Below are 144179 nucleotides of genomic sequence, written 5' to 3'. Positions count from 1 at the left end.
AAACTTGAAAGTATTCTTGATTTTATGAAACTAGAACTTTTGGAATTTATGAAGAACACTTAGAACTTGAAGATAGAACTTGAGAGAGATCAATTAGATGAAGAAAATTGAAGAATGAAAATGTTTGTAGGTGTTTTTGGTCGTTGGTGTATGGATTAGATATAAAGGATATGTAATTTTGTTTTCATGTAAATAAGTCATGAATGATTACTCATATTTTTGTAATTTTATGAGATATTTCATGCTAGTTGCCAAATGATGGTTCCCACATGTGTTAGGTGACTCACATGGGCTGCTAAGAGCTGATCATTGGAGTGTATATACCAATAGTACATACATCTAAAAGCTGTGTATTGTACGAGTACGAATACGGGTGCATACGAGTAGAATTGTTGATGAAACTGAACGAGGATGTAATTGTAAGCATTTTTGTTAAGTAGAAGTATTTTGATAAGTGTCTTGAAGTCTTTCAAAAGTGTATGAATACATATTAAAACACTACATGTATATACATTTTAACTGAGTCATTAAGTCATCGTTAGTCGTTACATGTAAATGTTGTTTTGAAACCTTTAGGTTAACGATCTTGTTGAATGTTGTTAACCCATTGTTTATTATAACAAATGAGATATTAAATTGTTATATTATCATGATATTATGATATATAATATATCTCAGTATGATGTATATACAGTTAAATGTCGTCACAACGATAATCGTTACATATATGTCTCGTTTCGAAATCATTAAGTTAGTAGTCTTATTTTTACATATGTATTTCATTGTTAATACACTTAATAATATATTTACTTATCATTTAACATAATTAACCAAGTGTATCAATATCTTAATATGATTCATATGTACCTAGTAAGACGTTGTTATAACGATAATCGTTATATATATCGTTTTCGAGTTTCTTAAATTAATAGTCTCATTTTTATGTATATAACTCATTGTTAAAATACCTAATGAGATACATACTTATAATAAAAACATGTTAACTATATATATAACCATATATATGTCATCGTATAGTTTTTACAAGTTTTACGTTCGTGAATCACCGGTCAACTTGGGTGGTCAATTGTCTATATGAAACATATTTCAATTAATCAAGTCTTAACAAGTTTGATTGCTTAACATGTTGGAAACATTTAATCATGTAAATATCAATCTCAATTAATATATATAAACATGGAAAAGTTCGGGTCACTACAGTACCTACCCGTTAAATAAATTTCGTCCCGAAATTTTAAGCTGTTGAAGGTGTTGACGAATCTTCTGGAAATAGATGCGGGTATTTCTTCTTCATCTGATCTTCACGCTCCCAGGTGAACTCGGGTCCTCTACGAGCATTCCATCGAACCTTAACAATTGGTATCTTGTTTTGCTTAAGTCTTTTAACCTCACGATCCATTATTTCGACGGGTTCTTCGATGAATTGAAGTTTTTCGTTGATTTGGATTTCATCTAACGGAATAGTGAGATCTTCTTTAGCAAAACATTTCTTCAAATTCGAGACGTGGAAAGTGTTATGTACAGCCGCGAGTTGTTGAGGTAACTCAAGTCTGTAAGCTACTGGTCCGACACGATCAATAATCTTGAATGGTCCAATATACCTTGGATTTAATTTCCCTCGTTTACCAAATCGAACAACGCCTTTCCAAGGTGCAACTTTAAGCATGACCATCTCTCCAATTTCAAATTCTATATCTTTTCTTTTAATGTCAGCGTAGCTCTTTTGTCGACTTTGGGCGGTTTTCAACCGTTGTTGAATTTGGATGATCTTCTCGGTAGTTTCTTGTATAATCTCCGGACCCGTAATCTGTCAATCCCCCACTTCACTCCAACAAATTGGAGACCTGCACTTTCTACCATAAAGTGCTTCAAACGGCGCCATCTCAATGCTTGAATGGTAGCTGTTGTTGTAGGAAAATTCTACTAACGGTAGATGTCGATCCCAACTGTTTCCGAAATCAATAACACATGCTCGTAGCATGTCTTCAAGCGTTTGTATCGTCCTTTCGCTCTGCCCATCAGTTTGTGGATGATAGGCAGTACTCATGTCTAGACGAGTTCCTAATGCTTGCTGTAATGTCTGCCAGAATCTTGAAATAAATCTGCCATCCCTATCAGAGATAATAGAGATTGGTATTCCATGTCTGGAGACGACTTCCTTCAAATACAGTCGTGCTAACTTCTCCATCTTGTCATCTTCTCTTATTGGTAGGAAGTGTGCTGATTTGGTGAGACGATCAACTATTACCCAAATAGTATCAAAACCACTTGCAGTCCTTGGCAATTTAGTGATGAAATCCATGGTAATGTTTTCCCATTTCCATTCCGGGATTTCGGGTTGTTGAAGTAGACCTGATGGTTTCTGATGCTCAGCTTTGACCTTAGAACACGTCAAACATTCTCCTACGTATTTAGCAACATCGGCTTTCATACCCGGCCACCAAAAATGTTTCTTGAGATCCTTGTACATCTTCCCCGTTCGAGGATGTATTGAGTATCTGGTTTTATGAGCTTCTCTAAGTACCATTTCTCTCATATCTCCAAATTTTGGTACCCAAATCCTTTCAGCCCTATACCGGGTTCCGTCTTCCCGAATATTAAGATGCTTCTCCGATCCTTTGGGTATTTCATCCTTTAAATTTCCCTCTTTTAAAACTCCTTGTTGCGCCTCCTTTATTTGAGTAGTAAGGTTATTATGAATCATTATATTCATAGATTTTACTCGAATGGGTTCTCTGTCCTTCCTGCTCAAGGCATCGGCTACCACATTTGCCTTCCCCGGGTGGTAACGAATCTCAAAGTCGTAATCATTCAATAATTCAATCCACCTACGCTGCCTCATATTCAGTTGTTTCTGATTAAATATGTGTTGAAGACTTTTGTGGTCGGTATATATAATACTTTTGACCCCATATAAGTAGTGCCTCCAAGTCTTTAATGCAAAAACAACCGCGCCTAATTCCAAATCATGCGTCGTATAATTTTGTTCGTGAATCTTCAATTGTCTAGACGCATAAGCAATCACCTTCGTTCGTTGCATTAATACACAACCGAGACCTTGCTTTGATGCATCACAATAAATCACAAAATCATCATTCCCTTCAGGCAATGACAATATAGGTGCCGTAGTTAGCTTTTTCTTCAATAACTGAAACGCTTTCTCTTGTTCATCATTCCATTCAAATTTCTTCCCTTTATGCGTTAATGCAGTCAAGGGTTTTGCTATTCTGGAAAAGTCTTGGATGAACCTTCTGTAGTAACCAGCTAGTCCTAAAAACTGGCGTATGTGTTTCGGAGTTTTCGGGGTTTCCCACTTTTCAACAGTTTCTATCTTTGCCGGATCCACCTTAATACCTTCTTTGTTCACTATGTGACCGAGGAATTGAACTTCTTCCAACCAAAATGCACACTTTGAAAACTTAGCGTACAATTCTTCCTTCCTCAATACTTCTAACACCTTTCTCAAATGTTCACCGTGTTCTTGGTCATTCTTTGAGTAAATAAGTATGTCATCAATGAAAACAATGACAAACTTGTCAAGGTATGGTCCACACACTTGGTTCATAAGGTCCATGAACACAGCTGGTGCATTAGTTAAACCAAACGGCATGACCATAAACTCGTAATGACCGTAACGTGTTCTGAAAGCAGTCTTTGGAATATCATCTTCTTTCACCCGCATTTGATGATACCCGGAACGTAAGTCAATCTTTGAATAAACAGACGAGCCTTGTAGTTGATCAAATAAGTCATCGATTCTCGGTAGTGGGTAGCGGTTCTTGATGGTAAGTTTGTTCAACTCTCGGTAGTCGATACACAACCTGAATGTACCATCTTTCTTCTTGACAAACAAAACAGGAGCTCCCCACGGTGATGTGCTTGGTCGAATGAAACCACGCTCTAAAAGTTCTTGTAATTGGCTTTGTAGTTCTTTCATCTCACTGGGTGCGAGTCTGTAAGGAGCACGAGCTATTGGTGCAGCTCCTGGTACAAGATCTATTTGAAATTCAACGGATCGATGTGGGGGTAATCCCGGTAATTCTTTCGGAAATACATCAGGAAATTCTTTTGCGACGGGAACATCATTGATGCTCTTTTCTTCAGTTTGTACTTTCTCGACGTGTGCTAGAACAGCATAGCAACCTTTTCTTATTAGTTTTTGTGCTTTCAAATTACTAATAAGATGTAGCTTCGTGTTGCCCTTTTCTCCGTACACCATTAAGGGTTTTCCTTTTTCTCGTATAATGCGAATTGCATTTTTGTAACAAACGATCTCCGCTTTCACTTCTTTTAACCAGTCCATACCGATTATCACATCAAAACTCCCTAACTCTACTGGTATCAAATCAATCTTAAATGTTTCGCTAACCAGTTTAATTTCTCGATTCCGACATATATTATCTGCTGAAATTAATTTACCATTTGCTAATTCGAGTAAAAATTTACTATCCAAAGGCGTCAATGGACAACTTAATTTAGCACAAAAATCTCTACTCATATAGCTTCTATCCGCACCCGAATCAAATAAAACGTAAGCAGATTTATTGTCAATAAGAAACGTACCCGTAACAAGCTCCGGGTCTTCCTGTGCCTCTGCCGCATTAATATTGAAAACTCTTCCACGGCCTTGTCCATTCGTGTTCTCCTGGTTCGGGCAATTTCTAATAATGTGGCCTGGTTTTCCACATTTATAACAAACTACATTGGCATAACTTGCTCCGACACTACTTGCTCCGCCATTACTCGTTCCGACACCATTTGTTCCTTTCGTTCTATTAACCCCTGGTCCGTAGACCTCACACTTCGCCGCGCTATGACCATTTCTTTTACACTTGTTGCAAAATTTGGTGCAGAACCCCGAGTGATTCTTTTCACACCTTTGGCATAGCTGCTTCTGATTGTTGTTGTTGTTGCGGTTATTATTGTTGTTGGGATGATTGTTGTAGTTGCTGTTGTTGTTGTTGTTGTTGTTGTTGTTATTGGGCCGTTTGTTGTAGTTGCGATTGATGTTGCGATTGTTGGGATAATTGTTGCGATTATTGTTGTAATTGCTGTTGTTGTTGTATTGGTGATTCTTATCACCGTTTTCCTCCCACTTTCTTTTGACTTGCTTCACATTGGCCTCTTCAGCAGTCTGTTCTTTAATTCTTTCTTCAATTTGGTTCACGAGTTTGTGAGCCATTCTACATGCCTGTTGTATGGAGGCGGGCTCGTGTGAACTTATATCTTCTTGGATTCTTTCCGGTAATCCTTTCACAAATGCGTCGATCTTCTCTTCCTCATCTTCGAATGCTCCCGGACACAATAGGCACAATTCTGTGAATCGTCTTTCGTACGTGGTAATATCAAATCCTTGGGTTCGTAACCCTCTAAGTTCTGTCTTGAGCTTATTGACCTCGGTTCTGGGACGGTACTTCTCGTTCATCAAGTGCTTGAATGCTGACCACGGTAGTGCGTACGCATCGTCTTGTCCCACTTGCTCTAGATAGGTATTCCACCATGTTAACGCAGAACCTGTGAAGGTATGCGTAGCGTACTTTACTTTGTCCTCTTCAGTACACTTACTTATGGCAAACACCGATTCGACCTTCTCGGTCCACCGTTTCAATCCGATCGGTCCTTCGGTTCCATCAAATTCCAAAGGTTTGCAGGCAGTGAATTCTTTGTAGGTGCATCCTACACGATTTCCTGTACTGCTAGATCCAAGGTTATTGTTGGTATGTAGCGCAGCCTGTACTGCGGCTATGTTTGAAGCTAGAAAAGTACGGAATTCCTCTTCATTCATATTCACGGTGTGTCGAGTAGTCGGTGCCATTTCCTTCAAAATAGTTAAATGGAACAAGTTAATCATACAGAATATTAAGAGTAGTTAATAGTATTTCGTAGCATAATATGAACTCATTTATAAAAGCTTTTTCTTCATATTAGCGTTTTATAGGTTTAAATTCGGGTAGTACCTACCCGTTAAGTTCATACTTAGTAGCTAATATACAATTCAACTACTACAATTCTATATGAAAAACTGATTATAATAATATTTCGCGTTCAAACTTTTATACAATATTTTACAAACTTACAATACCGCTTATTTTACATAAAGCATGAAATATAGCACACAATAACTTTGATACAAGATAGTTGTGAAGACAATTCTAGCTAGTACACAAGTCGTTCAGCAAAGGCAATAAAGACACGTAATTCATACGTCCAGAAACAAGTCATGCATTCTGGTTTTACTAGGACTACTTCCCATCCTTGGTCTTGTGCAACATAACCGTTATGGCCGTTGATAAGACAGCGTGTTGTAACGTCATCAAAGGGACGAGGGTTACGTAATGTCCAACAGTCCCGTAATAATCTAAAAACCTCATTTCTTACTCCAATTACAGACTCCGTCACTTGTGGAAACGTTTTGTTTAATAGTTGTAGCCCGATGTTCTTGTTCTCACTTTGGTGAGAAGCGAACATTACTAATCTGTAAGCATAACATGCTTCTTTATGTTGCATGTTAGCCGCTTTTTCTAAATCACGAAGTCCAATATTCGGATATATTGAGTCAAAATAATTTCTTAACCCGTTGCGTAAAATAGCATTTGGGTTCCCCGCAATATATGCGTCAAAGTAAACACATCGTAACTTATGGGTTTCCCAATGTGATATCCCCCATCTTTCAAACGAAAGTCTCTTATAAACCAAGACATTCTTGGAACGTTCTTCGAATGTCTTACAAACTGATCTCGCCTTAAATAGTTGTGCCGAAGAATTCTGGCCGACTCTAGACAAGATTTCATCAATCATGTCTCCGGGTAGGTCTCTTAAAATATTGGGTTGTCTATCCATTTTGTGTTTTTAAACTGTAAAATAGACAAGAGTTAGATTCATAAAAAAAATACTTATTAATACAAGCAATTTTTACATATATCATAAAGCATAAGAACACTATATTACATATATTACACCACACGAATACAACTATCTTATTCCGACTCGCTCGTTTCTTCTTCTTCGGTTTTGGTTCGTTTTGCCAAGTTTCTAGGGATATATGATGTTCCCCTAATACGAGCCGTCGTTGTCTACATTGGTTTAGAAAAACCTGGTGGTTTAGAGGTTCCTGGGTCATTGTTACAACTTAAGGACTTCGGGCGTTGACGATACATATAAAGTTCATCGGGGTTGGAATTAGATTTCTCTATTTTTATGCCCTTTCCCTTATTATTTTCTTTTGCCTTTTTAAATTCAGTTGGGGTAATTTCTATAACATCATCGGAATTCTCGTCGGAATCCGATTCATCGGAGAATTGGTAATCCTCCCAATATTTTGCTTCCTTGGCGGAAACACCATTGACCATAATTAACCTTGGTTGGTTGGTTGAGGATTTTCTTTTACTTAACCGTTTTATTATTTCCCCCACCGGTTCTATTTCTTCATCCGGTTCCGATTCTTCTTCCGGTTCCGATTCTTCTTCCGGTTCCGACTCTTCTTCCGGTTCCTCTTCGGGAACTTGTGAATCAGTCCACAAATCATTCCAATTTACATTTGACTCTTCATTATTATTAGGTGAGTCAATGGGACTTGTTCTAGAGGTAGACATCTATCACATAATATCAAACGCGTTAAGAGATTAATATATCACATAATATTCACATGTTAAAAATATATAGTTTCCAACAAAATTTGTTAAGCAATCATTTTTCAAGTAAACACGGTCGAAGTCCAGACTCACTAATGCATCCTAACAAACTCGATAAGACACACTAATGAAAAATTCTGGTTCTCTAAGACCAACGCTCGGATACCAACTGAAATGTCCCGTTCTTATTGACTAAAAACGTTCCATATTAATTGATTTCGTTGCGAGGTTTTGACCTCTATATGAGACGTTTTTCAAAGACTGCATTCATTTTTAAAACAAACCATAACCTTTATTTCATAGATAAAGGTTTTAAAAAGCTTTACGTAGATTATCAAATAATGATAATCTAAAATATCCTGTTTACACACGACCATTACATAATGGTTTACAATACAAATATGTTACAACAATATAAGTTTCTTGAATGCAGTTTTTACACAATATCATACAAGCATGGACTCCAAATCTCGTCCTTATTTAAGTATGCGACAGCGGAAGCTCTTAATAATCACCTGAGAATAAACATGCTTAAAACGTCAACAAAAATGTTGGTGAGTTATAGGTTTAACCTATATATATCAAATCATAATAATAGACCACAAGATTTCATATTTCAATACACATCCCATACATAGAGATAAAAATCATTCATATGGTGAACACCTGGTAACCGACATTAACAAGATGCATATATGAGAATATCCCCATCATTCCGGGACACCCTTCGGATATGATATAAATTTCAAAGTACTAAAGCATCCAGTACTTTGGATGGGGTTTGTTAGGCCCAATAGATCTATCTTTAGGATTCGCGTCAATTAGGGTGTCTGTTCCCTAATTCATAGATTACCAGACTTAATAAAAAGGGGCATATTCGATTTCGATAATTCAACCATAGAATGTAGTTTCATGTACTTGTGTCTATTTTGTAAATCATTTATAAAACCTGCATGTATTCTCATCCCAAAATTATTAGATTTTAAAAGTGAGACTATAACTCACTTTCACAGATTTTTACTTCGTCGGGAAGTAAGACTTGGCCACTGGTTGATTCACGAACCTATAACAATATATACATATATATCAAAGTATGTTCAAAATATATTTACAACACTTTTAATATATTTTGATGTTTTAAGTTTATTAAGTCAGCTGTCCTCGTTAGTAACCTACAACTAGTTGTCCACAGTTAGATGTACAAAAATAAATCGATAAATATTATCTTGAATCAATCCACGACCCAGTGTATACGTATCTCAGTATTGATCACAACTCAAACTATATATATTTTGGAATCAACCTCAACCCTGTATAGCTAACTCCAACATTCACATATAGAGTGTCTATGGTTGTTCCGAAATATATATAGATGTGTCGACATGATAGGTCGAAACATTGTATACGTGTCTATGGTATCTCAAGATTACATAATATACAATACAAGTTGATTAAGTTATGGTTGGAATAGATTTGTTACCAATTTTCACGTAGCTAAAATGAGAAAAATTATCCAATCTTGTTTTACCCATAACTTCTTCATTTTAAATCCGTTTTGAGTGAATCAAATTGCTATGGTTTCATATTGAACTCTATTTTATGAATCTAAACAGAAAAGTATAGGTTTATAGTCGGAAAAATAAGTTACAAGTCGTTTTTGTAAAGGTAGTCATTTCAGTCGAAAGAACGACGTCTAGATGACCATTTTAGAAAACATACTTCCACTTTGAGTTTAACCATAATTTTTGGATATAGTTTCATGTTCATAATAAAAATCATTTTCCCAGAATAACAACTTTTAAATCAAAGTTTATCATAGTTTTTAATTAACTAACCCAAAACAGCCCGCGGTGTTACTACGACGGCGTAAATCCGGTTTTACGGTGTTTTTCGTGTTTCCAGGTTTTAAATCATTAAGTTAGCATATCATATAGATATAGAACATGTGTTTAGTTGATTTTAAAAGTCAAGTTAGAAGGATTAACTTTTATTTGCGAACAAGTTTAGAATTAACTAAACTATGTTCTAGTGATTACAAGTTTAAACCTTCGAATAAGATAGCTTTATATGTATGAATCGAATGATGTTATGAACATCATTACTACCTTAAGTTCCTTGGATAAACCTACTGGAAAAGAGAAAAGTGGATCTAGCTTCAATGGATCCTTGGATGGCTCGAAGTTCTTGAAGCAGAATCATGACACGAAAACAAGTTCAAGTAAGATCATCACTTGAAATAAGATTGTTATAGTTATAGAAATTGAACCAAAGTTTGAATATGATTATTACCTTGTATTAGAATGATAACCTACTGTAAGAAACAAAGATTTCTTGAGGTTGGATGATCACCTTACAAGATTGGAAGTGAGCTAGCAAACTTGAAAGTATTCTTGATTTTATGAAACTAGAACTTTTGGAATTTATGAAGAACACTTAGAACTTGAAGATAGAACTTGAGAGAGATCAATTAGATGAAGAAAATTGAAGAATGAAAGTGTTTGTAGGTGTTTTTGGTCGTTGGTGTATGGATTAGATATAAAGGATATGTAATTTTGTTTTCATGTAAATAAGTCATGAATGATTACTCATATTTTTGTAATTTTATGAGATATTTCATGCTAGTTGCCAAATGATGGTTCCCACATGTGTTAGGTGACTCACATGGGCTGCTAAGAGCTGATCATTGGAGTGTATATACCAATAGTACATACATCTAAAAGCTGTGTATTGTACGAGTACGAATACGGGTGCATACGAGTAGAATTGTTGATGAAACTGAACGAGGATGTAATTGTAAGCATTTTTGTTAAGTAGAAGTATTTTGATAAGTGTCTTGAAGTCTTTCAAAAGTGTATGAATACATATTAAAACACTACATGTATATACATTTTAACTGAGTCGTTAAGTCATCGTTAGTCGTTACATGTAAATGTTGTTTTGAAACCTTTAGGTTAACGATCTTGTTGAATGTTGTTAACCCATTGTTTATTATAACAAATGAGATATTAAATTGTTATATTATCATGATATTATGATATATAATATATCTCAGTATGATGTATATACAGTTAAATGTCGTTACAACGATAATCGTTACATATATGTCTCGTTTCGAAATCATTAAGTTAGTAGTCTTATTTTTACATATGTATTTCATTGTTAATACACTTAATAATATATTTACTTATCATTTAACATAATTAACCAAGTGTATCAATATCTTAATATGATTCATATGTACCTAGTAAGACGTTGTTATAACGATAATCGTTATATATATCGTTTTCGAGTTTCTTAAATTAATAGTCTCATTTTTATGTATATAACTCATTGTTAAAATACCTAATGAGATACATACTTATAATAAAAACATGTTAACTATATATATAACCATATATATGTCATCGTATAGTTTTTACAAGTTTTACGTTCGTGAATCACCGGTCAACTTGGGTGGTCAATTGTCTATATGAAACATATTTCAATTAATCAAGTCTTAACAAGTTTGATTGCTTAACATGTTGGAAACATTTAATCATGTAAATATCAATCTCAATTAATATATATAAACATGGAAAAGTTCGGGACACTACAATTAGGATCCGCTTTAAATGCGATCGTCCATTTTAATTGTTCTGTCGGAGATTTTCTTATAAATTCACCTCCTTCGTTTCCTTACAACTCACACCTTCTGTTGATGCATTTTATGCAAGTTCCTAGACATCTACCCACGTCCATTGCAGGTACAACAATTTACAGGCCACCATGATTGCTCGTTATTATCCTATACGTGTTTGTATGTGGTTACAGGAACTGCAGGAATGAGATTTAGATGTTTTACTATGTTAGACTTAGTCATACGTACGAGTGAAGCCTCACTAGTACAGCTGACAGGCTCATACGTACGGCTGATGCTGAGCTAAGTCACAATTACAACCTAAATGAGAAGACACGAGTGAGTGATCACCCGTACGGCTGATGAAGCCAACTCGTACGTGTGATGAATGAATCGTATGGGTGAGTCAACAACAGGGGTATATAAAGTCTTATGTTCTTCAATTTTAGGTTAAGCCTCTCATTTGTTACACACACTCAGATCTAGTGAGCTCCTCCAATTTTCTGTCAGTCCAAATCATCCAGGTGGTGAATAATAGCTCTAGGTGTTGATCAAATCACACTTGATTTAGTTGTGGTTTGACTAAATTACTCAAAAAAAAAAATTAACCTATTCACTAGAGGGTTTGATTCACTTATTCCGCCATTGTGTGAGTTAAATCTGTTGATTTCTAAGTTCCTAGTCATGTTTCATCACCTTCTATTCTTTCCCCCTCAACTCATATTTTAAAGTATTCATAAATATGCTCCATCCAGTTCTGATTCTCGATATACTTCTAACTTTCATATCGGTCATTCTTCTTTTTCATCTACCGCCGAAAGAATCTATTTACTTCTACTATACTCTTGGGTTTATAGTGTTTCTAGTTCTCCCGTGTCTTTATATTGCTATATGCATCGATATATATGGTTTATAATTTCTGATTTATCGTTGGGCTTTATATGTTCCCTTATATTTCAAAGTCTCTACTTCTGTCTTCTATAATCATTATCATTAACAGTTAATGCTCTCTTTTATTTGCTGCAATTTATACCCCAATTTTTATTTCTGAGTTTTGTCCTTTTGTTTCTTCTTCTTGCGATTAAGCACCGCTTGTAATGGTCCAGAATTCACAGATATGAATTTCAGAATGAACATTGTTAATGTTCTAGGAAGGAAATTGTGATGGCACAATCTTGACTTGTCAAATTACTAGAATACCTTGGAAAAGGTCGAATCATCAAGAAATATTTTCTTGATATTTTAGAGGTAAAATAGAATACAAGAGTCGCATAACATGGCACATGATGATATTATGATCTGTGAATCATCACATTCCATTTAGAAACTCAGCATGACTTACTGTAATATAATCACGTTGATCAAGTGTCATTATATTATACTAATTCATGCTTCAGTTCCCAACACTACTTCAAAATATTCCTATTTTAAACTTGAATGTTTCAGAATTTAGAAACTAAAATAGTTTCTTTTATGATGTAATACAGATAGCGCAAAGAGATAAATGATTTCAAATAAGAAAAATTAAGAAAATATCTTCAGAAATATGGAGGATATTTATAATGAAAGATATGATGATATTTTAGAATTTCTAATATCAGAGGATGATGAAGAATATTGTGCGCAGGGGTTTAGAGTCAGGAGCAAGGTATTCGTTAATGACTTCAGCAGGTACTGAATCATTTGGATCCTTTGAAGTCAGGTTCAATCTTTGTAATTTGTCCAAAGCCTCCTTCCTACTTTGCTCAATCCGTTTTCCAGTTCCAAAACTTCTCTTTTTCTGCGCTTTGCCAGCACACTTCATATTATCATTCAGCTTTTACCGTTTAAAGTCGTTTTTAGTTTTTGCTGCTTCATCAGCATTTTTTCCATTTTCAGAGAACCAATTCTTAGTTCGGAGTGTTTTTCAGAAACTTCACATTCAAATTAAGTCCAGAAGATAGACGTTATATATACACATATAACTGTTGGCGTAGACATGCTGCGAGATTTCAAAATACTGATTGCTAATTCCCAATGATTCGTATGGCAATTCTCATTACAAGATGCGAATGAGTAAATGATGGGGTTTTAATAAATAATTATAATGACTTTTTGGAGAGGCTAAAGTCAAAGGGTATTGAAGTTGTTGGTACATCTGCTAATAATGTGGTGGAATGTAAAAGGTTCCCTGGTAACGATGGTGTATATCTCAAGGTTATAATAAGGTTAGTCTGACTGAAAAGTCGAAGTTGACTTGCTGGAGCTGTGACAAAACTGGCTACTTTGAATAGGAGTCGCAAAGTTATTTTTGCTAATAAATGCCAAAGAATCTGACGTGGATACGTTGTTTAAACTTTTACTTTGGTTTCAAGAGTTTTTCGGGTACATAACTGTGGGTAACATGTGGTTGGATCATCATCTCGATTGCTCATCATTCGAAGTGTCTTCAGAAATTTTCGAAGGGTTTGAACACAGATTGTAATCGTTAACATACATTTGACGTTCTAACACAGTTTTGAAGTCAAAATATAGCTTGTGAAAGATGTAAGGATCTAAGAGTGATGATTTTGGTCATATCTCGAGTTGAATTTTGAGATTTCAAAATCAGAATATGTAATTAAATTTTGAATGAGTATGGTTGTTTTGATTTCTATAAAAGAATGTATATTGTTGTGAAAGTAGGGAGTATAATGGATAATTTGCTGAATCAGATTCGAAGAATGTAACATATTAATTGTGAATTTATATATCTCTCGGGTATTACCTACCCGTTAAAAAAAATTCACAATTAATATTTTGTACAAAGGAATTTTATTACAGTCTTTATGAAAATATATATATGTATATTTTCTTCACATGTAACATAGATTTAATGAGTTAATGTTAAATTAAACTCATTTGATTTACGGTTGAAACTAGAATTTAATAATCCCTAAAGTTTTTAAAAAGTACATAACTTTTACGTAGTATTTCTTTAATGACATTAAAATTATGAATCAATACTTCGTTATTTTTTGTTGATGTATGATGTTCGGTTCGTGGAATTCTTGTGAATTTCGCAAAGTACGAATGATGTTATCTGAAAAGTTTCGGGTACATCGATGATGAAAGTGTAAACTCAAATATATACTTGATTTATTATGAATTGGAATTTGTTGAATTGCGACAGAGATTGTAGTTAACGCTGGTTAAGTTACGACCGAAGGACGTACATTATTGCATATTTGTAATATGAATTAACCGAGTAGTTAAGATTCACACACAATAGTTTAGCACGGAAAGATTTATTTGAAAATATATATATATATATATATATATATATATATATATATATATAATATACATATAATTTCTTGAGAGGGAATGAGTTAATTCTTCATAACTCGTTGATACAATATACACGTTATTGATTCGTAATGATGTCCACAGTGATTCATGAACTGACGGAGTTTGTGATGTTATCTGTGTTGTTGATTCGGATGTTGACTGTACTGACGATGCTGGTAACGCTGACGGTACTGTTGATGCTGTTGGTAAAGCAAGTTTAGCTTGTTAATCACGCACCATTTTTGTCAGGGTTTCTACTCTTCCTTCTATCATTTTGGTTCGCTTAACTGATTTATGGTTAGGGCTAGATTAGATAATCTCTAAGACTTTAGAGATTACATAATCGCCGCAGAATGTTTCTCCAATGAAGTTATGAATTAATACTTCGTCAGTTATTATTGTTGGTACTCCTGGTATCTATGGTGCGTATGACGTTGATGCTCGTGGGACAGATTGTGTAGTTGAGGTTTACGACGCGGTTGTGGTTGGAGGTGGTAATGGTACTGTTGGCGTTGATGATGGTGGTACTGGTTATGCTGCTGATGCTGCTGCTGGTGTTTGTAATCTCTGCACCATATTCTCCAAAGCCACTACCCGAGCGCGAAGCTCGTTGACTTCTTCTATTACACCGGGGTGATTGTCGGTTCGGACGAGCGGATAAATAAAATCTAAAATTTGATGTAATATATAATCGTGACGAGATACTCTGGAAATGAGCGAGAAAATGGTGTTTCGGACAGGTTCTCCGGTAAGTGCTTCAGGTTCTTCGTCAAGAGGGCAATGTGGTGGATGGAAGGGATCACCTTCTTCTTGTTTCCAATGATTGAGGAGGCTACAAACCCATCCCCAATTCATCCAGAATAGGTGATGACTGATTGGTTGATCTATTCCGGTCACACTGCTTTCGGAGCTTGAATGGGATTCCATTTCGGAATCTGAGTGACTTGAACTGATGACGAATTCCATTTCGTACGATTGGATAAAGGATTTTTTTTTGATACATTTTACAAACATTGCATTCGTTTTTAAAAGACAATCTTTCTTTACATCGAAAATTGACGGGCATGCATACCATTTCATAATATCCACTATCCAACTATAAATTGATTTAATAATAATCTTTGATGAACTCAATGACTCGAATGCAACGTTCTTCGAAATATGCTATGAAAGACTCCAAGTAATATCTTTAAAATGAGCAAATGCACAGCGGAAGATTTCTTTAACACCTGAGAATAAACATGCTTTAAAGTGTCAACCAAAAGGTTGGTGAGTTCGTTAGTTTATCATAATCATTTATTTCCATCATTTTAATAGACCACAAGAATTTCATTTCCAGTTCTCATAAATATACGTCCCATGCATAGAGACAAAAATAATCATTCATATGGTGAACACCTGGTAACCGACATTAACTAGATACATATAAGAATATCCCCTATCATTCCGGGATCCTCCTTCGGACATGATATAAATTTCGAAGTACTAAAGCATCCGGTACTTTGGATGGGGTTTGTTAGGCCCAATAGATCTATCTTTAGGATTCGCGTCAATTAGGGTGTCTGTTCCCTAATTCTTAGATTACCAGACTTTAATAAAAAGGGGCATATTCAATTTCGATAATTCAACCATAGAATGTAGTTTCAATTACTTGTGTCTATTTCGTCAAACATTTATAAAAGCGCATGTATTCTCAGTCCCAAAAATATAAAGGGTAAAAAGGCAAATGAAACTCACCATACTGTATTTCGTAGTAAAAATACATATAACGTCATTGAACAAGTGCAAGGTTGGCCTCGGATTCACGAACCTAAATTAATTATATATATTTATGTGTTGGTTAATATTTGTCTAACAAATTAGGTTAAGTCATAGTGTACCACAATCCTAATGCTCGAGACTAATATGCAAAAGTCAACAAAAGTAAATTTGACTCAAAATAATTTCCAAAAATCTATACATGATTAATATATAGTTTAAATATCGTCGTTTTATATTTTTAAATATTTTTAAAAGATTTATTAGAGTAAATAATATAATTTATTTATAAATAAATAAAATTTTATATTAAATTTATATAATAAAATATACTTTTATATATATTAAGTAATAAAATTTATAGGGTTCATTTAATATCATAAAGATAATATGATAGGTATTATTAAAGTAAGTTATTACACGTAGTAAAATATGTTTGTATCACATATTTATTTGATAAAATAATATCTATAATGATAGTAAGTAAAAGTTGTATTATTTTGTAATAATAATTATTATTATAAAAATATCAATATTTATAATTACTAAAATGACATTATGATAAAACGATAATTCTAATTATGATAACTTTAATATTTACGATAATTTTTAATATTATCTTTAAAATAATAATTCTATTTAAAATAATAATAATAATGATATTTTATAGTAACAATGACATCTCTATTAAAATGATAATTTTTGTTAAAATGATAGTTTTAATACTAACGATACTTTTAATAATAATAGTAATGATAAAAATAATAAGAACGATAATTTTATCTAAATAAATATCTTATAATATTTTAATTTCATCATGATACTCTTACTCATTATTTCCTAATCGTTTCGTTTAATAGCTTTTAATCGTCTTTTATATCGTGTTCATAATAATGATAATAATAGTAATCAAAATAATTAGGTGTTACAAATATTTGTTTTAAATACACTAATATTAATAATGATAGTTACTATAACATTATTAACGATAATACTAATAATTACCTTAATGATAATATAGTAATAATAATAATAACAATAACAATAACCATTTTTAAATAATGATATATATATTAATAACGATAATAATAATAATAATAATACTAATAATAATAATAATAATAATAATTGGATAATAATAATAATACTAATTATAACTTTAACGATAATAACGATAGTAATAATAAAAAAAATAACAATTTTTAATGATAAATCCCTTTTGTTGATAAAGATAATAATAATCATAATAATAAGATAAAACTAGAACGACGATAATAATAATAATAATCATTTTTAATAAAAATATCGAAAATTCAATTGATTATAACTTCTAATCCGTTCATCGAAACCATTCGATATCTAAAGGAAAAGTTCTTAATTTTTCGCTAGCTTTTCAAGGACATGCATATCTTATACCTTATCTCAACCGCAAGTGTAACTAATTCAACATTCAACCTAACCTGTCTAAGGGCAATATTAAAAGTACAAGCATGCATAATCCTAAATACTCGAGCACTAGTCAGGGATACACTATTAGTATGTAAAAGTTAAATTATGAGTACTCACGTATCAATATTGAGATTCAATATTGCAGGAAAGGTACGTAGACGCAATGGAAATGATAAACACTATATTGACCTCACGAGCATACCCATGAACCATACTCAATCACCTCCATAGCTATAACCCATAATTTCCTTAATCCTATCCCACTCGAAAAACAATTTCGAAATCACTCGGACAGCACTCCGTCGTAATATTTTATGTATACTAATAATATCTTGAAATAATACGGAGTAAATATATATATGTAAATCGATTGAGAGAGTTTGGAGAAAAATATTTTCAAGTTTCTATGAAATAATGAAACCTATTGAATTCTATTTATAATAGATTTTTGAATTATTAAAGTGAATTATTAAAGTATGAATTATTAAAGTGAATTATTAAAGTATGAATTATTAAAGTGAATTATTAAAGTATGAATTATTAAAGTGAATCATTAAAGTATGAATTATTCGTCGTTTTTATCGTCGTTCTAGTTTTATCTTATTATTATAATTATTATTATCTTTATCAATAAAAGGAATTTATCATTAAAAATTGTTATTTTTTTTATTACTATCGTTATTATCGTTAAAGTTATAATTAGTATTATTATTATTATCCAATTATTATTATTATTATTATTATTATTATTGGTATTATTATTATTATCATTACATTATTAATATATATATCATTATTTAAAAATGGTTATTGTTATTGTTATTATTATTATTACTATATTATCATTAAGATAATTATTAGTATTATCGTTAATAATGTTATAGTAACTATCATTATTAATATTTGTGTAATTAAAATAAATATTTGTAACACCTAATTATTTTGATTACTATTATTATCATTATTATGAACACGATATAAAAGACGATTAAAAGCTATTAAACGAAACGATTAGTAAATAATGGGTAAGAGTATCATGATGAAATTAAAATATTATAAGATATTGATTTAGATAAAATTATCGTTCTTATTATTTTTATCATTACTATTATTATTAAAAGTATCGTTAGTATTAAAACTATCATTTTAACAAAAATTATCATTTTAATAGAAATGTCATTGTTATTATAAAATATCATTATTATTATTATTTTAAATAAAATTATTATTTTAAAGATAATATTAAAAATTATCGTAAATATTAAGTTATCATAATTAGAATCATCGTTTTATCATAATGTCATCTTAGTAATTATAAATATTGATATTTTTATAATAATAATTATTATTACAAAATAATACAACTTTTACTTACTATCATTATAGATATTATTTTATCAAATAAATATGTGATACAAACATATTTTACTACGTGTAATAACTTACTTTAATAATACCTATCATATTATCTTTATGATATTAAATGAACCCTATAAATTTTATTACTTAATATATATAAAAGTATATTTTATTATATAAATTTAATATAAAATTTTATTTATTAATAAATAAATTATATTATTTAATCTAATAAATCTTTTAAAAATATTTAAAAATATAAAACGACGATATTTAAACTATATATTAATCATGTATAGATTTTTGGAAATTATTTTGAGTCAAATTTACTTTTGTTGACTTTTGCATATTAATCTCGAGCATTAGGATTGTGGTACACTATGACTTGACCTAATTTGTTAGACAAATATTGACCAACACATAAATATATATAATTAATTTAGGTTCGTGAATCCGAGGCCAACCTTGCATTTGTTCAATGACGTTATATGTATTTTTACTACGAAATACAGTATGGTGAGTTTCATTTGCCTTTTTTACCCTTTATATTTTTGGGACTGAGAATACATGCGCTGTTTTTATAATTGTTTTACGAAATAGACACAAGTAATTTAAATTACATTATATGGTTGAATAATCGAAATCGAATATGCTCCTTTTTATTAAGTCTGGTAATCTAAGAATTAGGGAACAGACACCCTAATTGACGCGAACTCTAAAGATAGATCTATCGGGCCCAACAAGCCCCATCCAAAGTACCGGATGCTTTAGTACTTCGAAATTTATATCATGTCCGAAGGAGGATCCCGGAATGATGGGGATATTCTTATATGTATATTGTGAATGTCGGTTACCAGGTGTTCAATCCATATGAATGATTATTTTTGTCTCTATGCATGGGACGTATATTTATGAGAACTGGAAATGAAATTCTTGTGGTCTATTAAAATGATAGAAATAAATGATTATGATAAACTAATGAACTCACCAACCTTTTGGTTGACACTTTAAAGCATGTTTATTCTCAGGTGTTAAATAAATCTTCTGCCGTGCATTTGCTCATTTTAAAGATATTACTTGGAGTCTTTCATAGCATATTTCAAAGAACGTTGCATTCGAGTCATTGAGTTCATCAAAGATTATTATTAAATCAATTTATAGATGGATAGTGGATATTATGAAATGGTATGCATACCTGTCAATTTTCGATGTAAAGAAAGATTGTCTTTTAAAAACGAATGCAATGTTTGTAAAATGTATCATATAGAGGTCAAATACCTCGCAATGTAATCAACTATTGTGAATCGTTTATAATGTATATGAACGAGGACGGGTCCTTTCAGTTGGTATCAGAGCGGTGGTCTTAGTGAACCGGGTCTGCATTAGTGTGTCTAACTGATAAGTCGTTAGGATGCATTAGTGAGTCTGGACTTCAACCGTGTCTGCATGTCAAAAGTTTTGCTTATCATTTTTGTCAGAAATCATTTGTTTATCATCCTTGGTAAATTACCTGCTTATTATTCATATCTTAGCGTATCTGTTATTGTTATCTTTACCTGACAGCTTCCGTAGATTCCTCCGTAACTTATGGAATTTTAGTATTATATATGCATATATGTAAACTATGTATTGCAAGGTACTAATCTACATCCTATAATCTATTTCTTATCGAAAATCCTTCATCTGATTGTACAAGATGAATCCCTCAACCAGTTCGAGTCCCTCAGATTTCGATATCTATTCCGATAGTTATTCCGACAGCTATTCCGACATGGATATTCATCTAAGCTCCGGAAGCAATGTCACCAGAATGAATGAATCAATCAACCATCCCCAATTCATCTGATGGATTCGTAGTCTATTAAATCAATGGAGACACGCAGGAGGCAATCCCTTCCACCAACCGAATTCACCTCTTGACAATGAACCTGAAGCGTTTACCGGTGAACCTGTTTGAGACACCATTTTCAGTCTTATTTCCAGAGTAACTCGATAAGATTATATTCTATCCACAATTCTGAACCTTATTCATCTGCTTATTCCGACCGACAATCATCTTGGAATAATAGGAGAAGTCAACGAACTTCGCGCTCGAGTAATCAATCTGGAGAATATGGTACAAAATGTACCAGCTTCAGCAACATCATCGGCACCAACAGTACCATCAGTAACAGCACCAGTACCATTAACAATCCATGCCTCAACATCTCATTATGTACCTCGAGTATAATCATTGTTCTACGTATCGTTCTACATCGATTATCTTCTTTCTTCATGACGATTAAGTAATCTCTAAATGTTTTAGGGATTATGTATTCTAGTTCTAATGGTAAACCAAATGAGTTTAATATCACATTGATTCATTAAATCCATGAATACATCTGAAGAAAATATATATGTATATATGTTTTCATAAAGTTTGTAATTAAAAATTCTCTTGTACAAACTGTTAATGGTGAAAATATTTTAACGGGTAGGTAATACCCGAAGAATATTTAGATTTCCCATTAATAAGTTACACTGTACATTCTTCGAATCTGATTCAAAAGTCATTTACTATCCTACTTGCAACCACAGCTATACGAATCCGTTCATCACAGAATAACCATTTTCATTCAATTTCATATTCGGATTTTGATTTATCAGAATCCAACAAGTGGCATAATGAAGAAAACATTTGACAAAAATAAAATTTGTTAGAAACAAATAAATTAACTATGAGAAATTTTGTTAAGAATCCACGCTAACTGTTCCTAACTAATTGTTCCCAGCTAACTGATTACACTTTATTTATCACAATTTAATTATCGTAATTTACATTCTCGCAATTTTATTTATCGTCATTTAATTTCTGTTATTTACTTTACGCACTTTATTTATCGTCATTTAATTTCTGTTATTTATTTTTACGCACTTTAAATATCGGGACACGTATACAAGGTTTTGACATATCATATCGACCCATCTATATATATTATTTGGAATAACCATAGACACTCTATATGCAGTAATGCGGGAGTTAGCTATACAGGGTTGAGGTTGATTCTATAATAATATATATACTTTGAGTTGTGATCGAGTCTGAGACATATACGGGTCATGACACGTATTAATTAATTCGAATATTATACATTAAAATGTATATGAATTATTGGACTGTCAATGTGGACTATCAACTGTGGACTACCAACATTGGACAATTAAATGAATTAAAATATTGATTATAACATATGAAACTAAATCATTCTTCAAGTTTGCCACTTGATTTCACCCTAAAACCTCATTTGTATCTTAACAATTACAATCTGCGTCCAAACCTTTCGTAATTCTTGAAAACACCTATATCGAGAGGATAAACCAGCCGCATTTCATCTACGGAAGAAAAGATTGATGCATATAACTTTTCACCTGAGAAACTCTCGGCAACTGAGTAAACGTTTAAAACATAGCTATGCTAATTTTTTTTGTGTTATTATTACCCAAAATAATTTTTGCAATCCCTTTCTGGATTAGCAATTTTGTCACAGCTCCAGCAAGACAATTTCGACCCTTCATTCGAAACAACCTTATTATAACCTTGATATGTATGCGTGCTCTTTTATTGTTATCAGGGAACCTTTTATATTCCACCATATTACCATCAGCGTTTAATCATCTAAAAACACAATTCTCTTGAAATCACCTCGGATTAATAACCGATGATTCAGATATCATAGCATTAAATGCAGAGGAAACAAAAAAATTGTAGATGGTCTAAACGGCCAAAAGTTTGATGATAAAGAAAGGAGTGTTAGGAACGCTCGATAGAAAATTTGGTACTGAAAAGCAGATTGAGCTAACCATAAAGGAACCCAAGGAGAAATTCAAGTAACATACCCTAAATTCATAGAACCCAGATAAATCTAGATCCGTTGAAATCTTTAGAGAATATCTTGCTCTGAAGTCATGTTAAAATCTTACGGAAAATCTTTCTCCATCAACCATCGAACTTAGAAATTCCAAAATATCATCATCAATATCTTCGATATTTCTGAGGATATTTTCATAAATATTCTCATCCAAAATTATATACCTCTTCGTGCTTCCTGTGTGTCATTATATTGGAAACATTCAATAGAAAATTTTAGTACCGAAAAGCAGATTATGCGAAACTATGAAGAAAGCCGTGGACAAATCACAAAGAATAAGTTTGACTTCAAAGAATCCAAATGATTCAATGTCTGCTAAAGTCTTTAGTGAATATCTTACTCCTTACTCTAAACCCTTGCAGACAATAGTTTCTATCATCCTCTGATCTTAGATATTCCGAGATATTATCGTATCTTTCATTACAAATATCCTCTGGAGATATTTTTATAACTATTCTTATCTGAAATCATTAATCTCTTCGTGCTATCAGTATTACATCATATAGAAATTGTTAGTTTCTATATTCTGTAGACTTTCGAATTTAAAATATGAATGTTTTTGAAGTAGTGTTGGGAACTGATGCATGAGTTAGTATAATATAATGACACTTGATCAACGTGATTATATTATAGTAAGTCATGCTGAGTTCTAATGGGACATGATGGTTCACAGTAAATCATACCACCATCATGTGTCATGTTACATAACTCTTTTATTCTAAGTAACTTCTGAACATATCAAGAAAGTATATTCTTGATAGCTCTACTCTCAATGATTCTGGTAATTTGACTAATCAAATCGTGCTATTACGTTCTTTCTTGATTATAACATTAAATTCATTCGCAACTCCATACTTACAAATTCTAGACCATTACTCGTTTTACTAGAGATCGAGAGGAGATTAAAAAGACGAAGAGCTCCGAAACATAAAGGAAGATATAAAACTCGACGACAATACTGAAATTACAATAATTAAAAATTAAAACATCACGACAATTAAAAATTTAAAAGATTACAATCAAGCTACTCGTCGTCGTCAATTGTCATCTGCAAAGTAGCATTCACCAGTCATTTCACCATCCGTGAGGTACTCTGGAGACATCGGTATTTCTCTTGATGCCTCAACTGCTGCTTCAGTTGATTCATCGAGGTAACGATAACCCAACGTCTCTTCATCTTCAAGAACCGCGTACAAAGAAATACGTTTACCACGATCTTCAATGGTATTTTTTATAAAGTACCATTGATCATCGGTACACAGAAAACTTGCCCTACAATCCGCATCATAATCGTCTTTATAAAAGAACACAGACATGAATTCACACGGGACTTTTTCCTTCAGAAAGGATAACAAGTCTTGTAAACCAACATCACGAATGTCAATATCTTCAAATGAAATACTGTCGCACCACTTATATTCCTTCATTTGATTACGGAAATCACCTCCGTAATGAACATCGAATGAAAAAATCATTGGGGGAAGTGTTAACATTTTGCAGTTTGGGAGTGTTTGAATTTGATTTTGAGAAAGGTGGAAATGTAAAAGAAATATATGTTTGAGTGTATAAAATGAAGTATATGGTTGGTGTTTTTATAGGGTAAAAGTGACCGTTGGGATAGCCGTTGGAATTTTTTTATTTTACTAACGGCTAAAAATTTGGGCAAGTCTTTGGGCGAAGGTGGACGATGCCCGTTGGGACCTCTCTCATGATTGCCTTTGCTGAACGACTTGTGTACTAGCTAGAATTATCTTCACAAATATCTTGTATCAAAGTTATTGTGTGCTATATTTCATGCTTTATGTAAAATAAGCGGTATTGTAAGTTTGTAAAATATTGTATAAAAGTTTGAACGCGAAATATTATTATAATCAGTTTTTCATATAGAATTGTAGTAGTTGAATTGTATATTAGCTACTAAGTATGAACTTAACGGGTAGGTACTACCCGAATTTAAACTTATAAAACGCTAATATGAAGAAAAAGCTTTTATAAATGAGTTCATATTATGCTACGAAATACTATTAACTACTCTTAATATTCTGTATGATTAACTTGTTCCATTTGACTATTTTGAAGGAAATGGCACCGACTACTCGACACACCGTGAATATGAATGAAGAGGAATTCCGTACTTTTCTAGCTTCAAACATAGCCGCAGTACAGGCTGCGCTACATACCAACAATAACCTTGGATCTAGCAGTACAGGAAATCGTGTAGGATGCACCTACAAAGAATTCACTGCCTGCAAACCTTTGGAATTTGATGGAACCGAAGGACCGATCGGATTGAAATGGTGGACCGAGAAGGTCGAATCGGTGTTTGCCATAAGTAAGTGTACTGAAGAGGACAAAGTGAAGTACGCTACGCATACCTTCACAGGTTCTGCGTTAACATAGAATACCATCCGTTAACCAAAATCATTTCATATCGGAAAAAAAAAATCCTTTATCCAATCGTACGAAATGGAATTCGTCATCAGTTCAAGTCACTCAGATTCCGAAATGGAATCCCATTCAAGCTCCGAAAGCAGTGTGACCGGAATAGATCAACCAATCAGTCATCACCTATTCTGGATGAATTGGGGATGGGTTCGTAGCCTCCTCAATCATTGGAAACAAGAAGAAGGTGATCCCTTCCATCCACCACATTGCCCTCTTGACGAAGAACTTGAAGCACTTACCGGCGAACCTGTCCGAAACACCATTTTCTCGCTCATTTCCAGAGTATCTCGTCACGATTATATATTACATCAAATTTTAGATTTTATTTATCCGCTCGTCCGAACCGACAATCACCCCGGTGTAATAGAAGAAGTCAACGAGCTTCGCGCTCGGGTAGTGGCTTTGGAGAATATGGTGCAGAGATTACAAACACCAGCAGCAGCATCAGCAGCATAACCAGTACCTTGGTCGGTCAAAGTCAACGAAAAATTCAACATGTTCGGGTCGGGTCCCGAACTATTTTTCTGAGGTTTTTAATCATATATGAGCATGTTAGAACAAGTTTCATGTGAATCGGAGGTCCGTAGTATGCCAAACATTTTTCGTATTTTGGACATGGAGGTCAGAGCCTGGACACGGCTTATGCCGCGCCGAGGCCCACAATTGTCGCGCCGCGACAATACACGGGAGCTGGCACCTGGCCAGTTTCAAATGTTCAAGTCTTGATCCAAAATTCGTTTTAGCACAAAATGCAAACCGTAAACATTTAGAACTCGCACCTTATATCGTCGGAAAGCTCTTTTGACAAAGAACATAACTAAACATGTTTCATCAAACAAAAACATCATTTCCAATGACCGATTTCTCGTCATGTGATCATTTAAAGTCCATTTTCAAGTTTCAAGTTCACAAAATGCATTTTAAGTTTCAGGAATCCAATTCACACATATGATATGCCGTTTTGAAGGTAATGAAACATGCATTACAACTAAACACTAACAATTAACATTTCATGGTATTCAAGCATCAAAAAGTTCATCTCAAGAACGATCAAACCCTAATCAAGAATCACAAAATCATTAATCATGTTTTTGAAGTTTTACAAATCAACCTACACATCAAAATGAAGCTAGTGATACTAGTAACACAATTAAAACATGAACTTTAACGATTTAACAACATTTAATCTTCCAAAATCAAAGATTAAGCAAACCCATTTTCAAGTGTTCAAACTAGTTACTCAAAACAACAAATCGAACAAACAAAACATATATTCATGTTATACACGAGCCATAGACACTAATTAACACTTTTATAATTGAAAAACATCAAGAACACAATATCTAGTAATTTTAGAAAGTTACCCAAATGAGATGAAATTGGTATCAAGTCGAAGAGGATGAAGAGAGGATTCCAAATATGTAATTTGTTTTGATGTTAGCCTCCAAATCCGAAATTAGATGATGAATCTTGGTTGAGTTCTTGAGAGGAAAAATGGAAGTATGAAAAGAGAGAAAGAGAGAAAATGAGAGGAGGAGGTTGAAGGTTTGACTAGTTGACCTAGTCAAATCTTTGGCCTCTTTGCAAGTTTAGTCCCTCTAGTTCGGGTGCGGGTGCGGGAATTAACCAAACGAATTATTTTGAATTACACGAGAGTACGAGAGATGTTAAAATCCAATAACGAAAATATTTTAAGAAGGTTAGCTAATAGAGGCTATGAATCGAGATACTGAGGATAATATTTCAATAAAAAGACGGGCGTTAAAATAATTGAACGGAAAAATGCGGGATGTTACATTACCCACACCTTAAAAGAAATTTTGTCCCGAAATTTAGTTGGAAGCAATAGTCGTTGCTTCTTACTCGAGACCTTACGTTGCCAATGCTATGAATAAGTGAAGATACATCCTTGGGCATTCCCACAAATTTTGACAGTCGAGATTTCAGTTTGTATTAAGACTTGGTTTTACGATCCAAAATTTCAACCAGTTTCCCATGAAGGGGAGTTTGCCATCAATAGTAAGTTTATCTAGGAGAGTAGCACGTTCCTGTTTCGTAGGACACGTCTCTAAGTTTGTTGCATGGAACGTAGGGTAAACGGAAACTTAATTGAGTCGGAAGTTCTAAACGGTAGGAGCGGTTCCAATACGCCCCAAGGTTTCAAAAGGATTAATATTTCGCGGTTTAAATTTCCCTGATTCCCAAAACGGATTTCACCTTTCCAAGGTGCGAGGTCTCAATATTACACGGTTACTGACTTGGGATTCGAGAGGTTTACGTCGAATATCGGTATAGTCCTTTTTGGCGACTACGGGTCATCTTGAGTCCTTCTCAGACTTGGACGATCTCAACTATTATTTCTTGAATGAGTTCGGATTCGGTGGTTTGCTTGCCACATGTTTTGATCCAACGAATAGGGGTATGACATTTGCGGTCATATAGGGTTTCGGAAGTGCGGCGTTAATACACGAATGGTAACTGCTGTGTGAGAGGAGACAACTAAAGGCAACAATACAAGTTTGTAATATGTCTTTCCAAGATGTGAAACGTACACGGCATTCATGTTTAAACGTGTCCCTACAGTTCCTTGTAAGGCATCCCGAATTTAGAAGTGAGACGAGTATCCCGATCTGAAATTTTAATGGAGATGGTACGCCGTGCCGAGCTAGAATTTTCTTTAATACACGTTTGAACAGGTTTCGTTTCTCAAGAGGTCCGCACCGCAGAAGGTCCATCGGTTCCCGAAAGTGGTTGTTAGGACTATTCACCATCGTGGCGAATACTAATATAATGTGAAGAGTTTCTCTCTCCATTGAGAAGTTTTATAAAAAGTTTCCTTACACGGAAATGCGAGCAATAAGACAGGAGTGAAATGAGAACTTAGAATAGGATGAGTTCACACCTTGAGGTAACCATGTCGCGCACTTAGTGGTCGAATGTTGAGGCTTGGTGGGATAACGAGATAGTACACGTAGTTGTATGATAAGTTAAAGAAGAGTGAAGCATCCTTGGATTGGGTGTTATCTTAAGTTCCAGTAATATCAGGCGGAAAATGGTGAAATAACAGGGCTATGTAACGTGGCACGTGTTGATGAGAAGGTTGATCGGGTCCATGATTAAGTATTCAAATTTATCGAGCAAATTAACGAATTTCAGTTTCCTTGATTTCGAGTCGAGAGAGTATGTCTTTCGGGCGTTCAAGTAGAAATATTTCCATATTTGAGTTCCAGTGTGCTAAACGAATTTAGCTAGTAAGGTTTGTGTGAAAGATCATGTTCAAAGTTCAGACACGGAGAGGTTTAAAATTTTCCCTCAATGAGTTAACGAGTTTAAAGGTCGTGCAACACGAGAAAAGTCGGAAATGAATCTTCAGTGATAACCGGCGAGATCTAAGAGTTTTACGAATACAAGTCTGAGTCGTGAGGGTTTCCCGATTACGTGTGGTTCCGATTGCGAGATGTATTGAGATACTTTGACCACTAACAACATGGTCTAAAAATTGAACTTCGTTTAACCAAAATTCTCACTTGGAGAATTTGGTATAGAGTTGCTCTTTTCTCAAGTGTTCGAGCGTAAGTCGGAGACATTGTTCGTTTTTTTTTTTTTTCTTTCTTGAATAGGTTTAGAACATCAATTATAAGTACGGTAACGATTTGTCTAAATAAGTTTGCACACGCGGCTCCGGAGGTTTATGAATACAGACGGAGCCTTAGATTAACTGAACGGTACTAAGAGAGATTTACAACTATCGTAGCGAGTTCAGAAAATGGTTTAGGAGACATCGTCTCCCTCAACCCTCAATTGATGATAACAAGGATGGAGATCGATTTGGTATACACACGAGATCCTCGTACTTAATCAAGAGGTCATTGATACGGGGAAAAAAGAATTTCGGTTCTTAACCGCAAATTATTTAGTTCACAATAATCTATACAAGACGATAGGGAAACATTTCTTCTTAACGAATAGGTTTTGAGTTCCTCAACTCTATAGGTGTTAAGTCAAAATTCAAATTATTCACCCAATAAGTTTAACGTACATCCTCCGATATAAATTTGGTGGCACACAATAGTTTTTCGTGGGTCACTTGAATGGCCTAAGCAATATCTAGGGGGAGTGGTGGAGTGCAAGGAGTACGAGTCAAAGTCTTGGTTATAAAATGTCTAACGATAATCGAATCGAATAAGTATGAAATATGCGGGTTGTGGTGAAGAAACGTACCCGTGACTAGTCTATCGTCGTCTCGGGCATCCTAGGTGTCGATGTTGAAAGTTCAACGGCGGGCGTTGGGGTTGGCTTTCTTCTTTGGGCACGCATTCCTATAATGACCCGGTTGGCCACATTCGAAACAAACAACCGCCCTTGGCGCATTGGGCGTCTTTTGAGCGACGGTAATGGTACTTTTACAAGTATGGGCCACATGGCCACTTCTTTGACACCTGATGCAAAATGGTTTGCCACATTCACCCAAATGATGTTTGCGACATTCGTTACAGTAGGGCAGGTTTCCGGCATACTCTTTCTTGCCGTCGGAGGTGAAGGACTTCTTGGTGAAGTTGTTGTTGTAGTTGCTCGATGGAGAGGCTTCCCATTTTATTTTGTTGTTACCCGGTTGGTCCTCGGCCGTAGGTGTCGGCGCTTCAATTTCATTCACCGTTTTCATAGATTGACGGGCCATCGTTAAAGCCTCTTGTAGGTTGGCGGGTTTGGATGACATTAACCCGTGTTGAACGCTCTTCGGGAGGCCATCCATGTAAAGTTCGACTCTTAGGGATTCGGGAGTCATGAGATTTGGACACATTAAGACTAGTTCGGTAAACCGTTGATTATAAGCTTCGAGGTCATTCCCGACCGTTTTTAAATTCCTTAGACCCTGTTCGAGCCTTCGAGTCTCGTCGCGCGGGAAGTATTCGGTGATCATTCTTTCTCTTAATTCGGTCCAAGAGAGTGTAAGGGCCTCATCGATACCCACTGATTGTACATACGTGTTCCACCATGAGAGAGCAACACCGGTGAAAGTGAGGGTGGAAAACTTGACCTTATCTTGGTCCTGACAACCGCTTATGTTAAAAACGGCTTCCGTTTGTTCGAACCATCGGGTGAGAGCAATCGGTCCCCAGGTTCCATCGAAAGTGGGAGGTTTGTACCCCATGAAGTTTTTGTAGGAGCACCCCTCGTTTGAATTATCGGCTCCATGATTGTTGTTGTGGTTGGAGAAGTGATCGGCCACGGCCTCACCCACGGCGGTGGCTATCTTTCGTTGAAGGGCTTGTTCTAAAGTTTCGGGAAGGGTATTGTGTTGACCTTGGTGAGCCATTGTTCCTTCATGACACAAAAATATCGTTGATTAGTATTCTTAACAATACTAATCGTGATATGGAATAATGATGAAGAGAAAATTTTCCTTGATTCGCCTTAAATTCTTTATGTCGTAATGTCGGAACGTTCATATGAGTCACCGTAATATAATCCCGGCAATTATATTACCCGGATTCATATGTGCATTCGACATTATTCTATAAAGTCAAGGTGGCGCGTCAATCAAATTAAACAACGAAAGATTTAGATGAAGCGAGAGTTAGTTATGAGTAGAAACGTTCGAGTATAAATGCACAAATAGTCAAGTAATTCCTACTTCATGTTTATATGCCGGTTGTAGTCTAGATTCACTAATGTACCCTATGACTCGGGGTTGACACCAATGAACTCTAAATCCCTACAACCAATGCTCTGATACCACTTTTTATAACCCAGAAAATTAGTTCACTAATTATCATCAGCAATTTTAATTACGAAATTAATTATGCAATTTGTTTATTTCATAACTTTCTAACCGTTACTTGGATTCAAGTGATTCTTAAACCAAAATTCAACTATTTTTCGCTAGCTTTCCAACGACATGCATATCTTATACCTTATCTCAATCGTATATGTAACTAATTCAGGAATCAACATAACCTATCTAATGGCAATATCAAAAGTACAAGCATGCATAATCCTATATACTCGAGCACTAGTCAGGGATACACTATTAGTATGTAAAAATTAAATTATGAGTACTCACATATCAATATTGAGATTCAATATTGCAGGAAAGGTACGTAAACGCAACGGAGATGATAAACACTATATTGACCTCACGAGCATACCCATGAACCATACTCAATCACCTCAATAGCTATAACCCATAATTTCCTTAATCCTATCCCACTCGAAAAAACAACTTTGAAATCACTCGGACAGCACTCCATCGTAATATTTTATGTATACTAATAATATCTTGAGATAATACGGAGTAAATATATATATGTAAATCGATTGAGAGAGTTTAGAGAAAACTATTTTCAAGTTTCTATGAAATAATGAAACCTATTGAATTCTATTTATAATAGATTTTTGAATTATTAAAGTGAATTATTAAAGTATGAATTATTAAAGTGAATTATTAAAGTATGAATTATTAAAGTGAATTATTAAAGTATGAATTATTAAAGTGAATTATTAAAGTATGAATTATTAAAGTGAATTATTAAAGTATGAATTATTAAAGTTAAAGTAAAGTAAAAATAAAGTAAAGGTAAAGTTTAAGTATAGTAAAAGTATAAAACTATGTACGTATAATACGCGTATAAATATATATAATATTAATTTAAATCGTTATATATATTTAATAAAATAAAATATAAATATTGTTATCTTTATCATACTAGTTAAGTAATGAGTTGTCAAAAGTGGTTCTAGATATTTATAAAAGTTATATACATTTTAATAATAAAGTTCTTTTTAAACTGAAAACGTTTTTGTACGTTTGAAACTAAATAGATCAATCGAGTCTTTATGAGATTCAATCTTCCACTATCCTTTGTCTAGTTCTCAATGATTGACAATTTGTTCATATTTATAAATCACTTTACCATTTTTCGAATATTGTTAAAATGAAAAGATTTCTCAAATCAACGTGGGCCTTTCAACAGAGACTTGTAATCATAATTCAATATATCTGATAATTCAATCATTTGATCTTATCTTCTAATTCCATTGATAAACATTTTGAAACAGATACAATCATATAAAGTATTTAATCTAATATTTTGTTTATTTTTCAAGTTATAATATATATACACATATACATATATAATCACATTCGTTTAATGGTTCGTGAATCGTTGGAACTTGGTCGAGGTTGAATGAATATATGAACATAGTTTAAAATTCTTAAAATTTAACTTAACAAATATTGCTTATCGTGTCGGAAACATATAAAGATTAAAGTTTAAATTTGGTTGGAAATTTTCGGGTTGTCACAGTACCTACCCGTTAAAGAAAATTTCACAATTAATATTTTGTACAAAAGAATTTTATTACAGTCTTTATGAAAATATATATATGTATATTTTTTTCAGATGTAACATAGATTTAATGAGTTAATGTTAAATTAAACTCATTTGATTTACGGTTGAAACTAGAATTGAATAATCCCTAAAGGCTTTAAAAAGTACATAACTTTTACGCAGTATTTCTTTAATGACATTGAAATTATGAATCAATACTTCGTTATTTGTTGATGTATGATGTTCGGTTCGTGGAATTCTTGTGAATTTCGCAAAGTACGAATGATGTTATCTAAAAAGTTTCGGGTACATCGATGATGAAAGTGTAAAATCAAATATATACTTGATTTATTATGAATTGGAATTTGTTGAATTACGACAGAGATTGTAGTTAACGCTGGTTAAGTTGCGGCCGAAGGACGTACATTATTGCATATTTGTAATATGAATTAACCGAGTAGTTAAGATTCACACACAATAGCTTAGCACGGGAAGATTTATTTTTATTTCAAAATAAATAAAATATACATATAATTTCTTCAAAGGGAATGAGTTAATTCTTCATAACTCGTTGATACAATATACGGGTTATTGATTCGTAATGATGTCCATAGTGATTCTTGAGCTGACGGAGTTTGTGATGTTATAGGTTTTGTTGATTCTGATGTTGACTGTACTGATGATGCTGTTGGTAAAACAAGTTTAGCTTGTTAATCACACACCATTTTTGTCAGGGTTTCTACTCTTCCTTCTATCATTTTGGTTCGCTTAACTGATTTATGGTTAGGGCTAGATTAGATAATCTCTAAGACGAAATACATCGGGAAATTCTTTTGCGACGGGAACATCATTGATGCTCTTTTCTTCAGTTTGTACTTTCTCGACGTGTGCTAGAACAGCATAGCAACCTTTTCTTATTAGTTTTTGTGCCTTCAAATTACTAATAAGATGTAGCTTCGTGTTGCCCTTTTCTCCGTACACCATTAAGGGTTTTCCTTTTTCTCGTATAATGCGAATTGCATTTTTGTAACAAACGATCTCTGCTTTCACTTCTTTTAACCAGTCCATACCGATTATCACATCAAAACTCCCTAACTCTACTGGTATCAAGTCAATCTTAAATGTTTCGCTAACCAGTTTAATTTCTCGATTCCGACATATATTATCTGCTGAAATTAATTTACCATTTGCTAATTCGAGTAAAAATTTACTATCCAAAGGCGTCAATGGACAACTTAATTTAGCACAAAAATCTCTACTCATATAGCTTCTATCCACACCCGAATCAAATAAAACGTAAGCAGATTTATTGTCAATAAGAAACGTACCCGTAACAAGCTCCGGGTCTTCCTGTGCCTCTGCCGCATTAATATTGAAAACTCTTCCGCGGCCTTGTCCATTCGTGTTCTCCTGGTTCGGGCAATTTCTAATAATGTGGCCCGGTTTTCCACATTTATAACAAACTACATTGGCATAACTTGCTCCGACACTACTTGCTCCACCATTACTCGTTCCGACACCATTTGTTCCTTTCGTTCTATTAACCCCTGGTCCGTAGACCTCACACTTCGCCACGCTATGACCATTTCTTTTACACTTATTGCAAAATTTAGTGCAGAACCCCGAGTGATACTTTTCACACCTTTGGCATAGCTGCTTCTGATTGTTGTTGTTGTTGCGGTTATTATTGTTGTTGGGATGATTGTTGTAGTTGCTGTTGTTGTTGTTGTTGTTGGGCCGTTTGTTGTAGTTACGATTGATGTTGCGATTGTTGGGATAATTGTTGCGATTATTGTTGTAATTGCTGTTGTTGTTATATTGGTGATTCTTATCACCGTTTTCCTCCCACTTTCTTTTGACTTGCTTCACATTGGCCTCTTCAGCAGTCTGTTCTTTAATTCTTTCTTCAATCTGGTTCACTAGTTTGTGAGCCATTCTACATGCCTGTTGTATGGAGGCGGGCTCGTGTGAACATATATCTTCTTGGATTCTTTCCGGTAATCTTTTCACAAATGCGTCGATCTTCTCTTCCTCATCTTCGAACGCTCCCGGACACAATAGGCACAATTCTGTGAATCGTCTTTCATACGTGGTAATATCAAATCCTTGGGTTCGTAACCCTCTAAGTTCTGTCTTGAGCTTATTGACCTCGGTTCTGGGACGGTACTTCTCGTTCATCAAGTGCTTGAATGCTGACCACGGTAGTGCGTACGCATCGTCTTGTCCCACTTGCTCTAGATAGGTATTCCACCATGTTAACGCAGAACCTGTAAAGGTATGCGTAGCGTACTTTACTTTGTCCTCTTCAGTACACTTACTTATGGCAAACACCGATTCGACCTTCTCGGTCCACCGTTTCAATCCGATCGGTCCTTCGGTTCCATCAAATTCCAAAGGTTTGCAGGCAGTGAATTCTTTGTAGGTGCATCTTACACGATTTCCTGTACTGCTAGATCCAAGGTTATTGTTGGTATGTAGCCACTGGTTGATTCACGAACCTATAACAATATATACATATATATCAAAGTATGTTCAAAATATATTTACAACACTTTTAATATATTTTGATGTTTTAAGTTTATTAAGTCAGCTGTCCTCGTTAGTAACCTACAACTAGTTGTCCACAGTTAGATTTACAGAAATAAATCGATAAATATTATCTTGAATCAATCCACGACCCAGTGTATACGTATCTCAGTATTGATCACAACTCAAACTATATATATTTTGGAATCAACCTCAACCCTGTATAGCTAACTCCAACATTCACATATAGAGTGTCTATGGTTGTTCCGAAATATATATAGATGTGTCGACATGATAGGTCGAAACATTGTATACGTGTCTATGGTATCTCAAGATTACATAATATACAATACAAGTTGATTAAGTTATGGTTGGAATAGATTTGTTACAAATTTTCACGTAGCTAAAATGAGAAAAATTATCCAATCTTGTTTTACCCATAACTTCTTCATTTTAAATCCGTTTTGAGTGAATCAAATTGCTATGGTTTCATATTGAACCCTATTTTATGAATCTAAACAGAAAAATTATAGGTTTATAGTTGGAAAAATAAGTTACAAGTAGTTTTTGTAAAGGTAGTCATTTCAGTCGAAAGAACGACGTCTAGATGACCATTTTAGAAAACATACTTCCACTTTGAGTTTAACCATAATTTTTGGATATAGTTTCATGTTCATAATAAAAATCATTTTCTCAGAATAACAACTTTTAAATCAAAGTTTATCATAGTTTTTAATTAACTAACCCAAAACAGCCCGCGGTGTTACTACGACGGCGTAAATCCGGTTTTACGGTGTTTTTCGTGTCTCCAGGTTTTAAATCATTAAGTTAGCATATCGTATAGATATATAACATGTGTTTAGTTGATTTTAAAAGTCAAGTTAGAAGGATTAACTTTTGTTTGCGAACAAGTTTAGAATTAACTAAACTATGTTCTAGTGATTACAAGTTTAAACCTTCGAATAAGATAGCTTTATATGTATGAATTGAATGATGTTATGAACATCATTACTACCTTAAGTTCCTTGGATAAACCTACTGGAAAAGTGAAAAATGGATCTAGCTTCAACGGATCCTTGGATGGCTCGAAGTTCTTGAAGCAGAATCATGACACGAAAACAAGTTCAAGTAAGATCATCACTTGAAATAAGATTGTTATAGTTATAGAAATTGAACCAAAGTTTGAATATGATTATTACCTTGTATTAGAATGATAACCTACTGTAAGAAATAAAGATTTCTTGAGGTTGGATGATCACCTTACAAGATTGGAAGTGAGCTAGCAAACTTGAAAGTATTCTTGATTTTATGTAACTAGAACTTGTAGAATATATGAAGAACACTTAGAACTTGAAGATAGAACTTGAGAGAGATCAATTAGATGAAGAAAATTGAAGAATGAAAGTGTTTGTAGGTGTTTTTGGTCGTTGGTGTATGGATTAGATATAAAGGATATGTAATTTTGTTTTCATGTAAATAAGTCATGAATGATTACTCATATTTTTGTAATTTTATGAGATATTTCATGCTAGTTGCCAAATGATGGTTCCCACATGTGTTAGGTGACTCACATGGGCTGCTAAGAGCTGATAATTGGAGTGTATATACCAATAGTACATACATCTAAAAGCTGTGTATTGTACGAGTACGAATACGGGTGCATACGAGTAGAATTGTTGATGAAACTGAACGAGGATGTAATTGTAAGCATTTTTGTTAAGTAGAAGTATTTTGATAAGTGTATTGAAGTCTTTCAAAAGTGTATAAATACATATTAAAACACTACATGTATATACATTTTAACTGAGTCGTTAAGTCATCGTTAGTCGTTACATGTAAGTGTTGTTTTGAAACCAACTGAAAGGACCCGTTCATATACATTATAAACGATTCACAATAGTTGATTACATTGCGAGGTATTTGACCTCTATATGATACATTTTACAAACATTGCATTCGTTTTTAAAAGACAATCTTTCTTTACATCGAAAATTGACGGGCATGCATACCATTTCATAATATCCACTATCCAACTATAAATTGATTTAATAATAATCTTTGATGAACTCAATGACTCGAATGCAACGTTCTTCGAAATATGCTATGAAAGACTCCAAGTAATATCTTTAAAATGAGCAAATGCACAGCGGAAGATTTCTTTAACACCTGAGAATAAACATGCTTTAAAGTGTCAACCAAAAGGTTGGTGAGTTCGTTAGTTTATCATAATCATTTATTTCCATCATTTTAATAGACCACAAGAATTTCATTTCCAGTTCTCATAAATATACGTCCCATGCATAGAGACAAAAATAATCATTCATATGGTGAACACCTGGTAACCGACATTAACTAGATACATATAAGAATATCCCCTATCATTCCGGGATCCTCCTTCGGACATGATATAAATTTCGAAGTACTAAAGCATCCGGTACTTTGGATGGGGTTTGTTAGGCCCAATAGATCTATCTTTAGGATTCGCGTCAATTAGGGTGTCTGTTCTCTAATTCTTAGATTACCAGACTTTAATAAAAAGGGGCATATTCGGTTTCGATAATTCAACCATAGAATGTAGTTTCAATTACTTGTGTCTATTTCATCAAACATTTATAAAAGCGCATGTATTCTCAGTCCCAAAAATATAAAGGGTAAAAAGGCAAATGAAACTCACCATACTGTATTTCGTAGTAAAAATACATATAACGTCATTGAACAAGTGCAAGGTTGGCCTCGGATTCACGAACCTAAATTAATTATATATATTTATGTGTTGGTCAATATTTGTCTAACAAATTAGGTTAAGTCATAGTGTACCACAATCCTAATGCTCGAGACTAATATGCAAAAGTCAACAAAAGTAAATTTGACTCAAAATAATTTCCAAAAATCTATACATGATTAATATATAGTTTAAATATCGTCGTTTTATATTTTTAAATAATTTTAAAAGATTTATTAGAGTAAATAATATAATTTATTTATTAATAAATAAAATTTTATATTAAATTTATATAATAAAATATACTTTTATATATATTAAGTAATAAAATTTATAGGGTTCATTTAATATCATAAAGATAATATGATAGGTATTATTAAAGTAAGTTATTACACGTAGTAAAATATGTTTGTATCACATATTTATTTGATAAAATAATATATATAATGATAGTAAGTAAAAGTTGTATTATTTTGTAATAATAATTATTATTATAAAAATATCAATATTTATAATTACTAAGATGACATTATGATAAAACGATAATTCTAATTATGATAACTTTAATATTTACGATAATTTTTAATATTATCTTTAAAATAATAATTCTATTTAAAATAATAATAATAATGATATTTTATAGTAACAATGACATCTCTATTAAAATGATAATTTTTGTTAAAATGATAGTTTTAATACTAACGATACTTTTAATAATAATAGTAATGATAAAAATAATAAGAACGATAATTTTATCTAAATCAATATCTTATAATATTTTAATTTCATCATGATACTCTTACTCATTATTTCCTAATCGTTTCGTTTAATAGCTTTTAATCGCCTTTTATATCGTGTTCATAATAATGATAATAATAGTAATCAAAATAATTAGGTGTTACAAATATTTGTTTTAAATACACTAATATTAATAATGATAGTTACTATAACATTATTAACGATAATACTAATAATTACCTTAATGATAATATAGTAATAATAATAATAATAACAATAACAATAACCATTTTTAAATAATGATATATATATTAATAACGATAATAATAATAATAATAATACTAATAATAATAATAATAATAATTGGATAATAATAATAATACTAATTATAACTTTAACGATAATAACGATAGTAATAATAAAAAAAATAACAATTTTTAATGATAAATCCCTTTTGTTGATAAAGATAATAATAATCATAATAATAAGATAAAACTAGAACGACGATAATAATAATAATAATCATTTTTAATAAAAATATCGAAAATTCAATTGATTATAACTTCTAATCCGTTCATCGAAACCATTCGATATCTAAAGGAAAAGTTCTTAATTTTTCGCTAGCTTTCCAAGGACATGCATATCTTATACCTTATCTCAACCGCAAGTGTAACTAATTCAACATTCAACCTAACCTGTCTAAGGGCAATATTAAAAGTACAAGCATGCATAATCCTAAATACTCGAGCACTAGTCAGGGATACACTATTAGTATGTAAAAGTTAAATTATGAGTACTCACGTATCAATATTGAGATTCAATATTGCAGGAAAGGTACGTAGACGCAATGGAAATGATAAACACTATATTGACCTCACGAGCATACCCATGAACCATACTCAATCACCTCCATAGCTATAACCCATAATTTCCTTAATCCTATCCCACTCGAAAAACAATTTCGAAATCACTCGGACAGCACTCCGTCGTAATATTTTATGTATACTAATAATATCTTGAAATAATACGGAGTAAATATATATATGTAAATCGATTGAGAGAGTTTGGAGAAAAATATTTTCAAGTTTCTATGAAATAATGAAACCTATTGAATTCTATTTATAATAGATTTTTGAATTATTAAAGTGAATTATTAAAGTATGAATTATTAAAGTGAATTATTAAAGTATGAATTATTAAAGTGAATTATTAAAGTATGAATTATTAAAGTGAATTATTAAAGTATGAATTATTAAAGTGAATCATTAAAGTATGAATTATTAAAGTGAATTATTAAAGTTAAAGTAAAGTAAAAATAAAGTAAAGGTAAAGTTTAAGTATAGTAAAAGTATAAAACTATGTACGTATAATACGCATATAAATATATATAATATTAATTTAAATCGTTATATATATAAAATAAAATATAAATATCGTTATCTTTATCATACTAGTTAAGTAATGAGTTGTCAAAAGTGGTTCTAGATATTTATAAAAGTTATATACGTTTTAATAATAAAGTTCTTTTTAAACTAAAAACGTTTTTGTACGTTTAGAACTAAATAGATCAACCGAGTCTTTATGAGATTCAATCTTCCACTATCCTTTGTCTAGTTCTCAATGATTGACAATTTGTTCTTATTTATAAATCACTTTACCATTTTCCGAATATTGTTAAAATGGAAAGATTTCTCAAATCAACGTGGGCCTTTCAACAGAGACTTGTAATCATAATTCAATATATCTGATAATTCAATCATTTGATCTTATCTTCTAATTCCATTGATAAACATTTTGAAACAGATACAATCATATAAAGTATTTAATCTAATATTTTGTTTACGTTTCAAGTTATAATATATATATACATATACATATATAATCATATTCGTTTAATGGTTCGTGAATCGTTGGAACTTGGCCGAGGTTGAATGAATGTATGAACATAGTTTAAAATTCTTGAAATTTAACTTAACAAATATTGCTTATCGTGTCGGAAACATATAAAGATTAAAGTTTAAATTTGGTTGGAAATTTCTGGGTTGTCACAGTACCTACCCGTTAAAGAAATTTCGTCCCGAAATTTGAGTGGAAAGGTCGTGAATGATAATAAGTATGTTTTTATGATGCATACGGGCTGAAAATTAGAGTTTTATCATCAGCGAATAATTTGGATAAACAATCCATTGATATGAAGAGTACGAATGAAGCTAACATAGAAGAGTGAAATGAGTAAGTGTAGATTCATCTTATCATTTGACGTAGATATGATTGATTCCCAGATTTTAAGGGATTTGAAGAAAATCTTCTTAATAAGATTTGACTATCCGGTAATCAAGGGAATTAGGATCCGCTTTAAATGCGATCGTCCATTTTAATTGTTCTGTCGGAGATTTTCTTATAAATTCACCTCCTTCGTTTCCTTACAACTCACACCTTCTGTTGATGCATTTTATGCAAGTTCCTAGACATCTACCCACGTCCATTGCAGGTACAACAGTTTACAGGCCACCATGATTGCTCGTTATTATCCTATACGTGTTTGTATGTGGTTACAGGAACTGCAGGAACGAGATTTAGATGTTTTACTATGTTAGACTTAGTCAGACGTACGAGTGAAGCCTCACTAGTACAGCTGACAGGCTCATACGTACTGCTGATGCTGAGCTAAGTCACAATTACAACCTAAATGAGAAGACACGAGTGAGTGATCACCCGTACGGCTGATGAAGTCAACTCGTACGTGTGATGAATGAATCGTATGGGTGAGTCAACAACAGGGGTATATAAAGTCTTATGTTCTTCAATTTTAGGTTAAGCCTCTCATTTGTTACCCACACTCAGATCTAGTGAGCTCCTCCAATTTTCTGTCAGTCCAAATCACCCAGGTGGTGAATAATAGCTCTAGGTGTTGATCTAATCACACTTGATTTAGTTGTGGTTTGACTAAATTACTCAAAAAAAAATTAACCTATTCACTAGAGGGTTTGATTCACTTATTCCGCCATTGTGTGAGTTAAATCTGTTGATTTCTAAGTTCCTAGTCATGTTTCATCACCTTCTATTCTTTCCCCCTCAACTCATATTTATATATATTAATTGAGATTGATATTTACATGATTAAATGTTTCCAACATGTTAAGCAATCAAACTTGTTAAGACTTGATTAATTGAAATATGTTTCATATAGACAATTGACCACCCAAGTTGACCGGTGATTCACGAACGTTAAAACTTGTAAAAACTATATGATGACATATATATGGATATATATATAGTTAACATGATACTATGATAAGTAAACATATCATTAAGTATATTAACAATGAACTACATATGTAAAAACAAGACTACTAACTTAATGATTTTTAAACGAGACATATATGTAACGATTATCGTTGTAAAGACATTTAATGTATATATATATCATATTAAGAGATATTCATACATGATAATATCATGATAATATAATAATTTAAAATCTCATTTGATATTATAAACATTGGGTTAACAACATTTAACAAGATCGTTAACCTAAAGGTTTCAAAACAACACTTACATGTAACGACTAACGATGACTTAACGACTCAGTTAAAATGTATATACATGTAGTGTTTTAATATGTATTTATACACTTTTGAAAGACTTCAATACACTTATCAAAATACTTCTACTTAACAAAAATGCTTACAATTACATCCTCGTTCAGTTTCATCAACAATTCTACTCGTATGCACCCGTATTCGTACTCGTACAATACACAGCTTTTAGATGTATGTAATATTGGTATATACACTCCAATGATCAGCTCTTAGCAGCCCATGTGAGTCACCTAACACATGTGGGAACCATCATTTGGCAACTAGCATGAAATATCTCATAAAATTACAAAAATATGAGTAATCATTCATGACTTATTTACATGAAAACAAAATTACATATCCTTTATATCTAATCCATACACCAACGACCAAAAACACCTACAAACACTTTCATTCTTCAATTTTCTTCATCTAATTGATCTCTCTCAAGTTCTATCTTCAAGTTCTAAGTGTTCTTCATATATTCTACAAGTTCTAGTTACATAAAATCAAGAATACTTTCAAGTTTGCTAGCTCACTTCCAATCTTGTAAGGTGATCATCCAACCTCAAGAAATCTTTATTTCTTACAGTAGGTTATCATTCTAATACAAGGTAATAATCATATTCAAACTTTGGTTCAATTTCTATAACTATAACAATCTTATTTCAAGTGATGATCTTACTTGAACTTGTTTTCGTGTCATGATTCTGCTTCAAGAACTTCGAGCCATCCAAGGATCCGTTGAAGCTAGATCCATTTTTCACTTTTCCAGTAGGTTTATCCAAGGAACTTAAGGTAGTAATGATGTTCATAACATCATTCAATTCATACATATAAAGCTATCTTATTCGAAGATTTAAACTTGTAATCACTAGAACATAGTTTAGTTAATTCTAAACTTGTTCGCAAACAAAAGTTAATCCTTCTAACTTGACTTTTAAAATCAACTAAACACATGTTCTATATCTATATGATATGCTAACTTAATGATTTAAAACCTGGAGACACGAAAAACACCGTAAAACCGGATTTACGCCGTCGTAGTAACACCGCGGGCTGTTTTGGGTTAGTTAATTAAAAACTATGATAAACTTTGATTTAAAAGTTGTTATTCTGAGAAAATGATTTTTATTATGAACATGAAACTATATCCAAAAATTATGGTTAAACTCAAAGTGGAAGTATGTTTTCTAAAATGGTCATCTAGACGTCGTTCTTTCGACTGAAATGACTACCTTTACAAAAACGACTTGTAACTTATTTTTCCGACTATAAACCTATAATTTTTCTGTTTAGATTCATAAAATAGAGTTCAATATGAAACCACAGCAATTTGATTCACTCAAAACGGATTTAAAATGAAGAAGTTATGGGTAAAACAAGATTGGATAATTTTTCTCATTTTAGCTACGTGAAAATTTGTAACAAATCTATTCCAACCATAACTTAATCAACTTGTATTGTATATTATGTAATCTTGAGATACCATAGACACGTATACAATGTTTCGACCTATCAGAGATAATAGAGATTGGTATTCCATGTCTGGAGATGACTTCCTTCAAATACAGTCGTGCTAACTTCTCCATCTTGTCATCTTCTCTTATTGGCAGGAAGTGTGCTGATTTGGTGAGACGATCAACTATTACCCAAATAGTATCAAAACCACTTGCAGTTCTTGTAAATTTAGTGATGAAATCCATGGTAATGTTTTCCCATTTCCATTCCGGGATTTCGGGTTGTTGAAGTAGACCTGATGGTTTCTGATGCTCAGCTTTGACCTTAGAACACGTCAAACATTCTCCTACATATTTAGCAACATCGGCTTTCATACCCGGCCACCAAAAATGTTTCTTGAGATCCTTGTACATCTTCCCCGTTCCAGGATGTATTGAGTATCTGGTTTTATGAGCATTAGGAACTCGTCTAGACATGAGTACTGCCTATCATCCACAAACTGATGGGCAGAGCGAAAGGACGATACAAACGCTTGAAGACATGCTACGAGCATGTGTTATTGATTTCGGAAACAGTTGGGATCGACATCTACCGTTAGCAGAATTTTCCTACAACAACAGCTACCATTCAAGCATTGAGATGGCGCCGTTTGAAGCACTTTATGGTAGAAAGTGCAGGTCTCCGATTTGTTGGAGTGAAGTGGGGGATAGACAGATTACGGGTCCGGAGATTATACAAGAAACTACCGAGAAGATCATCCAAATTCAACAACGGTTGAAAACCGCCCAAAGTCGACAAAAGTGCTACGCTGACATTAAAAGAAAAGATATAGATTTTGAAATTGGAGAGATGGTCATGCTTAAAGTTACACCTTGGAAAGGCGTTGTTCGATTTGGTAAACGAGGGAAATTAAATCCAAGGTATATTGGACCATTCAAGATTATTGATCGTGTCGGACCAGTAGCTTACCGACTTGAGTTACCTCAACAACTCGCGGCTGTACATAACACTTTCCACGTCTCGAATTTGAAGAAATGTTTTGCTAAAGAAGATCTCACTATTCCGTTAGATGAAATCCAAATCAACGAAAAACTTCAATTCATCGAAGAACCCGTCGAAATAATGGATCGTGAGGTTAAAAGACTTAAGCAAAACAAGATACCAATTGTTAAGGTTCGATGGAATGCTCGTAGAGGACCCGAGTTCACCTGGGAGCGTGAAGATTAGATGAAGAAGAAATACCCGCATCTATTTCTAGAAGATTCGTCAACACCTTCAACTGTTTAAAATTTCGGGATGAAATTTATTTAACGGGTAGGTACTGTAGTGACCCGAACTTTTCCATGTTTATATATATTAATTGAGATTGATATTTACATGATTAAATGTTTCCAACATGTTAAGCAATCAAACTTGTTAAGACTTGATTAATTGAAATATGTTTCATATAGACAATTGACCACCCAAGTTGACCGGTGATTCACGAACGTTAAAACTTGTAAAAACTATATGATGACATATATATGGATATATATATAGTTAACATGATACTATGATAAGTAAACATATCATTAAGTATATTAACAATGAACTACATATGTAAAAACAAGACTACTAACTTAATGATTTTTAAACGAGACATATATGTAACGATTATCGTTGTAAAGACATTTAATGTATATATATCATATTAAGAGATATGCATACATGATAATATCTTGATAATATAATAACTTAAAATCTCATTTGATATTATAAACATTGGGTTAACAACATTTAACAAGATCGTTAACCTAAAGGTTTCAAAACAACACTTACATGTAACGACTAACGATGACTTAACGACTCAGTTAAAATGTATATACATGTAGTGTTTTAATATGTATTTATACACTTTTGAAAGACTTCAATACACTTATCAAAATACTTCTACTTAACAAAAATGCTTACAATTACATCCTCGTTCAGTTTCATCAACAATTCTACTCGTATGCACCCGTATTCGTACTCGTACAATACACAGCTTTTAGATGTATGTACTATTGGTATATACACTCCAATGATCAGCTCTTAGCAGCCCATGTGAGTCACCTAACACATGTGGGAACCATCATTTGGCAACTAGCATGAAATATCTCATAAAATTACAAAAATATGAGTAATCATTCATGACTTATTTACATGAAAACAAAATTACATATCCTTTATATCTAATCCATACACCAACGACCAAAAACACCTACAAACACTTTCATTCTTCAATTTTCTTCATCTAATTGATCTCTCTCAAGTTCTATCTTCAAGTTCTAAGTGTTCTTCATATATTCTACAAGTTCTAGTTACATAAAATCAAGAATACTTTCAAGTTTGCTAGCTCACTTCCAATCTTGTAAGGTGATCATCCAACCTCAAGAAATCTTTATTTCTTACAGTAGGTTATCATTCTAATACAAGGTAATAATCATATTCAAACTTTGGTTCAATTTCTATAACTATAACAATCTTATTTCAAGTGATGATCTTACTTGAACTTGTTTTCGTGTCATGATTCTGCTTCAAGAACTTCGAGCCATCCAAGGATCCGATGAAGCTAGATCCATTTTTCACTTTTCCAGTAGGTTTATCCAAGGAACTTAAGGTAGTAATGATGTTCATAACATCATTCAATTCATACATATAAAGCTATCTTATTCGAAGGTTTAAACTTGTAATCACTAGAACATAGTTTAGTTAATTCTAAACTTGTTCGTAAACAAAAGTTAATCCTTCTAACTTGACTTTTAAAATCAACTAAACACATGTTCTATATCTATATGATATGCTAACTTAATGATTTAAAACCTGGAGACACGAAAAACACCGTAAAACCGGATTTACGCCGTCGTAGTAACACCGCGGGCTGTTTTGGGTTAGTTAATTAAAAACTATGATAAACTTTGATTTAAAAGTTGTTATTCTGAGAAAATGATTTTTATTATGAACATGAAACTATATCCAAAAATTATGGTTAAACTCAAAGTGGAAGTATGTTTTCTAAAATGGTCATCTAGACGTCGTTCTTTCGACTGAAATGACTACCTTTACAAAAACGACTTGTAACTTATTTTTCCGACTATAAACCTATACTTTTTCTGTTTATATTCATAAAATAGAGTTCAATATGAAACCATAGCAATTTGATTCACTCAAAACGGATTTAAAATGAAGAAGTTATGGGTAAAACAAGATTGGATAATTTTTCTCATTTTAGCTACGTGAAAATTTGTAACAAATCTATTCCAACCATAACTTAATCAACTTGTATTGTATATTATGTAATCTTGAGATACCATAGACACGTATACAATGTTTCGACCTATCATGTCGACACATCTATATATATTTCGGAACAACCATAGACACTCTATATGTGAATGTTGGAGTTAGCTATACAGGGTTGAGGTTGATTCTAAAATATATATAGTTTGAGTTGTGATCAATACTGAGATACGTATACACTGGGTCGTGGATTGATTCAAGATAATATTTATCGATTTATTTCTGTACATCTAACTGTGGACAACTAGTTGTAGGTTACTAACGAGGACAGCTGACTTAATAAACTTAAAACATCAAAATATATTAAAAGTGTTGTAAATATATTTTGAACATACTTTGATATATATGTATATATTGTTATAGGTTCGTGAATCAACCAGTGGCCAAGTCTTACTTCCCAACGAAGTAAAAATCTGTGAAAGTGAGTTATAGTCCCACTTTTAAAATCTAATATTTTTGGGATGAGAATACATGCAGGTTTTATAAATGATTTACAAAATAGGCACAAGTACGTGAAACTACATTCTATGGTTGAATTATCGAAATCGAATATGCCCCTTTTTATTAAGTCTGGTAATCTAATAATTAGGGAACAGACACCCTAATTGAAGCGAATCCGAAAGATAGATCTATTGGGCCTAACAAACCCCATCCAAAGTACCGGATGCTTTAGTACTTCGAAATTTATATCATATCCGAAGGGTGTCCCGGAATGATGGGGATATTCTTATATATGCATCTTGTTAATGTCGGTTACCAGGTGTTCACCATATGAATGATTTTTATCTCTATGTATGGGGTGTGTATTGAAATATGAAATCTTGTGGTCTATTATTATGATTTGATATATATAGGTTAAACCTATAACTCACCAACATTTTTGTTGACGTTTTAAGCATGTTTATTCTCAGGTGATTATTAAGAGCTTCCGCTGTCGCATACTTAAATAAGGACGAGATTTGGAGTCCACGCTTGTATGAAATTGTGTAAAAACTGCATTCAAGAAACTTATTTTGTTGTAACATATTTGTATTGTAAACCATTATGTAATGGTCGTGTGTAAACAGGATATTTTAGATTATCATTATGAGAACTGGAAATGAAATTCTTGTGGTCTATTAAAATGATGGAAATAAATGATTATGATAAACTAACGAACTCACCAACCTTTTGGTTGACACTTTAAAGCATGTTTATTCTCAGGTGTTAAAGAAATCTTCCGCTGTGCATTTGCTCATTTTAAAGATATTACTTGGAGTCTTTCATAGCATATTTCGAAGAACGTTGCATTCGAGTCATTGAGTTCATCAAAGATTATTATTAAATCAATTTATAGTTGGATAGTGGATATTATGAAATGGTATGCATGCCCGTCAATTTTCGATGTAAAGAAAGATTGTCTTTTAAAAACGAATGCAATGTTTGTAAAATGTATCATATAGAGGTCAAATACCTCGCAATGTAATCAACTATTGTGAATCGTTTCATTTAATAGCTTTTAATCGTCTTTTATATCGTGTTCATAATAATGATAATAATAGTAATCAAAATAATTAGGTGTTACAAATATTTGTTTTAAATACACTAATATTAATAATGATAGTTACTATTACATTATTAACGATAATACTAATAATTACCTTAATGATAATATAGTAATAATAATAATAACAATAACAATAACCATTTTTAAATAATGATATATATATTAATAACGATAATAATAATAATAATACTAATAATAATAATAATAATAATAATAATAATTGGATAATAATAATAATACTAATTATAACTTTAACGATAATAACGATAGTAATAATAAAAAAAATAACAATTTTTAATGATAAATCCCTTTTGTTGATAAAGATAATAATAATCATAATAATAAGATAAAACTAGAACGACGATAATAATAATAATAATCATTTTTAATAAAAATATCGAAAATTCAATTGATTATAACTTCTAATCCGTTCATCGAAACCATTCGATATCTAAAGGAAAAGTTCTTAATTTTTCGCTAGCTTTCCAAGGACATGCATATCTTATATCTTATCTCAACCGCAAGTGTAACTAATTCAACATTCAACCTAACCTGTCTAAGGGCAATATTAAAAGTACAAGCATGCATAATCCTAAATACTCGAGCACTAGTCAGGGATACACTATTAGTATGTAAAAGTTAAATTATGAGTACTCACGTATCAATATTGAGATTCAATATTGCAGGAAAGGTACGTAGACGCAATGGAAATGATAAACATATATATGATTGTATCTGTTTCAAAATGTTTATCAATGGAATTAGAAGATAAGATCAAATGATTGAATTATCAGATATATTGAATTATGATTACAAGTCTCTGTTGAAAGGCCCACGTTGATTTGAGAAATCTTTCCATTTTAACAATATTCGGAAAATGGTAAAGTGATTTATAAATAAGAACAAATTGTCAATCATTGAGAACTAGACAAAGGATAGTGGAAGATTGAATCTCATAAAGACTCGGTTGATCTATTTAGTTCTAAACGTACAAAAACGTTTTTAGTTTAAAAAGAACTTTATTATTAAAACGTATATAACTTTTATAAATATCTAGAACCACTTTTGACAACTCATTACTTAACTAGTATGATAAAGATAACGATATTTATATTTTATTTTATATATATAACGATTTAAATTAATATTATATATATTTATACGCGTATTATACGTACATAGTTTTATACTTTTACTATACTTAAACTTTACCTTTACTTTATTTTTACTTTACTTTAACTTTAATAATTCACTTTAATAATTCATACTTTAATGATTCACTTTAATAATTCATACTTTAATAATTCACTTTAATAATTCATACTTTAATAATTCACTTTAATAATTCATACTTTAATAATTCACTTTAATAATTCATACTTTAATAATTCACTTTAATAATTCAAAAATCTATTATAAATAGAATTCAATAGGTTTCATTATTTCATAGAAACTTGAAAATATTTTTCTCCAAACTCCCTCAATCGATTTACATATATATATTTACTCCGTATTATTTCAAGATATTATTAGTATACATAAAATATTACGACGGAGTGCTGTCCGAGTGATTTCGAAATTGTTTTTCGAGTGGGATAGGATTAAGGAAATTATGGGTTATAGCTATAGAGGTGATTGAGTATGGTTCATGGGTATGCTCGTGACGTCAATATAGTGTTTATCATTTCCATTGCGTCTACGTACCTTTCCTGCAATATTGAATCTCAATATTGATACGTGAGTACTCATAATTTAACTTTTACATACTAATAGTGTATCCCTGACTAGTGCTCGAGTATTTAGGATTATGCATGCTTGTACTTTTAATATTGCCCTTAGACAGGTTAGGTTGAATGTTGAATTAGTTACACTTGCGGTTGAGATAAGGTATAAGATATGCATGTCCTTGGAAAGCTAGCGAAAAATTAAGAACTTTTCCTTTAGATATCGAATGGTTTCGATGAACGGATTAGAAGTTATAATCAATTGAATTTTCGATATTTTTATTAAAAATGATTATTATTATTATTATCGTCGTTCTAGTTTTATCTTATTATTATGATTATTATTATCTTTATCAACAAAAGGGATTTATCATTAAAAATTGTTATTTTTTTTATTATTACTATCGTTATTATCGTTAAAGTTATAATTAGTATTATCATTATTATCCAATTATTATTATTATTATTATTAGTATTATTATTATTATTATTATCGTTATTAATATATATATCATTATTTAAAAATGGTTATTGTTATTGTTATTATTATTATTACTATATTATCATTAAGGTAATTATTAGTATTATCGTTAATAATGTTATAGTAACTATCATTATTAATATTAGTGTATTTAAAACAAATATTTGTAACACCTAATTATTTTGATTACTATTATTATCATTATTATGAACAAGATATAAAAGACGATTAAAAGCTATTAAACGAAACGATTAGGAAATAATGAGTAAGAGTATCATGATGAAATTAAAATATTATAAGATATTGATTTAGATAAAATTATCGTTCTTATTATTTTTATCATTACTATTATTATTAAAAGTATCGTTAGTATTAAAACTATCATTTTAACAAAAATTATCATTTTAATAGAGATGTCATTGTTACTATAAAATATCATTATTATTATTATTATTTTAAATAGAATTATTATTTTAAAGATAATATTAAAAATTATCGTAAATATTAAAGTTATCATAATTAGAATTATCGTTTTATCATAATGTCATCTTAGTAATTATAAATATTGATATTTTTATAATAATAATTATTATTACAAAATAATACAACTTTTACTTACTATCATTATAGATATTATTTTATCAAATAAATATGTGATACAAACATATTTTACTATGTGTAATAACTTACTTTAATAATACCTATCATATTATCTTTATGATATTAAATGAACCCTATAAATTTTATTACTTAATATATATAAAAGTATATTTTATTATATAAATTTAATATAAAATTTTATTTATTAATAAATAAATTATATTATTTACTCTAATAAATCTTTTAAAAATATTTAAAAATATAAAACGACGATATTTAAACTATATATTAATCATGTATAGATTTTTGGAAATTATTTTGAGTCAAATTTACTTTTGTTGACTTTTGCATATTAGTCTCGAGCATTAGGATTGTGGTACACTATGACTTAACCTAATTTGTTAGACAAATATTGACCAACACATAAATATATATAATTAATTTAGGTTCGTGAATCCGAGGCCAACCTTGCACTTGTTCAATGACGTTATATGTATTTTTACTACGAAATACAGTATGGTGAGTTTCATTTGCCTTTTTACCCTTTATATTTTTGGGACTGAGAATACATGCGCTTTTATAAATGTTTGACGAAATAGACACAAGTAATTGAAACTACATTCTATGGTTGAATTATCGAAACCGAATATGCCCCTTTTTATTAAAGTCTGGTAATCTAAGAATTAGGGAACAGACACCCTAATTGACGCGAATCCTAAAGATAGATCTATTGGGCCTAACAAACCCCATCCAAAGTACCGGATGCTTTAGTACTTCGAAATTTATATCATGTCCGAAGGAGGATCCCGGAATGATAGGGGATATTCTTATATGTATCTAGTTAATGTCGGTTACCAGGTGTTCACCATATGAATGATTATTTTTGTCTCTATGCATGGGACGTATATTTATGAGAACTGGAAATGAAATTCTTGTGGTCTATTAAAATGATGGAAATAAATGATTATGATAAACTAACGAACTCACCTACCTTTTGGTTGACACTTTAAAGCATGTTTATTCTCAGGTGTTAAAGAAATCTTCTGCTGTGCATTTGATCATTTTAAAGATATTACTTGGAGTCTTTCATAGCATATTTCGAAGAACATTGCATTCGAGTCATTGAGTTCATCAAAGATTATTATTAAATCAATTTATAGTTGGATAGTGGATATTATGAAATGGTATGCATGCCCGTCAATTTTCGATGTAAAAAAAGATTGTCTTTTAAAAACGAATGCAATGTTTGTAAAATGTATCATATAGAGGTCAAATACCTCGCAATGTAATCAACTATTGTGAATCGTTTATAATGTATATGAACGGGTCCTTTCAGTAGTGACCCGAACTTTTCCATGTTTATATATATTAATTGAGATTGATATTTACATGATTAAATGTTTCCAACATGTTAAGCAATCAAACTTGTTAAGACTTGATTAATTGAAATATGTTTCATATAGACAATTGACCACCCAAGTTGACCGGTGATTCACGAACGTTAAAACTTGTAAAAACTATATGATGACATATATATGGATATATATATAGTTAACATGATACTATGATAAGTAAACATATCATTAAGTATATTAACAATGAACTACATATGTAAAAACAAGACTACTAACTTAATGATTTTTAAACGAGACATATATGTAACGATTATCGTTGTAAAGACATTTAATGTATATATATCATATTAAGAGATATTCATACATGATAATATCATGATAATATAATAATTTAAAATCTCATTTGATATTATAAACATTGGGTTAACAACATTTAACAAGATCGTTAACCTAAAGGTTTCAAAACAACACTTACATGTAACGACTAACGATGACTTAACGACTCAGTTAAAATGTATATACATGTAGTGTTTTAATATGTATTTATACACTTTTGAAAGACTTCAATACACTTATCAAAATACTTCTACTTAACAAAAATGCTTACAATTACATCCTCGTTCAGTTTCATCAACAATTCTACTCGTATGCACCCGTATTCGTACTCGTACAATACACAGCTTTTAGATGTATGTACTATTGGTATATACACTCCAATGATCAGCTCTTAGCAGCCCATGTGATTCACCTAACACATGTGGGAACCATCATTTGACAACTAGCATGAAATATCTCATAAAATTACAAAAATATGAGTAATCATTCATGACTTATTTACATGAAAACAAAATTACATATCCTTTATATCTAATCCATACACCAACGACCAAAAACACCTACAAACACTTTCATTCTTCAATTTTCTTCATTTAATTGATCTCTCTCAAGTTCTATCTTCAAGTTCTAAGTGTTCTTCATATATTCTACAAGTTCTAGTTACATAAAATCAAGAATACTTTCAAGTTTGCTAGCTCACTTCCAATCTTGTAAGGTGATCATCCAACCTCAAGAAATCTTTATTTCTTAAAGTAGGTTATCATTCTAATACAAGGTAATAATCATATTCAAACTTTGGTTCAATTTCTATAACTATAACAATCTTATTTCAAGTGATGATCTTACTTGAACTTGTTTTCGTGTCATGATTCTGCTTCAAGAACTTCGAGCCATCCAAGGATCCGTTGAAGCTAGATCCATTTTTCACTTTTCCAGTAGGTTTATCCAAGGAACTTAAGGTAGTAATGATGTTCATAACATCATTCAATTCATACATATAAAGCTATCTTATTCGAAGGTTTAAACTTGTAATCACTAGAACATAGTTTAGTTAATTCTAAACTTGTTCGCAAACAAAAGTTAATCCTTCTAACTTGACTTTTAAAATCAACTAAACACATGTTCTATATCTATATGATATGCTAACTTAATAATTTAAAACCTGGAGACACGAAAAACACCGTAAAACCGGATTTACGCCGTCGTAGTTACACCGCGGGCTGTTTTGGGTTAGTTAATTAAAAACTATGATAAAATTTGATTTAAAAGTTGTTATTCTGAGAAAATGATTTTTATTATGAACATGAAACTATATCCAAAAATTATGGTTAAACTCAAAGTGGAAGTATGTTTTCTAAAATGGTCATCTAGACGTCGTTCTTTCGACTGAAATGACTACCTTTACAAAAACGACTTGTAACTTATTTTTCCGACTATAAACCTATACTTTTTCTGTTTAGATTCATAAAATAGAGTTCAATATGAAACCATAGCAATTTGATTCACTCAAAACGGATTTAAAATGAAGAAGTTATGGGTAAAACAAGATTGGATAATTTTTCTCATTTTAGCTACGTGAAAATTTGTAACAAATCTATTCCAACCATAACTTAATCAACTTGTATTGTATATTATGTAATCTTGAGATACCATAGACACGTATACAATGTTTCGACCTATCATGTCGACACATCTATATATATTTCGGAACAACCATAGACACTCTATATGTGAATGTTGGAGTTAGCTATACACGGTTGAGGTTGATTCCAAAATATATATAGTTTGAGTTGTGATCAATACTGAGATACGTATACACTGGGTCGTGGATTGATTCAAGATAATATTTATCGATTTATTTCTGTACATCTAACTGTGGACAACTAGTTGTAGGTTACTAACGAGGACAGCTGACTTAATAAACTTAAAACATCAAAATATATTAAAAGTGTTGTAAATATATTTTGAACATACTTTGATATATATGTATATATTGTTATAGGTTCGTGAATCAACCAGTGGCCAAGTCTTACTTCCCAACGAAGTAAAAATCTGTGAAAGTGAGTTATAGTCCCACTTTTAAAATCTAATATTTTTGGGATGAGAATACATGCAGGTTTTATAAATGATTTACAAAATAGGCACAAGTACGTGAAACTACATTCTATGGTTGAATTATCGAAATCGAATATGCCCCTTTTTATTAAGTCTGGAAATCTAAGAATTAGGGAACAGACACCCTAATTGACGCGAATCCTAAAGATAGATCTATTGGGCCTAACAAACCCCATCCAAAGTACCGGATGCTTTAGTACTTCGAAATTTATATCATATCCGAAGGGTGTCCCGGAATGATGGGGATATTCTTATATATGCATCTTGTTAATGTCGGTTACCAGGTGTTCACCATATGAATGATTTTTATCTCTATGTATGGGGTGTGTATTGAAATATGAAATCTTGTGGTCTATTATTATGATTTGATATATATAGGTTAAACCTATAACTCACCAACATTTTTGTTGACGTTTTAAGCATGTTTATTCTCAGGTGATTATTAAGAGCTTCCGCTGTCGCATACTTAAATAAGGACGAGATTTGGAGTCCATGCTTGTATGATATTGTGTAAAAACTGCATTCAAGAAACTTATTGACCTCTATATGATACATTTTACAAACATTGCATTCGTTTTTAAAAGACAATCTTTCTTTACATCGAAAATTGACGGGCATGCATACCATTTCATAATATCCACTATCCAACTATAAATTGATTTAATAATAATCTTTGATGAACTCAATGACTCGAATGCAACGTTCTTCGAAATATGCTATGAAAGACTCCAAGTAATATCTTTAAAATGAGCAAATGCACAGCGGAAGATTTCTTTAACACCTGAGAATAAACATGCTTTAAAGTGTCAACCAAAAGGTTGGTGAGTTCGTTAGTTTATCATAATCATTTATTTCCATCATTTTAATAGACCACAAGAATTTCATTTCCAGTTCTCATAAATATACGTCCCATGCATAGAGACAAAAATAATCATTCATATGGTGAACACCTGGTAACCGACATTAACTAGATACATATAAGAATATCCCCTATCATTCCGGGATCCTCCTTCGGACATGATATAAATTTCGAAGTACTAAAGCATCCGGTACTTTGGATGGGGCTTGTTGGGCCCGATAGATCTATCTTTAGAGTTCGCGTCAATTAGGGTGTCTGTTCCCTAATTCTTAGATTACCAGACTTAATAAAAAAGGGCATATTCGATTTCGATTATTCAACCATATAATGTAGTTTCAATTACTTGTGTCTATTTCGTAAAACAGTTATAAAAACAGCGCATGTATTCTCAGTCCCAAAAATATATATTTCGAAAGCATTTAAAAAGGGAATAATGAAACTCACCATACTGTATTTCATAGTAAAAATACATATAACGTCATTGAACAAGTGCAAGGTTGGCCTCGGATTCACGAACCTAAATTAATTATATATATTTATGTGTTGGTCAATATTTGTCTAACAAATTAGGTTAAGTCATAGTGTACCACAATCCTAATGCTCGAGACTAATATGCAAAAGTCAACAAAAGTAAATTTGACTCAAAATAATTTCCAAAAATCTATACATGATTAATATATAGTTTAAATATCGTCGTTTTATATTTTTAAATATTTTTAAAAGATTTATTAGAGTAAATAATATAATTTATTTATTAATAAATAAAATTTTATATTAAATTTATATAATAAAATATACTTTTATATATATTAAGTAATAAAATTTATAGGGTTCATTTAATATCATAAAGATAATATGATAGGTATTATTAAAGTAAGTTATTACATGTAGTAAAATATGTTTGTATCACATATTTATTTGATAAAATAATATCTATAATGATAGTAAGTAAAAGTTGTATTATTTTGTAATAATAATTATTATTATAAAAATATCAATATTTATAATTACTAAGATGACATTATGATAAAACGATAATTCTAATTATGATAACTTTAATATTTACGATAATTTTTAATATTATCTTTAAAATAATAATTCTATTTAAAATAATAATAATAATGATATTTTATAGTAACAATGACATCTCTATTAAAATGATAATTTTTGTTAAAATGATAGTTTTAATACTAACGATACTTTTAATATTAATAGTAATGATAAAAATAATAAGAACGATAATTTTATCTAAATCAATATCTTATAATATTTTAATTTCATCATGATACTCTTACTCATTATTTCCTAATCGTTTCGTTTAATAGCTTTTAATCGTATTTTATATCGTGTTCATAATAATGATAATAATAGTAATCAAAATAATTAGGTGTTACAAATATTTGTTTTAAATACACTAATATTAATAATGATAGTTACTATAACATTATTAACGATAATACTAATAATTACCTTAATGATAATATAGTAATAATAATAATAACAATAACAATAACCATTTTTAAATAATGATATATATATTAATAACGATAATAATAATAATAATAATAATAATAATAATACTAATAATAATAATAATAATTGGATAATAATAATAATACTAATTATAACTTTAACAATAATAACGATAGTAATAATAAAAAAATAACAATTTTTAATGATAAATCCCTTTTGTTGATAAAGATAATAATAATCATAATAATAAGATAAAACTAGAACGACGATAATAATAATAATAATCATTTTTAATAAAAATATCGAAAATTCAATTGATTATAACTTCTAATCCGTTCATCGAAACCATTCGATATCTAAAGGAAAAGTTCTTAATTTTTCGCTAGCTTTCCAAGGACATGCATATCTTATACCTTATCTCAACCGCAAGTGTAACTAATTCAACATTCAACCTAACCTGTCTAAGGGCAATATTAAAAGTACAAGCATGCATAATCCTAAATACTCGAGCACTAGTCAGGGATACACTATTAGTATGTAAAAGTTAAATTATGAGTACTCACGTATCAATATTGAGATTCAATATTGCAGGAAAGGTACGTAGACGCAATGGAAATGATAAACACTATATTGACCTCACGAGCATACCCATGAACCATACTCAATCACCTCCATAGCTATAACCCATAATTTCCTTAATCCTATCCCACTCGAAAAACAATTTCGAAATCACTCGGACAGCACTCCGTCGTAATATTTTATGTATACTAATAATATCTTGAAATAATACAGAGTAAATATATATATGTAAATCGATTGAGAGAGTTTGGAGAAAAATATTTTCAAGTTTCTATGAAATAATGAAACCTATTGAATTCTATTTATAATAGATTTTTGAATTATTAAAGTGAATTATTAAAGTATGAATTATTAAAGTGAATTATTAAAGTATGAATTATTAAAGTGAATTATTAAAGTATGAATTATTAAAGTGAATTATTAAAGTATGAGTTATTAAAGTGAATCATTAAAGTATGAATTATTAAAGTGAATTATTAAAGTTAAAGTAAAGTAAAAATAAAGTAAAGGTAAAGTTTAAGTATAGTAAAAGTATAAAACTATGTACGTATAATATGCGTATAAATATATATAATATTAATTTAAATCGTTATATATATAAAATAAAATATAAATTGAAATGTCCCGTTCTTATTGATTAAAAACGTTCCATATAAATTGATTTCGTTGCGAGGTTTTGACCTCTATATGAGACGTTTTTCAAAGACTGCATTCATTTTAAAACAAACCATAACCTTTATTTCATCAATAAAGGTTTAAAAAGCTTTACGTAGATTATCAAATAATGATAATCTAAAATATCCTGTTTACACACAACCATTACATAATGGTTTACAATACAAATATGTTACAACAAAATAAGTTTCTTGAATGCAGTTTTTACACAATATCATACAAGCATGGACTCCAAATCTCGTCCTTATTTAAGTATGCGACAGCGGAAGCTCTTAATAATCACCTGAGAATAAACATGCTTAAAACGTCAACAAAAATGTTGGTGAGTTATAGGTTTAACCTATACATATCAAATCATAATAATAGACCACAAGATTTTATATTTCAATACACATCCCATACATAGAGATAAAAATCATTCATATGGTGAACACCTGGTAACCGACATTAACAAGATGCATATATAAGAATATTGAAATGTCCCGTTCTTATTGATTAAAAACGTTCCATATTAATTGATTTCGTTGCGAGGTTTTGACCTCTATATGAGACGTTTTTCAAAGACTGCATTCATTTTTAAACAAACCATAACCTTTATTTCATCAATAAAGGTTTAAAAAGCTTTACGTAGATTATCAAATAATGATAATCTAAAATATCCTGTTTACACACGACCATTACATAATGGTTTACAATACAAATATGTTACAACAAAATAAGTTCCTTGAATGCAGTTTTTACACAATATCATACAAGCATGGACTCCAAATCTTGTCCTTATTTAAGTATGCGACAGCGGAAGCTCTTAATAATCACCTGAGAATAAACATGCTTAAAACGTCAACAAAAATGTTGGTGAGTTATAGGTTTAACCTATATATATCAAATCGTAACAATAGACCACAAGATTTCATATTTCAATACACATCCCATACATAGAGATAAAAATCATTCATATGGTGAACACCTGGTAACCGACAATAACAAGATGCATATATAAGAATATCCCCATCATTCCGGGACACCCTTCGGATATGATATAAATTTCGAAGTACTAAAGCATCCGGTACTTTGGATGGGGTTTGTTAAGCCCAATAGATCTATCTTTAGGATTCGCGTCAATTAGGGTGTCTGTTCCCTAATTCTTAGATTACCAGACTTAATAAAAAGGGGCATATTCGATTTCGATAATTCAACCATAGAATGTAGTTTCACGTACTTGTGTCTATTTTGTAAATCATTTATAAAACCTGCATGTATTCTCATCCCAAAAATATTAGATTTTAAAAGTGGGACTATAACTCACTTTCACAGATTTTTACTTCGTCGGGAAGTAAGACTTGGCCACTGGTTGATTCACGAACCTATAACAATATATACATATATATCAAAGTATGTTCAAAATATATTTACAACACTTTTAATATATTTTGATGTTTTAAGTTTATTAAGTCAGCTGTCCTCGTTAGTAACCTACAACTAGTTGTCCACAGTTAGATGTACAGAAATAAATCGATAAATATTATCTTGAATCAATCCACGACCCAGTGTATACGTATCTCAGTATTGATCACAACTCAAACTATATATATTTTGGAATCAACCTCAACCCTGTATAGCTAACTCCAACATTCACATATAGAGTGTCTATGGTTGTTCCGAAATATATATAGATGTGTCGACATGATAGGTCGAAACATTGTATACGTGTCTATGGTATCTCAAGATTACATAATATACAATACAAGTTGATTAAGTTATGGTTGGAATAGATTTGTTACCAATTTTCACGTAGCTAAAATGAGAAAAATTATCCAATCTTGTTTTACCCATAACTTCTTCATTTTAAATCCGTTTTGAGTGAATCAAATTGCTATGGTTTCATATTGAACTCTATTTTATGAATCTAAACAGAAAAAGTATAGGTTTATAGTTTGAAAAATAAGTTACAAGTCGTTTTTGTAAAGGTAGTCATTTCAGTCGAAAGAACGACGTCTAGATGACCATTTTAGAAAACATACTTCCACTTTGAGTTTAACCATAATTTTTGGATATAGTTTCATGTTCATAATAAAAATCATTTTCTCAGAATAACAACTTTTAAATCAAAGTTTATCATAGTTTTTAATTAACTAACCCAAAACAGCCCGCGGTGTTACTACGACGGCGTAAATCCGGTTTTACAGTGTTTTTCGTGTTTCCAGGTTTTAAATCATTAAGTTAGCATATCATATAGATATAGAACATGTGTTTAGTTGATTTTAAAAGTCAAGTTAGAAGGATTAACTTTTGTTTGCGAACAAGTTTAGAATTAACTAAACTTTGTTCAAGTGATTACAAGTTTAAACCTCCGAATAAGATAGCTTTATATGTATGAATCGAATGATGTTATGAACATCATTACTACCTTAAGTTCCTTGGATAAACCTACTGGAAAATAGAAAAATGGATCTAGCTTCAACGGATCCTTGGATGGCTCGAAGTTCTTGAAGCAAAATCATGACACGAAAACAAGTTCAAGTAAGATCATCACTTGAAATAAGATTGTTATAGTTATAGAAATTGAACCAAAGTTTGAATATGATTATTACCTTATATTAGAATGATAACCTACTGTAAGAAACAAAGATTTCTTGAGGTTGGATGATCACCTTACAAGATTGGAAGTGAGCTAGCAAACTTGAAAGTATTCTTGATTTTATGTAACTAGAACTTGTAGAATATATGAAGAACACTTAGAACTTGAAGATAGAACTTGAGAGAGATCAATTAGATGAATAAAATTGAAGAATGAAAGTGTTTGTAGGTGTTTTTGGTCGTTGGTGTATGGATTAGATATAAAGGATATGAAATTTTGTTTTCATGTAAATAAGTCATGAATGATTACTCATATTTTTGTAATTTTATGAGATATTTCATGCTAGTTGGCAAATGATGGTTCCCACATATGTTAGGTGACTCACATGGGCTGCTAAGAGCTGATCATTGGAGTGTATATACCAATAGTACATACATCTAAAAGCTGTGTATTGTACGAGTACGAATACGGGTGCATACGAGTAGAATTGTTGATGAAACTGAACGAGGATGTAATTGTAAGCATTTTTATTAAGTAGAAGTATTTTTATAAGTGTATTGAAGTCTTTCAAAAGTGTATAAATACATATTAAAACACTTACATGTATATACATTTTAACTGAGTCGTTAAGTCATCGTTAGTCGTTACATGTAAGTGTTGTTTTGAAACCTTTAGGTTAACGATCTTGTTAAATGTTGTTAACCCAATGTTTATAATATCAAATGAGATTTTAAATTATTATATTATCATGATATTATCATGTATGAATATCTCTTAATATGATATATATCCATTAAATGTCTTTACCACGATAATCGTTACATATATGTCTCGTTTAAAAATCATTAAGTTAGTAGTCTTGTTTTTACATATGTAGTTCATTGTTAATATACTTAATGATATGTTTACTTATCATAGTATCATTTTAAATATATATATATATATATATATATATATATATATATATATATATATATCCATATATATGTCATCATATAGTTTTTACAAGTTTTAACGTTCGTGAATCACCGGTCAACTTGGGTGGTCAATTGTCTATATGAAACATATTTCAATTAATCAAGTCTTAACAAGTTTGATTGCTTAACATGTTGGAAAAATTTAATCATGTAAATATCAATCTCAATTAATATATATAAACATGGAAAAGTTCGGGTCACTACAGTACCTACCCGTTAAATAAATTTCGTCCCGAAATTTTAAGCTGTTGAAGGTGTTGACGAATCTTCTGGAAATAGATGCGGGTATTTCTTCTTCATCTGATCTTCATGCTCCCAGGTGAACTCGGGTCCTCTACGAGCATTCCATCAAACCTTAACAATTGGTATCTTGTTTTGCTTAAGTCTCTTAACCTCACGATCCATTATTTCGACGGGTTCTTCAATGAATTGAAGTTTTTCATTGATTTGGATTTCGTCCAACAGAATAGTGAGATCTTCTTTAGCAAAACATTTCTTCAAATTTGAGACGTGAAAAGTGTTATGTACAGCCGCGAGTTGTTGAGGTAACTCAAGTCGGTAAGCTACTGGTCCGACACGATCAATAATCTTGAATGGTCCAATATACCTTGGATTTAATTTCCCTCGTTTACCAAATCGAACAACGCCTTTCCAAGGTGCAACTTTAAGCATGACCTTCTCTCCAATTTCAAATTCTATATCTTTTCTTTTAATGTCAGCGTAGCTCTTTTGTCGACTTTGGGCGGTTTTCAATCGTTGTTGAATTTGGATGATCTTCTCGGTAGTTTCTTGTATAATCTCCGGACCCGTAATCTGTCTATCCCCCACTTCACTCCAACAAATCGGAGACCTGCACTTTCTACCATAAAGTGCTTCAAACGGCGCCATCTCAATGCTTGAATGGTAGCTGTTGTTGTAGGAAAATTCTGCTAACGGTAGATGTCGATCCCAACTGTTTCCGAAATCAATAACACATGCTCGTAGCATGTCTTCAAGCATTTGTATCGTCCTTTCGCTCTGCCCATCAGTTTGTGGATGATAGGCAGTACTCATGTCTAGACGAGTTCCTAATGCTTGCTGTAATGTCTGCCAGAATCTTGAAATAAATTTGCCATCCCTATCAGAGATAATAGAGATTGGTATTCCATGTCTGGAGACGACTTCCTTCAAATACAGTCGTGTTAACTTCTCCATCTTGTCATCTTCTCTTATTGGCAGGAAGTGTGCTGATTTGGTGCGACGATCAACTATTACCCAAATAGTATCAAAACCACTTGCAGTCCTTGGCAATTTAGTGATGAAATCCATGGTAATGTTTTCCCATTTCCATTCCGGGATTTCGGATTGTTGAAGTAGACCTGATGGTTTCTGATGCTCAGCTTTGACCTTAGAACACGTCAAACATTCTCCTACGTATTTAGCAACATCGGCTTTCATACCCGGCCACCAAAAATGTTTCTTGAGATCCTTGTACATCTTCCCCGTTCCAGGATGTATTGAGTATCTGGTTTTATGAGCTTCTCTAAGTACCATTTCTCTCATATCTCCAAATTTTGGTACCCAAATCCTTTCAGCCCTATACCGGGTTCCGTCTTCCCGAATATTAAGATGCTTCTCCGATCCTTTGGGTATTTCATCCTTTAAATTTCCCTCTTTTAAAACTCCTTGTTGCGCCTCCTTTATTTGAGTAGTAAGGTTATTATGAATCATTATATTCATAGATTTTACTCAAATGGGTTCTCTGTCCTTCCTGCTCAAGGCATCGGCTACCACATTTGCCTTCCCCGGGTGGTAACGAATCTCAAAGTCGTAATCATTCAATAATTCAATCCACCTACGCTGCCTCATATTCAGTTGTTTCTGATTAAATATGTGTTGAAGACTTTTGTGGTCGGTATATATAATACTTTTGACCCCATATAAGTAGTGCCTCCAAGTCTTTAATGCAAAAACAACCGCGCCTAATTCCAAATCATGCGTCGTATAATTTTGTTCGTGAATCTTCAATTGTCTAGACGCATAAGCAATCACCTTCGTTCGTTGCATTAATACACAACCGAGACCTTGTTTTGATGCGTCACCATAAATCACAAAATCATCATTCCCTTCAGGCAATGACAATATAGGTGTCGTAGTTAGCTTTTTCTTCAATAATTGAAACGCTGTCTCTTGTTCATCATTCCATTCAAATTTCTTCCCTTTATGCGTTAATGCAGTCAAGGGTTTTGCTATTCTGGAAAAGTCTTGGATGAACCTTCTGTAGTAACCAGCTAGTCCTAAAAACTGGCGTATGTGTTTCGGAGTTTTCGGGGTTTTCCACTTTTCAACAGTTTCTATCTTTGCCGGATCCACCTTAATACCTTCTTTGTTCACTATGTGACCGAGGAATTGAACTTCTTCCAACCAAAATGCACACTTTGAAAACTTAGCGTACAATTCTTCCTTCCTCAATACTTCTAACACCTTTCTCAAATGTTCACCGTGTTCTTGGTCATTCTTTGAGTAAATAAGTATGTCATCAATGAAAACAATGACAAACTTGTCAAGGTATGGTCCACACACTCGGTTCATAAGGTCCATGAACACAGCTGGTGCATTAGTTAAACCAAACGGCATGACCATAAACTCGTAATGACCGTAACGTGTTCTGAAAGTAGTCTTTGGAATATCATCTTCTTTCACCCGCATTTGATGATACCCGGAACGTAAGTCAATCTTTGAATAAACAGACGAGCCTTGTAGTTGATCAAATAAGTCATCGATCCTCGGTAGTGGGTAGCGGTTCTTGATGGTAAGTTTGTTCAACTCTTGGTAGTCGATACACAACCTGAATGTACCATCTTTCTTCTTGACAAACAAAACAGGAGCTCCCCACGGTGATGTGCTTGGTCGAATGAAACCACGCTCTAAAAGTTCTTGTAATTGGCTTTGTAGTTCTTTCATCTCGCTGGGTGCGAGTCTGTAAGGAGCACGAGCTATTGGTGCGGCTCCTGGTACAAGATCTATTTGAAATTCAACGGATCGATGTGGGGGTAATCCCGGTAATTCTTTCGGAAATACATCGGGAAATTCTTTTGCAATGGGAACATCATTGATGCTCTTTTTTTCAGTTTGTACTTTCTCGACGTGTGCTAGAATAGCATAGCAACCTTTTCTTATTAGTTTTTGTGCCTTCAAATTACTAATAAGATGTAGCTTCGTGTTGCCCTTTTCTCCGTACACCATTAAGGGTTTTCCTTTTTCTCGTATAATGCGAATTGCATTTTTGTAACAAACGATCTCAGCTTTCACTTCTTTCAACCAGTCCATACCGATTATCACATCAAAACTCCCTAACTCTACTGGTATCAAATCAATCTTAAATGTTTCGCTAACCAGTTTAATTTCTCGATTCCGACATATATTATCTGCTGAAATTAATTTACCATTTGCTAATTCGAGTAAAAATTTACTATCCAAAGGCGTCAATGGACAACTTAATTTAGCACAAAAATCTCTACTCATATAGCTTCTATCCGCACCCGAATCAAATAAAACGTAAGCAGGTTTATTGTCAATAAGAAACGTACTCGTAACAAGCTCCGGGTCTTCCTGTGCCTCTGCCGCATTAATATTGAAAACTCTTCCGCGGCCTTGTCCATTCGTGTTCTCCTGGTTCGGGTAATTTCTAATAATGTGGCCCGGTTTTCCACATTTATAACAAACTACATTGGCATAACTTGCTCCGACACTACTTGCTCCGCCATTACTCGTTCTGACACCATTTGTTCCTTTCGTTCTATTAACCCCTGATCTGTAGACCTCACACTTCGCCGCGCTATAACCATTTCTTTTACACTTGTTGCAAAATTTGGTGCAGAACCCCGAGTGATACTTTTCACACCTTTGGCATAGCTGCTTCTGATTGTTGTTGTTGTTGTTGCGATTATTATTGTTATTGGGATGATTGTTGTAGTTGTTGTTGTTGTTGTTGTTGTTGTTGTTGTTGTTGTTGTTGTTGTTGGGCCGTTTGTTGTAGTTGCGATTGATGTTGCGATTGTTGGGATAATTGTTGCGATTATTGTTGTAATTGCTGTTGTTGTTGTATTGGTGATTCTTATCATCATTTTCCTCCCACTTTCTTTTGACTTGCTTCACATTTGAAATGTCCCGTTCTTATTGATTAAAAACGTTCCATATTAATTGATTTCGTTGCGAGGTTTTGACCTCTATATGAGACGTTTTTCAAAGACTGCATTCATTTTAAAACAAACCATAACCTTTATTTCATCAATAAAGGTTTAAAAAGCTTTACGTAGATTATCAAATAATGATAATCTAAAATATCCTGTTTACACACGACCATTACATAATGGTTTACAATACAAATATGTTACAACAAAATAAGTTTCTTGAATGCAGTTTTTACACAATATCATACAAGCATGGACTCCAAATCTCGTCCTTATTTAAGTATGCGACAGCGGAAGCTCTTAATAATCACCTGAGAATAAACATGCTTAAAACGTCAACAAAAATGTTGGTGAGTTATAGGTTTAACCTATATATATCAAATCATAATAATAGACCACAAGATTTCATATTTCAATACACATCCCATACATAGAGATAAAAATCATTCATATGGTGAACACCTGGTAACCGACATTAACAAAATGCATATATAAGAATATCCCCATCATTCCGGGACACCCTTCGGATATGATATAAATTTCGAAGTACTAAAGCATCCGGTACTTTGGATGGGGTTTGTTAAGCCCAATAGATCTATCTTTAGGATTCGCGTCAATTAGGGTGTCTGTTCCCTAATTCTTAGATTACCAGACTTAATAAAAAGGGGCATATTCGATTTCGATAATTCAACCATAGAATGTAGTTTCACGTACTTGTGTCTATTTTGTAAATCATTTATAAAACCTGCATGTATTCTCATCCCAAAAATATTAGATTTTAAAAGTGGGACTATAACTCACTTTCACAGATTTTTACTTCGTCGGGAAGTAAGACTTGGCCACTGGTTGATTCACGAACCTATAACAATATATACATATATATCAAAATATGTTCAAAATATATTTACAACACTTTTAATATATTTTGATGTTTTAAGTTTATTAAGTCAGCTGTCCTCGTTAGTAACCTACAACTAGTTGTCCACAGTTAGATGTACAGAAATAAATCGATAAATATTATCTTGAATCAATCCACGACCCAGTGTATACGTATCTCAGTATTGATCACAACTCAAACTATATATATTTTGGAATCAACCTCAACCCTGTATAGCTAACTCCAACATTCACATATAGAGTGTCTATGGTTGTTCCGAAATATATATAGATGTGTCGACATGATAGGTCGAAACATTGTATACGTGTCTATGGTATCTCAAGATTACATAATATACAATACAAGTTGATTAAGTTATGGTTGGAATAGATTTGTTACCAATTTTCACGTAGCTAAAATGAGAAAAATTATCCAATCTTGTTTTACCCATAACTTCTTCATTTTAAATCCGTTTTGAGTGAATCAAATTGCTATGGTTTCATATTGAACTCTATTTTATGAATCTAAACAGAAAAAGTATAGGTTTATAGTCGGAAAAATAAGTTACAAGTCGTTTTTGTAAAGGTAGTCATTTCAGTCGAAAGAACGACGTCTAGATGACCATTTTAGAAAACATACTTCCACTTTGAGTTTAACCATAATTTTTGGATATAGTTTCATGTTCATAATAAAAATCATTTTCTCAGAATAACAACTTTTAAATCAAAGTTTATCATAGTTTTTAATTAACTAACCCAAAACAGCCCGCGGTGTTACTACGACGGCGTAAATCCGGTTTTACGGTGTTTTTCTTGTTTCCAGGTTTTAAATCATTAAGTTAACATATCATATAGATATAGAACATGTGTTTAGTTGATTTTAAAAGTCAAGTTAGAAGGATTAACTTTTGTTTGCGAACAAGTTTAGAATTAATTAAACTATGTTCTAGTGATTACAAGTTTAAACCTTCGAATAAGATAGCTTTATATGTATGAATCGAATGATGTTATGAACATCATTACTACCTTAAGTTCCTTGGATGAACCTACTGGAAAAGAGAAAAATGGATCTAGCTTCAATGGATCCTTGGATGGCTCAAAGTTCTTGAAGCAAAATCATGACACGAAAACAAGTTCAAGTAAGATCATCACTTGAAATAAGATTGTTATAGTTATAGAAATTGAACCAAAGTTTGAATATGATTATTACCTTGTATTAGAATGATAACCTACTGTAAGAAACAAAGATTTCTTGAGGTTGGATGATCACCTTACAAGATTGGAAGTGAGCTAGCAAACTTGAAAGTATTCTTGATTTTATGAAACTAGAACTTTTGGAATTTATGAAGAACACTTAGAACTTGAAGATAGAACTTGAGAGAGATCAATTAGATGAAGAAAATTGAAGAATGAAAGTGTTTGTAGGTGTTTTTGGTCGTTGGTGTATGGATTAGATATAAAGGATATGTAATTTTGTTTTCATGTAAATAAGTCATGAATGATTACTCATATTTTTGTAATTTTATGAGATATTTCATGCTAGTTGCCAAATGATGGTTCCCACATATGTTAGGTGACTCACATGGGCTGCTAAGAGCTGATCATTGGAGTGTATATACCAATAGTACATACATCTAAAAGCTGTGTATTGTACGAGTACGAATACGGGTGCATACGAGTAGAATTGTTGATGAAACTGAACGAGGATGTAATTGTAAGCATTTTTGTTAAGTAGAAGTATTTTGATAAGTGTATTGAAGTCTTTCAAAAGTGTATAAATACATATTAAAACACTACATGTATATACATTTTAACTGAGTCGTTAAGTCATCGTTAGTCGTTACATGTAAGTGTTGTTTTGAAACCTTTAGGTTAACGATCTTGTTAAATGTTGTTAAACCAATGTTTATAATATCAAATGAGATTTTAAATTATTATATTATCATGATATTATCATGTATGAATATCTCTTAATATGATATATATACATTAAATGTCTTTACAACGATAATCGTTACATATATCTCTCGTTTAAAAATCATTAAGTTAGTAGTCTTGTTTTTACATATGTAGTTCATTGTTAATATACTTTATGATATGTTTTCTTATCATAGTATCATGTTAACTATATATATATCCATATATATGTCATCATATAGTTTTTACAAGTTTTAACGTTCGTGAATCACCGATCAACTTGGGTGGTCAATTGTCTATATGAAACATATTTCAATTAATCAAGTCTTAACAAGTTTGATTGCTTAACATGTTGGAAACATTTAATCATGTAAATATCAATCTCAATTAATATATATAAACATGGAAAAGTTCGGGTCACTACAGTACCTACCCGTTAAATAAATTTCGTCCCGAAATTTTAAGCTGTTGAAGGTGTTGACGAATCTTCTGGAAATAGATGCGGGTATTTCTTCTTCATCTGATCTTCACGCTCCCAAGTGAACTCGGGTCCTCTACGAGCATTCCATCGAACCTTAACAATTGGTATCTTGTTTTGCTTAAGTCTTTTAACCTCACGATCCATTATTTCGACGGGTTCTTCGATGAATTGAAGTTTTTCGTTGATTTGGATTTCATCTAACGGAATAGTGAGATCTTCTTTAGCAAAACATTTCTTCAAATTCGAGACGTGGAAAGTGTTATGTACAGCCGCGAGTTGTTGAGGTAACTCAAGTCGGTAAGCTACTGGTCCGACACGATCAATAATCTTGAATGGTCCAATATACCTTGGATTTAATTTCCCTCGTTTACCAAATCGAACAACGCCTTTCCAAGGTGAAACTTTAAGCATGACCATCTCTCCAATTTCAAATTCTATATCTTTTCTTTTAATGTCAGCGTAGCTCTTTTGTCGACTTTGGGCGGTTTTCAACCGTTGTTGAATTTGGATGATCTTCTCGGTAGTTTCTTGTATAATCTCCGGACCCGTAATCTGTCTATCCCCCACTTCACTCCAACAAATCGGAGACCTGCACTTTCTACCATAAAGTGCTTCAAACGGCGCCATCTCAATGCTTGAATGGTAGCTGTTGTTGTAGGAAAATTCTGCTAATGGTAGATGTCGATCCCAACTGTTTCCGAAATCAATAACACATGCTCGTAGCATGTCTTCAAGCGTTTGTATCGTCCTTTCACTCTGCCCATCAGTTTGTGGATGATAGGCAGTACTCATGTCTAGACGAGTTCCTAATGCTTGCTGTAATGTCTGCCAGAATCTTGAAATAAATCTGCCATCCCTATCAGAGATAATAGAGATTGGTATTCCATGTCTGGAGACGACTTCCTTCAAATACAGTCTTGCTAACTTCTCCATCTTGTCATCTTCTCTTATTGGTAGGAAGTGTGCTGATTTGGTGAGACGATCAACTATTACCCAAATAGTATCAAAACCACTTGCAGTCCTTGGCAATTTAGTGATGAAATCCATGGTAATGTTTTCCCATTTCCATTCCGGGATTTCGGGTTGTTGAAGTAGACCTGATGGTTTCTGATGCTCAGCTTTGACCTTAGAACACGTCAAACATTCTCCTACGTATTTAGCAACATCGGCTTTCATACCCGGCCACCAAAAATGTTTCTTGAGATCCTTGTACATCTTCCCCGTTCCAGGATGTATTGAGTATCTGGTTTTATGAGCTTCTCTAAGTACCATTTCTCTCATATCTCCAAATTTTGGTACCCAAATCCTTTCAGCCCTATACCGGGTTCCGTCTTCCCGAATATTAAGATGCTTCTCCGATCCTTTGGGTATTTCATCCTTTAAATTTCCCTCTTTTAAAACTCCTTGTTGCGCCTCCTTTATTTGAGTAGTAAGGTTATTGTGAATCATTATATTCATAGATTTTACTCGAATGGGTTCTCTGTCCTTCCTGCTCAAGGCGTCGGCTACCACATTTGCCTTCCCCGGGTGGTAACGAATCTCAAAGTCGTAATCATTCAACAATTCAATCCACCTACGCTGCCTCATATTCAGTTGTTTTTGATTAAATATGTGTTGAAGACTTTTGTGGTCGGTATATATAATACTTTTGACCCCATATAAGTAGTGCCTCCAAGTCTTTAATGCAAAAACAACCGCGCCTAATTCTAAATCATGCGTCGTATAATTTTGTTCGTGAATCTTCAATTGTCTAGACGCATAAGCAATCACCTTCGTTCGTTGCATTAATACACAACCGAGACCTTGCTTTGATGCATCACAATAAATCACAAAATCATCATTCCCTTCAGGCAATGACAATATAGGTGCCGTAGTTAGCTTTTTCTTCAATAACTGAAACGCTTTCTCTTGTTCATCTTTCCATTCAAATTTCTTCCCTTTATGCGTTAATGCAGTCAAGGGTTTTGCTATTCTGGAAAAGTCTTGGATGAACCTTCTGTAGTAACCAGCTAGTCCTAAAAACTGGCGTATGTGTTTCGGAGTTTTCGGGGTTTCCCACTTTTCAACAGTTTCTATCTTTGCCGGATCCACCTTAATACCTTCTTTGTTCACTATGTGACCGAGGAATTGAACTTCTTCCAACCAAAATGCACACTTTGAAAACTTAGCGTACAATTCTTCCTTCCTCAATACTTCTAACACCTTTCTCAAATGTTCACCGTGTTCTTGGTCATTCTTTGAGTAAATAAGTATGTCATCAATGAAAACAATGACAAACTTGTCAAGGTATGGTCCACACACTCGGTTCATAAGGTCCATGAACACAGCTGGTGCATTAGTTAAACCAAACGGCATGACCATAAACTCGTAATGACCGTAACGTGTTCTGAAAGCAGTCTTTGGAATATCATCTTCTTTCACCCGCATTTGATGATACCCGGAACGTAAGTCAATCTTTGAATAAAGAGACGAGCCTTGTAGTTGATCAAATAAGTCGTCGATTCTCGGTAGTGGGTAGCGGTTCTTGATGGTAAGTTTGTTCAACTCTCGGTAGTCGATACACAACCTGAATGTACCATCTTTCTTCTTGACAAACAAAACAGGAGCTCCCCACGGTGATGTGCTTGGTCGAATGAAACCAGGCTCTAAAAGTTCTTGTAATTGGCTTTGCAGTTCTTTCATCTCGCTGGGTGCGAGTCTGTAAGGAGCACGAGCTATTGGTGCAGTTCCTGGTACAAGATCTATTTGAAATTCAACGGATCGATGTGGGGGTAATCCCGGTAATTCTTTCGGAAATACATCGGGAAATTCTTTTGCAATGGGAACATCATTGATGCTCTTTTCTTCAGTTTGTACTTTTTCGACGTGTGCTAGAACAGCATAGCAACCTTTTCTTATTAGTTTTTGTGCCTTCAAATTACTAATAAGATGTAGCTTCGTGTTGCCCTTTTCTCCGTACACCATTAAGGGTTTTCCTTTTTCTCGTATAATGCGAATTGCATTTTTGTAACAAACGATCTCCGCTTTCACTTCTTTCAACCAGTCCATACCGATTATCACATCAAAACTCCCTAACTCTACTGGTATTAAATCAATCTTAAATGTTTCGCTAACCAGTTTAATTTCTCGATTCCGACATATATTATCTGCTGAAATTAATTTACCATTTGCTAATTCGAGTAAAAATTTACTATCCAAAGGCGTCAATGGACAACTTAATTTAGCACAAAAATCTCTACTCATATAGCTTCTATCCGCACCCGAATCAAATAAAACGTAAGCAGATTTATTGTCAATAAGAAACGTACCCGTAACAAGCTCCGGGTCTTCCTGTGCCTCTACCGCATTAATATTGAAAACTCTTCCACGGCCTTGTCCATTCGTGTTCTCCTGGTTCAGGCAATTTCTAATAATTTGGCCTGGTTTTCCACATTTATAACAAACTACATTGGCATAACTTGCTCCGACACTACTTGCTCCGCCATTACTCGTTCCGACACCATTTGTTCCTTTCGTTCTATTAACCCCTGGTCCGTAGACCTCACACTTCGCTGCGCTATGACCATTTCTTTTACACTTGTTGCAAAATTTGGTGCAGAACCCCGAGTGATTCTTTTCACACCTTTGGCATAGTTGCTTCTGATTGTTGTTGTTGTTGCGGTTATTATTGTTGTTGGGATGATTGTTGTAGTTGCTGTTGTTGTTGTTGTTGTTGTTGGGCCGTTTGTTGTAGTTGCGATTGATGTTGCGATTGTTGGGATAATTGTTGCGATTATTGTTGTAATTGCTGTTGTTGTTGTATTGGTGATTCTTATCACCGTTTTCCTCCCACTTTCTTTTTACTTGCTTCACATTGGCCTCTTCAGCAGTCTGTTCTTTAATTCTTTCTTCAATCTGGTTCACTAGTTTGTGAGCCATTCTACATGCCTGTTGTATGGAGGCGGGCTCGTGTGAACTTATATCTTCTTGGATTCTTTCCGGTAATCCTTTCACAAACGCGTCGATCTTCTCTTCCTCATCTTCGAATGCTCCCGGACACAATAGGCACAATTCTGTGAATCGTCTTTCGTACGTGGTAATATCAAATCCTTGGGTTCGTAACCCTCTAAGTTCTGTCTTGAGCTTATTGACCTCAGTTCTGGGACGGTACTTCTCGTTCATCAAGTGCTTGAATGCTGACCACGGTAGTGCGTACGCATCATCTTGTCCCACTTGCTCTAGATAGGTATTCCACCATGTTAACGCAGAACCTGTGAAGGTATGCGTAGCGTACTTCACTTTGTCCTCTTCAGTACACTTACTTATGGCAAACACCTATTCAACCTTCTCTGTCCACCGTTTCAATCCGATCGGTCCTTCGGTTCCATCAAATTCCAAAGGTTTGCAGGCAGTGAATTCTTTGTAGGTGCATCCTACACGATTTCCTGTACTGCTAGATCCAAGGTTATTGTTGGTATGTAGTGCAGCCTGTACTGCGGCTATGTTTGAAGCTAGAAAAGTACGGAATTCCTCTTCATTCATATTCACGGTGTGTCGAGTAGTCGGTGCCATTTCCTTCAAAATTATCAAATGGAACAAGTTAATCATACAGAATACTAAGAGTAGTTAATAGTATTTCGTAGCATAATATGAACTCATTTATAAAAGCTTTTTCTTCATATTAGCGTTTTATAAGTTTAAATTCGGGTAGTACCTACCCGTTAAGTTCATACTTAGTAGCTAATATACAATTCAACTACTACAATTCTATATGAAAAACTGATTATAATAATATTTCGCGTTCAAACTTTTATACAATATTTTACAAACTTACAATACCGCTTATTTTACATAAAGCATGAAATATAGCACACAATAACTTTGATACAAGATAGTTGTGAAGAAAATTCTAGCTAGTACACAAGTCGTTCAGCAAAGGCAATAAAGACATGTAATTCATACGTCCAGAAACAAGTCATGCATTCTGGTTTTACTAGGACTACTTCCCATCCTTGGTCTTGTGCAACATAACCGTTATGGCCGTTGATAAGACAGCGTGTTGTAACGTCATCAAAGGGACGAGGGTTACGTAATGTCCAACAGTCCCGTAATAATCTAAAAACCTCATTTCTTACCCCAATTACCGACTCCGTCACTTGTGGAAACGTTTTGTTTAATAGTTGTAGCCCGATGTTCTTGTTCTCACTTTGGTGAGAAGCGAACATTACTAATCCGTAAGCATAACATGCTTCTTTATGTTGCATGTTAGCCGCTTTTTCTAAATCACGAAGTCCAATATTCGGATATATTGAGTCAAAATAATTTCTTAACCCATTGCGTAAAATAGCATTTGGGTTCCCCGCAATATATGCGTCAAAGTAAACACATCGTAACTTATGGGTTTCCCAATGTGATATCCCCCATCTTTCAAACGAAAGTCTCTTATAAACCAAGACATTCTTGGAACGTTCTTCGAATGTCTTACAAACTGATCTCGCCTTAAATAGTTGTGCCGAAGAATTCTGGCCGACTCTAGACAAGATTTCATCAATCATGTCTCCGGGTAGGTCTCTTAAAATATTGGGTTGTCTATCCATTTTGTGTTTTTAAACTGTAAAATAGACAAGAGTTAGATTCATAAAAAAATACTTATTAATACAAGCAATTTTTACATATATCATAAAGCATAAGAACACTATATTACATATATTACACCACGCGAATACAACTATCTTATTCCGACTCGCTCGTTTCTTCTTCTTCGGTTTTGGTTCGTTTTGCCAAGTTTCTAGGGATATATGATGTTCCCCTAATACGAGCCGTCGTTGTCCACATTGGTTTAGAAAAACCTGGTGGTTTAGAGGTTCCCGGGTCATTGTTACAACTTAAGGACTTCGGGGGTTGACGATACATATAAAGTTCATCGGGGTTGGAATTAGATTTCTCTATTTTTATGCCCTTTCCTTTATTATTTTCTTTTGCCTTTTTAAATTCAGTTGGGGTAATTTCTATAACATCATCGGAATTCTCGTCGGAATCCGATTCATCGGAGAATTGGTAATCCTCCCAATATTTTGCTTCCTTGGCGGAAACACCATTGACCATAATTAACTTTGGTCGGTTGGTTGAGGATTTTCTTTTACTTAACCGTTTTATTATTTCCCCCACCGGTTCTATTTCTTCATCCGGTTCCGATTCTTCTTCCGGTTCCGATTCTTCTTCCGGTTCCGACTCTTCTTCCGGTTCCTCTTCGGGAACTTGTGAATCAGTCCACAAATCATTCCAATTTACATTTGACTCTTCATTATTATTAGGTGAGTCAATGGGACTTGTTCTAGAGGTAGACATCTATCACATAATATCAAACACGTTAAGAGATTAATATATCACATAATATTCATATGTTAAAAATATATAGTTTCCAACAAAAATGTTAAGCAATCATTTTTAAAGAAAACACGGTCGAAGTCCAGACTCACTAATGCATCCTAACAAACTCAATAAGACACACTAATGCAAATTTTCTGGTTCTCTAAGACCAACGCTCTGATACCAACTGAAATGTCCCGTTCTTATTGATTAAAAACGTTCCATATTAATTGATTTCGTTGCGAGGTTTTGACCTCTATATGAGACGTTTTTCAAAGACTGCATTCATTTTAAAACAAACCATAACCTTTATTTCATCAATAAAGGTTTAAAAAGCTTTACGTAGATTATCAAATAATGATAATCTAAAATATCCTGTTTACACACGACCATTACATAATGGTTTACAATACAAATATGTTACAACAAAATAAGTTTCTTGAATGCAGTTTTTACACAATATCATACAAGCATGGACTCCAAATCTCGTCCTTATTTAAGTATGCGACAGCGGAAGCTCTTAATAATCACCTGAGAATAAACATGCTTAAAACGTCAACAAAAATGTTGGTGAGTTATAGGTTTAACCTATATATATCAAATCATAATAATAGACCACAAGATTTCATATTTCAATACACATCCCATACATAGAGATAAAAATCATTCATATGGTGAACACCTGGTAACCGACATTAACAAAATGCATATATAAGAATATCCCCATCATTCCGGGACACCCTTCGGATATGATATAAATTTCGAAGTACTAAAGCATCCGGTACTTTGGATGGGGTTTGTTAAGCCCAATAGATCTATCTTTAGGATTCGCGTCAATTAGGGTGTCTGTTCCCTAATTCTTAGATTACCAGACTTAATAAAAAGGGGCATATTCGATTTCGATAATTCAACCATAGAATGTAGTTTCACGTACTTGTGTCTATTTTGTAAATCATTTATAAAACCTGCATGTATTCTCATCCCAAAAATATTAGATTTTAAAAGTGGGACTATAACTCACTTTCACAGATTTTTACTTCGTCGGGAAGTAAGACTTGGCCACTGGTTGATTCACGAACCTATAACAATATATACATATATATCAAAATATGTTCAAAATATATTTACAACACTTTTAATATATTTTGATGTTTTAAGTTTATTAAGTCAGCTGTCCTCGTTAGTAACCTACAACTAGTTGTCCACAGTTAGATGTACAGAAATAAATCGATAAATATTATCTTGAATCAATCCACGACCCAGTGTATACGTATCTCAGTATTGATCACAACTCAAACTATATATATTTTGGAATCAACCTCAACCCTGTATAGCTAACTCCAACATTCACATATAGAGTGTCTATGGTTGTTCCGAAATATATATAGATGTGTCGACATGATAGGTCGAAACATTGTATACGTGTCTATGGTATCTCAAGATTACATAATATACAATACAAGTTGATTAAGTTATGGTTGGAATAGATTTGTTACCAATTTTCACGTAGCTAAAATGAGAAAAATTATCCAATCTTGTTTTACCCATAACTTCTTCATTTTAAATCCGTTTTGAGTGAATCAAATTGCTATGGTTTCATATTGAACTCTATTTTATGAATCTAAACAGAAAAAGTATAGGTTTATAGTCGGAAAAATAAGTTACAAGTCGTTTTTGTAAAGGTAGTCATTTCAGTCGAAAGAACGACGTCTAGATGACCATTTTAGAAAACATACTTCCACTTTGAGTTTAACCATAATTTTTGGATATAGTTTCATGTTCATAATAAAAATCATTTTCTCAGAATAACAACTTTTAAATCAAAGTTTATCATAGTTTTTAATTAACTAACCCAAAACAGCCCGCGGTGTTACTACGACGGCGTAAATCCGGTTTTACGGTGTTTTTCTTGTTTCCAGGTTTTAAATCATTAAGTTAACATATCATATAGATATAGAACATGTGTTTAGTTGATTTTAAAAGTCAAGTTAGAAGGATTAACTTTTGTTTGCGAACAAGTTTAGAATTAATTAAACTATGTTCTAGTGATTACAAGTTTAAACCTTCGAATAAGATAGCTTTATATGTATGAATCGAATGATGTTATGAACATCATTACTACCTTAAGTTCCTTGGATGAACCTACTGGAAAAGAGAAAAATGGATCTAGCTTCAATGGATCCTTGGATGGCTCAAAGTTCTTGAAGCAAAATCATGACACGAAAACAAGTTCAAGTAAGATCATCACTTGAAATAAGATTGTTATAGTTATAGAAATTGAACCAAAGTTTGAATATGATTATTACCTTGTATTAGAATGATAACCTACTGTAAGAAACAAAGATTTCTTGAGGTTGGATGATCACCTTACAAGATTGGAAGTGAGCTAGCAAACTTGAAAGTATTCTTGATTTTATGAAACTAGAACTTTTGGAATTTATGAAGAACACTTAGAACTTGAAGATAGAACTTGAGAGAAATCAATTAGATGAAGAAAATTGAAGAATGAAAGTGTTTGTAGGTGTTTTTGGTCGTTGGTGTATGGATTAGATATAAAGATATGTAATTTTGTTTTCATGTAAATAAGTCATGAATGATTACTCATATTTTTGTAATTTTATGAGATATTTCATGCTAGTTGCCAAATGATGGTTCCCACATATGTTAGGTGACTCACATGGGCTGCTAAGAGCTGATCATTGGAGTGTATATACCAATAGTACATACATCTAAAAGCTGTGTATTGTACGAGTACGAATACGGGTGCATACGAGTAGAATTGTTGATGAAACTGAACGAGGATGTAATTGTAAGCATTTTTGTTAAGTAGAAGTATTTTGATAAGTGTATTGAAGTCTTTCAAAAGTGTATAAATACATATTAAAACACTACATGTATATACATTTTAACTGAGTCGTTAAGTCATCGTTAGTCGTTACATGTAAGTGTTGTTTTGAAACCTTTAGGTTAACGATCTTGTTAAATGTTGTTAAACTAATGTTTATAATATCAAATGAGATTTTAAATTATTATATTATCATGATATTATCATGTATGAATATCTCTTAATATGATATATATACATTAAATGTCTTTACAACGATAATCGTTACATATATCTCTCGTTTAAAAATCATTAAGTTAGTAGTCTTGTTTTTACATATGTAGTTCATTGTTAATATACTTTATGATATGTTTTCTTATCATAGTATCATGTTAACTATATATATATCCATATATATGTCATCATATAGTTTTTACAAGTTTTAACGTTCGTGAATCACCGATCAACTTGGGTGGTCAATTGTCTATATGAAACATATTTCAATTAATCAAGTCTTAACAAGTTTGATTGCTTAACATGTTGGAAACATTTAATCATGTAAATATCAATCTCAATTAATATATATAAACATGGAAAAGTTCGGGTCACTACAACATTGGCCTCTTCAGCAGTCTGTTCTTTAATCCTTTCTTCAATCTGGTTCACTAGCTTATGAGCCATTCTACATGCCTGTTGTAAGGAGGCGGGCTCGTGTGAACTTATATCTTCTTGGATTCTTTCCGGTAATCCTTTCACAAATGCGTCGATCTTCTCTTCCTCATCTTCGAATGCTCCCGGACACAATAGGCACAATTCTGTGAATCGTCTTTCGTACGTGGTAATATCAAATCCTTGGGTTCGTAACCCTCTAAGTTCTGTCTTGAGCTTATTGACCTCGGTTCTGGGACGGTACTTCTCGTTCATCAAGTGCTTGAATGCTGACCACGGTAGTGTGTACGCATCGTCTTGTCCCACTTGCTCTAGATAGGTATTTCACCATGTTAACGCAGAACCTATGAAGCTATGCGTAGCGTACTTTACTTTGTCCTCTTCAGTACACTTACTTATGGCAAACACCGATTCGACCTTCTCAGTCCACCATTTCAATCCGATCGGTCCTTCGGTTCCATCAAATTCCAAAGGTTTGCAGGCAGTGAATTCTTTGTAGGTGCATCCTACACGATTTCCTGTACTGCTAGATCCAAGGTTATTGTTGGTATGTAGCGCAGCCTGTACTGCGGCTATGTTTGAAGCTAGAAAAGTACGGAATTCCTCTTCATTCATATTCACAGTGTGTCGAGTAGTCGGTGCCATTTCCTTCAAAATAGTCAAACGGAACAAGTTAATCATACAGAATATTAAGAGTAGTTAATAGTATTTCGTAGCATAATATGAACTCATTTATAAAAGCTTTTTCTTCATATTAGCATTTTATAAGTTTAAATTCGGGTAGTACCTACCCGTTAAGTTCATACTTAGTAGCTAATATACAATTCAACTACTACAATTCTATATGAAAAACTGATTATAATAATATTTCGCGTTCAAACTTTTACACAATATTTTACAAACTTACAATACCGCTTATTTTACATATAGCATGAAATATAGCACACAATAAATTTGATACAAGATGGTTGTGAAGATAATTCTAGCTAGTACACAAGTCTTTCAGCAAAGGCAATAAAGACACGTAATTCATACGTCCAGAAACAAGTCATGCATTCTGGTTTTACTAGGATTACTTCCCATCCTTGGTCTTGTGGAACATAACCGTTATGGCCGTTGATAAGACAGCGTGTTGTAACTTCGTCAAAGGGACGAGGGTTACGTAATGTCCAACAGTCCCGTAACAATATAAAAACCTCATTTCTTACCCCAATTACCGACTCCGTCACTTGTGGGAACGTTTTGTTTAATAGTTGTAGCCCAATGTTCTTGTTCTCACTTTGGTGAGAAGCGAACATTACTAATCCGTAAGCATAAAATGCTTCTTTATGTTGCATGTTAGCAGCTTTTTCTAAATCACGAAGTCCAATATTCGGATATATTGAGTCAAAATAATTTCTTAACCCATTGCGTAAAATAGCATTTGGGTTCCCCGCAATATATGCATCAAAGTAAACAAATCGTAACTTATGGATTTCCCAATGTGATATCCCCCATCTTTCGAACGAAAGCCTTTTATAAACCAAGGCATTCTTGGAACGTTCTTCGAATGTCTTACAAACTGATCTCGCCTTAAATAGTTGTGCCGAAGAATTCTGACCGACTCTAGACAAGATTTCATCAATCATGTCTCCGGGTAGGTCTCTTAAAATATTGGGTTGTCTATCCATTTTGTGTTTTTATACTGTAAAATAGACAAGAGTTAGATTCATAAAAAAATACTTATTAATACAAGCAATTTTTACATATATCATAAAGCATAAGCACGCTATATTACATATATTACACCACACGAATACAACTATCTTATTCCGACTCGCTTGCTTCTTCTTCTTCTTCGGTTTTGGTTCGTTTTGCCAAGTTTCTAGGGATATATGATGTTCCCCTAATACGAGCCGTCGTTTTCCACATTGGTTTAGAAAAACCTGGTGGTTTAGAGGTTCCCGGGTCATTGTTACAACTTAAGGACTTCGGGGGTTGACGATATATATAAAGTTCATCGGGGTTGGAATTAGATTTCTCTATTTTTATGCCCTTTCCCTTATTATTATTTTTTTGCCTTTTTAAATTCAGTTGGGGTAATTTCTATAACATCATCGGAATTCTCGTCGGAATCCGATTCATCGGAGAATTGGTAATCCTCCCAATATTTTGCTTCCTTGGCGGAAACACCATTGACCATAATTAACCTTGGTCGGTTGGTTGAGGATTTTCTTTTACTTAACCGTTTTATTATTTCCCCCACCGGTTCTATTTCTTCATCCGGTTCCGATTCTTCTTCCGGTTCCGATTCTTCTTCCGGTTCCGATTCTTCTTCCGGTTCTGACTCTTCTTCCGGTTCCTCTTCGGGAACTTGTGAATCAGTCCACGAATCATTCCAATTTACATTTGACTCTTCATTATTATTAGGTGAGTCAATGGGACTTGTTCTAGAGGTAGACATCTATCACATAATATCAAACGCGTTAAGAGATTAATATATCACATAATATTCACATGTTAAATATATATAGTTTCCAACAAAATTTGTTAAGCAATCATTTTTCAAGTAAACACGGTCGAAGTCCAGACTCACTAATGCATCGTAACAAACTCGATAAGACACACTAATGTAAAATTCTGGTTGTCTAAGACCAACGCTCGGATACCAAATGAAATGTCCCGTTCTTATTGATTAAAAACGTTCCATATTAATTGATTTCGTTGCTAGGTTTTGACCTCTATATGAGACGTTTTTCAAAGACTGCATTCATTTTAAAACAAACCATAACCTTTATTTCATCAATAAAGGTTTAAAAAGCTTTACGTAGATTATCAAATAATGATAATCTAAAATATCCTGTTTACACACAACCATTACATAATGGTTTACAATACAAATATGTTACAACAAAATAAGTTTCTTGAATGCAGTTTTTACACAATATCATACAAGCATGGACTCCAAATCTCGTCCTTATTTAAGTATGCGACAGCGGAAGCTCTTAATAATCACCTGAGAATAAACATGCTTAAAACGTCAACAAAAATGTTGGTGAGTTATAGGTTTAACCTATATATATCAAATCATAATAATAGACCACAAGATTTTTTATTTCAATACACATCCCATACATAGAGATAAAAATCATTCATATGGTGAACACCTGGTAACCGACATTAACAAGATGCATATATAAGAATATCCCCATCATTCCTGGACACCCTTCGGATATGATATAAATTTCGAAGTACTAAAGCATCCAGTACTTTGGATGGGGTTTGTTAAGCCCAATAGATCTATCTTTAGGATTCGCGTCAATTAGGGTGTCTGTTCCCTAATTCTTAGATTACCAGACTTAATAAAAAGGGGCATATTCGATTTCGATTATTTAACCATAGAATGTAGTTTCACGTACTTGTGTCTATTTTGTAAATCATTTATAAAACCTGCATGTATTCTCATCCCAAAAATATTAGATTTTAAAAGTGGGACTATAACTCACTTTCACAGATTTTTACTTCATCGGGAAGTAAGACTTGGCCACTGGTTGATTCACGAACCTATAACAATATATACATATATATCAAAGTATGTTCAAAATATATTTACAACACTTTTAATATATTTTGATGTTTTAAGTTTATTAAGTCAGCTGTCCTCGTTAGTAACCTACAACTAGTTGTCCACAGTTAGATGTACAGAAATAAATCGATAAATATTATCTTGAATCAATACACGACCCAGTGTATACGTATCTCAGTATTGATCACAACTCAAACTATATATATTTTGGAATCAACCTCAACCCTGTATAGCTAACTCCAACATTCACATATAGAGTGTCTATGGTTGTTCCGAAATATATATAGATGTGTCGACATGATAGGTCGAAACATTGTATACGTGTCTATGGTATCTCAAGATTACATAATATACAATACAAGTTGATTAAGTTATGGTTGGAATAGATTTGTTACCAATTTTCACGTAGCTAAAATGAGAAAAATTATCCAATCTTGTTTTACCCATAACTTCTTCATTTTAAATCCGTTTTGAGTGAATCAAATTGATATGGTTTCATATTGAACTCTATTTTATGAATCTAAACAGAAAAAGTATAGGTTTATAGTTTGAAAAATAAGTTACAAGTCGTTTTTGTAAAGGTAGTCATTTCAGTCGAAAGAACGACGTCTAGATGACCATTTTAGAAAACATACTTCCACTTTGAGTTTAACCATAATTTTTGGATATAGTTTCATGTTCATAATAAAAATCATTTTCTCAGAATAACAACTTTTAAATCAAAGTTTATCATAGTTTTTAATTAACTAACCCAAAACAGCCCGCGGTGTTACTACGACGGCGTAAATCCGGTTTTACGGTGTTTTTCGTGTTTCCAGGTTTTAAATCATTAAGTTAGCATATCATATAGATATAGAACATGTGTTTAGTTGATTTTAAAAGTCAAGTTAGAAGGATTAACTTTTGTTTGCGAACAAGTTTAGAATTAACTAAACTTTGTTCAAGTGATTACAAGTTTAAACCTCCGAATAAGATAGCTTTATATGTATGAATCGAATGATGTTATGAACATCATTACTACCTTAAGTTCCTTGGATAAACCTACTGGAAAAGAGAAAAATGGATCTAGCTTCAACGGATCCTTGGATGGCTCGAAGTTCTTGAAGCAGAATCATGACACGAAAACAAGTTCAAGTAAGATCATCACTTGAAATAAGATTGTTATAGTTATAGAAATTGAACCAAAGTTTGAATATGATTATTACCTTGTATTAGAATGATAACCTACTGTAAGAAACAAAGATTTCTTGAGGTTGGATGATCACCTTACAAGATTGGAAGTGAGCTAGCAAACTTGAAAGTATTCTTGATTTTATGTAACTAGAACTTGTAGAATATATGAAGAATGTAGTGACCCGAACTTTTCCATGTTTATATATATTAATTGAGATTGATATTTACATGATTAAATGTTTCCAACATGTTAAGCAATCAAACTTGTTAAGACTTGATTAATTGAAATAGGTTTCATATAGACAATTGACCACTCAAGTTGACCGGTGATTCACGAACGTTAAAACTTGTAAAAACTATATGATGACATATATATGGTTATATATATAGTTAACATGATATTATGATAAGTAAACATATCATTAATTATATTAACAATGAACTACATATGTAAAAACAAGACTACTAACTTAATGATTTTGAAACGAGACATATATGTAACGTTTATCGTTGTAACGACATTTATTGTATATATATCATATTAAGAGATATTCGTACATCATAATATCATGATAATATAATAATTTAAAATCTCTTTTGATATTATAAACATTGGGTTAACAACATTTAACAAGATCGTTAACCTAAAGGTTTCAAAACAACATTTACATGTAACGACTAACGATGACTTAACGACTCAGTTAAAATGTATATACATGTAGTGTTTTAATATGTATTCATACACTTTTGAAAGACTTCAAGACACTTATCAAAATACTTCTACTTAACAAAAATGCTTACAATTACATCCTCGTTCAGTTTCATCAACAATTCTACTCGTATGCACCCGTATTCGTACTCGTACAATACACAGCTTTTAGATGTATGTACTATTGGTATATACACTCCAATGATCAGCTCTTAGCAGCCCATGTGAGTTACCTAACACATGTGGGAACCATCATTTGGCAACTAGCATGAAATATCTCATAAAATTACAAAAATATGAGTAATCATTCATGACTTATTTACATGAAAACAAAATAACATATCCTTTATATCTAATCCATACACCAACGACCAAAAACACCTACAAACACTTTCATTCTTCAATTTTCTTCATCTAATTGATCTCTCTCAAGTTCTATCTTCAAGTTCTAAGTGTTCTTCATAAATTCCAAAAGTTCTAGTTTCATAAAATCAAGAATACTTTCAAGTTTGCTAGCTCACTTCCAATCTTGTAAGGTGATCATCCAACCTCAAGAAATCTTTGTTTCTTACAGTAGGTTATCATTCTAATACAAGGTAATAATCATATTCAAACTTTGGTTCAATTTCTATAACTATAACAATCTTATTTCAAGTGATGATCTTACTTGAACTTGTTTTCGTGTCATGATTCTGCTTCAAGAACTTCGAGCCATCCAAGGATCCATTGAAGCTAGATCCATTTTTCTCTTTTCAAGTAGGTTTATCCAAGGAACTTAAGGTAGTAATGATGTTCATAACATCATTCGATTCATACATATAAAGCTATCTTATTCGAAGGTTTAAACTCGTAATCACTAGAACATAGTTTAGTTAATTCTAAACTTGTTCGCAAACAAAAGTTAATCCTTCTAACTTGACTTTTAAAATTAACTAAACACATGTTCTATATCTATATGATATGCTAACTTAATGATTTAAAACCTGGAAACACGAAAAACACCGTAAAACCGGATTTACGCCGTCGTAGTAACACCGCGGGCTGTTTTGGGTTAGTTAATTAAAAACTATGATAAACTTTGATTTAAAAGTTGTTATTCTGAGAAAATTATTTTTATTATGAACATGAAACTATATCCAAAAATTATGGTTAAACTCAAAGTGGAAGTATGTTTTCTAAAATGGTCATCTAGACGTCGTTCTTTCGACTGAAATGACTACCTTTACAAAAACGACTTGTAACTTATTTTTTCGACTATAAACCTATACTTTTCTGTTTAGATTCATAAAATAGAGTTCAATATGAAACCATAGCAATTTGATTCACTCAAAACGGATTTAAAATGAAGAAGTTATGGGTAAAACAAGATTGGATAATTTTTCTCATTTTAGCTACGTGAAAATTGGTAACAAATCTATTCCAACCATAACTTAATCAACTTTTATTGTATATTATGTAATCTTGAGATACCATAGACACGTATACAATGTTTCGACCTATCATGTCGACACATCTATATATATTTCGGAACAACCATAGACACTCTATATGTGAATATTGGAGTTAGCTATACAGGGTTGAGGTTGATTCCAAAATATATATAGTTTGAGTTGTGATCAATACTGAGATACGTATACACTGGGTCGTGGATTGATTCAAGATAATATTTATTGATTTATTTCTGTACATCTAACTGTGGACAACTAGTTGTAGGTTACTAACGAGGACAGCTGACTTAATAAACTTAAAACATCAAAATATATTAAAAGTGTTGTAAATATATTTTGAACATACTTTGATATATATGTATATATTGTTATAGGTTCGTGAATCAAACAGTGGTCAAGTCTTACTTCCCGACGAAGTAAAAATCTGTGAAAGTGAGTTATAGTCCCACTTTTAAAATATAATATTTTTGGGATGAGAATACATGCAGGTTTTATAAATGATTTACAAAATAGACACAAGTACGTGAAACTACATTCTATGGTTGAATTATCGAAATCGAATATGCCCCTTTTTATTAAGTCTGGTAATCTAAGAATTAGGGAACAGACACCCTAATTGACGCGAATCCTAAAGATAGATCTATCAGGCCCAACAAGCTCCATCCAAAGTACCGGATGCTTTAGTACTTCGAAATTTATATCATATCCGAAGGGTGTCCCGGAATGATGGGGATATTCTTATATATGCATTTTGTTAATGTCGGTTACCAGGTGTTCACCATATGAATGATTTTTATCTCTATGTATGGAATGTGTATTGAAATATGAAATCTTGTGGTCTATTATTATGATTTGATATATATAGGTTAAACCTATAACTCACCAACATTTTTGTTGACATTTTAAGCATGTTTATTCTCAGGTGATTATTAAGAGCTTCCGCTGTCGCATACTTAAATAAGGACGAGATTTGGAGTCCATGCTTGTATGATATTGTGTAAAAATTGCATTCAAGAAACTTATTTTGTTGTAACATATTTGTATTGTAAACCATTATGTAATGGTCGTGTGTAAACAGGATATTTTAGATTATCATTATTTGATAATCTACATAAAGCTTTTTAAACCTTTATTGATGAAATAAAGGTTATGGTTTGTTTTAAAATGAATGCAATCTTTGAAAAACGTCTCATAGAGAGGTCAAAACCTCGCAACGAAATCAATTAATATGGAACGTTTTTAATCAATAAGAACGGGACATTTCAGTTGGTATCAGAGCGTTGGTCTTAGAGAACCAGAATTTTGCATTAGTGTGTCTTATCGAGTTTGTTAGGATGCATTAGTGAGTCTGGACTTCGACCGTGTTTACTTGAAAAATGATTGCTTAACAAATTTTGTTGGAAACTATATATTTTTAACATGTGAATATTATGTGATATATTAATCTCTTAAAGCGTTTGATATTATGTGATAGATGTCTACCTCTAGAACAAGTCCCATTGACTCACCTAATAATAATGAAGAGTCAAATGTAAATTGGAATGATTCGTGGACTGATTCACAAGTTCCCGAAGAGGAACCGGAAGAAGAGTCAGAACCGGAAGAAGAATCGGAACCGGAAGAAGAATCGGAACCGGATGAAGAAATAGAACCGGTGGGGGAAATAATAAAACGGTTAAGTAAAAGAAAATCCTCAACCAACCGACCAAGGTTAATTATGGTCAATGGTGTTTCCGCCAAGGAAGCAAAATATTGGGAGGATTACCAATTCTCCGATGAATCGGATTCCGACGAGAATTCCGATGATGTTATAGAAATTACCCCAACTGAATTTAAAAAGGCAAAAGAAAATAATAAGGGAAAGGGCATAAAAATAGAGAAATCTAATTCCAACCCCGATGAACTTTATATGTATCGTCAACCCCCGAAGTCCTTAAGTTGTAACAATGACCCGGGAACCTCTAAACCACCAGGTTTTTCTAAACCAATGTGGATTACGACGGCTCGTATTAGGGGAACATCATATATCCCTAGAAACTTGGCAAAACGAACCAAAACCGAAGAAGAAGAAACAAGCGAGTCGAAATAAGATAGTTGTATTCGTGTGGTGTAATATATGTAATATAGTGTGCTTATGCTTTATGATATATGTAAAAATTGCTTGTATTAATAAGTATTTTTTTTTATGAATCTAACTCTTGTCTATTTTACAGTATAAAAACACAAAATGGATAGACAACCCAATATTTTAAGAGACTTACCCGGAGACATGATTGATGAAATCTTGTCTAGAGTCGGTCAGAATTCTTCGGCACAACTATTTAAAGCGAGATCAGTTTGTAAGACATTTGAAGAACGTTCCAAGAATGTCTTGGTTTATAAGAGACTTTCGTTTGAAAGATGGGGGATATCACATTGGGAAACCCATAAGTTACGATGTGTTTACTTTGACGCATATATTGCGGGGAACCCAAATGCTATTTTACGCAATGGGTTAAGAAATTATTTTGACTCAATATATCCGAATATTGGACTTCGTGATTTAGAAAAAGCGGCTAACATGCAACATAAAGAAGCATGTTATGCTTACGGATTAGTAATGTTCGCTTCTCACCAAAGTGAGAACAAGAACATCGGGCTACAACTATAAACAAAACGTTCCCACAAGTGACGGAGTCGGTAATTGGGGTAAGAAATGAGGTTTTTAGATTGTTACGGGACTGTTGGACATTACGTAACCCTCGTCCCTTTGACGACGTTACAACACGCTGTCTTATCAACGGCCATAACGGTTATGTTCCACAAGACCAAGGATGGGAAGTAATCCTAGTAAAACCAGAATGCATGACTTGTTTCTGGATGTATGAATTACGTGTCTTTATTGCCTTTGCTGAACGACTTGTGTACTAGCTAGAATTATCTTCACAACCATCTTGTATCAAATTTATTGTGTGCTATATTTCATGCTATATATAAAATAAGCGGTATTGTAAGTTTGTAAAATATTGTGTAAAAGTTTGAACGTGAAATATTATTATAATCAGTTTTTCATATAGAATTGTAGTAGTTGAATTGTATATTAGCTACTAGGTATGAACTTAACGGGTAGGTACTACTCGAATTTAAACTTATAAAATGCTAATATGAAGAAAAAGCTTTTATAAATGAGTTCATATTATGCTACGAAATACTATTGACTACTCTTAATATTCTGTATGATTAACTTGTTCCAATTGACTATTTTGAAGGAAATGGCACCGACTACTCGACACACTGTGAATATGAATGAAGAGGAATTTCGTACTTTTCTAGCTTCAAACATAGCCGCAGTACAGGCTGCGCTACATACCAACAATAACCTTGGATCTAGCAGTACAGGAAATCGTGTAGGATGCACCTACAAAGAATTCACTGCCTGCAAACCTTTGGAATTTGATGGAACTGAAGGACCGATTGGATTGAAACGATGGACCGAGAAGGTCGAATTGGTGTTTGCCATAAGTAAGTGTACTGAAGAGGACAAAGTGAAGTACGCTACGCATACCTTCACAGGTTCTGCGTTAACATGGTGGAATACCTATCTAGAGCAAGTGGGACAAGACGATGCGTACGCACTACCGTGGTCAGCATTCAAGCACTTGATGAACGAGAAGTACCATCCCAGAACCGAGGTCAACAAGCTCAAGACAGAACTTAGAGGGTTACGAACCCAAGGATTTGATATTACCACGTACGAAAGACGATTCACAGAATTGTGCCTATTGTGTCCGGGAGCATTCGAAGATGAGGAAGAGAAGATCGACGCATTTGTGAAAGGATTACCGGAAAGAATCCAAGAAGATATAAGTTCACACGAGCCTGCCTCTATACAACAGGCATGTAGAATGGCTCACAAACTAGTGAACCAGATTGAAGAAAGAATTAAAGAACAGACTGCTGAAGAGGCCAATGTGAAGCAAGTCAAAAGAAAGTGGGAGGAAAACGGTGATAAGAATCACCAATACAACAACAACAGCAATTACAACAATAATCGCAACAATTATCCCAACAATCGCAACATCAATCGCAACTACAACAAACGGCCCAACAACAACAACAACAACAACAACAACAACAGCAACTACAACAATCATCCCAACAACAATAATAACCGCAACAACAACAACAATCAGAAGCAGCTATGCCAAAGGTGTGAAAAGAATCACTCGGGGTTCTGCACCAAATTTTGCAACAAGTGTAAAAGAAATGGTCATAGCGCGGCGAAGTGTGAGGTCTACGGACCAGGGGTTAATAGAACGAAAGGAACAAATGGTGTCGGAACGAGTAATGGCGGAGCAAGTAGTGTCGGAGCAAGTTATGCCAATGTAGTTTGTTATAAATGTGGAAAACCGGGCCACATTATTAGAAATTGCCCGAACCAGGAGAACACGAATGGACAAGGCCGTGGAAGAGTTTTCAATATTAATGCGGCAGAGGCACAGGAAGACCCGGAGCTTGTTACGGGTACGTTTCTTATTGACAATAAATCTGCTTACGTTTTATTTGATTCGGGTGCGGATAGAAGCTATATGAGTAGAGATTTTTGTGCTAAATTAAGTTGTCCATTGACGCCTTTGGATAGTAAATTTTTACTCGAATTAGCAAATGGTAAATTAATTTCAGCAGATAATATATGTCGGAATCGAGAAATTAAACTGGTTAGCGAAACATTTAAGATTGATTTGATACCAGTAGAGTTAGGGAGTTTTGATGTGATAATCGGTATGGACTGGTTGAAAGAAGTGAAAGCGGAGATCGTTTGTTACAAAAATGCAATTCGCATTATACGAGAAAAAGGAAAACCCTTAATGGTGTACGGAGAAAAGGGCAACACGAAGCTACATCTTATTAGTAATTTGAAGGCACAAAAACTAATAAGAAAAGGTTGCTATGCTGTTCTAGCACACGTCGAGAAAGTACAAACTGAAGAAAAGAGCATCAATGATGTTCCCGTCGCAAAAGAATTTCCCGATGTATTTCCGAAAGAATTACCGGGACTACCCCCACATCGATCCGTTGAATTTCAAATAGATCTTGTACCAGGAGCTGCACCAATAGCTCGTGCTCCTTACAGACTCGCACCCAGCGAGATGAAAGAACTGCAAAGCCAATTACAAGAACTTTTAGAGCGTGGTTTCATTCGACCAAGCACATCACCGTGGGGAGCTCCTGTTTTGTTTGTCAAGAAGAAAGATGGTACATTCAGGTTGTGTATCGACTACCGAGAGTTGAACAAACTTACCATCAAGAACCGCTACCCACTACCGAGAATCGATGACTTATTTGATCAACTACAAGGCTCGTCTGTTTATTCAAAGATTGACTTACGTTCCGGGTATCATCAAATGCGGGTGAAAGAAGATGATATTCCAAAGACTGCTTTCAGAACACGTTACGGTCATTACGAGTTTATGGTCATGCCGTTTGGTTTAACTAATGCACCAGCTGTGTTCATGGACCTTATGAACCGAGTGTGTGGACCATACCTTGACAAGTTTGTCATTGTTTTCATTGATGACATACTTATTTACTCAAAGAATGACCAAGAACACGGTGAACATTTGAGAAAGGTGTTAGAAGTATTGAGGAAGGAAGAATTGTACGCTAAGTTTTCAAAGTGTGCATTTTGGTTGGAAGAAGTTCAATTCCTCGGTCACATAGTGAACAAAGAAGGTATTAAGGTGGATCCGACAAAGATAGAAACTGTTGAAAAGTGGGAAACCCCGAAAACTCCGAAACACATACGCCAGTTTTTAAGACTAGCTGGTTACTACAGAAGGTTCATCCAAGACTTTTCCAGAATAGCAAAACCCTTGACTGCATTAACGCATAAAGGGAAGAAATTTGAATGGAATGATGAATAAGAGAAAGCGTTTCAGTTATTAAAGAAAAAGCTAACTACGGCACCTATATTGTCATTGCCTGAAGGGAATGATGATTTTGTGATTTATTGTGATGCATCAAAGTAAGGTCTCGGTTGTGTATTAATGCAACGAACGAAGGTGATTGCTTATGCGTCTAGACAATTGAAGATTCACGAACAAAATTATACGACGCATGATTTGGAATTAGGCGCGGTTGTTTTTGCATTAAAGACTTGGAGGCACTACTTATATGGGGTCAAAAGTATTATATATACCGACCACAAAAGTCTTCAACACATATTTAATCAGAAACAACTGAATATGAGGCAGCGTAGGTGGATTGAATTATTGAATGATTACGACTTTGAGATTCGTTACCACCCGGGGAAGGCAAATGTGGTAGCCGATGCCTTGAGCAGGAAGGACAGAGAACCCATTCGAGTAAAATCTATGAATATAATGATTCATAATAACATTACTACTCAAATAAAGGAGGCGCAACAAGGAGTTTTAAAAGAGGGAAATTTAAAGGATGAAATACCCAAAGGATCGGAGAAGCATCTTAATATTCGGGAAGACGGAACCCGGTATAGGGCTGAAAGGATTTGGGTACCAAAATTTGGAGATATGAGAGAAATGGTACTTAGCGAAGCTCATAAAACCAGATACTCAATACATCCTGGAACGGGGAAGATGTACAAGGATCTCAAGAAACATTTTTGGTGGCCGGGTATGAAAGCCGATGTTGCTAAATACGTAGGAGAATGTTTGACGTGTTCTAAGGTCAAAGCTGAGCATCAGAAACCATCAGGTCTACTTCAACAACCCGAAATCCCAGAATGGAAATGGGAAAACATTACCATGGATTTCATCACTAAATTGCCAAGGACTGCAAGTGGTTTTGATACTATTTGGGTAATAGTTGATCGTCTCACCAAATCAGCACACTTCCTGCCAATAAGAGAAGATGACAAGATGGAGAAGTTAGCACGACTGTATTTGAAGGAAGTCGTCTCCAGACATGGAATACCAATCTCTATTATCTCTGATAGGGATGGCAGATTTATTTCAAGATTCTGGCAGACATTACAGCAAGCATTAGGAACTCGTCTAGATATGAGTACTGCCTATCATCCACAAACTGATGGGCAGAGTGAAAGGACGATACAAACGCTTGAAGACATGCTACGAGCATGTGTTATTGATTTCGGAAACAGTTGGGATCGACATCTACCGTTAGCAGAATTTTCCTACAACAACAGCTACCATTCAAGCATTGAGATGGCGCCGTTTGAAGCACTTTATGGTAGAAAGTGCAGGTCTCCGATTTGTTGGAGTGAAGTGGGGGATAGACAGATTACGGGTCCGGAGATTATACAAGAAACTACCGAGAAGATCATCCAAATTCAACAACGGTTGAAAACCGCCCAAAGTCGACAAAAGAGCTACGCTGACATTAAAAGAAAAGATATAGAATTTGAAATTGGAGAGATGGTCATGCTTAAAGTTGCACCTTGGAAAGGCGTTGTTCGATTTGGTAAACGAGGGAAATTAAATCCAAGGTATATTGGACCATTCAAGATTATTGATCGTGTCGGACCAGTAGCTTACCGACTTGAGTTACCTCAACAACTCGTGGCTGTACATAACACTTTCCAGGTCTCGAATTTGAAGAAATGTTTTGCTAAAGAAGATCTCACTATTCCGTTAGATGAAATCCAAATCAACGAAAAACTCCAATTCATCGAAGAACCCGCCGAAATAATGGATCGTGAGGTTAAAAGACTTAAGCAAAACAAGATACCAATTGTTAAGGTTCGATGGAATGCTCGTAGAGGACCCGAGTTCACCTGGGAGCGTGAAGATCAGATGAAGAAGAAATACCCGCATCTATTTTCAGAAGATTCGTCAACACCTTCAACAGCTTAAAATTTCGGGACGAAATTTATTTAACGGGTAGGTACTGTAGTGACCCGAACTTTTCCATGTTTATATATATTAATTGAGATTGATATTTACATGATTAAATGTTTCCAACATGTTAAGCAATCAAACTTGTTAAGACTTGATTAATTGAAATAGGTTTCATATAGACAATTGACCATTCAAGTTGACCGGTGATTCACGAACGTTAAAACTTGTAAAAACTATATGATGACATATATATGGTTATATATATAGTTAACATGATATTATGATAAGTAAACATATCATTAATTATATTAACAATGAACTACATATGTAAAAACAAGACTACTAACTTAATGATTTTGAAACGAGACATATATGTAACGATTATCGTTGTAACGACATTTATTGTATATATATATCATATTAAGAGATATTCGTACATCATAATATCATGATAATATAATAATTTAAAATCTCTTTTGATATTATAAACATTGGGTTAACAACATTTAACAAGATCGTTAACCTAAAGGTTTCAAAACAACATTTACATGTAACGACTAACGATGACTTAACGACTCAGTTAAAATGTATATACATGTAGTGTTTTAATATGTATTCATACACTTTTGAAAGACTTCAAGACACTTATCAAAATACTTCTACTTAACAAAAATGCTTACAATTACATCCTCGTTCAGTTTCATCAACAATTCTACTCGTATGCACCCGTATTCGTACTCGTACAATACACAGCTTTTAGATGTATGTACTATTGGTATATGCACTCCAATTATCAGCTCTTAGCAGCCCATGTGAGTCACCTAACACATGTGGGAACCATCATTTGGCAACTAGCATGAAATATCTCATAAAATTACAAAAATATGAGTAATCATTCATGACTTATTTACATGAAAACAAAATAACATATCCTTTATATCTAATCCATACACCAACGACCAAAAACACCTACAAACACTTTCATTCTTCAATTTTCTTCATCTAATTGATCTCTCTCAAGTTCTATCTTCAAGTTCTAAGTGTTCTTCATAAATTCCAAAAGTTCTAGTTTCATAAAATCAAGAATACTTTCAAGTTTGCTAGCTCACTTCCAATCTTGTAAGGTGATCATCCAACCTCAAGAAATCTTTGTTTCTTACAGTAGGTTATCATTCTAATACAAGGTAATAATCATATTCAAACTTTGGTTCAATTTCTATAACTATAACAATCTTATTTCAAGTGATGATCTTACTTGAACTTGTTTTCGTGTCATGATTCTGCTTCAAGAACTTCGAGCCATCCAAGGATCCATTGAAGCTAGATCCATTTTTCTCTTTTCAAGTAGGTTTATCCAAGGAACTTAAGGTAGTAATGATGTTCATAACATCATTCGATTCATACATATAAAGCTATCTTATTCGAAGGTTTAAACTCGTAATCACTAGAACATAGTTTAGTTAATTCTAAACTTGTTCGCAAACAAAAGTTAATCCTTCTAACTTGACTTTTAAAATTAACTAAACATATGTTCTATATCTATATGATATGCTAACTTAATGATTTAAAACCTGGAAACACGAAAAACACCGTAAAACCGGATTTACGCCGTCGTAGTAACACCGCGGGCTGTTTTGGGTTAGTTAATTAAAAACTATGATAAACTTTGATTTAAAAGTTGTTATTCTGAGAAAATTATTTTTATTATGAACATGAAACTATATCCAAAAATTATGGTTAAACTCAAAGTGGAAGTATGTTTTCTAAAATGGTCATCTAGACGTTGTTCTTTCGACTGAAATGACTACCTTTACAAAAACGACTTGTAACTTATTTTTTAGACTATAAACCTATACTTTTATGTTTAGATTCATAAAATAGAGTTCAATATGAAACCATAGCAATTTGATTCACTCAAAACGGATTTAAAATGAAGAAGTTATGGGTAAAACAAGATTGGATAATTTTTCTCATTTTAGCTACGTGAAAATTGGTAACAAATCTATTCCAACCATAACTTAATCAACTTGTATTGTATATTATGTAATCTTGAGATACCATAGACACGTATACAATGTTTCGACCTATCATGTCGACACATCTATATATATTTCGGAACAACCATAGACACTCTATATGTGAATGTTGGAGTTAGCTATACAGGGTTGAGGTTGATTCCAAAATATATATAGTTTGAGTTGTGATCAATACTGAGATACGTATACACTGGGTCGTGGATTGATTCAAGATAATATTTATTGATTTATTTCTGTACATCTAACTGTGGACAACTAGTTGTAGGTTACTAACGAGGACAGCTGACTTAATAAACTTAAAACATCAAAATATATTAAAAGTGTTGTAAATATATTTTGAACATACTTTGATATATATGTATATATTGTTATAGGTTCGTGAATCAACCAGTGGCCAAGTCTTACTTCCCGACGAAGTAAAAATCTGTGAAAGTGAGTTATAGTCCCACTTTTAAAATATAATATTTTTGGGATGAGAATACATGCAGGTTTTATAAATGATTTACAAAATAGACACAAGTACGTGAAACTACATTCTATGGTTGAATTATCGAAATTGAATATGCCCCTTTTTATTAAGTCTGGTAATCTAAGAATTAGGGAACAGACACCCTAATTGACGCGAATCCTAAAGATAGATCTATCGGGCCCAACAAGCCCCATCCAAAGTACCGGATGCTTTAGTACTTCGAAATTTATATCATATCCGAAGGGTGTCCCGGAATGATGGGGATATTCTTATATATGCATTTTGTTAATGTCGGTTACCAGGTGTTCACCATATGAATGATTTTTATCTCTATGTATGGGATGTGTATTGAAATATGAAATCTTGTGGTCTATTATTATGATTTGATATATATAGGTTAAACCTATAACTCACCAACATTTTTGTTGACGTTTTAAGCATGTTTATTCTCAGGTGATTATTAAGAGCTTCCGCTGTCGCATACTTAAATAAGGACGAGATTTGGAGTCCATGCTGGTATGATATTGTGTAAAAACTGCATTCAAGAAACTTATTTTGTTGTAACATATTTGTATTGTAAACCATTATGTAATGGTCGTGTGTAAACAGGATATTTTAGATTATCATTATTTGATAATCTACATAAAGCTTTTTAAACCTTTATTGATGAAATAAAGGTTATGGTTTGTTTTAAAATGAATGCAGTCTTTGAAAAACGTCTCATATAGAGGTCAAAACCTCGCAACGAAATCAATTAATATGGAACGTTTTTAATCAATAAGAACGGGACATTTCAAAGAACACTTAGAACTTGAAGATAGAACTTGAGAGAGATCAATTAGACGAATAAAATTTGAAGAATGAAAGTGTTTGTAGGTGTTTTTGGTCGTTGGTGTATGGATTAGATATAAAGGATATGAAATTTTGTTTTCATGTAAATAAGTCATGAATGATTACTCATATTTTTGTAATTTTATGAGATATTTCATGCTAGTTGCCAAATGATGGTTCCCACATGTGTTAGGTGACTCACATGGGCTACTAAGAGCTGATCATTGGAGTGTATATACCAATAGTACATACATCTAAAAGCTGTGTATTGTACGAGTACGAATACGGGTGCATACGAGTAGAATTGTTGATGAAACTGAACGAGGATGTAATTGTAAGCATTTTTGTTAAGTAGAAGTATTTTGAGAAGTGTATTGAAGTCTTTCAAAAGTGTATAAATACATATTAAAACACTACATGTATATACATTTTAACTGAGTCGTTAAGTCATCGTTAGTCGTTACATGTAAGTGTTGTTTTGAAACCTTTAGGTTAACGATCTTGTTAAATGTTGTTAACCCAATGTTTATAATATCAAATAAGATTTTAAATTATTATATTATCATGATATTATCATGTATGAATATCTCTTAATATGATATATATCCATTAAATGTCTTTACAACGATAATCGTTACATATATGTCTTGTTTAAAAATCATTAAGTTAGTAGTCTTATTTTTATATATGTAGTTCATTGTTAATATACTTAATGATATCTTTACTTATCATAGTATCATGTTAAATATATATATATATATATTGTAGTGACCCGAACTTTTCCATGTTTATATATATTAATTGAGATTGATATTTACATGATTAAATGTTTCCAACATGTTAAGCAATCAAACTTGTTAAGACTTGATTAATTGAAATAGGTTTCATATAGATAATTGACCACCCAAGTTGACCGGTGATTCACGAACGTTAAAACTTGTAAAAAACTATATGATGACATATAAATGGTTATATGTATAGTTAACATGATATTATGATAAGTAAACATATCATTAATTATATTAACAATGAACTACATATGTAAAAACAAGACTACTAACTTAATGATTTTGAAACGAGACATATATGTAACGTTTATCGTTGTAACGACATTTAATGTATATATATCATATTAAGAGATATTCGTACATCATAATATCATGATAATATAATAATTTAAAATCTCTTTTGATATTATAAACATTGGGTTAACAACATTTAACAAGATCGTTAACCTAAAGGTTTCAAAACAACACTTACATGTAACGACTAACGATGACTTAACGACTCAGTTAAAATGTATATACATGTAGTGTTTTAATATGTATTTATAAACTTTTGAAAGACTTCAATACACTTATCAAAATACTTCTACTTAACAAAAATGCTTACAATTACATTCTCGTTCAGTTTCATCAACAATTCTACTCGTATGCACCCGTATTCGTACTCGTACAATACACAGCTTTTAGATGTATGTACTATTGGTATATACACTCCAATGATCAGCTCTTAGCAGCCCATGTGAGTCACCTAACACATGTGGGAACCATCATTTGGCAACTAGCATGAAATATCTCATAAGATTACAAAAATATGAGTAATCATTCATGACTTATTTACATGAAAACAAAATTACATATCCTTTATATCTAATCCATACACCAACGACCAAAAACACCTACAAACACTTTCATTCTTCAATTTTCTTCATCTAATTGAACTCTCTCAAGTTCTATCTTCAAGTTCTAAGTGTTCTTCATAAATTCCAAAAGTTCTAGTTTCATAAAATCAAGAATACTTTCAAGTTTGCTAGCTCACTTCCAATCTTGTAAGGTGATCATCCAACCTCAAGAAATCTTTGTTTCTTACAGTAGGTTATCATTCTAATACAAGGTAATAATCATATTCAAACTTTGGTTCAATTTCTATAACTATAACAATCTTATTTCAAGTGATGATCTTACTTGAACTTGTTTTCGTGTCATGATTTTGCTTCAAGAACTTTGAGCCATCCAAGGATCCATTGAAGCTAGATCCATTTTTCTCTTTTCCAGTAGGTTCATCCAAGGAACTTAAGGTAGTAATGATGTTCATAACATCATTCGATTCATACATATAAAGCTATCTTATTCGAAGGTTTAAACTTGTAATCACTAGAACATAGTTTAGTTAATTCTAAAACTTGTTCGCAAACAAAAGTTAATCCTTCTAACTTGACTTTTAAAATCAACTAAACACATGTTATATATCTATATGATATGCTAACTTAATGATTTAAAACCTGGAAACACGAAAAACACCGTAAAACCGGATTTACGCCGTCGTAGTAACACCGCGGGCTGTTTTGGGTTAGTTAATTAAAAACTATGATAAACTTTGATTTAAAAGTTGTTATTCTGAGAAAATGATTTTTATTATGAACATGAAACTATATCCAAAAATTATGGTTAAACTCAAAGTGAAAGTATGTTTTCTAAAATGGTCATCTAGACGTCGTTCTTTCGACTGAAATGACTACCTTTACAAAAACGACTTGTAACTTATTTTTCCGATTAGAAACCTATACTTTTTTTGTTTAGATTCATAAAATAGAGTTCAATATGAAACCATAGCAATTTGATTCACTCAAAACGGATTTAAAATGAAGAAGTTATGGGTAAAACAAGATTGGATAATTTTTCTCATTTTAGCTACGTGAAAATTGGTAACAAATCTATTCCAATCATAACTTAATCAACTTGTATTATATATTATGTAATCTTGAGATACCATAGACACGTATACAATGTTTCGACCTATCATGTCGACACATCTATATATATTTCGGAACAACCATAGACACTCTATATGTGAATGTTGGAGTTAGCTATACAGGGTTGAGGTTGATTCCAAAATATATATAGTTTGAGTTGTGATCAATACTGAGATACGTATACACTGGGTCGTGGATTGATTCAAGATAATATTTATCGATTTATTTCTGTACATCTAACTGTGGACAACTAGTTGTAGGTTACTAACGAGGACAGCTGACTTAATAAACTTAAAACATCAAAATATATTAAAAGTGTTGTAAATATATTTTGAACATACTTTGATATATATGTATATATTGTTATAGGTTCGTGAATCAACCAGTGGCCAAGTCTTACTTCCCGACGAAGTAAAAATCTGTGAAAGTGAGTTATAGTCCCACTTTTAAAATCTAATATTTTGGGATGAGAATACATGCAGGTTTTATAAATGATTTACAAAATAGACACAAGTACGTGAAACTACATTCTATGGTTGAATTATCGAAATCGAATATGCCCCTTTTTATTAAGTCTGGTAATCTAAGAATTAGGGAACAGACACCCTAATTGACGCGAATCCTAAAGATAGATCTATTGGGCCTAACAAACCCCATCCAAAGTACCGGATGCTTTAGTACTTCGAAATTTATATCATATCCGAAGGGTGTCCCGGAATGATGGGGATATTCTTATATATGCATCTTGTTATTGTCGGTTACCAGGTGTTCACCATATGAATGATTTTTATCTCTATGTATGGGATGTGTATTGAAATATGAAATCTTGTGGTCTATTGTTACGATTTGATATATATAGGTTAAACCTATAACTCACCAACATTTTTGTTGACGTTTTAAGCATGTTTATTCTCAGGTGATTATTAAGAGCTTCCGCTGTCGCATACTTAAATAAGGACAAGATTTGGAGTCCATGCTTGTATGATATTGTGTAAAAACTGCATTCAAGGAACTTATTTTGTTGTAACATATTTGTATTGTAAACCATTATGTAATGGTCGTGTGTAAACAGGATATTTTAGATTATCATTATTTGATAATCTACGTAAAGCTTTTTAAACCTTTATTGATGAAATAAAGGTTATGGTTTGTTTAAAAATGAATGCAGTCTTTGAAAAACGTCTCATATAGAGGTCAAAACCTCGCAACGAAATCAATTAATATGGAACGTTTTTAATCAATAAGAACGGGACATTTCAGTTGGTATCCGAGCGTTGGTCTTAGAGAACCAGAAAATTTGCATTAGTGTGTCTTATCGAGTTTGTTAGGATGCATTAGTGAGTCTGGACTTCGACCGTGTTTTCTTTAAAAATGATTGCTTAACATTTTTGTTGGAAACTATATATTTTTAACATATGAATATTATGTGATATATTAATCTCTTAACGTGTTTGATATTATGTGATAGATGTCTACCTCTAGAACAAGTCCCATTGACTCACCTAATAATAATGAAGAGTCAAATGTAAATTGGAATGATTTGTGGACTGATTCACAAGTTCCCGAAGAGGAACCGGAAGAAGAGTCGGAACCGGAAGAAGAATCGGAACCAGAAGAAGAATCGGAACCGGATGAAGAAATAGAACCGGTGGGGGAAATAATAAAACGGTTAAGTAAAAGAAAATCCTCAACCAACCGACCAAAGTTAATTATGGTCAATGGTGTTTCCGCCAAGGAAGCAAAATATTGGGAGGATTACCAATTCTCCGATGAATCGGATTCCGACGAGAATTCCGATGATGTTATAGAAATTACCCCAACTGAATTTAAAAAGGCAAAAGAAAATAATAAGGGAAAGGGCATAAAAATAGAGAAATCTAATTCCAACCCCGATGAACTTTATATGTATCGTCAACCCCCGAAGTCCTTAAGTTGTAACAATGACCCGGGAACCTCTAAACCACCAGGTTTTTCTAAACCAATGTGGACAACGACGGCTCGTATTAGGGGAACATCATATATCCCTAGAAACTTGGCAAAACGAACCAAAACCGAAGAAGAAGAAACGAGCGAGTCGGAATAAGATAGTTGTATTCGTGTGGTGTAATATATGGAATATAGTGTTCTTATGCTTTATGATATATGTAAAAATTGCTTGTATTAATAAGTATTTTTTTATGAATCTAACTCTTGTCTATTTTACAGTTTAAAAACACAAAATGGATAGACAACCCAATATTTTAAGAGACCTACCCGGAGACATGATTGATGAAATCTTGTCTAGAGTCGGCCAGAATTCTTCGGCACAACTATTTAAGGCGAGATCAGTTTGTAAGACATTCGAAGAACGTTCCAAGAATGTCTTGGTTTATAAGAGACTTTCGTTTGAAAGATGGGGGATATCACATTGGGAAACCCATAAGTTACGATGTGTTTACTTTGACGCATATATTGCGGGGAACCCAAATGCTATTTTACGCAACGGGTTAAGAAATTATTTTGACTCAATATATCCGAATATTGGACTTCGTGATTTAGAAAAAGCGGCTAACATGCAACATAAAGAAGCATGTTATGCTTACGGATTAGTAATGTTCGCTTCTCACCAAAGTGAGAACAAGAACATCGGGCTACAACTATTAAACAAAACGTTTCCACAAGTGACGGAGTCGGTAATTGGGGTAAGAAATGAGGTTTTTAGATTATTACGGGACTGTTGGACATTACGTAACCCTCGTCCCTTTGATGACGTTACAACACGCTGTCTTATCAACGGCCATAACGGTTATGTTGCACAAGACCAAGGATGGGAAGTAGTCCTAGTAAAACCAGAATGCATGACTTGTTTCTGGACGTATGAATTACGTGTCTTTATTGCCTTTGCTGAACGACTTGTGTACTAGCTAGAATTGTCTTCACAACTATCTTGTATCAAAGTTATTGTGTGCTATATTTCATGCTTTATGTAAAATAAGCGGTATTGTAAGTTTGTAAAATATTGTATAAAAGTTTGAACGCGAAATATTATTATAATCAGTTTTTCATATAGAATTGTAGTAGTTGAATTGTATATTAGCTACTAAGTATGAACTTAACGGGTAGGTACTACCCGAATTTAAACTTATAAAATGCTAATATGAAGAAAAAGCTTTTATAAATGAGTTCATATTATGCTACGAAATACTATTAACTACTCTTAATATTCTGTATGATTAACTTGTTCCATTTAACTATTTTGAAGGAAATGGCACCGACTACTCGACACACCGTGAATATGAATGAAGAGGAATTCCGTACTTTTCTAGCTTCAAACATAGCCGCAGTACAGGCTGCGCTACATACCAACAATAACCTTGGATCTAGCAGTACAGGAAATCGTGTAGGATGCACCTACAAAGAATTCACTGCCTGCAAACCTTTGGAATTTGATGGAACCGAAGGACCGATCGGATTGAAACGGTGGACCGAGAAGGTTGAATCGGTGTTTGCCATAAGTAAGTGTACTGAAGAGGACAAAGTGAAGTACGCTACGCATACCTTCACAGGTTCTGCGTTAACATGGTGGAATACCTATCTAGAGCAAGTGGGACAAGACGATGCGTACGCACTACCGTGGTCAGCATTCAAGCACTTGATGAACGAGAAGTACCGTCCCAGAACCGAGGTCAATAAGCTCAAGACAGAACTTAGAGGGTTACGAACCCAAGGATTTGATATTACCACGTACGAAAGACGATTCACAAAATTGTGCCTATTGTGTCCGGGAGCATTCGAAGATGAGGAAGAGAAGATCGACGCGTTTGTGAAAGGATTACCGGAAAGAATCCAAGAAGATATAAGTTCACACGAGCCCGCCTCCATACAACAGGCATGTAGAATGGCTCACAAACTAGTGAACCAGATTGAAGAAAGAATTAAAGAACAGACTGCTGAAGAGGCCAATGTGAAGCAAGTCAAAAGAAAGTGGGAGGAAAACGGTGATAAGAATTACCAATACAACAACAACAGCAATTACAACAATAATCGCAACAATTATCCCAACAATCGCAACATCAATCGCAACTACAACAAACGGCTCAACAACAACAACAACAACAACAGCAACTACAACAATCATCCCAACAACAATAATAACCGCAACAACAACAACAATCAGAAGCAACTATGCCAAAGGTGTGAAAAGAATCACTCGGGGTTCTGCACCAAATTTTGCAACAAGTGTAAAAGAAATGGTCATAGCGCGGCGAAGTGTGAAGTCTACGGACCAGGGGTTAATAGAACGAAAGGAACAAATGGTGTCGGAACGAGTAATGGCGGAGCAAGTAGTGTCGGAGCAAGTTATGCCAATGTAGTTTGTTATAAATGTGGAAAACCGGGCCACATTATTAGAAATTGCCTGAACCAGGAGAACACGAATGGACAAGGCCGCGGAAGAGTTTTCAATATTAATGCGGCAGAGGCACAGGAAGACCTGGAGCTTGTTACGGGTACGTTTCTTATTGACAATAAATCTGCTTACGTTTTATTTGATTCGGGTGCGGATAGAAGCTATATGAGTAGAGATTTTTGTGCTAAATTAAGTTGTCCATTGACGCCTTTGGATAGTAAATTTTTACTCGAATTAGCAAATGGTAAATTAATTTCAGCAGATAATATATGTCGGAATCGAGAAATTAAACTGGTTAGCGAAACATTTAAGATTGATTTGATACCAGTAGAGTTAGGGAGTTTTGATGTGATAATCGGTATGGACTGGTTGAAAGAAGTGAAAGCGGAGATCGTTTGTTACAAAAATGCAATTCGCATTATACGAGAAAAAGGAAAACCCTTAATGGTGTACGGAGAAAAGGGCAACACGAAGCTACATCTTATTAGTAATTTGAAGGCACAAAAACTAATAAGAAAAGGTTGCTATGCTGTTCTAGCACACGTCGAGAAAGTACAAACTGAAGAAAAGAGCATCAATAATGTTCCCATTGCAAAAGAATTTCCCGATGTATTTCCGAAAGAATTACCGGGATTACCCCCACATCGATCCGTTGAATTTCAAATAGATCTTGTACCAGGAGCTGCACCAATAGCTCGTGCTCCTTACAGACTCGCACCCAGCGAGATGAAAGAACTGCAAAGCCAATTACAAGAACTTTTAGAGCGTGGTTTCATTCGACCAAGCACATCACCGTGGGGAGCTCCTGTTTTGTTTGTCAAGAAGAAAGATGGTACATTCAGGTTGTGTATCGACTACCGAGAGTTGAACAAACTTACCCTCAAGAACCGCTACCCACTACCGAGAATCGACGACTTATTTGATCAACTACAAGGTTCGTCTGTTTATTCAAAGATTGACTTACGTTCCGGGTATCATCAAATGCGGGTGAAAGAAGATGATATTCCAAAGACTGCTTTCAGAACACGTTACGGTCATTACGAGTTTATGGTCATGCCGTTTGGTTTAACTAATGCACCAGCTGTGTTCATGGACCTTATGAACCGAGTGTGTGGACCATACCTTGACAAGTTTGTCATTGTTTTCATTGATGACATACTTATTTACTCAAAGAATGACCAAGAACACGGTGAACATTTGAGAAAGGTGTTAGAAGTATTGAGGAAGGAAGAATTGTACGCTAAGTTTTCAAAGTGTGCATTTTGGTTGGAAGAAGTTCAATTCCTCGGTCACATAGTGAACAAAGAAGGTATTAAGGTGGATCCGGCAAAGATAGAAACTGTTGAAAAGTGGGAAACCCCGAAAACTCCGAAACACATACGCCAGTTTTTAGGACTAGCTGGTTACTACAGAAGGTTCATCCAAGACTTTTCCAGAATAGCAAAACCCTTGACTGCATTAACGCATAAAGGGAAGAAATTTGAATGGAATGATGAACAAGAGAAAGCGTTTCAGTTATTGAAGAAAAAGCTAACTACGGCACCTATATTGTCATTGCCTGAAGGGAATGATGATTTTGTGATTTATTGTGATGCATCAAAGCAAGGTCTCGGTTGTGTATTAATGCAACGAACGAAGGTGATTGCTTATGCGTCTAGACAATTGAAGATTCACGAACAAAATTATACGACGCATGATTTGGAATTAGGCGCGGTTGTTTTTGCATTAAAGACTTGGAGGCACTACTTATATGGGGTCAAAAGTATTATATATACCGACCACAAAAGTCTTCAACACATATTTAATCAGAAACAACTGAATATGAGGCAGCGTAGGTGGATTGAATTATTGAATGATTACGACTTTGAGATTCGTTACCACCCGGGGAAGGCAAATGTGGTAGCCGATGCCTTGAGCAGGAAGGACAGAGAACCCATTCGAGTAAAATCTATGAATATAATGATTCATAATAACATTACTACTCAAATAAAGGAGGCGCAACAAGGAGTTTTAAAAGAGGTAAATTTAAAGGATGAAATACCCAAAGGATCGGAGAAGCATCTTAATATTCGGGAAGACGGAACCCGGTATAGGGCTGAAAGGATTTGGGTACCAAAATTTGGAGATATGAGAGAAATGGTACTTAGAGAAGCTCATAAAACCAGATACTCAATACATCCTGGAACGGGGAAGATGTACAAGGATCTCAAGAAACATTTTTGGTGGCCGGGTATGAAAGCTGATGTTGCTAAATACGTAGGAGAATGTTTGACGTGTTCTAAGGTCAAAGCTGAGCATCAGAAACCATCAGGTCTACTTCAACAACCCGAAATCCAGGAATGGAAATGGGAAAACATTACCATGGATTTCATCACTAAATTGCCAAGGACTGCAAGTGGTTTTGATACTATTTGGGTAATAGTTGATCGTCTCACCAAATCAGCACACTTCCTACCAATAAGAGAAGATGACAAGATGGAGAAGTTAGCACGACTGTATTTGAAGGAAGTCGTCTCCAGACATGGAATACCAATCTCTATTATCTCTGATAGGGATGGCAGATTTATTTCAAGATTCTGGCAGACATTACAGCAAGCATTAGGAACTCGTCTAGACATGAGTACTGCCTATCATCCACAAACTGATGGGCAGAGCGAAAGGACGATACAAACGCTTGAAGACATGCTACGAGCATGTGTTATTGATTTCGGAAACAGTTGGGATCGACATCTACCGTTAGCAGAATTTTCCTACAACAACAGCTACCATTCAAGCATTGAGATGGCGCCGTTTGAAGCACTTTATGGTAGAAAGTGCAGGTCTCCGATTTGTTGGAGTGAGGTGGGGGATAGACAGATTACGGGTCCGGAGATTATACAAGAAACTACCGAGAAGATCATCCAAATTCAACAACGGTTGAAAACCGCCCAAAGTCGACAAAAGAGCTACGCTGACATTAAAAGAAAAGATATAGAATTTGAAATTGGAGAGATGGTCATGCTTAAAGTTGCACCTTGGAAAGGCGTTGTTCGATTTGGTAAACGAGGGAAATTAAATCCAAGGTATATTGGACCATTCAAGATTATTGATCGTGTCGGACCAGTAGCTTACCGACTTGAGTTACCTCAACAACTCGCGGCTGTACATAATACTTTCCACGTCTCGAATTTGAAGAAATGTTTTGCTAAAGAAGATCTCACTATTCCGTTAGATGAAATCCAAATCAACGAAAAACTTCAATTCATCGAAGAACCCGTCGAAATAATGGATCGTGAGGTTAAAAGACTTAAGCAAAACAAGATACCAATTGTTAAGGTTCGATGGAATGCTCGTAGAGGACCCGAGTTCACCTGGGAGCGTGAAGATCAGATGAAGAAGAAATACCCGCATCTATTTCCAGAAGATTCGTCAACACCTTCAACAGCTTAAAATTTCGGGACGAAATTTATTTAACGGGTAGGTACTGTAGTGACCCGAACTTTTCCATGTTTATATATATTAATTGAGATTGATATTTACATGATTAAATGTTTCCAACATGTTAAGCAATCAAACTTGTTAAGACTTGATTAATTGAAATAGGTTTCATATAGACAATTGACCACCCAAGTTGACCGGTGATTCACGAACGTTAAAACTTGTAAAAAACTATATGATGACATATATATGGTTATATGTATAGTTAACATGATATTATGATAAGTAAACATATCATTAATTATATTAACAATGAACTACATATGTAAAAACAAGACTACTAACTTAATGATTTTGAAACGAGACATATATGTAACGTTTATCGTTGTAACGACATTTAATGTATATATATCATATTAAGAGATATTCGTACATCATAATATCATGATAATATAATAATTTAAAATCTCTTTTGATATTATAAACATTGGGTTAACAACATTTAACAAGATCGTTAACCTAAAGGTTTCAAAACAACACTTACATGTAACGACTAACGATGACTTAACGACTCAGTTAAAATGTATATACATGTAGTGTTTTAATATGTATTTATACACTTTTGAAAGACTTCAATACACTTATCAAAATACTTCTACTTAACAAAAATGCTTACAATTACATTCTCGTTCAGTTTCATCAACAATTCTACTCGTATGCACCCGTATTCGTACTCGTACAATACATAGCTTTTAGATGTATGTACTATTGGTATATACACTCCAATGATCAGCTCTTAGCAGCCCATGTGAGTCACCTAACACATGTGGGAACCATCATTTGGCAACTAGCATGAAATATCTCATAAGATTACAAAAATATGAGTAATCATTCATGACTTATTTACATGAAAACAAAATTACATATCCTTTATATCTAATCCATACACCAACGACCAAAAACACCTACAAACACTTTCATTCTTCAATTTTCTTCATCTAATTGAACTCTCTCAAGTTCTATCTTCAAGTTCTAAGTGTTCTTCATAAATTCCAAAAGTTCTAGTTTCATAAAATCAAGAATACTTTCAAGTTTGCTAGCTCACTTCCAATCTTGTAAGGTGATCATCCAACCACAAGAAATCTTTGTTTCTTACAGTAGGTTATCATTCTAATACAAGGTAATAATCATATTCAAACTTTGGTTCAATTTCTATAACTATAACAATCTTATTTCAAGTGATGATCTTACTTGAACTTGTTTTCGTGTCATGATTTTGCTTCAAGAACTTTGAGCCATCCAAGGATCCATTGAAGCTAGATCCATTTTTCTCTTTTCCAGTAGGTTCATCCAAGGAACTTAAGGTAGTAATGATGTTCATAACATCATTCGATTCATACATATAAAGCTATCTTATTCGAAGGTTTAAACTTGTAATCACTAGAACATAGTTTAGTTAATTCTAAAACTTGTTCGCAAACAAAAGTTAATCCTTCTAACTTGACTTTTAAAATCAACTAAACACATGTTATATATCTATATGATATGCTAACTTAATGATTTAAAACCTGGAAACACGAAAAACACCGTAAAACCGGATTTACGCCGTCGTAGTAACACCGCGGGCTGTTTTGGGTTAGTTAATTAAAAACTATGATAAACTTTGATTTAAAAGTTGTTATTCTGAGAAAATGATTTTTATTATGAACATGAAACTATATCCAAAAATTATGGTTAAACTCAAAGTGAAAGTATGTTTTCTAAAATGGTCATCTAGACGTCGTTCTTTCGACTGAAATGACTACCTTTACAAAAACGACTTGTAACTTATTTTTCCGATTAGAAACCTATACTTTTTTTGTTTAGATTCATAAAATAGAGTTCAATATGAAACCATAGCAATTTGATTCACTCAAAACGGATTTAAAATGAAGAAGTTATGGGTAAAACAAGATTGGATAATTTTTCTCATTTTAGCTACGTGAAAATTGGTAACAAATCTATTCCAATCATAACTTAATCAACTTGTATTATATATTATGTAATCTTGAGATACCATAGACACGTATACAATGTTTCGACCTATCATGTCGACACATCTATATATATTTCGGAACAACCATAGACACTCTATATGTGAATGTTGGAGTTAGCTATACAGGGTTGAGGTTGATTCCAAAATATATATAGTTTGAGTTGTGATCAATACTGAGATACGTATACACTGGGTCGTGGATTGATTCAAGATAATATTTATCGATTTATTTCTGTACATCTAACTGTGGACAACTAGTTGTAGGTTACTAACGAGGACAGCTGACTTAATAAACTTAAAACATCAAAATATATTAAAAGTGTTGTAAATATATTTTGAACATACTTTGATATATATGTATATATTGTTATAGGTTCGTGAATCAACCAGTGGCCAAGTCTTACTTCCCGACGAAGTAAAAATCTGTGAAAGTGAGTTATAGTCCCACTTTTAAAATCTAATATTTTGGGATGAGAATACATGCAGGTTTTATAAATGATTTACAAAATAGACACAAGTACGTGAAACTACATTCTATGGTTGAATTATCGAAATCGAATATGCCCCTTTTTATTAAGTCTGGTAATCTAAGAATTAGGGAACAGACACCCTAATTGACGCGAATCCTAAAGATAGATCTATTGGGCCTAACAAACCCCATCCAAAGTACCGGATGCTTTAGTACTTCGAAATTTATATCATATCCGAAGGGTGTCCCGGAATGATGGGGATATTCTTATATATGCATCTTGTTATTGTCGGTTACCAGGTGTTCACCATATGAATGATTTTTATCTCTATGTATGGGATGTGTATTGAAATATGAAATCTTGTGGTCTATTGTTACGATTTGATATATATAGGTTAAACCTATAACTCACCAACATTTTTGTTGACGTTTTAAGCATGTTTATTCTCAGGTGATTATTAAGAGCTTCCGCTGTCGCATACTTAAATAAGGACAAGATTTGGAGTCCATGCTTGTATGATATTGTGTAAAAACTGCATTCAAGGAACTTATTTTGTTGTAACATATTTGTATTGTAAACCATTATGTAATGGTCGTGTGTAAACAGGATATTTTAGATTATCATTATTTGATAATCTACGTAAAGCTTTTTAAACCTTTATTGATGAAATAAAGGTTATGGTTTGTTTAAAAATGAATGCAGTCTTTGAAAAACGTCTCATATAGAGGTCAAAACCTCGCAACGAAATCAATTAATATGGAACGTTTTTAATCAATAAGAACGGGACATTTCATATATATCCATATATATGTCATCATATAGTTTTTACAAGTTTTAACGTTCGTGAATCACCGGTCAACTTGGGTGGTCAATTGTCTATATGAAACATATTTCAATTAATCAAGTCTTAACAAGTTTGATTGCTTAACATGTTGGAAACATTTAATCATGTAAATATCAATCTCAATTAATATATATAAACATGGAAAAGTTCGGGTCACTACATAAATATCGTTATCTTTATCATACTAGTTAAGTAATGAGTTGTCAAAAGTGGTTCTAGATATTTATAAAAGTTATATACGTTTTAATAATAAAGTTCTTTTTAAACTAAAAACGTTTTTGTACGTTTAGAACTAAATAGATCAACCGAGTCTTTATGAGATTCAATCTTTCACTATCCTTTGTCTAGTTCTCAATGATTGACAATTTGTTCTTATTTATAAATCACTTTACCATTTTCCGAATATTGTTAAAATGGAAAGATTTCTCAAATCAACGTGGGCCTTTCAACAGAGACTTGTAATCATAATTCAATATATCTGATAATTCAATCATTTGATCTTATCTTCTAATTCCATTGATAAACATTTTGAAACAGATACAATCATATAAAGTATTTAATCTAATATTTTGTTTACGTTTCAAGTTATAATATATATATACATATACATATATAATCATATTCGTTTAATGGTTCGTGAATCGTTGGAACTTGACCGAGGTTGAATGAATGTATGAACATAGTTTAAAATTCTTGAAATTTAACTTAACAAATATTGCTTATCGTGTCGGAAACATATAAAGATTAAAGTTTAAATTTGGTTGGAAATTTCCGGGTTGTCACAGTACCTACCCGTTAAAGAAATTTCGTCCCGAAATTTGAGTGGAAAGGTCGTGAATGATAATAAGTATGTTTTTATGATGCATACGGGCTGAAAATTAGAGTTTTATCATCAGCGAATAATTTGGATAAACAATCCATTTATATGAAGAGTACGAATGAAGCTAACATAGAAGAGTGAAATGAGTAAGTGTATATTCATCTTATCATTTGACGTAGATATGATTGATTCCCAGATTTCAAGGGATTTGAAGAAAATCTTCTTAATAAGATTTGACTATCCGGTAATCAAGGGAATTAGGATCCGCTTTAAATGCGATCGTCCATTTTAATTGTTCTGTCAGAGATTTTCTTATAAATTCACCTCCTTCGTTTCCTTACAACTCACACCTTCTGTTGATGCATTTTATGCAAGTTCCTAGACATCTACCCACGTCCATTACAGGTACAACAGTTTACAGGCCACCATGATTGCTCGTTATTGTCCTATACGTGTTTGTATGTGGTTACAGGAACTGCAGGAACGAGATTTAGATGTTTTACTATGTTAGACTTAGTCAGACGTACGAGTGAAGCCTCACTAGTACAGCTGACAGGCTCATACGTACGGCTGATGCTGAGCTAAGTCACAATTACAACCTAAATGAGAAGACACGAGTGAGTGATCACCCGTACGGCTGATGAAGCCAACTCGTACGTGTGATGAATGAATCGTATGGGTGAGTCAACAACAGGGGTATATAAAGTCTTATGTTCTTCAATTTTAGGTTAAGCCTCTCATTTGTTACACACACTCAGATCTAGTGAGCTCCTCCAATTTTCTGTCAGTCCAAATCACCCAGGTGGTGAATAATAGCTCTAGGTGTTGATCTAATCACACTTGATTTAGTTGTGGTTTGACTAAATTACTCAAAAAAAAATTAACCTATTCACTAGAGGGTTTGATTCACTTATTCCGCCATTGTGTGAGTTAAATCTGTTGATTTCTAAGTTCCTAGTCATGTTTCATCACCTTCTATTCTTTCCCCCTCAACTCATATTTTAAAGTATTCATAAATATGCTCCATCCAGTTCTGATTCTCGATATACTTCTAACTTTCATATCGGTCATTCTTCTTTTTCATCTACCGCCGAAAGAATCTATTTACTTCTACTATACTCTTGGGTTTATAGTGTTTCTAGTTCTCCCGTGTCTTTATATTGCTATATGCATCGATATATATGGTTTATAATTTCTGATTTATCGTTGGGCTTTATATGTTCCCTTATATTTCAAAATCTCTACTTCGGTCTTCTATAATCATTATCATTAACAGTTAATGCTCTCTTTTATTTGCTGCAATTTATACCCCAATTTTTATTTCTGAGTTTTGTCCTTTTGTTTCTTCTTCTTGCGATTAAGCACCGCTTGTAATGGTCCAGAATTCACAGATATGAATTTCAGAATGAACATTGTTAATGTTCTAGGAAGGAAATTGTGATGGCACGATCTTGACTTGTCAAATTACTAGAATACCTTGGAAAAGGTCGAATCATCAAGAAATATTTTCTTGATATTTTAGAGGTAAAATAGAATACAAGAGTCGCATAACATGGCACATGATGATATTATGATCTGTGAATCATCACGTTCCATTTAGAAACTCAGCATGACTTACTGTAATATAATCACATTGATCAAGTGTCATTATATTATACTAATTCATGCTTCAGTTCCCAACACTACTTCAAAATATTCCTATTTTAAACTTGAATGTTTCAGAATTTAGAAACTAAAATAGTTTCTTTTATGATGTAATACAGATAGCGCAAAGAGATAAATGATTTCAAATAAGAAAAATTAAGAAAATATCTTCAGAAATATGGAGGATATTTATAATGAAAGATATGATGATATTTTAGAATTTCTAATATCAGAGGATGATGAAGAATATTGTGCGCAGGGGTTTAGAGTCAGGAGCAAGGTATTCGTTAATGACTTCAGCAGGTACTAAATCATTTGGATCCTTTGAAGTCAGGTTCAGTCTTTGTAATTTGTCCAAAGCCTCCTTCCTACTTTGCTCAATCCGTTTTCCAGTTCCAAAACTTCTCTTTTTCTGCGCTTTGCCAGCACACTTCATATTATAATTCAGCTTTTACCGTTTAAAGTCGTTTTTAGTTTTTGCTGCTTCATCAGCATTTTTTCCATTTTCAGAGAACCAATTCTTAGTTCGGAGTGTTTTTCAGAAACTTCACATTCAAATTAAGTCCAGAAGATAGACGTTATATATACACATATAACTGTTGGCGTAGACATGCTGCGAGATTTCAAAATACTGATTGCTAATTCCCAATGATTCGTATGGCAATTCTCATTACAAGATGCGAATGAGTAAATGATGGGGTTTCAATAAATAATTATAATGACTTTTTGGAGAGGCTAAAGTCAAAGGGTATTGAAGTTGTTGGTACATCTGCTAATAATGTGGTGGAATGTAAAAGGTTCCCTGGTAACGATGGTGTATATCTCAAGGTTATAATAAGGTTAGTCTGACTGAAAAGTCGAAGTTGACTTGCTGGAGCTGTGACAAAACTGGCTACTTTGAATAGGAGTCGCAAAGTTATTTTTGCTAATAAATGCCAAAGAATCTGACGCGGATACGTTGTTTAAACTTTTACTTTGGTTTCAAGAGTTTTTCGGGTACATAACTGTGGGTAACATGTGGTTGGATCATCATCTCGATTGCTCATCATTCGAAGTGTCTTCAGAAATTTTCGAAGGGTTTGAACACAGATTGTAATCGTTAACATACATTTGACATTCTAACACAGTTTTGAAGTCAAAATATAGCTTGTGAAAGATGTAAGGATCTAAGAGTGATGATTTTGGTCATATCTCGAGTTGAATTTTGAGATTTCAAAATCAGAATATGTAATTAAATTTTGAATGAGTATGGTTGTTTTGATTTCTATAAAAGAATGTATATTGTTGTGAAAGTAGGGAGTATAATGGATAATTTGCTGAATCAGATTCGAAGAATGTAACATATTAATTGTGAATTTATATATCTCTCGGGTATTACCTACCCGTTAAAAAAAATTCACAATTAATATTTTGTACAAAGGAATTTTATTACAGTCTTTATGAAAATATATATATGTATATTTTCTTCAGATGTAACATAGATTTAATGAGTTAATGTTAAATTAAACTCATTTGATTTACGGTTGAAACTAGAATTTAATAATCCCTAAAGTCTTTAAAAAGTACATAACTTTTACGTAGTATTTCTTTAATGACATTAAAATTATGAATCAATACTTCGTTATTTGTTGATGTATGATGTTCGGTTCGTGGAATTCTTGTGAATTTCGCAAAGTACGAATGATGTTATCTGAAAAGTTTCGGGTACATCGATGATGAAAGTGTAAACTCAAATATATACTTGATTTATTATGAATTGGAATTTGTTGAATTGCGACAGAGATTGTAGTTAACGCTGGTTAAGTTACGACCGAAGGACGTACATTATTGCATATTTGTAATATGAATTAACCGAGTAGTTAAGATTCACACACAATAGTTTAATTCATATGTGTGTGAATCTTAACTACTCAGTTAATTCATATTACAAATATGCAATAATGTACGTCCTTCGGTCGTTACTTAACCAGCGTTAACTACAATCTCTGTCGCAATTCAACAAATTCCAATTCATAATAAATCAAGTATATATTTGAGTTTACACTTTCATCATCGATGTACCCGAAACTTTTCCGATAACATCATTCGTACTTTGCGAAATTCACAATAATTCCACGAACCGAACATCATACATCAACAAATAACGAAGTATTGATTCATAATTTTAATGTCATTAAAGAAATACTACGTAAAAGTTATGTACTTTTTAAAGACTTTAGGGATTATTAAATTCTAGTTTCAACCGTAAATCAAATGAGTTTAATTTAACATTAACTCATTAAATCTATGTTACATCTGAAGAAAATATACATATATATATTTTCATAAAGACTGTAATAAAATTCCTTTGTACAAAATATTAATTGTGAATTTTTTTTAACGGGTAGGTAATACCCGAGAGATATATAAATTCACAATTAATATGTTACATTCTTCGAATCTGATTCAGCAAATTATCCATTATACTCCCTACTTTCACAACAATATACATTCTTTTATAGAAATCAAAACAACCATACTCATTCAAAATTTAATTAAATATTCTGATTTTGAAATCTCAAAATTCAACTCGAGATATGACCAAAATCATCACTCTTAGATCCTTACATCTTTCACAAGCTATATTTTGACTTCAAAACTGTGTTAGAACGTCAAATGTATGTTAACGATTACAATCTGTGTTCAAACCCTTCGAAAATTTCTGAAGACACTTCGAATGATGAGCAATCGAGATGATGATCCAACCACATGTTACCCACAGTTATGTACCCGAAAAACTCTTGAAACCAAAGTAAAAGTTTAAACAACGTATCCGCGTCAGATTCTTTGGCATTTATTAGCAAAAATAACTTTGCGACTCCTATTCAAAGTAGCCAGTTTTGTCACAGCTCCAGCAAGTCAACTTCGACTTTTCAGTCAGACTAACCTTATTATAACCTTGAGATATACACCATCGTTACCAGGGAACCTTTTACATTCCACCACATTATTAGCAGATGTACCAATAACTTCAATACCCTTTGACTTTAGCCTCTCCAAAAAGTCATTATAATTATTTATTGAAACCCCATCATTTACTCATTCGCATCTTGTAATGAGAATTGCCATACGAATCATTGGGAATTAGCAATCAGTATTTTGAAATCTCGCAGCATGTCTACGCCAACAGTTATATGTGTATATATAACGTCTATCTTCTGGACTTAATTTGAATGTGAAGTTTCTGAAAAACACTCCGAACTAAGAATTGGTTCTCTGAAAATGGAAAAAATGCTGATGAAGCAGCAAAAACTAAAAACGACTTTAAACGGTAAAAGCTGAATGATAATATGAAGTGTGCTGGCAAAGCGCAGAAAAAGAGAAGTTTTGGAACTGGAAAACGGATTGAGCAAAGTAGGAAGGAGGCTTTGGACAAATTACAAAGACTGAACCTGACTTCAAAGGATCCAAATGATTCAGTACCTGCTGAAGTCATTAACGAATACCTTGCTCCTGACTCTAAACCCCTGCGCACAATATTCTTCATCATCCTCTGATATTAGAAATTCTAAAATATCATCATATCTTTCATTATAAATATCCTCCATATTTCTGAAGATATTTTCTTAATTTTTCTTATTTGAAATCATTTATCTCTTTGCGCTATCTGTATTACATCATAAAAGAAACTATTTTAGTTTCTAAATTCTGAAACATTCAAGTTTAAAATAGGAATATTTTGAAGTAGTGTTGGGAACTGAAGCATGAATTAGTATAATATAATGACACTTGATCAACGTGATTATATTACAGTAAGTCATGCTGAGTTTCTAAATGGAACGTGATGATTCACAGATCATAATATCATCATGTGCCATGTTATGCGACTCTTGTATTCTATTTTACCTCTAAAATATCAAGAAAATATTTCTTGATGATTCGACCTTTTCCAAGGTATTCTAGTAATTTGACAAGTCAAGATCGTGCCATCACAATTTCCTTCCTAGAACATTAACAATGTTCATTCTGAAATTCATATCTGTGAATTCTGGACCATTACAAGCGGTGCTTAATCGCAAGAAGAAGAAACAAAAGGACAAAACTCAGAAATAAAAATTGGGGTATAAATTGCAGCAAATAAAAGAGAGCATTAACTGTTAATGATAATGATTATAGAAGACAGAAGTAGAGACTTTGAAATATAAGGGAACATATAAAGCCCAACGATAAATCAGAAATTATAAACCATATATATCGATGCATATAGCAATATAAAGACACGGGAGAACTAGAAACACTATAAACCCAAGAGTATAGTAGAAGTAAATAGATTCTTTCGGCGGTAGATGAAAAAGAAGAATGACCGATATGAAAGTTAGAAGTATATCGAGAATCAGAACTGGATGGAGCATATTTATGAATACTTTAAAATATGAGTTGAGGGGGAAAGAATAGAAGGTGATGAAACATGACTAGGAACTTAGAAATCAACAGATTTAACTCACACAATGGCGAAATAAGTGAATCAAACCCTCTAGTGAATAGGTTAATTTTTTTTTGAGTAATTTAGTCAAACCACAACTAAATCAAGTGTGATTAGATCAACACCTAGAGCTATTATTCACCACCTGGGTGATTTGGACTGACAGAAAATTGGAGGAGCTCACTAGATCTGAGTGTGTGTAACAAATGAGAGGCTTAACCTAAAATTGAAGAACATAAGACTTTATATACCCCTGTTGTTGACTCACCCATACGATTCATTCATCACACGTACGAGTTGGCTTCATCAGCCGTACGGGTGATCACTCACTCGTGTCTTCTCATTTAGGTTGTAATTGTGACTTAGCTCAGCATCAGCCGTACGTATGAGCCTGTCAGTTGTACTAGTGAGGCTTCACTCGTACGTCTGACTAAGTCTAACATAGTAAAACATCTAAATCTCGTTCCTGCAGTTCCTGTAACCACATACAAACACGTATAGGATAATAACGAGCAATCATGGTGGCCTGTAAACTGTTGTACCTGCAATGGACGTGGGTAGATGTCTAGGAACTTGCATAAAATGCATCAACAGAAGGTGTGAGTTGTAAGGAAACGAAGGAGGTGAATTTATAAGAAAATCTCCGACAGAACAATTAAAATGGACGATCGCATTTAAAGCGGATCCTAATTCCCTTGATTACCGGATAGTCAAATCTTATTAAGAAGATTTTCTTCAAATCCCTTGAAATCTGGGAATCAATCATATCTACGTCAAATGATAAGATGAATCTACACTTACTCATTTCACTCTTCTATGTTGCTTCATTCGTACTCTTCATATAAATGGATTGTTTATCCAAATTATTCGCTGATGATAAAACTCTAATTTTCAGCCCGTATGCATCATAAAAACATACTTATTATCATTCACGACCTTTCCACTCAAATTTCGGGACAAAATTTCTTTAACGGGTAGGTACTGTGATAACCCGGAAATTTTCAACCAAATTTAAACTTTAATCTTTATATGTTTCCGACACGATAAGCAATATTTGTTAAGTTAAATTTCAAGAATTTTAAACTATGTTCATGCATTCATTCAACCTCGGCCAAGTTCCAACGATTCACGAACCATTAAACGAATATGATTATATATGTATATGTATATATATATTATAACTTGAAACGTAAACAAAATATTAGATTAAATACTTTACATGATTGTATATGTTTCAAAATGTTTATCAATGGAATTAGAAGATAAGATCAAATGATTGAATTATCAGATATATTGAATTATGATTACAAGTCTCTGTTGAAAGGCCCACGTTGATTTGAGAAATCTTTCCATTTTAACAATATTCGGAAAATGGTAAAGTGATTTATAAATAAGAACAAATTGTCAATCATTGAGAACTAGACAAAGGATAGTGGAAGATTGAATCTCATAAAGACTCGGTTGATCTATTTAGTTCTAAACGTACAAAAACGTTTTTAGTTTAAAAAGAACTTTATTATTAAAACGTATATAACTTTTATAAATATCTAGAACCACTTTTGACAACTCATTACTTAACTAGTATGATAAAGATAACGATATTTATATTTTATTTTATATATATAACGATTTAAATTAATATTATATATATTTATACGCGTATTATACGTACATAGTTTTATACTTTTACTATACTTAAACTTTATCTTTACTTTATTTTTACTTTACTTTAACTTTAATAATTCACTTTAATAATTCATACTTTAATGATTCACTTTAATAATTCATACTTTAATAATTCACTTTAATAATTCATACTTTAATAATTCACTTTAATAATTCATACTTTAATAATTCACTTTAATAATTCACTTTAATAATTCAAAAATCTATTATAAATAGAATTCAATAGGTTTCATTATTTCATAGAAACTTGAAAATATTTTTCTCTAAACTCTCTCAATCGATTTACATATATATATTTACTCCGTATTATTTCAAGATATTATTAGTATACATAAAATATTACGAAGGAGTGCTGTCCGAGTGATTTCGAAATTGTTTTTCGAGTGGGATAGGATTAAGGAAATTATGGGTTATAGCTATGGAGGTGATTGAGTATGGTTCATGGGTATGCTCGTGAGGTCAATATAGTGTTTATCATTTCCATTGCGTCTACGTACCTTTCCTGCAATATTGAATCTCAATATTGATACGTGAGTACTCATAATTTAACTTTTACATACTAATAGTGTATCCCTGACTAGTGCTCGAGTATTTAGGATTATGCATGCTTGTACTTTTAATATTGCCCTTAGACAGGTTAGGTTGAATGTTGAATTAGTTACACTTGCGGTTGAGATAAGGTATAAGATATGCATGTCCTTGGAAAGCTAGCGAAAAATTAAGAACTTTTCCTTTAGATATCGAATGGTTTCGATGAACGGATTAGAAGTTATAATCAATTGAATTTTCGATATTTTTATTAAAAATGATTATTATTATTATTATCGTCGTTCTAGTTTTATCTTATTATTATGATTATTATTATCTTTATCAACAAAAGGGATTTATCATTAAAAATTGTTATTTTTTTATTATTACTATCGTTATTATCGTTAAAGTTATAATTAGTATTATTATTATTATCCAATTATTATTATTATTATTATTAGTATTATTATTATTATTATTATCGTTATTAATATATATATCATTATTTAAAAATGGTTATTGTTATTGTTATTATTATTATTACTATATTATCATTAAGGTAATTATTAGTATTATCGTTAATAATGTTATAGTAACTATCATTATTAATATTAGTGTATTTAAAACAAATATTTGTAACACCTAATTATTTTGATTACTATTATTATCATTATTATGAACACGATATAAAAGACGATTAAAAGCTATTAAACGAAACGATTAGGAAATAATGAGTAAGAGTATCATGATGAAATTAAAATATTATAAGATATTGATTTAGATAAAATTATCGTTCTTATTATTTTTATCATTACTATTATTATTAAAAGTATCGTTAGTATTAAAACTATCATTTTAACAAAAATTATCATTTTAATAGAGATGTCATTGTTACTATAAAATATCATTATTATTATTATTTTAAATATAATTATTATTTTAAAGATAATATTAAAAATTATCGTAAATATTAAAGTTATCATAATTAGAATTATCGTTTTATCATAATGTCATCTTAGTAATTATAAATATTGATATTTTTATAATAATAATTATTATTACAAAATAATACAACTTTTACTTACTATCATTATAGATATTATTTTATCAAATAAATATGTGATACAAACATATTTTACTACGTGTAATAACTTACTTTAATAATACCTATCATATTATCTTTATGATATTAAATGAACCCTATAAATTTTATTACTTAATATATATAAAAGTATATTTTATTATATAAATTTAATATAAAATTTTATTTATTAATAAATAAATTATATTATTTACTCTAATAAATCTTTTAAAAATATTTAAAAATATAAAACGACGATATTTAAACTATATATTAATCATGTATAGATTTTTGGAAATTATTTTGAGTCAAATTTACTTTTGTTGACTTTTGCATATTAGTCTCGAGCATTAGGATTGTGGTACACTATGACTTAACCTAATTTGTTAGACAAATATTGACCAACACATAAATATATATAATTAATTTAGGTTCGTGAATCCGAGGCCAACCTTGCACTTGTTCAATGACGTTATATGTATTTTTACAACGAAATACAGTATGGTGAGTTTTATTTACCTTTTTACCCTTTATATTTTTGGGACTGAGAATACATGCGCTTTTATAAATGTTTGACGAAATAGACACAAGTAATTGAAACTACATTCTATGGTTGAATTATCAAAATCGAATATGCCCCTTTTTATTAAAGTCTGGTAATCTAAGAATTAGGGAACAGACACCCTAATTGACGCGAATCCTAAAGATAGATCTATTGGGCCTAACAAACCCCATCCAAAGTACCGGATGCTTTAGTACTTCGAAATTTATATCATGTCCGAAGGAGGATCCCGGAATGATAGGGGATATTCTTATATGTATCTAGTTAATGTCGGTTACCAGGTGTTCACCATATGAATGATTATTTTTGTCTCTATGCATGGGACGTATATTTATGAGAACTGGAAATGAAATTCTTGTGGTCTATTAAAATGATGGAAATAAATGATTATGATAAACTAACGAACTCACCAACCTTTTGGTTGACACTTTAAAGCATGTTTATTCTCAGGTGTTAAAGAAATCTTCCGCTGTGCATTTGCTCATTTTAAAGATATTACTTGGAGTCTTTCATAGCATATTTCGAAGAACGTTGCATTCGAGTCATTGAGTTCATCAAAGATTATTATTAAATCAATTTATAGTTGGATAGTGGATATTATGAAATGGTATGCATGCCCGTCAATTTTCGATGTAAAGAAAGATTGTCTTTTAAAAACGAATGCAATGTTTGTAAAATGTATCATATAGAGGTCAAATACCTCGCAATGTAATCAACTATTGTGAATCGTTTATAATGTATATAAAAGGGGCATATTCGATTTCGATAATTCAACCATAGAATGTAGTTTCAATTACTTGTGTCTATTTCGTCAAACATTTATAAAAGCGCATGTATTCTCAGTCCCAAAAATATAAAGGGTAAAAAGGCAAATGAAACTCACCATACTGTATTTCGTAGTAAAAATACATATAACGTCATTGAACAAGTGCAAGGTTGGCCTCGGATTCACGAACCTAAATTAATTATATATATTTATGTGTTGGTCAATATTTGTCTAACAAATTAGGTTAAGTCATAGTGTACCACAATCCTAATGCTCGAGACTAATATGCAAAAGTCAACAAAAGTAAATTTGACTCAAAATAATTTCCAAAAATCTATACATGATTAATATATAGTTTAAATATCGTCGTTTTATATTTTTAAATATTTTTAAAAGATTTATTAGAGTAAATAATAAAATTTATTTATTAATAAATAAAATTTTATATTAAATTTATATAATAAAATATACTTTTATATATATTAAGTAATAAAATTTATAGGGTTCATTTAATATCATAAAGATAATATGATAGGACCTCTATATGAGACGTTTTTCAAAGACTGCATTCATTTTAAAACAAACCATAACCTTTATTTCATCAATAAAGGTTTAAAAAGCTTTACGTAGATTATCAAATAATGATAATCTAAAATATCCTGTTTACACACGACCATTACATAATGGTTTACAATACAAATATGTTACAACAAAATAAGTTTCTTGAATGCAGTTTTTACACAATATCATACAAGCATGGACTCCAAATCTCGTCCTTATTTAAGTATGCGACAGCGGAAGCTCTTAATAATCACCTGAGAATAAACATGCTTAAAACGTCAACAAAAATGTTGGTGAGTTATAGGTTTAACCTATATATATCAAATCATAATAATAGACCACAAGATTTCATATTTCAATACACACCCCATACATAGAGATAAAAATCATTCATATGGTGAACACCTGGTAACCGACATTAACAAGATGCATATATAAGAATATCCCCATCATTCCGGGACACCCTTCGGATATGATATAAATTTCGAAGTACTAAAGCATCCGGTACTTTGGATGGGGTTTGTTAGGCCCAATAGATCTATCTTTAGGATTCGCGTCAATTAGGGTGTCTGTTCCCTAATTCTTAGATTACCAGACTTAATAAAAAGGGGCATATTCGATTTCGATAATTCAACCATAGAATGTAGTTTCACGTACTTGTGCCTATTTTGTAAATCATTTATAAAACCTGCATGTATTCTCATCCCAAAAATATTAGATTTTAAAAGTGGGACTATAACTCACTTTCACAGATTTTTACTTCGTTGGGAAGTAAGACTTGGCCACTGGTTGATTCACGAACCTATAACAATATATACATATATATCAAAGTATGTTCAAAATATATTTACAACACTTTTAATATATTTTGATGTTTTAAGTTTATTAAGTCAGCTGTCCTCGTTAGTAACCTACAACTAGTTGTCCACAGTTAGATGTACAGAAATAAATCGATAAATATTATCTTGAATCAATCCACGACCCAGTGTATACGTATCTCAGTATTGATCACAACTCAAACTATATATATTTTGGAATCAACCTCAACCCTGTATAGCTAACTCCAACATTCACATATAGAGTGTCTATGGTTGTTCCGAAATATATATAGATGTGTCGACATGATAGGTCGAAACATTGTATACGTGTCTATGGTATCTCAAGATTACATAATATACAATACAAGTTGATTAAGTTATGGTTGGAATAGATTTGTTACAAATTTTCACGTAGCTAAAATGAGAAAAATTATCCAATCTTGTTTTACCCATAACTTCTTCATTTTAAATCCGTTTTGAGTGAATCAAATTGCTATGGTTTCATATTGAACTCTATTTTATGAATGCAAACAGAAAAAGTATAGGTTTATAGTCGGAAAAATAAGTTACAAGTCGTTTTTGTAAAGGTAGTCATTTCAGTCGAAAGAACGACGTCTAGATGACCACTTTAGAAAACATACTTCCACTTTGAGTTTAACCATAATTTTTGGATATAGTTTCATGTTCATAATAAAAATCATTTTCTCAGAATAACAACTTTTAAATCAAAGTTTATCATAGTTTTTAATTAACTAACCCAAAACAGCCCGCGGTGTTACTACGACGGCGTAAATCCGGTTTTACGGTGTTTTTCGTGTCTCCAGGTTTTAAATCATTAAGTTAGCATATCATATAGATATAGAACATGTGTTTAGTTGATTTTAAAAGTCAAGTTAGAAGGATTAACTTTTGTTTGCGAACAAGTTTAGAATTAACTAAACTATGTTCTAGTGATTACAAGTTTAAACCTTCGAATAAGATAGCTTTATATGTATGAATTGAATGATGTTATGAACATCATTACTACCTTAAGTTCCTTGGATAAACCTACTGGAAAAGTGAAAAATGGATCTAGCTTCAACGGATCCTTGGATGGCTCGAAGTTATTGAAGCAGAATCATGACACGAAAACAAGTTCAAGTAAGATCATCACTTGAAATAAGATTGTTATAGTTATAGAAATTGAACCAAAGTTTGAATATGATTATTACCTTGTATTAGAATGATAACCTACTGTAAGAAATAAAGATTTCTTGAGGTTGGATGATCACCTTACAAGATTGGAAGTGAGCTAGCAAACTTGAAAGTATTCTTGATTTTATGTAACTAGAACTTGTAGAATATATGAAGAACACTTAGAACTTGAAGATAGAACTTGAGAGAGATCAATTAGATGAAGAAAATTGAAGAATGAAAGTGTTTGTAGGTGTTTTTGGTCGTTGGTGTATGGATTAGATATAAAGGATATGTAATTTTGTTTTCATGTAAATAAGTCATGAATGATTACTCATATTTTTGTAATTTTATGAGATATTTCATGCTAGTTGCCAAATGATGGTTCCCACATGTGTTAGGTGACTCACATGGGCTGCTAAGAGCTGATCATTGGAGTGTATATACCAATAGTACATACATCTAAAAGCTGTGTATTGTACGAGTACGAATACGGGTGCATACGAGTAGAATTGTTGATGAAACTGAACGAGGATGTAATTGTAAGCATTTTTGTTAAGTAGAAGTATTTTGATAAGTGTATTGAAGTCTTTCAAAAGTGTATAAATACATATTAAAACACTACATGTATATACATTTTAACTGAGTCGTTAAGTCATCGTTAGTCGTTACATGTAAGTGTTGTTTTGAAACCTTTAGGTTAACGATCTTGTTAAATGTTGTTAACCCAATGTTTATAATATCAAATGAGATTTTAAATTATTATATTATCATGATATTATCATGTATGAATATCTCTTAATATGATATATATACATTAAATGTCTTTACAACGATAATCGTTACATATATGTCTCGTTTAAAAATCATTAAGTTAGTAGTCTTGTTTTTACATATGTAGTTCATTGTTAATATACTTAATGATATGTTTACTTATCATAGTATCATGTTAACTATATATATATCCATATATATGTCATCATATAGTTTTTACAAGTTTTAACGTTCGTGAATCACCGGTCAACTTGGGTGGTCAATTGTCTATATGAAACATATTTCAATTAATCAAGTCTTAACAAGTTTGATTGCTTAACATGTTGGAAACATTTAATCATGTAAATATCAATCTCAATTAATATATATAAACATGGAAAAGTTCGGGAATTCTTTCACAAACGCGTCGATCTTCTCTTCCTCATCTTCGAACGCTCCCGGACACAATAGGCACAATGTGAATCGTCTTTCATACGTGGTAATATCAAATCCTTGGGTTCGTAACCCTCTAAGTTCTGTCTTGAGCTTATTGACCTCGGTTCTGGGACGGTACTTCTCGTTCATCAAGTGCTTGAATGCTGACCACGGTAGTGCGTACGCAACGTCTTGTCCCACTTGCTCTAGATAGGTATTCCACCATGTTAACGCAGAACCTGTGAAGGTATGCGTAGCGTACTTCACTTTGTCCTCTTCAGTACACTTACTTATGGCAAACACCGATTCGACCTTCTCGGTCCACCGTTTCAATCCGATCGGTCCTTCGGTTCCATCAAATTCCAAAGGTTTGCAGGCAGTGAATTCTTTGTAGGTGCATCCTACACGATTTTCTGTACTGCTAGATCCAAGGTTATTGTTGGTATGTAGCGCAGCCTGTACTGCGGCTATGTTTGAAGCTAGAAAAGTACGGAATTCCTCTTCATTCATATTCACGGTGTGTCGAGTAGTCGGTGCCATTTCCTTCAAAATAGTCAAATGGAACAAGTTAATCATACAGAATATTAAGAGTAGTTAATAGTATTTCGTAGCATAATATGAACTCATTTATAAAAGCTTTTTCTTCATATTAGCGTTTTATAAGTTTAAATTCGGGTAGTACCTACCCGTTAAGTTCATACTTAGTAGCTAATATACAATTCAACTACTACAATTCTATATGAAAAACTGATTATAATAATATTTCGCGTTCAAACTTTTATACAATATTTTACAAACTTACAATACCGCTTATTTTACATAAAGCATGAAATATAGCACACAATAACTTTGATACAAGATATTTGTGAAGATAATTCTAGCTAGTACACAAGTCGTTCAGCAAAGGCAATAAAGACACGTAATTCATACGTCCAGAAACAAGTCATGCATTCTGGTTTTACTAGGACTACTTCCCATCCTTGGTCTTGTGGAACATAACCGTTATGGCCGTTGATAAGACAGCGTGTTGTAACGTCGTCAAAGGGACGAGGGTTACGTAATGTCCAACAGTCCCGTAACAATCTAAAAACCTCATTTCTTACCCCAATTACCGACTCCGTCACTTGTGGGAACGTTTTGTTTAATAGTTGTAGGCCGATGTTCTTGTTCTCACTTTGGTGAGAAGCGAACATTACTAATCCGTAAGCATAACATGCTTCTTTATGTTGCATGTTAGCCGCTTTTTCTAAATCACGAAGTCCAATATTCGGATATATTGAGTCAAAATAATTTCTTAACCCATTGCGTAAAATAGCATTTGGGTTCCCCGCAATATATGCATCAAAGTAAACACATCGTAACTTATGGATTTCCCAATGTGATATCCCCCATCTTTCGAACGAAAGCCTTTTATAAACCAAGGCATTCTTGGAACGTTCTTCGAATGTCTTACAAACTGATCTCGCCTTAAATAGTTGTGCCGAAGAATTCTGACCGACTCTAGACAAGATTTCATCAATCATGTCTCCGGGTAGGTCTCTTAAAATATTGGGTTGTCTATCCATTTTGTGTTTTTATACTGTAAAATAGACAAGAGTTAGATTCATAAAAAAAATACTTTTTAATACAAGCAATTTTTTTACATATATCATAAAGCATAAGCACACTATATTACATATATTACACCACACGAATACAGCTATCTTATTCCGACTTGCTTGTTTCTTCTTCTTTGGTTTTGGTTCGTTTTTCCAAGTTTCTAGGGATATATGATGTTCCCCTAATACGAGCCGTCGTTATCCACATTGGTTTAGAAAAACCTGGTGGTTTAGAGGTTCCCGGGTCATTGTTACAACTTAAGGAATTCGGGGGTTGACGATACATATAAAGTTCATCGGGGTTGGAATTAGATTTCTCTATTTTTATGCCCTTTCCCTTATTATTTTCTTTTGCCTTTTTAAATTCAGTTGGGGTAATTTCTATAACATCATCGGAATTCTCGTCGGAATCCGATTCATCGGAGAATTGGTAATCCTCCCAATATTTTGCTTCCTTGGCGGAAACACCATTGACCATAATTAACCTTGGTCGGTTGGTTGAGGATTTTCTTTTACTTAACCGTTTTATTATTTCCCCCACCGGTTCTATTTCTTCATCCGGTTCCGATTCTTCTTCCGGTTCCGATTCTTCTTCTGGTTCCGACTCTTCTTCCGGTTCCTCTTCGGGAACTTGTGAATCAGTCCACGAATCATTCCAATTTACATTTGACTCTTCATTATTATTAGGTGAGTCAATGGAACTTGTTCTAGAGGTAGACATCTATCACATAATATCAAACGCGTTAAGAGATTAATATATCACATAATATTCACATGTTAAAAATATATAGTTTCCAACAAAATTTGTTAAGCAATCATTTTTCAAGTAAACACGGTCGAAGTCCAGACTCACTAATGCATCCTAACAAACTCGATAAGACACACTAACGCAAAATTCTGGTTCTCTAAGACCAACGCTCGGATACCAACTGAAATGTCCCGTTCTTATTGATTAAAAACGTTCCATATTAATTGATTTCGTTGCGAGGTTTTGACCTCTATATGAGACGTTTTTCAAAGACTGCATTCATTTTAAAATAAACCATAACCTTTATTTCATCAATAAAGGTTTAAAAAGCTTTACGTAGATTATCAAATAATGATAATCTAAAATATCCTGTTTACACACGACCATTACATAATGGTTTACAATACAAATATGTTACAACAAAATAAGTTTCTTGAATGCAGTTTTTACACAATATCATACAAGCATGGACTCCAAATCTCGTCCTTATTTAAGTATGCGACAGCGGAAGCTCTTAATAATCACCTGAGAATAAACATGCTTAAAACGTCAAAAAAAATGTTGGTGAGTTATAGGTTTAACCTATATATATCAAATCATAATAATAGACCACAAGATTTCATATTTCAATACACACCCCATACATAGAGATAAAAATCATTCATATGGTGAACACCTGGTAACCGACATTAACAAGATGCATATATAAGAATATCCCCATCATTCCGGGACACCCTTCGGATATGATATAAATTTCGAAGTACTAAAGCATCCGGTACTTTGGATGGGGTTTGTTAGGCCCAATAGATCTATCTTTAGGATTCGCGTCAATTAGGGTGTCTGTTCCCTAATTCTTAGATTACCAGACTTAATAAAAAGGGGCATATTCGATTTCGATAATTCAACCATAGAATGTAGTTTCACGTACTTGTACCTATTTTGTAAATCATTTATAAAACCTGCATGTATTCTCATCCCAAAAATATTAGATTTTAAAAGTGGGACTATAACTCACTTTCACAGATTTTTACTTCGTTGGGAAGTAAGACTTGGCCACTGGTTGATTCACGAACCTATAACAATATATACATATATATCAAAGTATGTTCAAAATATATTTACAACACTTTTAATATATTTTGATGTTCCATACATAGAGATAAAAATCATTCATATGGTGAACACCTGGTAACCGACATTAACAAGATGCATATATAAGAATATCCCCATCATTCTGGGACACCCTTCGGATATGATATAAATTTCGAAGTACTAAAGCATCCGGTACTTTGGATGGGGTTTGTTAGGCCCAATAGATCTAACTGAAATGTCCCGTTCTTATTGATTAAAAACGTTCCATATTAATTGATTTCGTTGCGAGGTTTTGACCTCTATATGAGACGTTTTTCAAAGACTGCATTCATTTTAAAACAAACCATAACCTTTATTTCATCAATAAAGGTTTAAAAAGCTTTACGTAGATTATCAAATAATGATAATCTAAAATATCCTGTTTACACACGACCATTACATAATGGTTTACAATACAAATATGTTACAACAAAATAAGTTTCTTGAATGCAGTTTTTACACAATTTCATACAAGCATGGACTCCAAATCTCGTCCTTATTTAAGTATGCGACAGCGGAAGCTCTTAATAAACACCTGAGAATAAACATGCTTAAAACGTCAACAAAAATGTTGGTGAGTTATAGGTTTAACCTATATATATCAAATCATAATAATAGACCACAAGATTTCATATTTCAATACACACCCCATACATAGAGATAAAAATCATTCATATGGTGAACACCTGGTAACCGACATTAACAAGATGCATATATAAGAATATCCCCATCATTCCGGGACACCCTTCGGATATGATATAAATTTCGAAGTACTAAAGCATCCAGTACTTTGGATGGGGTTTGTTAGGCCCAATAGATCTATCTTTAGGATTCGCGTCAATTAAGGTGTCTGTTCCCTAATTCTTAGATTACCAGACTTAATAAAAAGGGGCATATTCGATTTCGATAATTCAACCATAGAATGTAGTTTCACGTACTTGTGCTTATTTTGTAAATCATTTATAAAACCTGCATGTATTCTCATCCCAAAAATATTAGATTTTAAAAGTGGGACTATAACTCACTTTCACAGATTTTTACTTCGTTGGGAAGTAAGACTTGGCCACTGGTTGATTCACGAACCTATAACAATATATACATATATATCAAAGTATGTTCAAAATATATTTACAACACTTTTAATATATTTTGATGTTTTAAGTTTATTAAGTCAGCTGTCCTCGTTAGTAACCTACAACTAGTTGTCCACAGTTAGATGTACAGAAATAAATCGATAAATATTATCTTGAATCAATCCACGACCCAGTGTATACGTATCTCAGTATTGATCACAACTCAAACTATATATATTTTGGAATCAACCTCAACCCTGTATAGCTAACTCCAACATTCACATATAGAGTGTCTATGGTTGTTCCGAAATATATATAGATGTGTCGACATGATAGGTCGAAACATTGTATACGTGTCTATGGTATCTCAAGATTACATAATATACAATACAAGTTGATTAAGTTATGGTTGGAATAGATTTGTTACAAATTTTCACGTAGCTAAAATGAGAAAAATTATCCAATCTTGTTTTACCCATAACTTCTTCATTTTAAATCCGTTTTGAGTGAATCAAATTGCTATGGTTTCATATTGAACTCTATTTTATGAATCTAAACAGAAAAAGTATAAGTTTATAGTCGGAAAAATAAGTTACAAGTCGTTTTTGTAAAGGTAGTCATTTCAGTCGAAAGAACGACGTCTAGATGACCATTTTAGAAAACATACTTCCACTTTGAGTTTAACCATAATTTTTGGATATAGTTTCATGTTCATAATAAAAATCATTTTCTCAGAATAACAACTTTTAAATCAAAGTTTATCATAGTTTTTAATTAACTAACCCAAAACAGCCCGCGGTGTTACTACGACGGCGTAAATCCGGTTTTACGGTGTTTTTCTTGTCTCCAGGTTTTAAATCATTAAGTTATCATATCATATAGATATAGAACATGTGTTTAGTTGATTTTAAAAGTCAAGTTAGAAGGATTAACTTTTGTTTGCGAACAAGTTTAGAATTAACTAAACTATGTTCTAGTGATTACAAGTTTAAACCTTCGAATAAGATAGCTTTATATGTATGAATTGAATGATGTTATGAACATCATTACTACCTTAAGTTCCTTGGATAAACCTACTGGAAAAGTGAAAAATGGATCTAGCTTCAACGGATCCTTGGATGGCTCGAAGTTCTTGAAGCAGAATCATGACACGAAAACAAGTTCAAGTAAGATCATCACTTGAAATAAGATTGTTATAGTTATAGAAATTGAACCAAAGTTTGAATATGATTATTACCTTGTATTAGAATGATAACCTACTGTAAGAAATAAAGATTTCTTGAGGTTGGATGATCACCTTACAAGATTGGAAGTGAGCTAGCAAACTTGAAAGTATTCTTGATTTTATGTAACTAGAACTTGTAGAATATATGAAGAACACTTAGAACTTGAAGATAGAACTTGAGAGAGATCAATTAGATGAAGAAAATTGAAGAATGAAAGTGTTTGTAGGTGTTTTTGGTTGTTGGTGTATGGATTAGATATAAAGGATATGTAATTTTGTTTTCATGTAAATAAGTCATGAATGATTACTCATATTTTTGTAATTTTATGAGATATTTCATGCTAGTTGCCAAATGATGGTTCCCACATGTGTTAGGTGACTCACATGGGCTGCTAAGAGCTGATAATTGGAGTGTATATACCAATAGTACATACATCTAAAAGCTATGTATTGTACGAGTACGAATACGGGTGCATACGAGTAGAATTGTTGATGAAACTGAACGAGGATGTAATTGTAAGCATTTTTGTTAAGTAGAAGTATTTTGATAAGTGTATTGAAGTCTTTAAAAAGTGTATAAATACATATTAAAACACTACATGTATATACATTTTAACTGAGTCGTTAAGTCATCGTTAGTCGTTACATGTAAGTGTTGTTTTGAAACCTTTAGGTTAACGATCTTATTAAATGTTGTTAACCCAATGTTTATAATATCAAATGAGATTTTAAATTATTATATTATCATGATATTATCATGTATGAATATCTGTTAATATGATATATATACATTAAATGTCTTTACAATGATAATCGTTACATATATGTCTCGTTTAAAAATCATTAAGTTAGTAGTCTTGTTTTTACATATGTAGTTCATTGTTAATATACTTAATGATATGTTTACTTATCATAGTATCATGTTAACTATATATATATATCCATATATATGTCATCATATAGTTTTTACAAGTTTTAACGTTCGTGAATCACCGGTCAACTTGGGTGGTCAATTGTCTATATGAAACATATTTCAATTAATCAAGTCTTAACAAGTTTGATTGCTTAACATGTTGGAAACATTTAATCATGTAAATATCAATCTCAATTAATATATATAAACATGGAAAAGTTCGGGTCACTACAGTACCTACCCGTAAAATAAATTTCGTCCCGAAATTTTAAACAGTTGAAGGTGTTGACGAATCTTCTAGAAATAGATGCGGGTATTTCTTCTTCATCTGATCTTCACGCTCCCAGGTGAACTCGGGTCCTCTACGAGCATTCCATCGAACCTTAACAATTGGTATCTTGTTTTGCTTAAGTCTTTTAACCTCACGATCCATTATTTTGACGGGTTCTTCGATGAATTGAAGTTTTTCGTTGATTTGAATTTCATCTAACGGAATAGTGAGATCTTCTTTAGCAAAACATTTCTTCAAATTCGAGACGTGGAAAGTGTTATGTACAGCCGCGAGTTGTTGAGGTAACTCAAGTCGGTAAGCTACTGGTCCGACACGATCAATAATCTTGAATGGTCCAATATACCTTGGATTTAATTTCCCTCGTTTACCAAATCGAACAACGCCTTTCCAAGGTGTAACTTTAAGCATGACCATCTCTCCAATTTCAAATTCTATATCTTTTCTTTTAATGTCAGCGTAGCTCTTTTGTCGACTTTGGGCGGTTTTCAACCGTTGTTGAATTTGGATGATCTTCTCGGTAGTTTCTTGTATAATCTCCGGACCCGTAATCTGTCTATCCCCCACTTCACTCCAACAAATCGGAGACCTGCACTTTCTACCATAAAGTGCTTCAAACGGCGCCATCTCAATGCTTCAAACGGCCCCATCCCAATTCATAATAAATCAAGTATATATTTGAGTTTACACTTTCATCATCGATGTACCCGAAACTTTTCAGATAACATCATTCGTACTTTGCGAAATTCACAAGAATTCCATGAACCGAACATCATACATCAACAAATAACGAAGTATTGATTCATAATTTTAATGTCATTAAAGAAATACTACGTAAAAGTTATGTACTTTTTAAAGACTTTAGGGATTATTAAATTCTAGTTTCAACCGTAAATCAAATGAGTTTAATTTAACATTAACTCATTAAATCTATGTTACATCTGAAGAAAATATACATATATATATTTTCATAAAGACTGTAATAAAATTCCTTTGTACAAAATATTAATTGTGAATTTTTTTTTAACGGGTAGGTAATACCCGAGAGATATATAAATTCACAATTAATATGTTACATTCTTCGAATCTGATTCAGCAAATTATCCATTATACTCCCTACTTTCACAACAATATACATTCTTTTATAGAAATCAAAACAACCATACTCATTCAAAATTTAATTACATATTCTGATTTTGAAATCTCAAAATTCAACTCGAGATATGACCAAAATCATCACTCTTAGATCCTTACATCTTTCACAAGCTATATTTTGACTTCAAAACTGTGTTAGAACGTCAAATGTATGTTAACGATTACAATCTGTGTTCAAACCCTTCAAAAATTTCTGAAGACACTTCGAATGATGAGCAATCGAGATGATGATCCAACCACATGTTACCCACAGTTATGTACCCGAAAAACTCTTGAAACCAAAGTAAAAGTTTAAACAACGTATCCGCGTCAGATTCTTTGGCATTTATTAGCAAAAATAACTTTGCGACTCCTATTCAAAGTAGCCAGTTTTGTCACAGCTCCAGCAAGTCAACTTCGACTTTTCAGTCAGACTAACCTTATTATAACCTTGAGATATACACCATCGTTACCAGGGAACCTTTTACATTCCACCACATTATTAGCAGATGTACCAACAACTTCAATACCCTTTGACTTTAGCCTCTCCAAAAAGTCATTATAATTATTTATTGAAACCCCATCATTTACTCATTCGCATCTTGTAGTGAGAATTGTCATACGAATCATTGGGAATTAGCAATCAGTATTTTGAAATCTCGCAGCATGTCTACGCCAACAGTTATATGTGTATATATAACGTCTATCTTCTGGACTTAATTTGAATGTGAAGTTTCTGAAAAACACTCCGAACTAAGAATTGGTTCTCTGAAAATGGAAAAAATGCTGATGAAGCAGCAAAAACTAAAAACGACTTTAAACGGTAAAAGCTGAATGATAATATGAAGTGTGCTGGCAAAGCGCAGAAAAAGAGAAGTTTTGGAACTGGAAAACGGATTGAGCAAAGTAGGAAGGAGGCTTTGGACAAATTACAAAGACTGAACCTGACTTCAAAGGATCCAAATGATTCAGTACCTGCTGAAGTCATTAACGAATACCTTGCTCCTGACTCTAAACCCCTGCGCACAATATTCTTCATCATCCTCTGATATTAGAAATTCTAAAATATCATCATATCTTTCATTATAAATATCCTCCATATTTCTGAAGATATTTTCTTAATTTTTCTTATTTGAAATCATTTATCTCTTTGCGCTATCTGTATTACATCATAAAAGAAACTATTTTAGTTTCTAAATTCTGAAACATTCAAGTTTAAAATAGGAATATTTTGAAGTAGTGTTGGGAACTGAAGCATGAATTAGTATAATATAATGACACTTGATCAACGTGATTATATTACATTAAGTCATGCTGAGTTTCTAAATGGAACGTGATGATTCACAGATCATAATATCATCATGTGCCATGTTATGCGACTCTTGTATTCTATTTTACCTCTAAAATATCAAGAAAATATTTCTTGATGATTCGACCTTTTCCAAGGTATTCTAGTAATTTGACAAGTCAAGATCGTGCCATCACAATTTCCTTCCTAGAACATTAACAATGTTCATTCTGAAATTCATATCTGTGAATTCTGGACCATTACAAGCGGTGCTTAATCGCAAGAAGAAGAAACAAAAGGACAAAACTCAGAAATAAAAATTGGGGTATAAATTGCAGCAAATAAAAGAGAGCATTAACTGTTAATGATAATGATTATAGAAGACAGAAGTAGAGACTTTGAAATATAAGGGAACATATAAAGCCCAACGATAAATCAGAAATTATAAACCATATATATCGATGCATATAGCAATATAAAGACACGGGAGAACTAGAAACACTATAAACCCAAGAGTATAGTAGAAGTAAATAGATTCTTTCGGCGGTAGATGAAAAAGAAGAATGACCGATATGAAAGTTAGAAGTATATCGAGAATCAGAACTGGATGGAGCAAATTTATGAATACTTTAAAATATGAGTTGAGGGGGAAAGAATAGAAGGTGATGAAACATAACTAGGAACTTAGAAATCAACAGATTTAACTCACACAATGGCAGAATAAGTGAATCAAACCCTCTAGTGAATAGGTTAATTTTTTTTTTTTTGAGTAATTTAGTCAAACCACAACTAAATCAAGTGTGATTAGATCAACACCTAGAGCTATTATTCACCACCTGGGTGATTTGGACTGACAGAAAATTGGAGGAGCTCACTAGATCTGAGTGTGTGTAACAAATGAGAGGCTTAACCTAAAATTGAAGAACATAAGACTTTATATACCCCTGTTGTTGACTCACCCATATGATTCATTCATCACACGTACGAGTTGGCTTCATCAGCCGTACGGGTGATCACTCACTCGTGTCTTCTCATTTAGGTTGTAATTGTGACTTAGCTCAGCATCAGCCGTACGTATGAGCCTGTCAGCTGTACTAGTGAGGCTTCACTCGTACGTCTGACTAAGTCTAACATAGTAAAACATCTAAATCTCGTTCCTGCAGTTCCTGTAACCACATACAAACACGTATAGGATAATAACGAGCAATCATGGTGGCCTGTAAACTGTTGTACCTGCAATGGACGTGGGTAGATGTCTAGGAACTTGCATAAAATGCATCAACAGAAGGTGTGAGTTGTAAGGAAACGAAGGAGGTGAATTTATAAGAAAATCTCCGACAGAATAATTAAAATGGACGATCGCATTTAAAGCGGATCCTAATTCCCTTGATTACCGGATAGTCAAATCTTATTAAGAAGATTTTCTTCAAATCCCTTGAAATCTGGGAATCAATCATATCTACGTCAAATGATAAGATGAATCTACACTTACTCATTTCACTCTTCTATGTTAGCTTCATTCGTACTCTTCATATAAATGGATTGTTTATCCAAATTATTCGCTGATGATAAAACTCTAATTTTCAGCCCGTATGCATCATAAAAACATACTTATTATCATTCACGACCTTTCCACTCAAATTTCGGGACGAAATTTCTTTAACGGGTAGGTACTGTGACAACCCGGAAATTTCCAACCAAATTTAAACTTTAATCTTTATATGTTTCCGACACGATAAGCAATATTTGTTAAGTTAAATTTCAAGAATTTTAAACTATGTTCATACATTCATTCAACCTCGGCCAAGTTCCAACGATTCACGAACCATTAAACGAATATGATTATATATGTATATGTATATATATATTATAACTTGAAATGTAAACAAAATATTAGATTAAATACTTTATATGATTGTATCTGTTTCAAAATGTTTATCAATGGAATTAGAAGATAAGATCAAATGATTAAATTATCAGATATATTGAATTATGATTACAAGTCTCTGTTGAAAGGCCCACGTTGATTTGAAAAATCTTTCCATTTTAACAATATTCGGAAAATGGTAAAGTGATTTATAAATAAGAACAAATTGTCAATCACTGAGAACTAGACAAAGGATAGTGGAAGATTGAATCTCATAAAGACTCGGTTGATCTATTTAGTTCTAAACGTACAAAAACGTTTTTAGTTTAAAAAGAACTTTATTATTAAAACGTATATAACTTTTATAAATATCTAGAACCACTTTTGACAACTCATTACTTAACTAGTATGATAAAGATAACGATATTTATATTTTATTTTATATATATAACGATTTAAATTAATATTATATATATTTATACGCGTATTATACGTACATAGTTTTATACTTTTACTATACTTAAACTTTACCTTTACTTTATTTTTACTTTACTTTAACTTTAATAATTCACTTTAATAATTCATACTTTAATGATTCACTTTAATAATTCATACTTTAATAATTCACTTTAATAATTCATACTTTAATAATTCACTTTAATAATTCATACTTTAATAATTCACTTTAATAATTTATACTTTAATAATTCACTTTAATAATTCAAAAATCTATTATAAATAGAATTCAATAGGTTTCATTATTTCATAGAAACTTGAAAATATTTTTCTCCAAACTCTCTCAATCGATTTACATATATATATTTACTCCGTATTATTTCAAGATATTATTAGTATACATAAAATATTACGACGGAGTGCTGTCCGAGTGATTTCGAAATTGTTTTTCGAGTGGGATAGGATTAAGGAAATTATGGGTTATAGCTATGGAGGTGATTAAGTATGGTTCATGGGTATGCTCGTGAGGTCAATATAGTGTTTATCATTTCCATTGCGTCTACGTACCTTTCCTGCAATATTGAATCTCAATATTGATACGTGAGTACTCATAATTTAACTTTTACATACTAATAGTGTATCCCTGACTAGTGCTCGAGTATTTAGGATTATGCATGCTTGTACTTTTAATATTGCCCTTAGACAGGTTAGGTTGAATGTTGAATTAGTTACACTTGCGGTTGAGATAAGGTATAAGATATGCATGTCCTTGGAAAGCTAGCGAAAAATTAAGAACTTTTCCTTTAGATATCGAATGATTTCGATGAACGGATTAGAAGTTATAATCAATTGAATTTTCGATATTTTTATTAAAAATGATTATTATTATTATTATCGTCGTTCTAGTTTTATCTTATTATTATGATTATTATTATCTTTATCAACAAAAGGGATTTATCATTGAAAATTGTTATTTTTTTTATTATTACTATCGTTATTATCGTTAAAGTTATAATTAGTATTATTATTATTATAAAATTATTATTATTATTATTAGTATTATTATTATTATTCTTATCGTTATTAATATATATATCATTATTTAAAAATGGTTATTGTTATTGTTATTATTATTATTACTATATTATCATTAAGGTAATTATTAGTATTATCGTTAATAATGTTATAGTAACTATCATTATTAATATTAGTGTATTTAAAACAAATATTTGTAACACCTAATTATTTTGATTACTATTATTATCATTATTATGAACACGATATAAAAGACGATTAAAAGCTATTAAACGAAACGATTAGGAAATAACGAGTAAGAGTATCATGATGAAATTAAAATATTATAAGATATTGATTTAGATAAAATTATCGTTCTTATTATTTTTATCATTACTATTATTATTAAAAGTATCGTTAGTATTAAAACTATCATTTTAACAAAAATTATCATTTTAATAGAGATGTCATTGTTACTATAAAATATCATTATTATTATTATTTTAAATAGAATTATTATTTTAAAGATAATATTAAAAATTATCGTAAATATTAAAGTTATCATAATTAGAATTATCGTTTTATCATAATGTCATCTTAGTAATTATAAATATTGATATTTTTATAATAATAATTATTATTACAAAATAATACAACTTTTACTTACTATCATTATAGATATTATTTTATCAAATAAATATGTGATACAAACATATTTTACTACGTGTAATAACTTACTTTAATAATACCTATCATATTATCTTTATGATATTAAATGAACCCTATAAATTTTATTACTTAATATATATAAAAGTATATTTTATTATATAAATTTAATATAAAATTTTATTTATTAATAAATAAATTATATTATTTACTCTAATAAATCTTTTAAAAATATTTAAAAATATAAAACGACGATATTTAAACTATATATTAATCATGTATAGATTTTTGGAAATTATTTTGAGTCAAATTTACTTTTGTTGACTTTTGCATATTAGTCTCGAGCATTAGGATTGTGGTACACTATGACTTAACCTAATTCGTTAGACAAATATTGACCAACACATAAATATATATAATTAATTTAGGTTCGTGAATTCGAGGCCAACCTTGCACTTGTTCAATGACGTTATATGTATTTTTACTACGAAATACAGTATGGTGAGTTTCATTTGCCTTTTTACCCTTTATATTTTTGGGACTGAGAATACATGCGCTTTTATAAATGTTTGACGAAATAGACACAAGTAATTGAAACTACATTCTATGGTTGAATTATCGAAATCGAATATGCCCCTTTTTATTAAAGTCTGGTAATCTAAGAATTAGGGAACATACACCCTAATTGACGCGAATCCTAAAGATAGATCTATTGGGCCTAACAAACCCCATCCAAAGTACCGGATGCTTTAGTACTTCGAAATTTATATCATGTCCGAAGGAGGATCCCGGAATGATAGGGGATATTCTTATATGTATCTAGTTAATGTCGGTTACCAGGTGTTCACCATATGAATGATTATTTTTGTCTCTATGCATGGGACGTATATTTATGAGAACTGGAAATGAAATTCTTGTGGTCTATTAAAATGATGGAAATAAATGATTATAATAAACTAACGAACTCACCAACCTTTTGGATGACACTTTAAAGCATGTTTATTCTCAGGTGTTAAAGAAATCTTCCGCTGTGCATTTGCTCATTTTAAAGATATTACTTGGAGTCTTTCATAGCATATTTCGAAGAACGTTTCATTCGAGTCATTGAGTTCATCAAAGATTATTATTAAATCAATTTATAGTTGGATAGTGGATATTATGAAATGGTATGCATGCCCGTCAATTTTCGATGTAAAGAAAGATTGTCTTTTAAAAACGAATGCAATGTTTGTAAAATGTATCATATAGAGGTCAAATACCTCGCAATGTAATCAACTATTGTGAATCGTTTATAATGTATATGAACGGGTCCTTTCAGTTGGTATCAGACTGAAAGGACCCGTTCATATACATTATAAATTATTCACAATAGTTGATTACATCGCGAGGTATTTGACCTCTATATGATACATTTTACAAACATTGCATTTGTTTTTAAAAGACAAACTTTCTTTACATCGAAAATTGACAGGCATGTATACCATTTCATAATATCCACTATTCAACTATAAATTGACTTAATAATAATAATCTTTAATGAACTCAATGACTTGAATGCAACGTTCTTCGAAATATGCCTTGAAAGACTCCAATTAATATCTTTAAAATGAGCGAATGCACAGCGGAAGATTTCTTTAATACCTGAGAATAAACATGCTTTAAAGTGTCAACCAAAAGGTTGGTGAGTTCATTAGTTTATCATAATCATTCATTTTCATCATTTTAATAGACCACAAGAATTTCATTTCCAGTTCTCATAAATATATGTCCCATGCATATAGACAAAAATCATTCATATGGATTGAACACCTGGTAACCGACATTCACAATATGCATATAAGAATATCCCCATCATTCCGGGATCCTCCTTCGGACATGATATAAATTTCGAAGTACTAAAGCATCCGGTACTTTGGATGGGGCTTGTTGGGCCCAATAGATCTATCTTTAGGATTCGCGTCAATTAGGGTGTCTGTTCCCTAATTCTTAGATTACCAGACTTAATAAAAAGGGGCATATTCGATTTCGATAATTCAACCATATAATGTAGTTTCTATTACTTGTGTCTATTTCGTAAAATATTTATAAAAATTGCGCATGTATTCTCAGCCCAAAAATATAAAGGGTAAAAAGGCAAATGAAACTCACCATACTGTATTTCGTAGTGAAAATACATATAACGTCATTGAACTAGTGCAAGGTTGGCCTCGGATTCACGAACCTAAATTAATTATACATAATTATATGTTGGTCAATATTTGTCTAACAATTAGGTCTGGTCATAGTGTACCACAATCCTAATGCTCGAGACTAATATGCAAAAGTCAACAAAAGTCAATTTGACTCAAAATGATTTCCAAAATTTATACATGATTATAATATATTTTAAATATCGTCGTTTTATATTTTTAAATATTTTTAAAAGATTTATTAGAGTAAATAATATAATTCATTTATTAATAAATAAAATTTTATATTAAAATTTATATAATAAAATATACTTTTATATATATTAAGTAATAAAATTTATAGGGTTCATTTAATATCATAAAGATAATATGATAGGTATTATTAAAGTAATTTATTACACGTAGTAAAATATGTTTGTATTACATATTTATTTGATAAAATAATATCTATAATGTTAGTAAGTAAAAGTTCTATAATTTTGTAATAATAATTATTATTATAAAAATATCAATATTTATAATTACTAAGGTGATATTATGATAAAACGATAATTCTAATTATGATAACTTTAATATTTACGATAATTTTTAATATTATCTTTAAAATAATAATTCTATTTAAAATGATAATAAAAATGATATTTTATAGTAACAATGAAATTTCTATTAAAATGATAATTTTTGTTAAAATGATAATTTTTGTTAAAATGATAGTTTTGATACTAACGATACTTTTAATAATAGTAGTAATGATAAAAATAATAAGAACGATAATTTTATCTAAATCAATATCTTATAATATTTTAATTTCATCATGATACTCTTACTCATTATTTCCTAATCGTTTCGTTTAATAGCTTTTAATCGTCTTTTATATCGTGCTCATAATAATGATAATAATAGTAATCAAAATAATTAGGTGTTACTAATATTAGTTTTAATTACAATAATACTAATAATGATAATTACTATGACATTATTAACGATAATGATAATATAATAATAATAATAATAATAATAATAATAATAATAATAATAACAATAACCATTTTTAAATAATGATATATATATTAATAATGATAATAATAATAATGATGATAATAATAATAATAATAATAATAATAATAATAATAATTAGATAATAATAGTAATAATTAGATAATAATAATAATAATACTAATTATAACTTTAATGATAATAACGATAGTAATAATAATAATAAAAAACAATTTTTAATGATAAATCCTTTTATTGATAAAGATAATAATAATAATAATAATAATAATAATAATAATAATAATAATAATAATAATAATAATAATAATAAGATAAAACTAGAACGACGATAATAACGACGATAATAATAATCATTTTTAATAATAATACAAAAATTCGATGGACTATAACTTCAAATCCGTTCATCGAAATCATTCGATATCTAAATAAAAAGTTCTTAATTTTTCGCTAGCTTTCCAACGACATGCATATCTTATACCTTATCTCAGTCTCATATATAACTAATTCAGGATTCAACATAATCTAACTAAAGGCAATATCAAAAGTACAAACATGCATAATCCTATAT

Source organism: Rutidosis leptorrhynchoides, chromosome 9 (assembly GCF_046630445.1).
Source record: "Rutidosis leptorrhynchoides isolate AG116_Rl617_1_P2 chromosome 9, CSIRO_AGI_Rlap_v1, whole genome shotgun sequence".
Classification (NCBI taxonomy): Eukaryota; Viridiplantae; Streptophyta; class Magnoliopsida; order Asterales; family Asteraceae; genus Rutidosis; species Rutidosis leptorrhynchoides.
Note: the sequence above shows the minus strand (reverse complement) of the source record.